The sequence below is a fragment of the Nelumbo nucifera genome, chromosome 1 (genome assembly GCF_055504915.1).
Source record: "Nelumbo nucifera cultivar China Antique chromosome 1, China Antique-T2T, whole genome shotgun sequence".
Taxonomy (NCBI): domain Eukaryota; kingdom Viridiplantae; phylum Streptophyta; class Magnoliopsida; order Proteales; family Nelumbonaceae; genus Nelumbo; species Nelumbo nucifera.
This window is the reverse complement of record NC_142649.1, coordinates 205,627,430-205,771,608: the sequence shown is the minus strand read 5'-3', so window position 1 is coordinate 205,771,608 and position 144,179 is coordinate 205,627,430. Positions and strand designations below refer to the sequence as shown.

The 144,179-nt window shown below is 39.0% G+C and overlaps 5 protein-coding genes, 3 non-coding genes and 3 pseudogenes across 24 annotated transcripts; 4 read left to right on the top strand and 7 right to left on the bottom strand.

The window, feature by feature from the left end:
- Window positions 1-33,919: 33,919 nt before the first annotated feature.
- On the top strand, window positions 33,920-35,859 carry LOC104609886 (expansin-like B1). Its single transcript, XM_010276314.2, has 5 exons — window positions 33,920-34,172; window positions 34,258-34,364; window positions 34,711-34,892; window positions 35,034-35,166; window positions 35,422-35,859. The coding sequence occupies exons 1-5, from the start codon at window positions 34,025-34,027 to the stop codon at window positions 35,623-35,625; spliced, it is 774 nt and encodes a 257-aa protein (XP_010274616.1). The 5' UTR covers window positions 33,920-34,024; the 3' UTR covers window positions 35,626-35,859.
- Window positions 35,860-59,018: 23,159 nt separating this feature from the next.
- On the top strand, window positions 59,019-75,225 carry PDE318 (P-loop containing nucleoside triphosphate hydrolases superfamily protein). Of its 8 annotated transcripts, none has more exons than XR_016080982.1 (16): window positions 59,024-59,421; window positions 59,935-60,077; window positions 60,922-61,042; window positions 61,166-61,230; window positions 61,323-61,436; window positions 62,112-62,186; window positions 66,582-66,620; window positions 66,715-66,786; window positions 67,207-67,320; window positions 69,467-69,538; window positions 69,623-69,659; window positions 71,704-71,816; window positions 72,900-73,106; window positions 73,792-73,871; window positions 74,008-74,066; window positions 74,791-75,225. XR_016080982.1 is itself a non-coding variant. In XM_010276311.3 (15 exons), exons 1-14 carry the CDS (start codon window positions 59,340-59,342, stop codon window positions 73,867-73,869), a joined length of 1,332 nt encoding a protein of 443 aa, XP_010274613.1. In that variant the 5' UTR covers window positions 59,024-59,339; the 3' UTR covers window positions 73,870-73,871; window positions 74,791-75,225. The 8 variants fall into 8 exon arrangements, 2 of the variants coding, with proteins under 2 accessions (XP_010274613.1, XP_010274612.1); XR_016080980.1 differs by having other exon boundaries at window positions 73,954-74,066; XR_016080981.1 differs by lacking the exon at window positions 74,791-75,225 and adding an exon at window positions 74,287-74,606.
- A 4,843-nt stretch (window positions 75,226-80,068) lies between these two features.
- LOC104609883 (pentatricopeptide (PPR) repeat-containing protein) lies at window positions 80,069-83,150 on the bottom strand. The gene has a single exon (XM_010276308.3). The coding sequence runs from the start codon at window positions 82,948-82,950 to the stop codon at window positions 80,677-80,679; it is 2,274 nt and encodes a 757-aa protein (XP_010274610.1). The 5' UTR covers window positions 82,951-83,150; the 3' UTR covers window positions 80,069-80,676.
- A 136-nt stretch (window positions 83,151-83,286) lies between these two features.
- LOC104609882 (UMP-CMP kinase 3-like) lies at window positions 83,287-98,137 on the top strand. Of its 8 annotated transcripts, XR_016080978.1 has the most exons (14): window positions 83,287-83,506; window positions 85,356-85,411; window positions 86,080-86,134; window positions 87,027-87,144; window positions 87,586-87,742; window positions 87,891-87,971; window positions 88,083-88,190; window positions 88,283-88,354; window positions 88,542-88,613; window positions 88,801-88,872; window positions 89,060-89,131; window positions 89,422-89,475; window positions 90,509-90,559; window positions 97,841-98,137. XR_016080978.1 is itself a non-coding variant. In XM_088895923.1 (13 exons), the coding sequence occupies exons 2-12, from the start codon at window positions 85,385-85,387 to the stop codon at window positions 89,437-89,439; spliced, it is 852 nt and encodes a 283-aa protein (XP_088752049.1). In that variant the 5' UTR covers window positions 83,287-83,506; window positions 85,356-85,384; the 3' UTR covers window positions 89,440-89,475; window positions 90,251-90,431. The 8 variants fall into 8 exon arrangements, 7 of the variants coding, with proteins under 7 accessions (XP_088752049.1, XP_088752050.1, XP_088752054.1 ...); XM_088895923.1 differs by lacking the exons at window positions 90,509-90,559; window positions 97,841-98,137 and adding an exon at window positions 90,251-90,431; XM_088895924.1 differs by lacking the exons at window positions 90,509-90,559; window positions 97,841-98,137 and adding an exon at window positions 90,141-90,431.
- Window positions 94,461-94,535, bottom strand: LOC148804401 (small nucleolar RNA snoR101). The gene has a single exon (XR_016081771.1). It is a non-coding gene; the product is annotated as a small nucleolar RNA snoR101 (small nucleolar RNA).
- A 6,657-nt stretch (window positions 98,138-104,794) lies between the features above and the next one.
- Window positions 104,795-108,345, bottom strand: LOC104609881 (Ribosomal L18p/L5e family protein). The gene is made up of 2 exons (XM_010276304.3): window positions 108,002-108,345; window positions 104,795-105,376 (listed from the first exon to the last, which is right to left on the bottom strand). The coding sequence occupies exons 1-2, from the start codon at window positions 108,161-108,163 to the stop codon at window positions 104,981-104,983; spliced, it is 558 nt and encodes a 185-aa protein (XP_010274606.2). The 5' UTR covers window positions 108,164-108,345; the 3' UTR covers window positions 104,795-104,980.
- Window positions 108,346-108,372: 27 nt separating this feature from the next.
- On the bottom strand, window positions 108,373-108,444 carry TRNAQ-CUG (transfer RNA glutamine (anticodon CUG)). The gene has a single exon. It is a non-coding gene; the product is annotated as a tRNA-Gln (tRNA).
- A 1,447-nt stretch (window positions 108,445-109,891) lies between these two features.
- LOC104609880 (callose synthase 12 pseudogene) lies at window positions 109,892-119,291 on the bottom strand (annotated as a pseudogene). The gene is made up of 4 exons (XR_016080977.1): window positions 119,101-119,291; window positions 118,897-118,978; window positions 113,342-118,742; window positions 109,892-111,090 (listed from the first exon to the last, which is right to left on the bottom strand). The product of XR_016080977.1 is annotated as a callose synthase 12 pseudogene (transcript).
- Window positions 115,631-115,710, bottom strand: LOC148804400 (small nucleolar RNA J33). The gene has a single exon (XR_016081754.1). It is a non-coding gene; the product is annotated as a small nucleolar RNA J33 (small nucleolar RNA).
- A 5,151-nt stretch (window positions 119,292-124,442) lies between the features above and the next one.
- Window positions 124,443-128,834, bottom strand: LOC148804399 (putative purine permease 11 pseudogene; annotated as a pseudogene).
- A 1,060-nt stretch (window positions 128,835-129,894) lies between these two features.
- LOC109115616 (nuclear intron maturase 2, mitochondrial pseudogene) lies at window positions 129,895-132,678 on the top strand (annotated as a pseudogene). The gene is made up of 2 exons (XR_016080976.1): window positions 129,895-130,049; window positions 130,161-132,678. The product of XR_016080976.1 is annotated as a nuclear intron maturase 2, mitochondrial pseudogene (transcript).
- The last annotated feature ends 11,501 nt before the right edge of the window (window positions 132,679-144,179 follow it).

The window sequence follows — 144,179 nt, the reverse complement described above, 5'->3', positions numbered from 1 at the left end:
GTTTTTTGTCTAAAAGGGCAAAATAGGATTCAAAAAGTTTTAAATTAATTGTCTCATTGATGGAGGATATGTTTGAGTCCACTGGGATTATAATACAAGGTATATTTAAGTCTACTTGAAAAAGTTGAAAAAGTTAGGGTATTTTTAAGTCAATTTATGAAAACTCAAGGTATGTTTAAGTCTTTTACCCTAAAACTTATCCCACAAGTCCTTTTTCATTCCAAAACTCTCCATAACTCTAATTAAATGTTAAAAATAATAATTGAAAAAAGTGGATTATGTTTTTATTTATATTTTTTCAAAGAAAAACATTCAGATAGAATTACAAGGATAATTCAAGGACAAATTTCTTAAAGTACCCCTTATGGTTTAGGAAATTGACTAACTCTACCCTTACTATTGTCTTAAAGTACCCTTAAGTTTTATGAAAATTGTCTAAAATGTCCCTTATCTTTAACTTTTCGCCAACTCCATTCATATGTGACATCACATGACTAATATATTCTTGAAAATTCCTAAAATACCCTATGATTACGATGTCATATTGTAAGTGAAAAAAAAAAAACTTCTAAGTCGACTCCATCTTCGTCTCCAATTACACCCACTGTTTACACCAAATGATGAACCGAGCATTCTTATGGTTACGGTGTCAACTGTTGATGACTCTCCGTCTCTAGGAGACAAGGCATGTGAAAACCTTGAGTTTCTCAACCTCCATTACAATGGTTTCACTGGTTCTGTGCCAGAAAAACTACCTAAAAGCCTTCAGTTTCTCGATATATCAGATAATAGGCTAACAACACCGTTAACTCCAAGCATTGGGTCCCTAACTCAATTGACCAAACCAATTCTTGTCAAAAACAATTTTTTGGTAGAATTCTAGTGGAGTTGGCATCTAAAACTATAGTTAATAGATCTCAGAGACAATCGCTTTTCGGGTGAGATGCCCAAGGAATTGGCCCAGATTCTTACACATCTCTCTCAATCTCAACTACAATCACCTTTTAGGTGAAACCCCAGCTTACCTTTCGATGAAAATCCAAGATGCAATCACCTTCTTTCTTGCAAAGAAAGCAAGCAGGCACCCTTTTTATTTTATTAATTGTTAAGGAATTGGGATTGGATAAATAAAATAAGGGTTTCTAGCCAATAAGGGCAACTTTTTTCCCCTAATATCAATAAAAATAACATTTTTCATATAATAACTAGAATGAGATAGCTTTTTTGAAAATAAGGCCATTGGGTATTGTTGCTCGTCTTCCTCCTCTGTATTCATGCGAATGGAACTTTCACCAGAAACCCAAAGAGCTTTGGTAAATGGAGTCGTGAGAAACTCATGATCAAGCTGTAAAAGGGGACGAGAGAAGAGCCCCTTTGCTTGCCTTACTACTCACGTAATGCAAAGGTTGAATTGTTACAAGTTGCCGACCATTCTACAAAACAATGAGCTGTCGGAAAAAAGATTCTTTTCTGTAGCTTGTTGTTGTTTGTATCACAAAGGTTGTTGGAATCCTGTTATGGGTTAGAGTGGTTCCAACTGGGTTTATGCTGAAATCCCTTTTTTAAGTATGGTGATTAAATCCCTTTTTAAGTATGGCGATTAAATCCCTTTTTAAGTTTTTAATCAACACGTTTCAGTCTGAAACAATATATAATTTCTCAAAATAGGTAATCCCAAGCCAAAATTGGTAAATGGATTAGAAAATTTGAAGTTGGTGGAATAAAGGGAAACTAGAAAAATACTAGATGGTGCTTCAGGAGGAGACGATGACATTGTTGGATGTTGGTCGGACTAATGAACTTCACTCTGGAGTTAATTTTGTCGAAAAGAAACAATATTTTTTCTGGTTGTGCATGTGAGAAAAACCCAACAATTTATCACCGGGATTCTAGTTTTCTCTCATCGTTCTTTAAAAGTTCCATTCGCATAAATACAAAAGCAGAGGAAGACGAGCAACATCTTTCTTACAACAAATTACCCTTATTTGTTAGAAGCCCATAAAGCTATCCCGTTTTGGTTATTATATATGAAAATAATATTTTTTATTGATATTAAGGACAAAAAGTTGCCCTTATCTGTTAGAAGCCCATAAAATAAAGAAAGAAGTTGGTGCCCCTTCTTTCTTACAACAAGTGTTGTCAACTAATTCCTCGTGTGTTCCTAGGGGATCAGATTCTTTGCAAAACCAAATATTGTCTAACAAGTGCCAAACTCCAATGAAACCCATAAATGTTTTTCCCTCTTTGTATATAGATTTAAAGAGATTAGAAAGATGCAAAAAAATTGGGTAAATTACAAAGACCCCCGTATTATGGGGTCTGTGACAAAGACCCCCCTGTACTTTGTTTGCGACAAAGACCCCCCTCTACTATGACCGTGAGACAAAGATCCCCTTCCATTAGCATTCCATCCAAAATCCACCGTTGCAATTTTGTTTAATCCCCATACTACCCTTAAAATAACATTTGGGCACTTTTAACCCTCTTTTGAGCTACATGTTTTCGCACCTCTTGCAATCAATTTCTCCCTTCCAATAAGGGATTTCTCCTCTGTGACCAAGCTTCTTCTTGACCAAGCTCGCAAGGGATTTCTTCTCACGAATTTCAGCCGCATCTTCCTCATGAGTTTCAGCCGCAAGCTTGTACTTCGGTGAATGATCAATATCAGGGGTTATCCGTTGGTTCTTTTTTCACTTCGGTTCTATTAGGGTTATCACATCTGCACGAGTTTCGTTCGAGTTACAATCCCAAGGCATGCCTTTCAAAAGCTTAATGATGGGTTCAGAACATTGCAGAACTGGATTGATAACATTTCAGTCCAAGGCATGCCTTTCAAAACTGCTCGGCTGGGTTCATCACAATTTCGTCTGTAGTTCAAATATCCTTTCAAAACTGCTCAGCTGAGTTCATCACAGTTTCGTCTATAGTTCAAATATCATGACATTGTGTTGTTAAAATAATTGTATAGTGGAGATCATAATTTCTCTTTTCACCTAAACAACTAACTTTTACATCAAGAGAGATAGAATGTCCATGTTTCTAGACAAACAGTTAAAATTCTAATTAGATTAGGATTTAGGGCATTCCCCTGTTTCACTTACTTGGATGGATGCAAATTAAAGGGATATTGAAATAAAAGAATAGATGAAGATGAGAGTTAAATTCTGAACATCATGAGTTCAGTTTTGGTCTTTCTTGTAGTCACAATCAAACAGCCCTTAATTGAGTACCACCTCCAGGAAATACAAGGTAATCATTGGATGTTGTAACCCAGTTTTCGTCTTTCTTGTAGTCAACGAGTTTAGGATGAGTTCAGTTGACTAAACCAGATCTGTAAAACAGAAAGTTGATCACATCAAAATTCAGAAATTTCCAGTTTGCTCTTGCACCAATTTATCAGTGGGTACAGATCAGACTGCATATTATTATTAGACTTGAATGGGTACAAATCACTCATTCAATGAATTCAATGCACCATTTTGATAATGCATCATTACAACTTATCATCGAAGCCCCCTGAATTTGATTTTGATTGTAACACTGCCTACCTATCATCACTTCCAGCATGCAGCAACTTCTAACTTCCATCTTTCTCCTCTGCTCCTCCCAGGGAGTGCTTCCACCAACAAATAGTATAGTTGTCTTTCTTTTTCATTTTTTTCTTCATTAACCAGGATTACAAATCTTTCTTTTTTGATAAATTATGAAAATTATGATTATGTCACAAGTTTTTTTTTCTTTATTGTAGAAATGACCGAACACTCAACTTTCACTTTGCAATCACCAAGTAATCTGATGTTCGAGACAAAGTTTTGTGATTGTCGAAAGAAGTGTCTCATTAGGGTTTCTGAGACGGATTCGAAATAGGATTTCTCCCTGACTTGGCGAAAAAATAGGATTTCTCTAAGGTTTACAGACAATATACCTTCACTTGACTAGAGATGGCGAAGAAATAAGATTTCTCCCCCTGCGATAGCAAAAAGAGGCTTTCTTCTCCAGCAACGGCAAAAAAATATCTTCTTCTCCGACGACGACAACAAGATCCTTTTTGGTGACGATGACAATTGCTTTCCTCTACATTCGGTTTGGCAATAGTGCAATCTCTGATAGAGGACACTAGGATGGATTCAACGAAGGGTTTTTCAGCTAGGTTTCAGAAGGTTTATGGATGAGTTTTTACATGAGCATTTTTTTTCAGAAGATTTCTATTTTTGACATTTTGAAAATTTGAATTCGAGTTATGAAGGGTATTTCCATAAAATTTCCTAAGCCATAGGGGTACTTAAAGAAAATTTCCCTATATTCAATATAAGTCAAAATCATAACTAAAAGAAATTATTTATGGCAATAATCATCGATATCTTACTCAGTTGGAGTCTGGTTTAGCTGTTTGATGGGGGGTGGGTACTGCTAGAGATGGAAGAAGGCCCATGGAGTCAAAATTTCCCTTAAATGGAAAAATATCACTCCACCCTGAATGGGAATTGAATATTGATTCCACCCAATCAAATGGTATGGGTCATTCTGATTCCAAACACCTATTCCCGCAAACCAAATGAACCTAAGTTATAAAATAAAGAATTAATGGTACAATCTTTAAATATATGTGCCAAAAAATTCCAATTCTTTAATGTTAAACAAATAGTTCATAGCTGTTGGGCAAGGTTCAAAATATTGAAAAGTACGAGCTTTTGAACTTTTGCATATAAGGGTGTCAATGGACCAGTTTTGGATTGGACCCCGTCCGGTCAAAAATCAATTTAGATGGATTGGACAGACCAACAAGACATATTGGATTGGACCAATCCGGCTCAAAATATTTATTAGATTGGATTGGACCTGGTCCGTCCGTAACAAATTTATATTGGATTGGGTTGGATTAAGGCAATATCTGGTCCATTGATATAAGATAAGAATATAGGTGTCAGTGGACCGAGTTTGGGTTGAAACCAATCTAAATCAAAACAAATTTGAACAGATTGGATGGTCTAGAGATTGAACTAGACCAGTCCAAAATGGTCCAAAATATTCATTGGACTGGATTGGACTTGGTCCACTTATAATGGACTCACATTGGACTGGATCAGATTGGACCAAATCCATTTCCAATTGACACCCTTATTTCCATAAACCACTTAAGGGTTTTAGAAGGCCTATGTTTAATTCCATTTCACAAATTTGTCATTGTTTGTAATAGTGACTATGAGAGAATTTAACACAATACAATGATGTTAGACAATGTATGCCCTTAGCTCCAATCAACATGATGTATATGATGACATTTATTGTAAATGAATAAAGTACATATTTGATTCATGTTATTATGGTGTGTTTCTGTGTAATACCCTTAAACTGGACACATATGAGACTCGTGTTAGTTTAGAATCTTCATAGCTGTTGGATAGATCTGGGGAGATTTATCCTGCTAAGGCTGATACTAGTGTACTGCCAAGTTGGTTGGGGTGGCTTGTCTCAGCTACCAGGGTGAGACCTGAGGTACTTGCAGTGTGGGTTTTCTTGAAACCCTGAACTGGACCAAAATTCCAGTATTGCCCTGGACCTTGGAGATAGATGGGCAAAATTGGAATGTTACACCTGACCCCTAGACTCGATTATGATACCGCACTAGGTGTCGGATTGGGCTGTCTTTAATATGTCAATCAGTGAGATACTTAGAGAGGGTCAAAACCTGGGTATGTTGGGACAATCCGAGAATTCATCTGAGTGGGTGATCATATTGATAGGATCAGCCCCTTTGTCGGACAAAGTGAATGATCAGGGATGCACTCTCTCTGATGGAAACCTAAATTGCCAACAGTTGATTTCAACCATTGAAATTTGTTTTGCAAAATATATTTATATAGAGATGTACACACACACACACACACACACACACACACATATATATATATATTTGCAAAAGGTTTTAATTCTCGGGATCCATGTGAGTAGAGAGTGCAGCACTGCACCTTGCAACCGAGGGAGAGGTCCTCTCTTGTCGGGTAGTGTTTGATCATTATGGGCTGAGAGGTTAAGTGTAAGACCATTGAGGATTATACCTGATGGGCTAACCTTTCATCTGCCCACAATCCTTGGGCCTTCATAAGATGGCTGGACCCAATGACCATTTAGTGTAAATGTTGGGCCCATTCAGAGCCCATAGTGATGGACTCAGGGGTTCACTGTATTTAATAGTGAATTTGGCCAGGCCTTGTAACAGAGGCTAGAATGAACCCATGTGGCTGATGTGTAAATCAATGATAAGGTCCCACACCATACAAAGAGAGCGAAGCTAGCCAACATTAAAGAGGAAGTGACCCTGAAAGCTTAATGGGCCTAAAACCCATTTCGAACAGGGTTAATTAGATTAATTAAATAGGGGCGGATCTGGGATTTGAATCAGCAGATAAGATAAGGGATTATCCTTATCCACTTAAAGAGTCCAGATCCAAATAAAGATTTGGATCAAAGGAACTCCTAATTTGATTAGGAAGGTTGATCTTTATTCACAAATAAGATAAGGGATTATCCTTATCACTTGAAGAGTCCAGATCCAAATAAAAGATTTGGATTAGGAAACTCCTAATGGGATTAGGAAATTTTCTCTTTAAGGCTATAAATAAGAGAGCAGGGCGAACCTCCAAAGACACATTCGCTGAATACAGAGAGAAGACAACACAGTTAGACTGCTCTTGGCTTATGCTCTATTTCTTCCTACTCTTGCCGCCCCACCCTGTTCGATCTCTAGTTCTTGGATTGGATCAAGATTGGATCTTGATATTGTTTCTTGCCAGAAGAAATAATGTAGAAGCTGTGCTCATTGTCCCATTCAATTCTTGCTGAAGAATCACTAGTTCTTGGTGAAAACTACCTGTTGATCCTGTCTCACCCTAAGCTGTGTCATCTTCAATGAAGGAAGGATTTAGTACTCTCTTTGGGCGTGAACATCTACGTTGGGAGAAGCATTCTTGTGTGGATTCCGTATCAGGTATATCTCTCCCTTAATTTGGTCTCAGATTTGGTCTTGTTTGGTTACAAGAACGAACCTTAAAAATGCAGTTTTCTAAATTGGGAATAGAATTCCTGGATGAGAATAAATAAATTTTTAAAATTTCACCCAACCTTCCTGCAGGGTTCGACCATCCATATGATGGATCTCTCATCCTTTCAAATGATATAGGTGAAGGTTTTGTAAAATAAAATAAATAAATAAATAAAATTTTGTGAAGTGGGATAAACCATAATTTTTACTTTTTCTTATTTTTACGCATATCAAATCTTTTAGAGTATCATACGTGGGTACCTAGATTGAGTCCAAAAAGGTCAATTACCAAAAAAAAAATATAAAGAAAAAAGTTTTGGGTCCAAAAAGTCTTAGCATGTGGCCAAATTAAAGTCATTCTTTCTTGAGTATTTTTCAAATACAAGAAAGTTGGAAGTTTTCAACACAGTTCACATCAGCCCCCCACAAGGTGTCCCACAACGTTCCACAGAACATCCTAGTTGTGTATTGGGAACATCTCCTAATGATGTCTCATTATTTCTTATACTCATCATCGGGAGATGTTCCCAATACATGAATGAGGTGTGCAGAAAAGTCTAATGAATCATAGCCAAAAAAATCCTCCAATGAATGGTAGTAGGGGTTATGAAAGACCAAGGGATAAAAAATTTTGGCAAACCCAAAGTTTCCCCACATTTGATGAATAGGCAATTCAGATAAGGCAGGCCATTTAGTGGAAAAAAAGCTTTAAAGTGACTTTTTTGAAATCTCCTTTTCCTTAGTTTATCATGCACAAGCACATACAAGAAAAAGGGTTTCTAAATGAAATAAGCTAGTTAGGCTTTTTGTGTAGATGACTAATCTTATTTCTGCCACGTGGAATGATGATGTGGCATCTGACCAATTTAGAACTTTTGGGTCCGTTTGATTCGTAGTCGGAATCAGAATCAAAATCCTCCAGAATCGAAATCAGAATAGTCCATTCTCATGGTCTGTTTGATTTAGACAAGAATGAAAATGAGAACTAAAATCAGCAGGAATGGGATTTCATTTCCATGGGAGGGGCAGGGAATGATGATTCCATAAAATGGGGAAATACCATTCCAGCAGGAATGGGAATGAGATTCTGTTTCTACCCAACCAAACAGTTGGAATTGGAATAGCCCATTCTGATTCTGATTCCAAACCCCTTTTCCCGCGAACCGAACGGGTCTCAGTTTTATGCTTGTCATGTAAATCTAAACATAAGAAAGTTGTAAGAATGGAGAGACGCACGTCAAGAGATAAGAGAGCTTCTTGTTTGCAAGTAGAACAGTGGGAAAATCAATCATTGTCTTGACTTTTGATGCTTGTAGAGAGCTCGACAAGAGAGCGGGTGATCAACTCTCATCAAGAGAGCAGTGATTAAATATCAAAAACAGTGTATGCGTGATTTTCTGGAATGAACAGAGAAGGAGTAAGTAATGGAGAGTTTGGAAGCTGGAGCGATGGAGAATCAACCAAGATTACTGATCAAAAACCCAGAATAGAAATGTGGACTTTGTGCCAAGGTAATATCTGACAAACCTCTAAATGTCTCAGGAGTTATAAAACAGATCAAGAGCATGTGGTGGTGGGTTAAAGGAGAAATGCAGATTGAAAGAGCTAGTGAAAATCTATTGTGGATCTATTTTACTAGAGAAAAGGATAGGAAGCATGTACTAACGGACGAACCATGGATGGTGAAGGAGTACCCACTCATCCTAAAAGAATATCCGGGTGATGTATTACCCTCAGAAGTGAAGATGAATGTGATGGAAGTTTGGGTGAGAATTTTGAATATTATAATGGGGTACAAAACAAAAGAAACCGGAGCTATCCCAGCATAGTCTGCAGGGGAAGTTCTGGAGACGAACTCTGAGGAAGATAGAAGAAAGAAGAAGAAGGAAGAATAGAATAGGGGCTTAAGGGTGAGAGTAAGAATCGACATTAGAAAACCTCTAACAATATGAGCAAAAGGAACCTTAGAGGATGGAAAAGAAAGCTGGTTCTCATTACAGTATGAGAACCTGCCGATCTTTTGCTACAAGTGTGGCATACTTGGGCATCAGGAAAGAGCATGTATGGAGGACACAGACAATAGCAAATTATTGGAGAAACTAACTGAAAGAATGGGAGAACAAAGCTTGGACGTGTCCAAAGAGCTGAATGGATATGGACCATGGCTGAGAGCTGGAGTTGGGAAAGAGGATGATAGATTTCTGAATGTTGAGAAGAAGAAAAAAGAACAGGGGAGGAAGAGAACAGAAGCCCAGGTTTAGAGAGAAGATTCCAGGAGCGGAAGGAGAGCTATGATGAATCCAAGAGAAGGAACGTTTGAAACCAGAATGGAAGGAGTGGAAGAAGCAAGGAAAGAAGTTCTAGAGGATAGAGAAGAGGGAGGAAAACATCAAGAACTCACCAGAACTCCGGTGAGAAGGAAACTCTTCCCTAAAGAGCATGGCATCGAAGATGGATTGACAATCTTGGAAGAAACAAATCGGAGTTTCAACGTCGTTTTGTCTTCGGCGAGCTTTTTCCGGTGAAGCAGCTTGAGCAGAGATGAAGAGGTGTGGATGAAAAGCAAACCCAGCCCCAGCCGCACAAGTCTTACCTTTCCTGGCTATTTAGTCAGGAAAGACAAGATCGAGCTGAGCCCAGAGCCCTACAAAAGAGGTAATTCATGCTTCACACTTCAAGTCTTACCTAATATAGTAGGTGAGAAAGAGGGTACTAAAATTAAGAAAGGAAAATAGGTTGCCAGTTATGAGAACTTAGCAGAAGAAGAGCTGGAAGTGTCCTCAGAAGTTAATGCGCTTAATGAAGAAGAGATAGGTGCCGACAATTGAGCTGATTTAGGAGAAAAAGGGAGTGATGAAGAATCGGATATGGGTTGGTAGCCTGACCTGAATAAACTGCACTCAAACCAGGAATCAAAGTTGGATCCAAAATTGGACCCGAACTCGAAATCAAACCTGGACTCTTTTCTGGACTCAAACCCGGACTCCTCTCTGGACCAAACAGAAGCATATGAAAGAGGAAAACTTTGTTTGCTGAGTTCAGTAGAGAAAAAAGGGGGAGAACACCGAACCTGGAGGGAGAAGTGGCAGAACAAATCAAGCGAAGGAAGAGAAACCAGGAGAACGAGGATCATGGGCTGGAAGGTATAGAAGGGAAGGTTCTTAGTTTTTTCAAGTGAGACATTGAGCAACATACGCCAACCACAACAAGCGGGATCTGGCCGGCGAACTGTGAACGGGTACTTCAAACGCATGAAATTAAATCTGCTTTACTTCTTGGTTTCTCTCATGATCTAGCAACAGATAGTTATAAAAATACCATTTTATTTCCATACACAGTAGGGCACATTTTTAACTCCATGCCGTGTGAATGGACTCACAAAAGGAAAAAGAAAGGGAGTAAAAAAACAAAAAAGAAACAAGTTGGAAAGCATGAAAGGTGTCCAAACTAAAAAACACACTAAGAAATAAATGGATAAGTACAGAGATAAAAGACATTGAAAGAAAGAGCTTGCTGTGGAGAGTAATTTTTAACAATCATTTCAAATTCTATGAAAAGGAACAAAAATGCAATGTCAATAGATATGGGTGTAGGAGGAAAAGAGATGGAGATGCTAAAGATCTATGCTTTCTCACCTTTTATAGGAAAAAAATTGCAGATCCAAAATATGGAGGAAAAAAATTTAACAAAATAAAAAAACACCGAATTTACCTAGAATTTGATGGCTCAAAAAATGTAGAAAATGTTGGGCTTGCGGGAGTTGACCCAAAACAACTACCTCTATGGAAATGAAAGCTCTCTTCTAGAACTGCTAAGGTGTGGGATCCCCCTTGACAGTTCATTCAACAAAAGAGGCCTAGAGGAAAAGTAAATACCAAATTATCTTCCTGAGTGAAACTAAGTGCATTCTCTTAGTGTGTTGGAACCTCTTCAAGTGCTGGAAGGATTGGAATTGCTAGGGTGTAGATGCTAGGGGTTTAGCAAGAGGTCTGGCCCTTTTCTGGGGTGAAAATTTGGTCATTCAAGTTTTAGTAGTAGATAAAAATCTAATACACACCAAGATAACAGAGGCAAGTAATAATAAAGAATGGAACTGCACTTTTGTATATGGAGAGCTAGAAAAAAGCAAAAGAATGCAGTTTATTCAAAAGTTGAATTACTTAGCAGATAGAATTGTAGGAGCTTGGTGTTGCATTGATGACTTTAATATGCTCTTTAACTTGGATGATGAAACAGGGGGTAAAGCAATCAAATTGGGGGAAATAAGGAGGAATAGGACTTTCATGCATAACTGGCGCTTGGAAGAAATATAGAGCTCTGGCCCAAAATACACATGGAATAACAAAAGAGACAAGGAAGCAAATATTAAAGAAAAACTTGACAGGGGTTTGTGTAATACAAAGTTGAGAGAAAATTTCCCTGATGCAAAAATCATAGTCCTTTCAAACCATGGGTCAGACCATCTTCCAATCTACTTGGACACAAACCCATTAATTTTTAAAATTAGGAAACCTTTCAGATTTGAAGAAATGTGGCTTACCCATAAAAACTGTGAAGAATTTATTAAAAAAGCTTGGACTGAGAAACATAATGACCAGTCAAATTTCATTGTCCCAAAAAAATGTGGAAAGTAAACCAATTAGATGAGTGGATAAGAAGGGAAAATAAAGGGTCCAATTATGATCAAGAAAAAGTAAACCAAATTGAAAAACAATTAGATGAGTGGATAAGAAGGGAAGAGATCATGTGGGGACAAAAAGCAAGGGTTAATTGAATTTAATGACGCGCAATCCGGCCACTCCTAGCTAGAAGTGACGGAGCTCCTAGCTGGCAACGAGCAAGAGATAACTGCTTGAAGAGAAATGAAGGAACCCGGGGTTGCTCACCCGGTAGGAACACTCCGATGCTTAAGTTAGTACTCAGTTGCGAGCTGGAAGAGAATGAGTTTGCAAGAAGATGAGAAAGCTAGAGAGTAGTGAATATGCAATACCTTAGCCCCTGGGGGAATTGAAGTCTTTATACACCAACACTCTGGTAGGTTTGAGGGGACTGATTCCAAATCTCTTCCGCGGCGATCTGTTGTCAGGCAACGGCTCAGAGTGATTGGCTATCGCCGTCAGGACTGGGGAGTATGTGGGCTAATGCGACCGTTGTAGGGTACGGTCCCGCTAGGCAAGAGACAACCTCCGGGATTGGCAGGCACGATGCCGCTAGGTGAGAGACAATGAGTGCAGTCCTCAGAGTTGGCAAATACTGTGCCGCCAGACAAGGGACGTGGGTGCATCTTTCAAGGTTGACAGGTACGGTTGTCAGATAGGAAGCTTCTTGCGGGACTTAGGGCTACTTGATAACGAACCCTGTAGCGAGCTACCTAGTGGGGAGCTACTTGTGTCGAGCTACTGGTGGCATGCTGAGGTGATTATGCCCGAGGTGAGTCGTCTCCGAGGTGGCTCACTTGCTTGGGTCTAGACTGTCATGAACTTGGTCGCTTTAGTTCGCGAACTGGGATGAACTCAACCCGAAGTACCTTCAGCTCGGGACATTGTCGTATCCGAGCTCATTCTGAAGCGAGCTGATACTTGCTGAGTTGTCATCTACGTCGAGTCATGTCCACGTGCCGATCTGCTCATGTCGAATTGTCATTCATGTTGAGTCACGTACATGTGTCACCCGTTTATGAGGTCGTGCCAAATCACCCTTCATTAGGATTAATTTTGGGGATAGAAATACAAGGTTTTTCCATAATAAAACAATTAGAAGGAGAGCAAAAAATGGAATTTTGAAGCTGAAAAATGAAACAAGAGAATGGATAAAGGGACAAGAAAATATCCAAAATATTATGGAAAATAATTTCCAAAAAATTTATTCATCTTCTTGTCCTACAGATATGGAAATAGCATTGCAAGGCATCCAATCAATAATAAATGAACCAATCAATGAAAGCCTAGAAAAGGATGTCTCTAAAGAGGAGATCAAGGAAGCCTTGATCCAAATGGCTCCCAGAAAATCCCTAGGACCAGATGGATTCCCCAACCTATTTTTTCAATCCTTTTGGGAGATAGTAAAGAAAGATGTAGTAAGGGATGTGAAATGTTTCTTTAACTCAGGAGAGATGAGCAGCAGTCTCAACTCAACTTTCATAGCCCTAATCCGAAAAATCAAAAGTTCAGAAAATGCATCACAGTTTAAGCATATCAATCTTTGTAATTTTGTGTACAAGATAATTGCAAAAATTTTAGTAAACATGATGAAACCAATTTTAAATGATATCATTTCAGAAAACCAAAGTGCCTTTATCCCTAGGAGAGCCATTTCTGATAACATCTTAATCTCTCATGAAGTATGCACTATATGATTCATACAAAAGCAAAAAAAGGTTTCATGGCAATTAAGTTGGATATGAGCAAAGCCTATGATAGAGTTGAATGGGATTTCCTGAAGTTAACTATGTAGAAAATGGGCTTTGGTAATAAATTTATTTTGTGGATCATGAAGTGTGTATCTACAGTTACCTACCAGCTCTTAGTAAATGGCTCCCCATCAAGAAAAATTTACCCCCAAAGAGGTTTAAGATAAGGAAATCCCCTGTCTCCGTATCTCTTCCTCTTGTGCTTAGAAGTATTCTCATCCATCATCAAGCAAAAAGTGGCTCAGAAAGACCTCTCTGGAATCAAAGTCTGCAACCAAGCTCCAATATATCTCATTTGTTTTTTGCAAATGACAAATACTTTTTCTCTAAGGAAAATCTTAAGGAAGCTAGTGTCCTGCTGGAAGCCATCTCCCTTTTTGAAAGAGCCTCCAGGCAATAGGTGAATTATCAAAAATCTGAAGTTTTCTTTAGTAAAAACATGTATCCCAAATTTAAAAAGATGGTTTCAAATGCGCTTAAAGTTAAAAAGTAGACAAGCCTTCTATTTATTTGGAAGCTTACCCTCTTGTTAATAGGAAAAAAACCAATCTTTTGAACACCTTTCGGAGAGGGTATCAAACAAAGCCAAAGGTTGGAGGGGATCTCTGCTCTCTCAAGCAAGAAAAGAGGTCATCCTGAAGTCTGCCCTGACTGCAATTCCAACCTATTGTATGTCTTGTTTCCTACTCCCAAAGAGCATTTGTAATTCTCTAACAAAAAGCCAAAAATCTTTCTAGTGGGGAGATCAAGAGGGAAAGAGGAAAATAAGATGGGTAAATTGGAAGCAAATCTGCAAAAACAAAACAAATGGGGGGTTAGGTTTCAGAGATCCCAGAGCTTTTAATCTTGCTCTGTTTTCCAAATTAGCATGGAGGGTTGTTTCTGATACTACAAGTTTATGGGCAGGAATTTTGAAAGAAAAATATTATTCTGACCACCATTTCACTCATGCAAAGCTAAGAAGCCAGCCCTCATTGGGGGTGGAGGAGTGTCCTAGAGGGGAAAAATCCTAGAAAAGGGCATCTGTTGGAGAGCGGGTAGCGGAACCAGTATCAAAGTCTGGGAGGATCCTTGGATACTAGACATAAGTGGGCTCAAACTAATAGGACCAAGGCAACAAAATAGTGAGAACCTCCAAGTGTTTGATATAATAAACCAAGACAATAGAAGGTGGAATGTTGAATTGATAAACTCCATTGTGCCTTCTGCCTTTGCCCAAAAATTCTTAGACATTGAGATTCCCTCAAACCCCTGGGATGATAAATTAATCTGGATAGGTAGTAAAAATGGAAAATTGTCAGTTCGATCAGCTTACTACCTAGCTAAGCAAATGTAAGAAGAAAATTCAGAGATTACTATAGACTCCATGCAAAATAAAAAATTATGGAATCTTGTGTGGAGACTTCCAATTGAACCAAAAATCAAACAATTCTTATGGAGATGTTGTTTAAATGTTTTAGCAGTCAAAGAAAATTTTGTTAAAAGAGGTTTAGGAGAATCCAATATTTGTGAAAGATGTGGAAAAGAACCTGAATCTGTTCTTCATGCTTTGCTCCTGTGTGATAAATCCAAATGCATTTGGTTGGGTTCAGGGGTTGGTATCAACCCAAGCTATGGTCAAACCTTTCCAGTTTTCAAAGATTGGCTAATGCATATCTTCCTTCAATTAGGAAAAACCCAACTGGAAAAAGTAGTAGATATTGCTCTAATCTTATGGGGCATATGGAAAGACAAAAAATTGTTTTATTTTGAAAATGAAAATCCAAATCCCTTTGTAGTTGTTTCTCACATTTGCAGGTCAATAGCGGAGAGATATCATCTCTGGCAGCAGAGATTAGGATGCTCTTCTAAGACTAGTCAAGGCAAGAAGAATTATTTTTGGATTCCACCAGATCAGGGCCTTGTGGAAATTAATGTTGATGGTGGTTTTTTGGAGTCATCTAGACAGGCTTCTTATGGTTTCATTCTTAGAGATCATTTGGGTTGCTGTTGGGGTGCGGCTTATGGGCTAGTTAAAGCTTCGTCACCTCTGATTTCAGAAACTAAAGCTCTCTTAGAATTAGTTGTTTTTGTAGACAAGTTGAACAAATCAGGTCTTTGTATTGAATCGGATTGTGAATATTTAGTTAAATTGCTAAATGATTCTGAAGGTTGTGAGGATCTGGAAATCCTCTTTTGCTGCAAGGATATTAAAGAAATTATAACAAGAAGAAACTTCAAAGTTCAATTCTGCCTGAGGGAAGCAAACCAAGCAGCTCATTTTGCAGCTAAATGTGGTTTCTTTGGATGTTTTGAGTCTAGTCTTGCAAATCCTTTTATGTCTTTCAAATGTTGTTAATTTGGATTTAAGTTTTTGTGATCGTTTGTAGTAGATGTTTTCCATTTTTGCTTGTTTTTTTTTTCTGTTTTTTTGTGTTTCTTTGCCTGTCATAAATGTATCTCTCTTCTCTGTTTCTTGATGAAATGCTTCTCAGTTTATCACCAAAAAAAAGAACGGGTCTCAGTTTTTAATTTATAACAAAGACTTCAGATGAAACTTTGGGGCCTCCAATTATGATTCCGTTCTATGTATGGCTCGACCATCGAATGCAATCCATTCTTTGTTTATATCAAAAATAACAATAGTTATAAGAAAGTTCAACGTTCTTATATTCTTCATCGTAGATTCGTAGGGCAAATTTTGGCCTAAAAGCTCTTGCCACGTAACAAATGGCCAACGTGGACTGAGGAAGTAAACACGTGGCAAATTCAAGGGGGTTCACTATTGCTACATCGTTCCCAAGCAGTTGAAACCTGAAAATAGAAACGTCCAAAGACAGATCACACCTGTCTCGGATATTGGCAAATTCCCATACCAGACCTTGCCAATAAATCCACAGGAGGTATCATTTGGATACTTGACCACTTGATACTCATTCCAAGAAAAGTTGTACCACCAACAATTTGGATTTAAGTCATTTAACCACAATTCAGACCAGCAAAGAAACAATACTGGAAGTGGGCTCAATTAGCCCCAATCAGTTTGGCCTTTCTTATCAAAAAAAAAAAAATAAAAAAAAAAAAATCAGTTGGGCATACCTATTTTTGTCTTTTTTCAGTAAAGGGACCCATTTGAATGTATCTCAATCTTAATAAACCAAGCAGATCCCTAGTTAAAATTAAAAATATAGCAAAAAATATTAAAATTAAAAAGAGAAAAGTTAAAAGGGAATACATTTAAACATTCTATCTAAATCATCAACCAGTTTCCTCTCAACCTCTGGTTTTACTATTGTCTGGTTAATCTTCCTTAGTTTTAACAGGATATTTCTCCAAAGTAGCAACTGGTTGAGAAAAGAACTTAGAGATACCTTGGACCATGGAGTTTAGAGCATCAAGATGTTCCGAACTTCCGTTTTATTTAAACATATTCTTCAAATTAAGCTGGACATCTTCTCCAAATCGAATTCAGTTCTCACAATTTTTTACAGTCGTGTATTAGAAATATCTTCGTATTTGTATGCTTGTTTTTCCTTACAGAAATAATAACAGTCCAGTGCACCAATTGGGCTATAATTGGGTATCCAATACCGATCATTAATGGTCGTTGTAGGTAGTTGAGAGAAAAATAATGTGACAAGTGGTGTGACCACTTTGTTGGACCATCAATATAATTTTACGTACTTGTGATTTACTGCTCCAATATTGAGCACCTGTTTGGGAGTGCTTTCACAAAGCAGCTTTCTGTCTTTGCAAAGTTGAAAAAAAAAACACGACTTTTCTGGTGAAGCTGTTTTAATAGCTTTTCCACATCAGTTCAGTAAAAGCAGCTCAATCAAAGCCAAGCCCTCCCGAATGAGCTTTAACAATTTTTGGCAATGCAAACTTCTCACTAAATCGATTACATTGGTTCTGGTTTTATAGTTTTGTCCCGATTTAAAATTGGCCCGATTCTGATTCTTTTTTGTCCCGCAAGGTTCAAAGTATGGGCATCGTATCATATCTTTGAACCCGATGCACATGTTTGCAAACGTTTTTACAAAACCTTTTTTATATTAAATAATCTATATATAATTATACTTAAATCCAAGGTTCAAAATAAAAATACAGGGTGATACATTGGTAGGGTGTATCGGCCTGCATGGGTACTGTTTTTTTTTTCGATCTGCTTTAGAGCGGCCGGTCTACCCATTGAACCACTCGCCGATCCAAAACACCCCCTGTAGGGGCGTGTCAGGAAGGCTCCGATATGGACCAATATTTTGTACTTTGCTTAAATCTGAAATTTAAAAAGGAATAAATTAAAAAAAAAATAGGAAATATATCAATTAAAATACTAATACACAGAGATGTATCGATACTTTAAATCTTATTGTTCTGAACCAATTCAGGACTAGACCACTATATAAAGGTTTTCTAGTTTTTTTTTTATAATTTTATTATATTTTATGTCTAAAAGGGTAACTTTGATATAAATAATTTACTATTTTATTGTAATATTTATTAAAATAATATTATAAAAATTAATTAAATTATTATTAACAAAAATAATTATATATGTTAGTATAGTCAGGTTTAATTGGGTCAGACCTCATTATTAATCAGGACGATACTAGGTCTATGGTTTTGTCCCGATTATTAATTAGTTACAGTTTATCCTGAACCAGACCTAACCCATTGACATCCCTATTAGTTAGAGAGTCAGGAATGAGATGTTTAATCAATAATAATGCCACATATTATCAAGAATGAGGGAATCACTCACTTGGCAAGAGATTTAGACCATTCATCCTCCATATCTGAATTTGTGAATATCTCTCACAACCTTACTTAAAAAACTAGGTTCACTGAAAGACATAATATTCAGGCTCTGTTTGGTTTGTGGGAATAGGAGTCTGCAATCGGAATCAAAATGGATTATTTTGCTTTCAACTATTTGGTTGGATGTGATCAAAATCCTATTCCCATTTCTGCTGAAATGGCATTCCCCCATTTAAGGGAATAACCATTTTCTACCCCTCCCTTGGGAATGAAATCCTATCTGGTTTCAATTTTCATTCCTATCTGAACTAAATATATTATAGAAATGGATCGTTCTGATTCAGATTTCAATTCCGGCTGCAAACCAAACGGGCCCTTAATTCATCCATATAACAAGAATGAGGGAACCTCATATCTCATATGATGAGTTTAGCTTTTTCTTATTCTATCATGGAATATACGATTGACATGGATATGAGAACTGGAGCCAGCCACAGATTTCATTGGCCACGTTTTCCCTGGGAAATAGAGAAAGGGACATCAAAGAAAGAGATATGAACCGCACCCCCAGCAAAATTTTCCTACTATTTATTTTCTCAAGAATCTAGCCATCTTTTCCGTTAAAATACGTCTGAAATAACGAGGCCCCGTTAGGTTCGTGTGAATAGGGGGGTCTGGAATTGGAATCGGAAGGCTATTCAAATTCTAACTATTTGGTTGGGCAGAATTGAAATCCTATTCTCATTCCTGCTGAAATGGGATTCCCCTATTTGGGAGAATGGCTATTCCCTGCATTTTCTTTGGGAATGAAATCCCATTCTTCCTGATTCTAATTCCAATTCTCATTTCTATCTGAACCAAACAGACTATGAGAATAACCATTCCGATTCAAACTCTAATTCCAATTCCAATTCCAATTCCAACTACAAACCAAACGAACCTTGAATTCTTTCACATGTTTTGTCATAAACTTGGAAGGTAATACTATTCTAATAATATTTCTAACTTCATAAACAATCAATCAATCCTCCCTCACTCACCTTTGCCTTTTCTTCCTAGTATAAATAGGAACAAGAAAAAGGCCAAAACAAAGAAATCTTATGCCCTGATTTGACTAATATAAACAAATTAAAGAAAGGTTCATTCTGAAATAAGATTCTAACAAACGAAGTTGTGACATCCTCAGCATTCCCTGGCTATGAATTCCCCATATAATTAACTCATTACAAATGCGTACATCAGTTTACCACGCGCACAAGCTTAAAATTGTAACATTAGATACATCAATACAGCTGTTTATTAATCAGTCACTTATATATAATTAATTATATTTGCAATACTATTATTACTAGTTATTATCTTGATTTGTTGTATTGTATGAATTAGGTCTGTCCTCACTATTCCTTCCACATCATCATTATCCTTCTCATTTATGACCATATGAGCTTGGTAAAAGTTTTAATGCTGGCTGTTAACATAACCTTTGTTATTTGTCCAGATTTGAGACCAATTTAGATCTCCTACAAATAAAAATTCTACGCACACAGCATTACATCGGGAATATCTTTTTCAATATGCGACTGGATGTTCCCTACTACATATTAAATTGATTTGATATAAAAATAATCAAAAGTTTAAAACTTGGCTTAAATTGCTTATCAAAGCCCCCACTAGGAGAGAATAAGTGGTTCCTCAGATGATGCTTAGGCAAGGAATCCAAATGGGTCAATTCTTATTTTACGTGTATCAAACGAACATATCCTATATTCTTCTTGAGAGTGACCCAAGAGAAAGAAATAGTTTCAGAAAAATGAATATTACATGTTTTATTGGCACCAAAGATAAAATAAAGGCCTCTTTTTTTTCTTATAAGAAAAGGATATGTTGACAGTAACATTATTATGTTAATTGTGGTAATAAAGCGCTTTTCTTATTGCATTTGTAAATATAGTGTCTATCATGTATGGATGCGATTGTCAACCTTGAGAGGCGTGTTGAAAAACCGTCCAAATTGAAGAGATAATATATACATTTCTTGTTTTATATATGAGCCCAATTTGTTTATCAATTGGGTTGGGGTTGAGGTGCCAATCCGAGGTGACACCCTATGTACATATATATTCGATTAAGCTTTCGAGTCTCATGAACCGAGTTTTATTAAGTTCGAGCTTGGCTCGTTTAGTAAATAAGCCCATATATTAGGCTTGAAGCTCAGTTTAGACTGAGTTGAGCTGAGCTTGAACAGCTCATGAACAACTTGGCTTGTGGATACCCCTAATTACAATTATTTTTTGGGATGATCCAAATGGACCCATGGGTCAATCTTAACCCAAACATTAGGAGTCTAGAATTTGACAATCCAACCCGAATCAACCAAAAGTGCACCCCACTTGAACTCGAACCACCCAACCCAATTGCCAGGTAGATTTATAATTATATATAAGGAAAATTCCTGAATAATACCCTAAACTTTGGGGGTTGTGTCAAATCAGTCCCCAAACTTCAATACGTGTCTCTGTAGTACCCCAAACTTTCAAATTATGCATAATAGGTCCCTACCGTTAGTTGATCGTTAGTCAACACTGCTACGTGACACCAGGTGTGCATTAAATACTTTCAAAATGGAAAAATTACCCTTTATGATATTTTTTTGACTATTTTTATCCATTTCATTTGAGTGATAGAAGAAGGAAAGGGGCAAAAGGATTATGAAACCAAACACCAATCAACTTTTGAAGCTCTTGCTCCCTTATTCAATCTCCCTTGTTCAACGATCAACTGTAACCAAATGATCACCTATTCGTTTCATAACCCTTCTTCCCCTTTTCTTCTTTTAATACTTAGATGAAATAGATAAAATGGTTAGAAAAATATCATAAAGGGTAATTTTACGATTTTAAAATTATTAAATGCATACAACACAGTATTGAATGACGGTCAACTAACGGTAGGTACCTATTACATACAAGTTGAAAATTAAAGATAATAAAAAAATATGTTTTAAAATTCGGGTTTTGGGTTGAGAAATTGATACCGAAGCCAAAACCCCATCAAGTCATTAACTTGACACAACTTTCAACTAGTGATGCGGCGTTAGAGCAATATGGGTTGATGCCATGCCATGTGGCACGTGATGATATTCAATATGTTAGTATGTGGCAACTTGAGAAAAGGGTAAACTACATATTACCACCTTATATTTGGGATTGTGATACTTAATTCTGATAGACTTAGGAAGTTTTATTTGTGATAAAGGCCCCGTGAACTTTTAGATTTGAACACTTTGCCCCCTTTATTAACATTCTTCTTGTTAACTCCAAAAGATTCTCATGTGACTGTCATGTGCTTATTAAACATTTTTAAATTCCCAAATTACTCTTTATTTAATTTGTCCTATCACTTTGCTCTTTCTCTTACATAAGCTCTTTAATTACTTTTTTCTTTTTCTTCTACCTCTTCAAAGTGTCCATTTTTGTTATGTTATATTTTCTTTCACAAATTCAAAAAAAAAAGACACTTTTTAGTAAATTAATTTTTCTGTTTGTCCCTGTTAATGGAATTAAGTATTGGAATCTGATATCAGGGGGTTTTTGTGGGGATTAAGTGTGTCCCTGTTAATGGAATTAAGTATTGGAATCTGATATCAGGGGGTTTTTGTGGGGATTAAGTGTTTGTTTGATTTACAGTCGAAATCGTAATGGTCAATTCCCATAGTCTATTTGGTTCAGACAAGAATGAGAATGGGAATTAAAATCAGTAGGAATGGAATTTCATTCCTAAGAGAGAGACAAAGATTGTCTATTCCCTCAAATAGAATAATATCATTTCAGCAGAAATGAAAATGGAATTCTGATTCCATTCAACCAAACAGTTGAAATCGAAATAACCCACTCCGATTCCCATTCCAGACCCCTGTTCCCACGAACCAAAAGGGGCCTAAGTGTCATTACCCCAATCACCTCATTCCTTTCCAATTGGTGATGGCAGCAACCCAAACAAACTATCAAAATGCCTGAGTGAAACAAGAAGGGGAGATTACTGTTGCCACGTTGGTACTTGGTGACAACTTTTAATTTGTCTTCATGATAATACAGTTACAACAGTAACCAAACAGCCCCCTACAGCAGAAAGACAAAAGCTAGGGTTATCAATCACAACTCAAAAGCTCCTTTTTCTTTCTTTTTTTCTTATTTTTTTTCTTCTTTTTAATGTGCGGACGACACTACTAAACAAGTGCATCGCTTTACCAACTGAGAAACATATTTTAGTTTGGCAGTGGTGGGGACAGTGGGGTTAGGTAATTAAGGTACTCAATTTCTTACTAGCCTTTTCCATGCACTACAAACACGTCTCCAAATTCAATTGGACATGGGTCTATTCAGTGGCCAGTTTGGTCCTACGTACGGTTGGACCGGAACAGCTTACTCTGTTTATTCATGGACTCTATGGTTGATCTCAACTCTCAAGTACAATAAGATATTGCATCTGACTCGATTAAGGGACCCTCACATGATTGTGTACTTCACCACTTTAGATTGGAATCCACTTATTGCCTGCCACCAATCAAATGGTTTAAATCACTTTTTCATGTGAGGGCCCCCCTGTTTAATCCAGTTTTGAATCATCCATGCTTACCAAGATTCTGGGGGTGGTTATTTACGTTTACCCTATACCTGTGTTTGGATTTGAGAATTTGCTGCATCATTTGGTCCTGATAGTAGGGCAGAATCCCGAGAAAAGAAGCAGATTCTTTGTCCCATTTTTGTATGGCCAATCGAATAATATGCTCTGCCATGGTTTGGCATTTTGGCTCGATAAGCCATTCTTCATATATGCAAAGCAAATGATAACATGTAAATGGATTTCATATTCTATTTGATACTTAGCAATTGATCAACAGGGATAATAGAATGGAATCTGAAATCCATCAACTTTTTTTTTGTAATCTTTTTAGTACATGAAATCAATTATCTGATACCACGCCCACTAACTCATTCAAAGGAATAAACTTCTCTCCCTTAAAAAAGGAACTTACCTAATTTTTGGCGTCTAGCACTAGGAGACATTCCGATAAGGCCATAACTGTAGCTTTGCTGGTTTACGTCAATACATACTTCTCTTCTTTAGGTTGCGTTTGTTATCGATGTAAATAAAAAATGATGTAAAAGTTTATGTTGCTTTGATTTTGTCAGCCTTTGAAAGGAGTGTATAATCATGATCGACATAAAACTCTATTCTGGTTTAGTTTTGCATATGTTTAGATGGAGTGGAGTTTTATATTATAAATCAATATAAAACTTCATTAAACGTAAAGTTTTACATCGATTATTAATGTAAATATCGATGCAAAACTTTACACCGATCACATCACGCTTTTCAAAAGTGCAATGGTCACTTCTTTACGGTTCGGTGTAAAACGTCATTGGTATACATCAATTCCAAACACATCCTTAAGAAAAGAATCGTGCAAAGGGCATTCGGCCGAATTGGAATCTGCTCCTCAGAGCACTCCACACTCAGACCTCACAGCTGCATCCCATCGTTTACCGGGAATATTTCCCAATTCCCATGAATAATAAAAGTAGGGAAGATGTTTCTGATGTGCAAATGGAATTGGTTTGAGGAGCAGATCCAGACTCCGTTCAGCCTTTCAGCTGAATGACTTGGCAATGCACAATTGCACGCTGATAAAAAAAAAAAAAAAAAAAAGCCCTTTAACCTGATAAATAGGATTCTTGTAAGAGGCCGAATTTCTTAAAAGCAAAAACTGTGCAAATACCCTGAGTGTATGACAAGTAGTCATATATCAGGAATAACTCATATACTTGTATATTAAATTTATGGGCAACAATCATGCAAATACTCTGAAAGAATGACAAGCAGCCGCGAATCAAGAATATTTCTCATACTTGTATATTAAATTTATGGGAAGATATTCGCTATGTGCGATTGGATGTGCTCTTGGAGTGTTTATACGATTTTTGCTTTTAAGGCTCAGTTTGAAAATAATACAAATGCAAATATATATGATACAATTACATATAAAATAATACAAAACATAAGATTTTACACTTTACATATTTGCATTTGTACTCCTTGTTTGAGCCTAAAAGATGCAGGCTCTTTTTATAATTGGAGCTTGCAAACCAACTTGGCTGACCTCAATATTTCTCAGGCACATTGGTTTTCTTACTTGGCTATGGCTAGGAGAGTACATGAGATGGGATCACCACTCAGTTTCAGCCATTCATTATCCTACCTACAAAGTGACTAAACCAATGCACAATTGCTACTCCATTATTAATTCTGAGAATGCTGATTCTAATATTGACAAAAGTACCCTTTTAGCATTTCAAGTTATACATTTGAATTGCTCTTTCCAATCTACTTGAACGAACCGATATTGCATTCACATTGCTTTGCACCTCAATTAGGGCGTCTCTACTTTTTGCCTCACTAGGGTACAGGTGGTCTGTGATGCAACCCAATTTGGTTGAACAAGGGTTTATCAAATTGGTGGTGCTCCTATCTTATCCCATCTTATCCCACCACTCGTTGATGGTGTTGATTGGTTAGGGCTAGGGGTATTGTTTGGCTAGGTGCCAAAAAAAAAAAAACACAGACGCTGATGAGGTCATCTCAGACCATCCCCAATTAGAAGGGCAAAAGCTGAGACTGGCTCATCAGTTTAAGACTGGGCTAAGTGTTAATGGGCTATTCAACCCATTATTACCGTGTTTAAACAAGTGTATGTGTGGCGGCCCATTGGGCCAAAGTAACTACAGCGTTGGTGCGTCAGAGTTGCAAAACTAGATTTTCCTTCCCTTTTCTTTTCGCTGGATATAGAGATGGTAACTTTTTTCATTTCTCAAATCCCGACGAAGATCCACTCAGAATGGGGCAGAGATGGGAAAATTTTCATCCATGCTGGCAGGGATAAATAGAGCACTTTTCGCTCCACATGGCTCCAAACCCTGTCCTGTGAAGACCCGAATTTATATATGTATGTATATATGTATATATGTATGTATTTATATTAATATTTTAAAATATGATTGAATATGTTTAGGCTTTTTTAATAGGATTGCGAATTATAACTATTTTATTTTTAATTTCTTAAAATAAAAATAAAGTGATTGACATCATAAAATAAATTACGAGGAATAAGGATTCCCGTGGGAATAGAGATAACCTTGTCCCTTTTGGCAAGTACAGAATTGGGGATGGTGATGGGGATTTTTACTGGGGCTACTAGTTAATTGCTTCTACATTGTCTAATATAATCCACTGAATGAACCATTGATACATACCCTGAAATTCTAAATATTGTTGCTTGTCTTGGGATTGGATTTTTGGCTCTATTGATCCTTGAACTTTGGGAAAAGGTCAATCTTGACCCTAGACTTTAAAAAAATGCCATTTATCAACCTCGAACTATTGAGAGAAAAAGAAGAAGAGGCTGTCACATTTCTTATTTATGTGTACTTTTATACTTACAATACTGAGTTTATGACCAATGACTGGATTGAGTAATATAACGATTAAGGCTGCGTTTGAAAATGATGCAAATTGAGTGTAAATCCTGTTCAGGGTAAATTTGCACTCTGGTTCACTTTTGCCTGTGTTTGGCAACATTACATCTATGTATTGATAAATGACAGACCAATACACATTTACATTGATAATAAGATATAAAGGTATATCAATAAAAAATAAGTAAATTTGCATTAAAGTGGGTTTTTGATAAAAAAAAAGCATATATTTTATTGGAATTCATGTTTGCATCCACTATAGCTAAAAGTTTGTTTAATAAGAAAGTAAATTTGTTAGTGTAAAACTAACCTAATTTTATAATTTATATGAACCATTTTACACTCTACATGTTTACATTCACACTTATTTGCATCGTTTCCAAATGCAGCCTAATTGAATTGTTTGAACGGTAAATTAGCTGACAAATTGAGTTAATGACCTTGTATGCAAGGCTAAGAACTAATAAAGTTGCAAATGGATTTCATATTTTATTATGCCCACTAACTCAGTGAAGAAACAATGAGCAGCTTGTTAATAGGGCTGTCAATTCAACCTGACTATCGAGTCCCACTTTGAAATTTGATTCAATTATATTGGATTTAGAATTTGAAAATCAAATCCATTTATAATAGGATCTTTGGATCGATTAAAATCCGAGCCCGTTAATATTAGTATGTATTTTCAATTTTTCATGTCTATATGGAAATTGAAATTTTATTGAAATAATTTTTTATTTATTTCATGAAAAATATATAATAGCTAAGCCATATTTTTCATTTAATTAATAAATTATAATATATTTTTCATTTTTAATTTGATTTATTAATGATATATAACATCAGAATCCGATCCAAGTTCCATCAATATGTAAGGGATAAAATCCGATTGGAATCGGGGAGATCCAATTATAGCCCACTAAAGACCCAGCGGCATCCACCGCATCAATTATACCCATAAATATAGCTAATTCTTTATTTGACATTTTAATTAAGGCCCTGTTCGCTTTTCACGGGTAAATGCAGGTTACTTGGGTAACTTTTTCCTAGGAAATACTTATCCAGGTAAATACATTTACCCATGTTATTTTATTTCTCATGTAAATAAGGTAATCACCATTTTAGTCATAAAAATCTATTATTAAAAAGGGTATTTTTGTCTCATTCAAGTGTTGGCAATTTTCCCCCTAGATGGAAAAGTTATTTACCCACCTGGGAGATGGGTACCAGGAAAATAAACTTTCACTGATCCCCACAAAAATCTAAAAAAAAAAACATGGAATTCTTGGTCAATGGGAATCAAAATCCCATTGGCCAACTTTCCCCCTCTCAAAATCCAAAAAAAGAGCACCCCATATATATTAACATTCTTCTAAGCATCCCTTAATCCATGACTTATTCTTATACCAAGAGCCAAATGTTCACACCTACCTCTCTCTCCTAAAGGCAGTCTTCCACAGGGGATAGAAACCAAAGAAAAAGCTTCAGCCCATTCAGACTTTTTTCCTACAAATGACTAGGCAAAGCACAATTGTATATTCATTATGGTGACTCTATCCTATCTTGACAAAGTGGACCCTTTTACCTCAATAAATGGGTCTGCATTATTTGTTCTTTCCAATCCAATTTACAATTGGGTGACCCAATATGGCTAAATATGATTTGTCATTTGTGACAAGGACATTGCTTCCTACAATAAGATGGTATGTGTGAATAGACCACACCCACCTACTGAAATAATCCAATTTGGCAGAAAATGCAGCACGGCACCCTATTTTTTACATCGCTAGGAGTGCTGGTGGCTCTGTAACCCATTTGACTGAACAGAGAGTTGCCAAAGTGCGGTGTTTCCGTCTTTATGGTGTCTTGTTGATGGTGTAGGTAGCCTTAGGTTAAGCATCGGCTAGGTGACAAGAAAATAAACCACGGACGTGGTTGGGGGACTTTTCTTGGATTCATGCACCAGAAGTAGGGCCGTCAATGGATTGGGTCTACTGACTGATCCCAACTGATAAAATCAATTATAATGGTTTTAGTATCATAAATAATTATATTTTTTAATAAATGTTTCATAAATAATTTTATTTTGATTTGTGATTGGGTCGGTTTGGGTTGTTCGAATCGATTCAGATCTGACACTCATTATTTTATTATATATATAATATTTTTTATAATTTTTATTATATTTTTGTCCAGTGACATTTTAAATTTTTGTCATTAATAACCCTAATCAAAAGGAAGACTGATCAGATTATGTAAATGTTTTCAGTCCAGCCCAAGACCTGAGCAGAAAGACATGCTCGGACTTGCTCATTCGACAGTTGACTGCTTCACGCTTTATTGCTGCCAAAGCAAAGTGCAGATACAGAAGTTAGGTATGCGAGTCAAGTGGATTGGGCTAGACCAATCTGTAGGTAGGTGTTAATATCTTAGCTTAGATCTGCCTAACGGACTCTTAAGCCCATCCTACTCTAAACCTGACTAAGTTATAGCAACTGGTCGGGTTTGGCATGAATCGGGTTCAATCCAAAAGAAAATGGAAATTCAAATCCCATTCAACTAGGAATACAATTCGAATTGACCCAAATTAACATTTTACACTATTTCAGGCTCAGTTCAGACTTCAACTGATATCATTCAAATTTTAACAAAATCCCGATCTGAGCCCGTTTAAGTTGCATGCCTAAATCCAACCCACACTAAAAATAAGACATTTATAATCAATCCAGGCTATTTTTACAAATGTTTCAATAATATATGCCAATGGGCCAGCTTTGACATAGGCAGCCTCCACTCAATTACTTAAGCCTGACCCAAATTCAATTAAGGCTGACCAAACCCTATGCCAATAAGGTTGGGTTAACGTGGGTTTACCATATAACCTGTTCCCCTGACATCCCTAATCCTGAGTTCAAGCATTCTTCTACAGGCCCATTGGACTTAATGACAATGATAAGGATAAGTTATATGTAATTTAGGTTAAGTCATTCAATTAAAAGGGTTCAACTATGATATGGGAAAAACATAGTATTCAAAAATTTTGTGACCAATCAACTGGTATCATAAATGTGATAGTCAATCAGGTGGTTTTTATCAAAATTGATGGGTGGGTTTTGATTGATTAAAGTTCTTCCAGTTTCTAGTATCATTTCTTTCGGACACCATAGATTTTCTCCTAAATGCAATGTTGGTGATTTTGGGATATTCTGCGTATATGAACCATTTCATATTCTATTGGGCGAATCTAAGCCCAAATGAGCTTAGTTCTAACTTGTAAGCTCTTATCGGTTCATTAATTGTTTTTCATTTTTTTCTTTTGAAAAATCAAAGTTATTAGGCTCAATTTGAAAAAAAGTAATATAAATACATATAAAATAATATAAAATGCAAGATTTTACACTCTACGTATTTATATTTGTTAGACAGATGGGTGATTTCTGCACCACCGTGCCCAAAATGAGCTTCATCATACCTTACCACATGGGCTTCACCAAACAAAGAAACATTTTGCTGAGCTGCAGTATGGCCCAAATCGTGAAATGGGCTTCATCATACCCCTCTCTCTCTCTCTCTCTCTCAATGGCTAATTAAACTAAAAGTACCCCTCCAACCTCCAACGAAGAAGGGAACTTTAGTGATATCGGTCTTACTCAGGGATGGTTGATATGGAGATACAAAATAAGAATTGTGACAAGGTTCGCTTATGCAGATACATAAAAGAAAATCATTTTCTAATGCGGGTTGTGCCATGTCAATACGGCTTGGCCCAGCACAATCTAATTTATACTTCTACTTGAACCTGTCCAATATTGAGGACGGGCTGTAAAAATTCAAAAATTCCCCATCCTTGATGAAGAGTGGGGTGGCTTGCCCTTGAACTTGCCTGATATTGAGGAGTGGTTGCCTTGCCCTGAACCTACTTGACACTGGGGATGGGATAGAGTGTCTTGACTATGGGGCAAGGATAGGGATGGGGTGCCCCGCCCTGAACCCATCCCATTGTCATTCCTATATAATTGTTAATTGTTAGTGAAATTAATAAAAATGTTAGCTTTTGTAATTATTTTTATTTATTTAAAGTTAATCAAATTTTTATTTAAAAATAATAACAATTATTAAAATTATTAATAAAACTAATTTATTAAAAAATATTTATTCATATTAAATTAACAATAATAATTTTCTTTAAATCAACATTAAATGAAAATACAATTATTAAAATTTTAGATATTAACAATAACTTTAAGTACTTTTAGTTAATTAACAACAAATTTTGATTATTAATTTAATATTAATTAATAAAAATAAAATTGTTAAATCTTTCAAATTTTCCCATGCATCGCATGAGCCCCGCTAGTATATCAATAAAATAAAAAAGAAACCAAAGGCAACCTAACTTTCTTAAACATCAAGACCATAATTTGCAGTATAACAGCCAAAATTCTTTCCCTTTTTTCTACCTCAAACATTAAATAACTTTTCAAATATAATCCTTTCTCTCAATAGCACTACTTCCAAAATTTTCCGTTGTCCCTTATTTTTTTCAATTAATTTGTTATTATGAAGTCGAGAATCTAGGTTCAACTATGATACTGAAAATATTTGTAACCAATCAATCGGTATCATGAAAGTGGTAACCAATCAGGTGGTATTGTCAAATTTCACTTGCGAGGGGGGTCATTGGCAGTCCATGAGATATTCCCGATGGGGAGACGCTCCCAATGTTCAATTGTGGTGTCCTGTGGGAAGGTGTGGGTAAGGTTATTTTGGGTGCGAGATTGGAATGTAATGTGTTCATTGGTCAAAGCCCTTCCCATATCATGTCTTTCTAGCAGGCGGCAGATTGCTAATGAATTCTTAACCCACGTTCTCTCATTTACCAGCAAGTGGGGAGACTGGTCCAATGGGGAAAATTCCACTTTAGTACACTGAACTTTGGGGGTAGTGTTAAGTTAGTATCCGAACTTTCAAACGCGTCACTGTAGTACCTAAGCTTTCAAAAAGTGTCAAGTTGGTCCCTGCCATTAACCGATCGTCAGTTATTTATTGAAAATGTCAAAACTACCCTTCAAAGGAAGACATTGTTCATTATCTTCTACCTTGAGACTGAACTGATTATTTTCAAAGAAAAGAGAGAAAAACATGAAATATGATAGAGGGAAATAATAATTGAAAGCTAAAAAATAACTAGACAAGAATGTGTTTCAGATCTAAATGTAGAAGACAATGACTTCATTAGTCTAGAATCTCAAACACCTCAATCGGTTCAGTCTCAAGGAAGACAATGTCTTCTTTTGAAGGGACCAACTTGACATTTTCAACAAATAACTGACATTTGGCTAAGACAGGGACCAACTTGACACTTTTTGAAAATTTAAGTACTGCACTGATACGTTTACTAAACTAAAATACATATATGAATTACTTAAAATGTACTACTTACAATGTTTGTTTCCCTTTTCATGTGCTGACATCATGATTTCAACCAAGTACACTGAACTTGGTTTTACCTTACTACCTTGTGTGTACTTATGATTTTTTGTCCATACAAGGAATATATCTCATTTTGTTGTCATTTGCAGTTAATTATTTAGCAGTTATTGCCAGGCCTAAGTTAAGATGATAATAATAGCTTCCAGTCCCCAACCATTCAGTTGGAATCTTATTAAATCAAAATAAGATTACAGCTGGGACAGCTTAATTATCTACTAACGTAGTACTGCATTAGGGTACCCTTGTGGAGGAGGGAGGGTAGGGTACCCCTCAAACTTATCACACTAGGGTACACCTTATCACATTTTTTTTCTTGACATTGACATTTTGTTTGTTGAAAAACTTATATAGGAAATGGCATCCCACGATTGAAAAGGAGTTAAAAGGTTGCAATTTGCCTCTATAAAGCAAAGTAGACACCATCAATGTGAGGAAAGAACTCACCAACTCATTGATTCCACCTCAGAGGGACTTCCACTTAACTAGTCAATTTGAATTTTGTCCCAATTCGATGGAAGTGCAGAATTCGTTAAGCACTCTAGAAAATTTGTGCCCCTCGTAGATTTGTGTTTTGTACAAGTTTTGCAGCCTAGAAATGATATTTTAACACCACATCCTAATCCAAAATCCAAATTGTTTGGATCGATGTAAATCATACCGAATACAGAAACAACTCCAACAAAGGTCGTCATTGGTGCAAACGTATTAATATATTTTTCATGATATATAGGGAGCACCTACTTGATTTTTATATGAAAATATTTAATTTCAAATCCTAAACCCCTAAATTTATGAATCCTTAACCTTAAAACCCTAAATTTTAACTAAAAATGCATTTGACACAATTCCTCCTTCTACTTGGTAGCTAGGAGTATAATTTCTCCATTACTATCCATTTTGTAAACTACTGTTTACCTACTAATAAAAGGGGTAATTGTTTGGTATAATGGTAAAACCTTGGGTTATCAGACATGAAAATGTAGGTTTAAGTCTAAAAGCAGCCACTTAAAAAAAGTGTCAAAGGTTAGGACTTTATCCAATCTATCCTTCACACAACTTTTAAAGTCATGCATTGGGAATATCTCCATACTTGTATACTTGTATGTTTTTTCTTCATGGGGAGATATTCCCCATACAAGGTTGCAAGAGACTGTGCAACACGGTCTTATGAGCACCGGAGCCGATTTTTGTATACATACTACTTACAATTTGGGGTGCAAGTTGGATAAGCAATTTAAAGAATTTACACTATATCGGACCTGGGTCCATAACAAATGCTCAACCCTAGCCGCCCAAGTTGCACCATGTATCCAGACTCCTGGTGAAGAAAAATGTATCAGACTTCTACTTAGGTGACACTGACACTACAGGATAAACAACCGTCCAAACCCCTAAATTAATGGTATCCATGTCATGGCTGATGCCTGATGGTAATGTCATGGAATATGAGGCCAGCCCATCGACCACTTGGTCATTTGTTCGAATCTTCCCAGCCCAGGCCCAACACTTTATACTCCAGTCCGCCTACCAAAAATTCATAAAACAAACCATATTGGTGATTCAAGATTAACCGCTTCTTAAGTAATAAACAAAGGCTAGCCAAAATTGAAATAAAATTTAGTCCATAATATAATGGTTTGGTAATATTCCTTCCCCAAATGTAGGGATGGAAATTTCCCTGCATATCTGGCTTTTCCTATCCGATGGGGTTGGGGATGGAGATAGCCTTAATGGGAAAAGGAGTGGGTGTGGGGATTGATAGTGATACTTGATTGAGGATGGGGAGTGAATTTCCCGCCCCACCTTAACCCCGATTATATATATAGGCATAATATTGTTGATATTATTTATATTAAAATATATTTAAAAATTTCTTTATTTTAAATAAATATATTTTTAAAAATAATTTTAATTTAAAAATTTTAAGGATTTGGGTCCCTGATGAAAAACCCATCTCCATCAGGGATTGGGGATGAAAAATCATTTTTATCTCCTAAGATATCGAGATCAAGGACGGAGAATATGATCTCCACCCTTAACGTGACCCGCTGCCATTCCTACCCAAATGGGTTGCAAAAATCGTTTAATCCCGCTTTCCATGCTTAAGATTTCAAATCTTATGTGATTAATATCATCACAAATGGAAATTCCTACAGATGCCATATATAGTGACATGAATTCTCTGGTGCACAACCACCAAACTTTCATCTCAAGCAAAACCATTGGGTGAGATGGGTCAAAAACGCAATGTCGACGTCACGATGGTCCAGACGACTGAAGGGAGTTCAGATGAGCAAATTTCACCTCTGCCCAGTAATTTTGTTCATATAATTAAATTACTGCAAAAGCTGATCCATGTTAGAATTAACTTCAAAAGATAATCTCATTTTTGTTCTTTCTTGATACAAGGCTTGGCTGTGAGAGCTGCCATTTTGTATCTCTGCACTTAGAGCCTGGTCTGTAAATGTAAATGATTCTTCAAGTTTAATTGTCCATGTATTCAACATAGGAAGAAAAGATACAATAGAATATGCAACTTAATAAGGTAAGAAAGCAAAAAAGCAAAAAGTCCACACACTACCTAAAATCCAAGTCTAATATGGATGCTGAGGAGACTTTCTTTGAAGGACGACATATAACATTCCTTTTGTCAATGAAAAGTAATGTCTGCTCTTGAACTCACTATAAATACTTCTAGGTTCTAGCTAGCCTTGCATTTCTCATCAACGTTACCACCTTTTCCTCTTTGCTTGGTTGCCACCTTTGTATCCTTAGATTCAGTTTGATCTGCAGCTACTTAACCCTACATTAATGGCTGTCTGCTGTTTTCATTCTCTTCTTTTTCTCCTTGTCTCTTTCCTTCTCAGCCAAACCACGGCAGATGCTGCAACATGTAGCGACTGCTTCACTCAATCACGAGCAGCTTATTACCCAAACTCTCATGAAAAGGGAACAGAAGGTGAAACAAAGTTTGAACAAAAAGTATAGCACAAAATTAAATACGTACGTAAAATTTCCATATATCTAACTTGTTTAAGCTGCAGATGGGGCATGTGGGTTTGGTTCATTCGGAGCAACAATCAATGGTGGTGATGTATCAGCTGCATCTGACCTATACAGGGATGGTGTGGGGTGTGGTGCCTGCTACCAGGTAATAATTGTTCTTATATATATATATATATATATAAATAAATTTTTTTTGACAACCCGTTTCATGAATCCGAATTAATTTGAGAAAACCTGAAGGTAAATTTTCATAGTGGTTTGTGGTGGAATCATAGGGCTTGGACTACTAGACCCAATCCATATTCATCTTATAGGTTATGCAAAGAGTTACATATTTTTGGGGGTTTTCTTTCTTGCATGCAGAGTCTTAGTCTTGTGAAAGACAAGTGGTCCAATTTAGGTGCCATTCGAATCTGTTTTCTTGGGTTTTTCCGCAATAGAATCCATTATTAGACATGGAAACTGATGACCTTATTTTGCTTCATCATCAGGTGAGATGCACCAACAGTCAGTATTGCTCAGAAAATGGAGTGACTGTAGTCATCACAGACCATGGCTCAAGTGATCGAACTGACTTCATACTGAGCAAGCGTGCCTTCAGCAAGATGGCTCAGACTACAGATGCAGCTGCATCTCTATTAGCCCTTGGTGTGGTTGACATCGAATACCGACGGTACAGAATATATCTACAGACCTGCAGTCTCACCATTCCATATTAATTCTTAACTAATTAATTATGAGCAACAAAAGCTAGAGCTATAGTAGCTAGAGAAGAAATCGATATTCACTGAGATGTGGAGGTTCTCCTTTGCAGTGTTTCATGCAGTTATCCAAGCAAAAACATCCAATTCAAGATTGACGAGAGCAGCAACTACCCCAACTATTTGGCCTTCGTTTTATGGTATCAACAAGGCAAGAAAGATGTCACTGCTGTGCAGCTATGTGAGGTATTTCCCATTAGTTTAAAGCCGAGTTGACTCAGTAACTTGTATGCTTATACAGTATAATGAGATGGGTTCTTCTCAGGCTCAGCCATCTTCATTCATTGTGCTCTGATCTATTTTGAAGGGAATCCACCCAAGAATGGAACCACCATAGTTAATTAGTCCAAACAATATTTGAATGTGTGGATCGAGATTTCTAACGGAGGGACGACTGATCCTGGATTTCTTTTTTTGTTTTTCGGCATTCAATATATGCAGACTAAAAATTTTGTATGCAAGCTTCTGGACCGGAGCCATGGAGCAGTCTGGGGCAGTGTCATGCCGCCGAGCGGACCCTTGTCGATAAGGATGTTATTAACAGACAGTGACACCGGAGATGAGACATGGTTGGTGCCTACTAATAACATTCCCCAGGACTGGAAGGCCGGAGAAGTATACGACTCTGGAGTACAAGTAGACTGATCATATATCATGGCCAACTACATTCATACCAGTCAATTAATAAGCTTAATTATATATAGGTATATAGGTCCATTAATTTGTTGTTATGTGCTGACCAGAACAAAGAGAAGTGATAATGATATGCTCTGTATTAATTCTTTTTGCTTTCTTTTGATGCGGTTGGAAGGGAGATTATGAAGTCTTGATTAATGTGTGGAAACCATAGCTAATCAATATAATTTCTTAATAAAAACATGGTTTGATATTAGAAAATTATCCAGGCAGCTGGCTGATCGACCTTGGTATATATGAACTTTCTATTTTCAAATTAAATGGTTCTCATTCATGAGGGTTGGGGCTTTCACATGAAACCTTGATTTCTACTGGAATTGATATTGACATGTTCACTCTTATGACCTCATACCGCACAAGCGGCGGTCCATCACCTTTTTGCCCATCAAATCAAATGCAGAATCTGTTATTTTCAGTCATCGTCGCTTCTGGCTCTCTCTCTCTCTCTGGGCCACCTCAAATTTTATTAACCATTATCCAATAGAAAATAAGAATATCCAGGGGAGGACATAGCCCGCCTTGCCCCATGCCCAATACAAAAAGCACTTATTATCACCCTTCCAAAACCCACCCCAACAAAGAAAATTAAAAAAAAAAAAATACAATCGAATTTATCCAATTCTCAGAATAGGAAGATTAACACTATCCTCATGCAAAAACCTTCTAAGCTTTGTCGGGGTATGAAGAACGGAATTAAGGCCCTGTTCGTGTTTTGGTAAGTTACTTATCTGGATAAATGCACTTAGCCAGGTAATTATTTTCCATGACAGATTTACCCGGGTAAGTGCATTTACCCATGTTCTTTTTATTTCCCATATAAATAAGGCAATGACCATTTTATCCATAAAAACCCATTATTATAAGAGGCATTTTTGTCCCTTTCAAATGTTGACAACTTTCCCCCATTTAAGGTGGGAAATTTATTTACCCACCTAGGAGATTGCTATCACTTACCTAGAAAATAAACTTTTCCTAGGTAAGTGATACCCAGGAAAATAAACTTTCCTTGATCCCCACATAAATCTGAAAAAAGACCATGGGACTTTTGGTCAATGGGAATCAAAATCCCATTGACCAACTTTCCCCCTCTCAAAATCCAAAAAAAGAACGCCCCCTAAAAGTTGCATTGCTCTTCAAATTCACACCTACATTTGCAAGTTAATCTATACACCTATTTCCTTCTCTCAATGAGTGACCAATGGAATACCACATATTACTAAGAGTTCGTTTGATCTTTATATAAGTGTAGGCGATTGACTATGGGTGAGATGTTGTCCCGTTAATGATGCCAACTAACACTTCATTGTCACTCTCAATTTCTAATTCAGTGATTCCAAGTTGGAGACAAAAGTCTAACCCATCGAGAAGAGCCAAGAACTCAGCTTGAATGGAGGAAGCATAGCCATAGAAATTGTAGAAAGCAAAGCAAAAACCTCCCAAGGCATCCCTAACAATTCCACCCCCACCACCCCCGACTAGCACCATCTACATTTAATTTATACCAATAATAGATTGGAAATTTCTATGCTACCCATCTAATTTTCCTTCGCCTAACATCCTTGGTTGTAATATTAAGAGTTTGGAGCACAAGGTTATTATAGCAAGCATTGAGAGGGGGTTTTTGGATGGCATTAATATCAATCAACCACTTCTTCACTCTTGAAATCAGCTCATTAGATTTTGAAGTTTATCCTTCAGAAACTCTCTCCTTCCAAATAATCCAAAGAATGAGACATGGGGTGATAGCTATTAAATTGTCAATTTGAGAGTCAGATTTGCACTGATGCCACCATGCTCTCACCCGATCACCAATATGTTGTGAGGGATTAATGTGTATATCAAATAAACAAGAAAAGAAATTCCAAACTTTTTGAGCAATAACCCTGCCTGCAAACAAGTGATGAAAGGGTTCAGATCTATGGCTACCACAACAACATTTTGAAACCAAATGTCCCCCACGCTTCATGACTAAGTCATCAGTTGGAAGAGCACTATGCATAAAACTCCACATAAACATAGAGTTCTAGTAGGCATGCCTTTTTTCCAAACAAAACTTTCCCAATCAATTATAGGATAACGACTTCTAACTAGCTCCCATGCTGAATTAAGAAAGAAGTGACCATTCAAGTTATAGTTCCAAATTAGCCGATTATCCTCATCTTCAATGAATCATTTAGATTCCTTAATTTGATTCATGATACAAGGAGGGATATTCTGATTTGTATTAAAGCTCCATGACCCATCACAATTAAGAACTTGTTTGGGAGTAAATAAAATCTTCAATCTCCACCACCTCCATATTATTTATTAAGGGGTCTGGACCCAACCAATTATCATGCCAAAATGATATTTCTCCTCTTCCCACAATCCATTGGCTGTGAGATAATGCAATTTGCTTCAAGCTTATCATCTCTTTCTATACTCTAGTACAAGTTCTTGGCAAAGAAAGTAGTGGGAGATGAATGTTTTTATGTACTTTATTGAATGGAGTGGGACCAAATATTGTCATTTGGTATTAATCTATACCAAACTTTAATTCGAAAGGCCTTTATTATGTCAGAAATTTCTCTTAACCCAAGGCCACATTCATTTTGTAGGCTTGCACACCTTACTCCAATTTATCCACTACACCCTAGAGCCAAAATCTGAAGCACCCCAAAGAAAACTAGCAAACAACTAATTTATCCATTTAATGACATCTTTAGTGGGCGAGCAAGCACTAAGAATGTGCATGGGTAAACTTTACAAAACATGGTGGACTAAGATTAACTTTCCACCAGCTGAAAGAGATTTGGCTTTTCATCATTCTGTTAGATAGTGTATGCCCTTAGCTCCAATCAAATTGATGTACTTATTGTCATTTATTGTAAATGAATAAAGTGCATAACTGATTCGTGTTAGTATGGTGTGTTTCTGTATAATACCCTTAAATTGGACACTTATGAGACTCTCTTGTTAGTTTAGAATTTTCACAATCGTTGGATAGATCTGGGGAGATTTATCCTGCCAAGGCTGACACTGATGTGCCGCCAAGTTGGTTGGGGTGGCTTGTCTCAGCTGCTAGGGTGAGACCTGAGGTATATGCAGTGTGGGTTTTCTTGAAACCCTAAACCAGACCTAATTCCAGTATTGCCCTAGATCTTGGAGATAGATGGGAAAAACTGGAATGTTACACCTAACCCCTAGACTCGATTATGGTACTGCACTATGTATCGAATTGGGATGTCTTTGATATGCCAATCAGTGAGATCCTTAGAGGGGGTCAAAACCTAGATATGTTGGGATAGTTTGAGAATTCACCTAAGTGGGTGATCATAGTGATAAGATCAGCCCATTTCTCGGACAAAGTGAATAATCGGAGAATGCACTCTCTCTGATGGAAACATAAACTACTAGTAGTGGATTTTAAATGTGTTTGAAATTTGTTTGCAATATATATATATTATGGTTTCAAATTGTTTGCAAAATGTTTTAATTCTCGGGATCTATGTGAGTAGAGAGTGCAACACTGTACCTTGCAGCCGAGGGAGAGGTCTTCTCTTGTCGGGCAGTGTTTTCTCATTAAGGGCTGAGAGGTTAAGTGTAAGACCATTTAGGGATAATAAACCTGATGGGCTAATCTCACATAAGTTCATAGTCCTTGAGCCTTCATAAGGTGGATGGACTCAGGGACCATCTAGTGTAGATATTGGGCCCACTAAGAGCCCATATTGATGGGTTCAGGGGTTTATTCGGCCAGGCCTTGTAGTAGAGGTTGGGCTGAACCCATATGGCTTTTGTGGAGATCAATGCTAGAGTCCCACACCATACAAAGAGAACCAAGTTAGCCAACAATTAAAGGAAGTGAGCATGAAAGCTTAATGGGCCTTAAAAACCCACATTGAATTGGGTATTTAATTAGATTAAATAAGAAGGTGACGAATTGGGTTTATAATCAGAATAAGATTAGCTAATGGATAAGATAAGTCTTATCCATTTAAGAGTCCATATTCAAATACAGAGTTGAATCAAAGGAATTCTTTCCTAATTAGATTAGGAAGTTGATCCGAAAGAAGATTATAAATAGGAGGGCGAATTCTCTTCAGTCATATCAGAGCATTCTCTTTCTGTTTTTTCTCCCTCTGTTCTTGCCGCCACCTACCCTATTCGATCTCCATCTTGGACTGATCAAGATTTGATCTTGGTATTATTTCTTGCTAGAAGAAATTATCTTGAAGCTGTGCTCACATCCTTGGCATGATTCTTGGTGAAGAATTGGGGTTCTTACTGAAGAACCTCCCTGTTGATCCTGCCTCATCCTAAACTGTGCCACCTTCAGTGGAGGACGGATTTGGCACTCTCTTTGGGCGTGAACACTTACATTCGGAGGAGCATTTGCGTGGATTCTGTATCAGGTACCTCTCTCCCTAATCTTTGGTTCAAATCTGGTCCAGTTTGTTTCAAGAACGATCTTTGAAAAATGCAGTTTTTCTAAAACTATGAATAGAATTCCCAGAAAGGAGAAATAAATTTTTGAAATTTCGCCCAACCTTCCTGCATGGTTCGTCCATCCATATGATGGATCTCCCTTCCCTTCACCTTCAATTTTTCTTTTGATTTTTCCCACAAGCTCATCAAAGTCTCTAGATCTTGGGTTCCTTTTACCAATTGGAGCTCCCAAGTAGATTAAAGGGAAATGTTTTAGAGTATAACCCGTGACTTGTTTAATTATACTAACAGAAGCAGCTCTTATCCTAGGGTTCACAATAAAAGGAAAGCCTAAAAGGTTCACAAGCCTTCCCAATTTCATCGTTAGAGAAAAAAATTGCAGGTTCACCATACTGGGTGAAAGAGGGAGGTTTAACTCCAATGTGGATCTGTTCAAGAGTACAAGTCTCTACAACCACGAAATCATAAGATCTTGGTTTCATGGCAGATGAAGAGGGGCCCCACCGCAGCAGCCATGAAGGATTCACCCCCTCTTAATCCCACTTCTGGCTTTCTCTTATCACTGAGAATAAGGGGTTAAGGTGATTTAATTTGGCAACGTCCCAACCAGTAAAGCAGGGATTATTGTGACCAAGGGGTTGAGTATTCTAGTAGTAATTTGCAGTTCTGCACAAAGGCAAGGCAAGCATATGTCTTTTAAGTTTTAACTGTTAAAGCACTAAGGTCTTCACACATCTCACCCAGGGTCCAACCACCTTGTTTGGGAGTGCTTATGTTAAAAATAAGGAGTCCTCACAGCATGTTCTGGCCGCACATCGGGAACATCTCCCATACTTGTATTTATTATTCATGGGAAGATATTCCCAATAAAGGGTGGAATGTGATTGTGAGGTTGGTGTGAGGCGTGCTCTATGAGGAGCAAATCTCAATTCAAAAATAAGTGCTTAAAAACAAATGCTTATTTGAATAGGCACTTATTTGCATTTGGCACCCAACTTTTCCAATAAGCACTTATATCATATTAGGCGTTTGGTAGTCTTTTTTCTCCAATAAGCACTTAAATAAGCATTTGTGACTGTTTTGTCCTTCATTTTCTTTCAAATTTTAGGAAAGTACTTTTATGAAAGCACTTTTACGAAAGTACTTTTATAAAATCATTTTTACAGAAGTACTTTTATGAAAATACTTTTACAAAGGTACTTTTATAAAAACACTTTTACGGATATAAAAGTACTTTTCTAAAATTCAACCAGGAATAACTTTATAAGTGGTATTTTAAAATTCAACTAGGGATAATTTTAGAAGAAAAAAGTTGAATAAAATGCTAGAAATTTGGGCTTAAAAAATAAGCCCTTATTTTTAAAATAAACACTTATTTTGGTCATATTTCTCAACCACCAATAAGTGCTTAGTGGTGTGCTCCCAGCCCAAATAAGTATTTATTTTTAAGCACTCTCAAACATGGCCTACGGTGGCTTAACCATCCCCTTTGAACAAGTAAAACGTCGAATAAGTGGAGTTCACATCTAGTGAACCTATGGATCCACGGGAGCACGTCGGCACTTCAAGAGTTATTAATGGTAACGGTTGTTAGTTGAAGGAATCCAATTGAATCAGACACAAAAAGACAAAAATACATCACTTAACAGATCGAAGCATCCCATTTTATTCCAACACTCACCCTCCCATTTCCTCCTCTCCTCCAAGCCCTAACCTAGAGAAGCATCCCACTGACGATCTCACTGCACACAAGCATCCATGAATCCAAACACTCTCCCTCCCATTCCACCAGCAATGGCAAAAATCCAGCCATAAGCATACTTGTCTTCTTCTTCTTCTTCGAATCTGATTATTATTCTTTAAATTTGATAAAGTGAAATTCATTTAGCATACACACTAAAAGAGTTCATTGAACGAGAAAGACAGAAAGAAAGCTAATTAGTTATCAAAAAAGCAAGCCAATCTGCTCTGCTGAAGCAAGAAACATGTAAAACCGAGCAGTGGAAGAGGACAACTTATGAGACCTCTACAAATGGTCATGAATTTCTGAATGAATCTGTGTAATATTTCAGTGGTTATGGGTAATTAATATTTCTTTTTGGAAAGGAAAATAGTTGCTGGTAGGAATGGCACTGGGGCGGGTTTGGGGCAGGGCACCCCCTCCCCGTCCCTGTCCCGAAGTCACGATACCTTGCCTCGTACCCGTCTTGTTCCCGGTGGCTTGGCGGGTCGGGTTTAGGGTGGGGCATCCATTCCCCATCGGGGATGGGGAATGCCCGAATTTTCCCCACTCCAAGGCAATTACTTAAAAATTATTTATTTTATGGATAATTTATACATAACATATATGAATTTGGGGGTACTTTAGAATTGAATTATAATACTTTAGGAGTAATTCAAAAATAAAATTATGGGATCCTATGATTTTAAAAATTTAGGAAAAACTTAGATATATTTTAAATATCAATGTTAAACTAGAGATATTTTACTAATTTACCTTTGGGTTTGAAGCGGGTTCGGGGAATTATATACAAAACCCATCCCCACCCCATACCCGATTCAGAGAAAATTTATTTTCCCATCCCCGTCCCATCCTTGTTTAGGGTCGAGGAAAACCCGCCCCATTCAGGGCAGGGCAGGGCCCCGATTTTACGGGGAAGTTGCCATCCCTAGTTGCTAGACTGGATATACTCGTTGGGAGATTCTGAAAACTGAACCTCAAATCCAACCTATAGTGTAAACAACTACTTACCACTCTAGAAGGAGTCAGGATTTAGTATCCAAACTTGGTCACATGAGTATTGTGTTCAAGTCATTGCATGGATGGGCCGTGGGAGTTTGTAGTTAAAAGAAGATCCATTTAAAAATGGAGCAGGTAGAAACTTCAAAAGCTTCAAAAAAGTTTTTGCTTAGACTAGATAGAAAGACTACTCCATCGGATTTTTCGAAGAGGAATAAGACAAGTATGCTTACCGCTGGCGTTCTTGTCACCACCGGTGGATTCCATGTTCATGGACACCGATGTGCAGTGAGATCGTCAGTGGGATGCTTCTCTTAGTTAGGGTTATTCATGGAGGGGAGGGGGAAATGGAAGGGAGGATCTGTTAAAGTGATTTTGTCCTTTTGTGTGCGCTTCAAATGGATTCCTTCATCTAACGGTTGAAAGCCCATTAACCTAAAGCTTCTAGTGTGTTTTTTTCTTATTGGTGGATTTATGGTAAAGTTGTAAAACGGGTCGTGTTGGGCTGTCACGACATGACCCGCACAAAGTGCGGGCTGTCCCAGGCCGTGCTTCCCTCCCCTTGGATATTTTGGGGGTCAGGCCAGCATGACCCACAGCCCGAGCCCATGTGGGCTCGTGCTGTGTCGTGCCATGCTATGGGCTGGGTTGGTCCATGGGCCGAGCCTTAAGCCAGGTCGGGCCGTGGATTAGGCCAAAACTATTTATTTCAAAAATTGAAAAAATCTTAAAATTTTTATTTTATATGAATTTTGATGTATACAATTGTTTATATATACAATAATTAAATAAAATAATATAATAAATTAAAAACAACTATTTATTTTATTAATATATTATATACTATATATTATTATATAATATATTTTATATTTATTTTATTAATATATAAATATTATATATATAACCCCTCAATCGTGCCATGTCAGCCCGGCCCACAGACCTGAAACCCCAAGCCCGGCACGACCCATACAATCAAGCCATGCCCAGCATGGCCCATGAATCATTGTGTCGGGCTATGGGCAGCACAACCTGATTTATACCTCTAGTTCACGGTGTGAACCCACGGATTCACAGGATGCGAACTCGAATAAGTGATGGTGGTCAGTTAATAAGTGCATCGTTTTATTTGGTTCACATGTTGCTACGAGGAACTTGGGTAGATTAGGCCGGGTTTTTGGTCAACTCACACCCAACCCTAAGACTTGGGCTCAAAGCATGAGGGTGATTATGCTAAGATGAAATCTGATGTGTCTGAGCCCATCCCAAACTAAAATCCCACAACTTTAAGCTAGGCTCGGGCTTGGTTTGGTCAATCAGGTTTAGGCTAAGTGGCCTACTGGGTCTAAGGTCTTGATAAGTAGCCCCGAACAATAATAGGTTCAACTATGATACCGGAAAGACATGATACTGGAAAAACAAGTAACTAATCAACCAGTATCGTAAAGGTGGTATTTGTCAAAATTCACGAGTGTTGTGTTTGATCAAAGCTCTTCCAATATCTTGTATTTCTGGCAATGTAGGTTTTTCCAATTTTTTTATGTATGGAGAGGCTCAAACTATCTAAGGGTATGTTTGGTTTGAAGGAAAAGATAGGAAAAGGAAGGAAAAACAATACAAAAATTGTAAAGATTTCATTACCTTTCCTTTCTTTTCGTACATCTTCCTTCAAACCAAACATAAGTACATAACCTAAGGGTTAAGCATGGGCCAGACCAAAATATGGAAAAGTAACCTGATTTCAAGTCCAATGACTGAAAATCCAAACCCTGGCAACAAGAACCTTTAGTGTGTTAATGGTGTCAACTGTCAACCTGAGAATGAACACCTGTTGCTCCTCCTTTTATACTATTCTTTCTTTTTTTTTTCATCCACCGCTGGTTTGATCTCATTGGTGTGACAGGTCCAACGCAAGCCTGACCAAAATTTTTGGTCATGGGAATTTTCTGCCGAATACCAGCATGAGTTCCTAAAGTGCCAAAACTTGGAGCAATTCATTCAGTTCAGTTCAGCCATTTCAGTAGTTCATTATGTAATTGCTTCATCTACTAAAAACATAAAGCAACAATTCATTCAGTTCAGCCATTTCAGTTGGTTATTACTTAGACTATGAGCCAAGCTTATAGAAAACACAAATCATACATGTAAAAAAATTATATATAATATAAGCTTGATTATGCTTGTGAACTTCAGAAATCGAGCTTCATTGGGTTCAAGTTTAGCCCAATTCGCAAAGAGAAATAAAGATTTTTGTCAGCCTCATGATTACTTCTGTCCAGGAAAATCTATTAATCTTCAATATATGTTAATCTATTAATTTCAAGTTAAAAGAATATCTGTCAATTAGAATTATATCTTATCAAATTAGACACAATAGTTCCTAAGTACAGACCCTATAGAGTCTAGTTTGGAATTGGTTCTGCATATTATTTATTGGGTGGGAACCAGGCTACCTTGACCCATGACCTGACTCGACCCAAGTCACCCAACCCATTGACAACTTTAAGTAAGCTTAATTTTTTAGCGGTGCAGCTTAGCCAGTTTAAGGAATATCAGTAATCTAAACTAATAGATGGTAATATTGGATATTTGGTGTATATGTATGCATGTATAATCGGACAAGTTTAGGATGATAAGCTAAGATCATGAAAAATTTTACCCGTGTAAAAATTTAGGTCTGGTCAGTCTAAGCCCAGATTGATTCCGCCCAAATTGTACTTAGGGGTGTAAATGGATCGGATCATGATCCGATCCTATTTGGTCGAATTTGGATCACCCCTTGTCGGATTGGATAAGATCCTATCATTTGATTAGAAATCAGATTAGATTCAGATCACCTCTATCTGATCCAATGTATTATATATTTATAAATATAAATATATATAATACATATATATTATTTATTTATTTATTTATAATGCATTTTTATAAATTTGTTATATTATTTATTTTTCTATAAAAACATGTATATATATGATGAAAATAATTAAAAAATATTTTGTATTTTTTGTTTTTTTTATTTAAATTGATATATTTTATTTTTTCTTTTAATAATTTATTAATTTTTATAGAAAACAAATTGGATCAAATCAGATCCAAAGATCCGATAGGATTTGAATTCAAATAGAGTCCTATAAGATCCAATTGGATCGGATCCGACATGAACAATGTCGGATCGGATTCGAATATACCCTGATTCGAATCCAATCCAATCTGATATGTTTTCATCCCTAATTGTACCTCTAGATTTTTTCTTTTCTTCTCATGTCAATTAATAGGGAGGTGACTATAGAAAGTGCAATTTCTATGATACCACAAAAAGGTGTGATATAGAAAGAATTTGACCACTTAAAACTCTTTACTATTGTTTATGAATACTAGTGTAAGAGTATGTGTTATATATGTGTGCAACTAAGCCCCGTTCGCTTTTTGGTAAGTTATTTACTTGGGTAAGTTTTTCCTAGGTAAATAACTAATTCGGCTAAGTATTTCCTAGGAAAAAAATTTTCCCATATAAATAAGGCAATGACCATTTTAGACATACAAACCCATTATTAAAAAGAGCATTTTTGTCTCATTCAAGTGTTGGCAACTCCCCCCCACCTCCCATGTGGGAAAGTCATTTACCCACTTAGGAGATGGGTATTACATACCTAGGAAAATAAAATTTTCTTGGTCCTCACATAAATCTGATAAAAGAATGAGTTTCCGGGTTTCCCCTCTCAAAATCTGATAAAAGAACACCCCCTAAGTATTAACTATATATGATATATGATATTTGGATATAATTTTTATGACCTCCGCTCAAGACAAATATTCCCTTTATATAATATTGATTAGTTGATTGGTAATTAATTTTTTAGGTGTCATGTCTTTTTGTGTATCATAATTGGAAGTAATGTTCAAAGCATCAATGCATTCAACACCGAAAAATACAGTATCAAGCTACAATAAATAATAGTTTTTGGAAGGACAAATTTTATTAAGGATTGTAAAAGGTATTTGACACAATTGAATCCCATTAAGGGTGATTCAAATTTGACATATTTATAATTGGATCAAATAAGGATCTAGCCCTATATAGGGCTGCAACTTGGGCAGGGTTGGGTTGAAGTCAACCCAAGCCCAAGTTTAATTAGCGGCTGCAAGCATCATGCAAGGTCAGACTCCCTGAACTTAACCCAACACAACTTGGGATAGGCTCAAGTTTTGGGTTATGTTAGGGTTGGGCTTGGATGGATCTAAAAGAATTTTAGAATATATTTTTATAGGCATCTTTTATTGTGCGTTACGTCCAAACTTAAGATTAGATTGATTGAAAATATGTACAAATTTTATCTACATATGTACATTATATATATATATATATATATATATATATATATATATATGATGTAGGCGCATTTGGCTGACCGGTAAGGGGCTGATACGTGTCCAACCAGAGGGCGCCAACCTGAGCGTATAATAAGGACCCAACACAAGAGCGTCGTGTGGCTCTGGTAGACGATCTCGCCAAGCCCTTGTACGGCTTGTATCTGGACCATCTAGGGCCAACTACTCCCAGGCAATTCCGACTATAAATATGAAGCACCCCCCACAAGGTAAAGGGCTAGACTATCAAAACTTCCTCCAGAACTTGAGTAACCTCCAAACGTTACTGCCCTCTAGAGAACTTACGTGTTATCTAAGTCCTCATCTGGACTCCTCGGCTCCGGACTTCGAACTTTCCCTACGCTCGTACTGACTTGATTGTCGGAGTCCTTGCCTCGGGTACCCACCCGAGGCCTCTGACACCTATGTCCTCGCAAGACCTCCTTTGGACCTCTCGCACGTAGCATTCTATACCAGCCTTCGGTTCCTACAACACCCAAAGAAGACCTTCCACCTTGGACAATAGTCTTCGGCCTCGGACCTTCGAATCCCTCGGCCATCCCTACCAAAACTTGGGAGCAAAATTACCTTATTGTCCTTGGCCAATCCGAGCATCAACAATTAGCGTCGTCTGTGGGAAACATTGCTAAGACAATCCCCTAAAGAATTAATAACTAAAAACCTCCCCAGCTTCAAACACCACGGCACGAAGAGCCAGGAACACTTAGAACCTGGTCACGAACGAGCAATTCTAGGCGGTCCTCGATCATCTGGAATACCTAACATAGCACGTGTAACAAGCATAACCCCAAGCAAGAGGTCCCTCCAGAGGTGACCACCCCACAAGGGTGTCTGAACACTAGGATCGGCATGAGCCGACCGAACTACCAGTCCTCGGCTGAGCCAATACTCGGCGGGCCCTTCGCTGCTGGGAAGAACCAGTGGCATCCGAAGACAACTGGCAGCCCTCCGAACAACACCATCGTCATAGAAGGGACAGCATCCGGGACAACGGCGGGCAATTTGGCCACTGCAGCACCCATTCCAGGGCCGACGCCACGCCTCTCCTCCTCCAGTTTTTTACCTTCGCAACGTCTTAAATGACCGCTGCGCCAGACGAGGGACGTGCGGTCCTTCCTCAAAGCACTCTAGAGTCCGAACTGACCCTCACCTATTTTGCAAAGACAAGGGGGGGGGGGGCACAAGCTCCCGCCGACCCTCACATTGCGGAGCTGCGAGCCGAGCTCGGGGCCATCAAAGACGAGCTCTAACAAGTTCGTGAAAGTCGAGCCAACGCCTCAGTTGACCAAAGCAGTCAGATGGGGAGGATGGATGCCTTCACCCCGGACATCATCTCAAAGCCTCTTCCCCAGCACTTCAAGGCTCCCACGCTGAAGACGTACGATGGAAGCTCCGACCCCGACGACCACCTGGAAGGTTTCAGAGCGCTCATGATACTCTATGGGTATTCCGATGCCTTGACGTGCCGAACCTTATAAGCCACCTTTAGGGGGAAGCTCATCGTTGGTTCTCCGGCCTCCCACCTCGGTCAATCATCTCATGGGAGCAGCTTACTAGCTTATTCCTAGCTCACTTCACCAACAGCAGGCGATGCCAAAAAAGTGTGGTCTCACTGGTGTCAATCAAACAGAAACCGGGAGAGAGAGTCTCTAGTCTTACATCGACCACTTCAAGAAAGAAGAGCTCGACGTCTGAGACCTCGACCCCATGGTCTCCATTCGTGCCGCCATCAATGGGCTCCTTCCCGACTCGGTCCTCAAATGCTCGGTAGCCAAGACCCCACCGAAGACAAAATTGGAGTTCCTCAAAAAGGCCTAGAAGTATATTACAGCCGAAGAGGCTTCAGCCGAGGACAATCAAGAGAGGGAAGTCGAGCGCCACAACGAGCCCTTGGAGAAGAAGAGGTAGGGTGGGGACCACCACCATCCCAACAACCATAGCAGCAAGGACAACAAGAAGCCACCGACCTCAGCCCAGGCTTACAAAGAGAATACATGCCACTTAACTCCACCTGCGCCCAGATACTGATGTAGGTCGGGGAGGAGAATTATGTAAAGTGGCCTAAGAAGATAAAGAGAAACCCCAAGAGGGGAAATCCCAAAAAGTACTGCAAGTACCATCACGGCACCGGGAACAACACGGAGGACTACTACGATCTCAAGAATGAGATAGAGTCCCTCATCCACCATAGTCACCTTTTGCAGTTTGTCAAGGGAGAGGTCGGTGCCTCATCCTCCTAACAACAACCTCAACAACAACAGCACCAACAAGTGGCAGGCTTCATTGACGTCATCTCCAGGGGCATGGCCTCGGTTGGGGCCTCAACCTTGGCCCACAAGGCCTATGCCAGGTAGTTGAACATCCAGGGGCTAGCCCCGAAGAAGCAAAAATACTCGGACGCTCCGAAGGAACTGAGCTGTCCAAAGGCCCTCGTCTTTATGGATGAGGACCCGAAAGGGGTCACAGTCCACCATGACGATTCCCTCGTGGTTGCAGCAATCATCGCCAACTACATGGTGAAAAAGATCCTAGTGGATAGCGGCTCCTCAGCCAACATCCTCTTCTATGACACATTCGAAAGGATGAAGCTCGCACCCGAGCGGCTCCATCCAACTGACGTTCCATTTGTCGGCTTCTCTAGTAGTGTTATCAGACTGAAGGGAAAGATCACTCTACCCATCATAGTAGGGACTGAACCGAACCAGGTGACTTGGATGCATGAGTTTCTGGTAGTGAAGGTTGGCTCCCCCTACAATGCCATAATGGGGAGGCCTACCCTTCACGCGTTGAGGGCATTCATGTCTTCCTACCACCTGGTCCTCAAGTTCCCCACCGAGCACGGAGTCGGAGTTGTTCATGGGAACTAGTAGATCGCCCGCCAATGCTATGTGGTAGCACTGAAAGGCAAGAACAAAGAGGCCTTATCACTAGAGGGCCTCGACCTCAGGGAGGAGCTAGTGAGCCAAAGCCATCCGGCTGAGGAACTCGTCTCAATCCCCCTAGACGAGGCAGGCCCTGAGAGAACAATCTGCGTCGGGTCCAACCTTCCCCCGGAATGCCTATCCAAAATGGTAAGTTTCCTTAGAATTAACGTCGACATCATTGCTTGGTCCGCCGCTGATATGCCCAGAATTGACCCCTCGGTCATTACTCACAGGATGAGCGTTGACCTGAGCTCTAAGCCAGTTTGGAAAAAGAAGAGGAACTTTGCACCATAGTGATGGAAGGCTATAGGAGAGGAAGTTGATAAACTACTCGATGCTAGCTTCATCCGAGAGATAAACTACCCTAACTGGTTGTCAAATGTGGTTTTGGTGAAGAAAGCTAACGGGAAATGGCAGATTTGTATTGACTTCACATACCTCAACCAAGCCTACACAAAGGACAATTTTTCCTTTACTAAGGATAGACCACCTCGTCAACGCCACTATAGGGTACGAGCTACTTAGCTTTATGGATGCTTTCTCTAGATATAAATAAATAAAGAAGCACCCTAAAGACGAGGAACATACCTCATTCAACACTGAGCATGGCACGTACTGCTACAAAGTGATGTCGTTCGGCTTCAAGAATGTGGGGGCCACCTACTAACGCCTTGTCAACAAGGTGTTTAAGAACCAAATGGAAAGGAACGTTGAAGCCTATGTAGATGACATGGTAGTGAAGAGCCTGAAAGCCGAAGCCCACACCTCGGACATGGCTGAGACCTTTGACACTCTGCGTAGGTTCAACATGAAGCTTAACCCAAGCAAATGTGCCTTTGGCATCACCTCGGGCAAATTCTTGGGCTTCGTTGTCACCCAAAGAGGTATTGAAGCCAACCCAGACAAGATACAGGCCATACTGGACATGGCACCTCCTCGGTCGGTGAAGGAGACTTAGAGGTTCACCGGCAAAATAGCTACACTCAACCGCTTCATGTCGAAGTCAGCTGACTGCTACCTTCCCTTCTTCCGCGCCATAAAAAAGATGAAAGATTTCCATTGGATGGAGGAATGCCAGCACGCCTTCGACAAACTAAAGCTATACCTCGCCTCACCTTCCTTCCTCACCTGGCCGGCCTCAAGGGAAACCCTGTACTTATACTTGTCAGCGAGGGACGAGGCCATTGACTCGGTCTTAGTAAAAGATGACGGAGTCTAGAGACCGATATACTATGTCAACAAGGTCCTCTGCGACGTCGAGACTAGGTACCCCAAAGTGGAAAAGTTAGCCTTTGCCCTTGTTTTCTCGGCCAGGAAGCTCAGGTCATATTTTCAAGCTCACACCATCATGGTTTTGACAAACCAACCCCTTAAAGTCATCCTCGCCAAGCCCAAGACCTCGGGATGCCTTCTTAAGTGGGCAGTCGAGTTGTCAGAGTTCGACATCAAGTACCAATTGACCTTAGCTGATTTTGTAACTGAGTACACCTTCAATAGACCCCTCGTCCAACCCCTCAAAGATGAACCAGAAGAGGCGCGCCCAGCCGAGGAAGCCCATCTAGCATGGAGACTCTTTGTCGATGGTTTGTCTAACGCCAAAGGAAGCGGAGCAGGCCTCATCCTCCTCACCCCCGATGATGCCATCATAGAATACGCGCTGAGATTTGACTTCCTATCGTCCAACAACAAAGTCGAGTATGAGGCCCTCCTCGTAGGGTTACAACTCGCTAGGGACCTCGGCTCCAAGCATGTTGAAGTCTTCAGCAATTCGCAGTTGGTGGTGAATCAAGTCAATGGTGAGTACAAGGTCAGAGAACAAAGCATGGCCAAGTACCTCACCAAAGTTCAAGAGCTAGCCTGCCACTTCCAACTCTTCACCCTGCAACAAGTACCGCGAGCCAAGAATGCAAGAGCCGACGCCCTCTCCAAGTTGGCAAGTACCTCGGACGTAGTCCTCGGCCGCATTGTCCACGTGGAGAAGCTACCTCAGCCCTCCATAGAAGAAGCCCAAGTACTCCCACTAGAGGCTGAACCGTCTCGGATGGACCCCATCATCGACTTCCTATTAACAAGACAACTACCCGACGACAGGAACAAAGGTAGATGACTCCAATGTCAGGTAGCACACTACATTTTGTTGGAGGGAAAGTTGTATAGGAGATCCTTCACCTTGCCCAACCTCCGATGCCTCCGTCAGGAGGAGGGCGAATACATGCTCCGAGAAATTCACAAAGGCATTTGCGGTCACCACCTCGGCGGCCGAGCCCTAGCCGAAAAAACACTAAGGCAAGGATACTTTTGGCCAACTCTTTGCAAGGAAACAGTCGAGCTGGTACGAAGGTGCAATCAATGTCAGAGACATGCTAACCTCTGTCGTCAACCAGGCACAACCCTCTCGGCTCTCAACAGTCCCTGGCCCTTCGCCAAATGGGGAATGGACCTCCTCGGCACTTTCCCTCAAGCAACAGGGGGCAGGAAATACCTCACTGTCGCTGTGGACTGCTTCACCAAGTGGGTAGAGGCCAAACCATTGGCCACCATTGCAGCTCAAGCAATCTAGAGCTTCTTTTGGAAAAACATCATTTGTCGCTTTAGCCTCCCCCACATGCTTGTCACCGACAATGGGAAGCAATTCGGCGATGCTAAGTTCCGATAATGGTGTGCCTCCCTCAGCATCAGATAGCAGTACACCTCGGTGGGCTATCCTCAGACGAACGACTTAGCTGAGGTCATAAACAAAACCATCCTAGACGGACTGACCAGGCTGGGCCGAGCCAAAGGCTTGTGGGCTGACAAGCTACACAGTGTTCTCTGGGCATACCAAACCACACCTCGGATGGCCACGGGAGAGACTCCTTTCGGCCTAACCTATGGTATGGAAGCAATAATCCCAGTAGAGATCGGCCAACCAACACTTCGGGTTGAAGTGTACGACGAGGCCGAAAATAGTGAAGCATTTAGAGAAAATGTAGACCTGCTAGAAGAAGCCCGAGAGCAAGCGCAAATCAGGGTGGCCGCCTACCAATAACGAGTAGCCTGCTACTACAACTCCTAGGTGAAAGAAAGGCATTACTAAGCTAGACCCCAATTGGGAAGGCCCCTACAAGATCAAAGAAGTCGTCGGCCCCGACACCTTTCGCTTGGAAGATTTGGATGGAAGACCTGTCCCACGAACGTAGAACTTGGAGAACCTCCGAATGTACTACAGATGAATGTAATTTTTTTACGAAATAATAAATGAATAAAAGCAAAGTTCATCTTCGACTCAAAGCTTAGCGTGTGTTCTCAGTAAGTCTCTAAGACCACTCGGCTTCGCAACCGGCCGAGGCGCATATCCTCTCTCGAAGACTTTATGCTCATGCCGGACCGTCACCAGGACATGTTACCAATGGCGAACACCCTGACACCCCACCTAGCCAAAATTGCCCAAGACGGCCGAGATCTTGCAAGCTTCACAGTTCGCCTCGGTGGCCGATAGCCTCTTGGTCCCATACACTTAGCGCAATCAACTAAAAGCAGCAACCCCGACATGCTCGGCAGTTTGCCTCAACCCGAGACCCCAACCTCCTCGGAGCATCACCTCGGCTTCGTTGACGTAACTGCTTCGAGAGGAACCAGGTGGGCCTCGACCCAGCCTAAAAGGAGCCAGGCGACCTTCGGCTCTGCTTCGGCCTCTCCCCCGTGTTTCAGTGGGCCACCTCGGCCTTGCCTAAGTGAACACTTAAAAGAAACTAGGCTAGGTAAGCAGCACTTTGGTCGCACAACTCTACCTCAGCCTTTCCCTCCTAACAACTTAGGGCGTGGGTGTAACGAGCCAATATATGCTACTTTTTCTGTGTGTGCATTGTGGTCTCGTTGTTGGGAGGGGCAAGGACCCCTCGATAAAAGAAAAAGAAAAGAGAAGAAAGAAAGGGAGAACACATTGCACAAAAAACAAAAAGAGACAAAGTATGCAAAAAACAATGCTCGGTTTGTCATTACACTTCGTCAAAATTTTAGCCTTTACAAAAAGTTTGGCAACCCCTCAGGCCGATCACATGTACATCAAAGCAGAAAGAAAAAAGAGAAAAAGGAACAAAACTCCATTAAGCCTCGCCACCTACCGGGTGAGGGGCTCCATTAGCCTCCTTGGGAGTATCCGGGATCACCTTCAGCGACTCGACATCAAAGTCCGGCAACATCTCCTTGAGGACCTTCTTGGTGTCCTCGATCCCGTCCAGGTACATCCCAGATGCATATTTGGCGAGCTCCTCCACCCACTTCTCCGCCACCTCGGTCCTCCTCAGCACCTCAATAGTCTTCCCTTCAGCCTCAGCCACTTTCTTCTCGGCCTCGGCTACTCGCTTGAGCGCCTCAACGGTCTTCCCTTCAGCTTCAGTGGCCCACTCTGCCGCCTTGGCTGCCTTTCTCTCCGCCTTGGACACCCGCTGCTGAGCCTCAGAGATGATGCTCTCGAGACGAACCCACTCTTCCTGTTCCTTGGAGAGGTCCCTCTATGCCTCCTTTAGCTTCTCCTCGGATTTTAGCCGAAGCACTTGCTCATCCTTGTGGCCCGCCCTGAACTTGGCGAGCTTCTTCTCGGCAACGGTGACAATCTTCTAGAGCTTCTCCTTCTCCTTCTCAAGTTTCTCCAAACGGGCCAAGTTGAGGCTCATCCTATCGCCCAACTTGACAAAGTGAAGGTAGGCCTACAGTGAGGATCGTCAGCAAAAGTTACAACAGAGAAAAACAAAGGAACGCCATAGTCAATGCAGGAACTTACCTCGACCAAGTGTTGTAGCCCATCGTCATAGATCGCTCATGGCAAGCTATTCATCATTCGAAAGCGATCCCTCAAGAGAATCGCCCCGCTCACTAGGGCCTGACCAACCCCTTCTTCTGTGATGGAGTCCCCCTCATGGACCGACCACCGAGGGCAGAAGACCTTAGATGAGAGCTCGGCCCCTCTGGCAGACTCTTGTGTAGAGGTGGGGGCAAATGAGGGCCCCATGTGGTGTTCCTTGGTGGGAGGCTCCCTCGTCATGGCGTCCCTGGCAGGACACTCACCTGGGGCCACCTTCTTCGGTGGCTATCCTCGGAGGGCCTCCTCGGCAGAACTCTTCTTACCCGCCTTGGCCCCCTTGGCATGCTTGTTTTCATCTTCCTTCGGCTTTGGGGCCTCCTAGGTAGGCCTCTTCTTACCCGCCTTGGCCCCCTTGGCAAGCTCCTTTGTGGCTTCCTTCGGCTTTGGGGCCCCCTCGGTCGACTGCCTCGCTTGGGCAGGAACCTGTGTGGATGTTCCCTTAGCTGAGACCTACGAAATTATCCCCTTAGCCAGAACTTGTGAAGCGGTCCCCTTGGCAGGGACCTTGGAACCGCCCCCTTGGCGGGGACCTACTGTGAAGATGCCCCCTTGGCGAGGCCAGGCGCCCACTCGCCCCTCTAAGGCGTTTGGGAGCCTATCTTTTGGTTCGTCTGCCCCTTCTGCATGGCACAAGCACGCTCTATCAATGTCTACTTCGTATCCATTGGCGCCTCTACAAGCAAAAGAAAGTGGATAAGTATTACAGAACGAGGACGAGGAAAACGTGTTAAGAGAATATAGGGTTCCTCCTACCGAGGGGGCAGGGCTAAGCCCTATGAACACTAACGAAACCTCCTCCTCCACCAATGGCTTGGTTCGGATTGTCCCTATCATGAGCAGGTGAGCTACGTCAGTGGCCTTCTTGTCCTAGAGCGGAGGTGGACACCTATTGACAACTATGTTGGCCTCTCCCCAACTCGACCTGAACCTCCAACGTTCGGGACAAGAGACATAGAAGAACTTCTCCTTCCAACCGTGGACGGACGAAGGTTTGTGCACGGGTTTTGCCCTCCGAGGTTGGAAGTAGTACATGTTAGCCTTAGAAGCATGCTTCCAAGGCACGAAAACGGCTTGGAACTTCTTCGAGGTCAACTCCACATCTCGAAGTCAAGCCCACACCAGCATAGCTATCATGGCCCTAAGGGCGATGGGGATGAGTTGGATGATAGTGATACCGTACCACTCCATTAACTCAGAAATCAAAGGATGGAGGGGAAACCTAAGGCCAGACTCCAAAAAAGGCTGGTACACGTAGATTTCCCCCTCGTCAGGGGTCCACGGCCGCTCACCGACACCAGGAACCCTAAGTGTGTACGACCGAGGTATGTGGAACCTCCTAGCTAAGGACCTAACCTGGTCTACCTCTAGGGAGCTATCAAATTCCGAGCGGGGGATGTTAGCTATAGCCACCCTTCGGGCAATGCTCCCATGTATAGGTCCTAGGACGGTCTCCGGAACCCCCTCCCCCTCGGCCTGAGGGGACCCCTCAGGCTCCCTCGAGGATGCTGATGCAGCACCCTCACGAGGAGAGTCACCGCCTCAGCGACTGCCCTCGACACCCCCGGAGGTTACTCTTTCCCTCAGCACCACTACCTCCTGCTGAAAGGGAACGACAGTTAGGGGACCCAGTCTAAGAAAAAATTGCAAGGAATTACCTAAAAGTGGAGAACGGAAAGGAGGAGGATGAAATTATTGAAGGATTCAAGGTTTGGGAGCTGTTCACTCAATAACCAGGGAGCCTAGAGACAAATGATGGGAGGACTGCGACTAAGCTCCCTATTTATAGGAAAACGAACGACTCAGATCTTGCCCAATTCGATAGCTGCAAGTTTCCCACCTCCGCTGCCCATCCAGGATGCGACACCTATTGCTCAACCTCGAAAGACGAAACGACACTTGACTAACGCCTAGCCTCGAGAAGACGAAACAACATTTGACAACCAACGCCCAACCTCGGGGAGACGAAACGACGCCGGGCGACCCAGTAGGTCTACTCGTTGCCACCCACCAGTCTGCATGGACGGGCTAGGCGGATGCACAAACCGGTCTACTCGAAGGCGACGGTCCCCCATATGGAAGGCTCTCCTCACACCAAGCTCGTATCAAACACGATCCCGTGCCACACACGGCCCCAAATTGTCACCACACAAGTAGAAAGTATGGGGTCGGTTCCGCCGAGCCCCCTTCGCCTCAGGCTACCTGGCCAAAGCTTAGGCATCCACAACTTCCCTTCTCCATGAATTAACAACCAAGTGGGTGCAGAAGCGAGACGAAGGCGACACCATTGCAGGGTATGCTCCACTAAGCAAGGGCCAAGGGCACCTACTAATATCGACACTCCCTTCGGCCGAAGCCGAAGCCTTACCCCCACCTCAGCCTCAGGAGTGGGGGGCAAGTGATGTAGGCACATTTGGTTGACCGGTAAGGGGCTAACGCGTGTCCAACCAGAGGGCGCTGGCCTGAGCATACAGTAAGGACACTCAGGGCTCAAGCGCAGACCGGACGGACCCAACTTAGGGCACTGCATGGCTCTGGCAAACGATCTTGCTAGGCCCTCGTACGACTTGTATTTGGACCATCCAGGCCCAACTACTCCCAAGCGACTCTGACTATAAATATGAAGCACCCTCACAAGGTAAAGGGCTAGACTCTCAAAACTTCCTCTAGAACTTGAGTAACCTCCAAACGGTACTGCCCTCTAGAGAACTTACGTGTTATCTAAGTCCTCGCCTGGACCCCTCGGCTCCAGACTTCGGGCTCTCCTTATGCTCGTACTGACTTGATCGTCGAAGTCCTCGCCTCGAGTACCCACCCGAGGCCTCTGACACCTTTGTCCTTGCAGGACCTCCTTTGGACCTCTCGCACGTAGCATTCGGTACCAGCCTTCAACTCCAACACCCGAAGAAGACTTTCCACCTCGGACAATAGTCATCGGCCTTGACTTCCCTTCCTTTGAACCTTCGAAGCCCTCGGCCATTCCTACCGAAGCTCGGGAGCAAAATTACCTTGTTGTCCTCGATCAATCCAAAAATCAACAATATATAGATAGAAAGATAGATAGATAGATAGATAGATAGATAGATAGATAGATAAAGAGAAATTTAATTAAACGTAACTAAAGCCACCAAAGTCCAACCAATTGGGTAAATTTTCCTACTACCAAAAATATTTCTGAGTGTTTGGCCTATTGGACCACCCTATTAGCTAATACTTACATAAAATTAATGGGTTCGACTATGCTATGTAAAAGATATCATATCTGAAAAAGATCGGTTTTTGTCCATTCAGAGCATCCACTAAAGTCTTTGCATCAGTTTTAATAAAAAGGCTGGAACAATGGATCGATTTCGCTAAAAGCAAACTTTCCCGCATCGCAACACATTAAGCTTATATTACCAGTAGGACAAAGAAAATTCCGATTGTTATCCAGGACTACTAGACCATAGGATCCATTATTTAACTGACTGAAAGCACCATCATTAAAAATTAATTCATTTGTACTCTTGCCTAGAGCCAGATATAAAACTAGAATCCTAGTTTTCGTGATCTTCAATGATATTCAGAACTTGAGAACTAATTTGGAATTGCCTTAGAATCCAGGAGACATCTTTGTTCTTATTTTGAAAGATGGCGTTATTTCTTGCGAAGTACAAGGCTGAAACACACCAAGATAGACCGGGCTTGAGTTATTCGAGTTAATTCAATATCTCATCATAATGTGATTATGTGAACTCGATTGGAACCCATATGATCGATTCCACTCGGTTCAAATTCAAAGTCTGTTTTTTGCGTAAAGGAATGGTTGGACCGGTGTTACTATCTTCACAGATTCAAAAGCTCTATTGGACGCTCTGGATGGCTGCTTTGAATTTTTTGATAGGCATCTACAGCATTATCGTCAAAGAATTAAAAACTTGTGCAATGACTATCACTGTAAATAAATATTATAGACATAGGGAAATGACTACAATTGCTTATATGGTAGCCCAAGAGGCTAAAATCTCTAACGTTTTTTTGGTACTGGGAGAATGCTCCAATCTGGCTACAACTGAACTTATCAAATATGGATCGATCAATATCCATTTTCATTCGGTATTTCGATCCGTTTCAGCCGTTTTAGTTTTTTGCCAGAAACCTGAGTACCTGATTACCTTGACTGCCTTTCCCTTCTCTTCCCAACCTTCTCTTTCAAACCAAACAAAGGAAAATAAAAACTTAAGCGAAGGTGGATTTTTCTCCTCCTCTTCTCTGTGAGTACACACTGCACAGCACCCCGTTTATCCCAAAAAGAGGGGATTAAGGACAGGCCTAGAGTCTAGAGATACACTGATTGACGATGTGCGGGGCATACACTCTCTTTCAGCTATGGCATATTCCTTCTACCAAGCTTCTGCAGAGAAGCTCGAAGCTTTCCAAAGGTTCTTTCTCATCCTTATATAGATTGATTTGGTTTTTTATGGAAGTGAGCTCAGTTTACCTTAAAAAAAATCCCATGAAAAACCACCATATCCATCAATTTCCGTCGTTCTATCAAGTACCCATTTGATGGGAAGTAAATTTCAGTTCTCTCTCGCTTTCATATCTTATTTCTTCGTGGAATTTTATACGGGTTCTGTTCAAATACCCATATTGGTTCTTCATTTGCTATGAAATTTCAATTTTCACTTCATACCATTCGTTTGATGGACCAATCAGATGTAGCTCTTCTTTTCGTCTTAAATATATTTTTTTGATTTTTTTTTTTTAATTTTGATGGGGTCCTATTCATTTTTGGTCATGTACTCGTAAGTAGTATCTATCTCTCTCTCTCCCTTCTCAACTTTTTTCAGTTTTGGTATTATCTGGTTTTGTTAGCGACACTGACAAGTAATCTTAACCTGGTGGATTTTCTCCCATGCTTACTAACTTCTTTGTTCTGGTAATTTTCATAGATAATGCAGGTTCATTTTTTATGGCTGGAATAGAAATATCTACCAGACTGTGCCTTAGAAGGGAAATGCAGACCACCACATGTGAAATTGCAAATGGAAGCAACGTTCCCATTATCCGAACTAAACAAGAAGCTAGTTCACAGGTATCTCCTCCAACCATGATTGTTCCTGTTTTTTTTTTTTTTTTCCCTGTACCGAGATTATAGTTTCTGTTGGTAGTGTGCTGTCTGTTGCTAATTCTGGTCTTTGACTGCAAATTTCAACTAAACAAGGTGCTACCCGGAAATGCAGCTTCAATTTCTCAACAGGATTCAATGTGCACTGACTTGTCAAAAATGCTCTTTTTTATTGCATAACATTTAAATTCTTCGAGGATGTTTAGTATTCAAAAATGATGTAGTTAGGTTGTATTGTTTCCCCCAACTTTCTAACTATACAAGCACATATCACATTTTTACATTTCACATAGCTCATACTGCACTAACTGTGGAGCCTAGTGATTCAGAAAAAAATTCTGAACTGCAGGAGGATTTCATCTAAATGCCCAAAATGTGGTTATTCCCGAAACTTTTTTTCTCCATTTTTTCTGTTTGATACTTGGAGCATATACATTGAGAAGTCAGCTTAACTTTCTAGTTCTGTAAGGTTAAAAATGGTTCTTAATCACTTTTCTAAACATATACGTGTTTATGCATATAGATGTATGAATATACAGTTCTTGATCAAAATCTACCTACCACTTATTGACTTTTCTCTAACAAATGCTTTGGATCAATATATCCTATTCTGCATTCAATTGTTAAAGGTTTTCACAACAGGTTAGCTCATATTACCATGAATGATTCCTAATTGCTTGCTATTTTGCATAATCTACATATAATTGCCTTAGCATTAACCATATAAGTTCATACTTCATAGTGGCTGAAGGGTCTGCACCAAAAGCTATATAAAAGGAAATATTGATTGCTTAATGTTTTTCAATTCTAGGACAAAACTTCAACAAAGCTTGAGCCCGTTGGTGCATTTCAAAAACTACCAATGGTGATGCCATCTGTTGATATTCTTTATTCAGCACTGAGGAAGGCAAAGAGGGTCTCTCCTACAAAAGGTAATTTATCACAGCAAATATCTTATTAAAATATTGAAACTATTTTTTCTCTACATATGCTAAGCTTAAAGCTTGGTCAATAGAACCAGGTGCAAGACATGATTTAGTTTACCTGTGTCGTAGGCATTGTTAATATTGCAAAGAGAGAGAGAAACAGAGGAGCAAAGCAACTTGATGCACTGATGAAAGTATATGTTGATTATAACATTTCATTATAGTTGAATGAGTACAAACAAATCTCTCCAAACAGGCATCTAAAATTTCCCGTCTTATTGTTCAGGAATTGACTGTTCCCTTGAGATCATACATGGAAAACTTCCCAAACAAAAAGTATCTGCACCCTTATGAACGATCACTTATTGAGTTAACTCTTGGGGATGGACATTATGAAGAGGTAAACTACATACTGTGAAAGCTTTGTGTGTCTTAGTGTCTAGGATCTGCAGTACTTTCAATTCTGGATTATCAATGGTTTTAGGGTTATTTTCTACTCAATGGATCAAAGATGCTGTAACAATGATAGTGTACAAATGTATTGGGTTAGTGTCCAGAAATATGTGCCTTTTAACTTAGAATAAATTGGAAAGATAAATAATTAATAAAGGAAAAGAGAACTGCAAATGCAAAAGGTGTACAAATAAAGAGGTCAAAACACTGGATGCTGAAAAATCTTATCCTCCTATTAAATGAAGCAGTTCCATAAATTCTCAAAGACACTTTCTTATCACATATTTGATACCTTAATTAATTTTGTCTATTGCAAGTGAAAATGTCTTGGATTCAGTTTCATGGAGGAGCTTTAGTGTGTCTGTTTTCCAGTTATATCTTTACTGTGGATTTTAATTGAATGAGGTGTCCCCATATGAGAGGTGCACTTCTGACCTCAGACTGTAATCTGTGTGCATCTTTGTCCCTCCATCTTGGCATTAAGTTGCATAAGATACAAATTCTGCCCCTTGTGTAAGTTGTCCCTTATCAAATCATAACCATTTTACTACATTTGTAGGCAGTTTATTTAGTAGCATTCCACTACCATGCAATAATGCTGTGATTGCTTATGGTTTGACAGGTTTTGGGTAGGGTAGATGCTCTGAGGAAGAAGATACAATCTGTTGGAAAGGAAAATGCCTCTCTTTGTTCTAAGGTTGGAATTCTGTTAGACTAAAGCCGGATGCTATTTCATCACATTGTGTTGTCTTTTTGACATCTTAATCATAGGTCGGTGACTTATTTTAGATGCAATGCTTAGTTTGGAGAAGATGCTTCATAACTGTATGGATTTTTATCCCAATATCTTGCCATGAAGAACTAATTTTGTTGCCTCTGTTTGGTATCTTAAAAAGTTAATACTTTTCCCATGTGTTGGTCATGCATCCATGCAATCTTCTTTTCATGTTATTCTGTCCTTTAGATTTGTAGGGTGTCTGTTTGAGTGATCTAGGTATTGAACAAGATTAATAGATCTCATAATAGTTGATTTGTGGATGGATTTGCATTGTTTATCATGGTATATTTCAGTTTCCCAAAATGGAAGAGGAGGTGTAGTTGGGGCAGAATTTTTAGAACCCACTTTACAACAATATTACCCAAACTTGAACTCATAAGAAATCTCAAGACTGGAGCTAGAAGAAATGTAGTATAATCTTGTCATGTAACCCCAAAACAGGCGACTAATGCTGAATGAATGCGAGCATGCAAACATTAATTGAAGCTGGAGTTGCTAGAGAATTTTCTGTTGAAAATCTACTTTTTATTTGACTGCTACCTCATAAGTAGTTAATGAGAACGATTTGCAGAGATATGATAATGCTTTAACAGAAGGGTGACCTTTCTGCCATTGGAAAATCAATTTCAAGCTGCTGGAACTTGGACAAAGGATCCAAGAAACATTAAGTTGGAGCAAAACTGCAAAAGAAATGGTTGCTAGCTTCCATGCACTTAGCAATGAACCAAGGGGAAATTGAACAACCATGATATTAAATATGCTAGAAAATTTGTTATCGAAGCCTTACTTTTTCTGGTCTGATGTACCTCATAAAATCATTGCTTGCAAAGGTTTACATCATTGTTGAACAGAAGGACCTGAAATACTGTTGGAATATCAAGTTGAAGATGTTAGAAGAAGATAGAAGAAAGGACAAGTTGAAAAATAGAAGAAAAATCAGTTATGGCCTTATCGGAATGTCTTTACCTTAAGAATAAAGACCATCTCTAGAATAAAGACCATGTCTTTACCTTAAGAACAGACACTTTTGTGATAGTGTCCCTATTGTTAACACTAGTGTGGAAGAGAAGAAAACGTGGGATTGTTCTTCAAAGAGATTCCAAGATAGATAGAGAAATGGCTGAGGAGATTGAGTTTCAAAAAATCTTTGATTGTCATATATCTGATTGAACATGTGGACAACAATTCTTCATAATATTTTGAGAATTGGTAATTTCATGAAGAGGGATGATAAAGTGTGAATGTGTTGTATGCATTTACAACTTATGAAGTGGTCCACCTAATAAATTCATGTCCTTTTTCATTGAAATTGCAATTCCACTTCATTAGGTCTCTTTGGTAAATAATGTCCAATTCTGAGGGTTTAATTCCCTAGTTTAGACCTGGCTACAGAGGAATTTAGCAAGAGGAGAGAATTTATTGGCATTTATAGTATATTGGTGTTAGACAGTTTTGTATGCCCTTAGCTTCAATCAGAATGATGTACTTTATGAGTTTATTGTAAATGAATAAAAGTGCATATTTGATTCATGTTCCCTTGATATGTTTCTGTATAATACTTTTAAACTGGACACTTATTGGGACTCGTGTTAGTTTAGAATGTTCACAGCTAGTGGGTCGGTCTGGGGAGACCTATCCTGACAAGACTGACACTGTAGTGCCACCAAGTCGGTTGGGGTGGCCTGTCTCAGCTGCCAGGGTGAGACCCTAGGCACATACAGTGTAGGATTAATTGAATCTATGAACTGGACCAGATTTCCAGTATTATCCTGGACCTTGGAGATTGATGGGCAAAACTAGAAAGTTACACCCGACCCCTAGACTCGATTATGATACTGCACTAGGTGTCGGATTGGGCTGTCTTTGATGTACCATTCAGTGAGATCCTTAGCGGGGGTCAAAATCTGGGTATGTTGGGACAGTCCGAGAATTCATCTGAGTTGGTGATCATAGTGACAGGATCAGCCCTTTTGTCGGACAAAGGTAATGATCGAGGATGCACTCTCACTAATGGAAACCAAGACTGCCAGCAACCGATTTCAACCGTTGAGATTTGTTTTGCAAAGTATATTTTATGAGATATAAAAGTATATATATTATGGTTTCTAAAATGTTTGCAAGAAGGTTTTAATTCCCGGGATTCATATAAGTAGAGAGTGCAACATTGTTCCTTGCAGCCGAGGGAGAGGTCATCTATTGTCGGGCAGTGTATGATCTTTATGGGCTGAGAGGTTAAGTGTAAGACCATTGAGGATAATACCTGATGGGTTAATCTTGCATCTGCCCATAGTCCCTGGGTGTTACAAGGTGGCTTGGCCCAGGGACCACTTAGGGTAAGTGTTGGGCCCATAGAGCCCATTTGATGGGTTTCAGGGGGTGCAGTGTCCATAACAGTGTATTCGGCCAGGCCTTGTAACAAAGGCTGGGTCGAACCCATGTGACTGATGTGTAGATCAATGCTTGGGTCCCACGCCATACAAGGAAGCCCAACTGAGCAGCAGTTAGGAAGGTTAAGTGAGCACATAAGCTTAATGGGCCTAAAGCCCATTTCGAACTGGGCTATTTTATTAGTTAATAATGGGGCGAATTCTGAGATGGATTAGCAGATAGGATAGGGTCTTGACCCTATCCACTCATAAAGTCCAGATTTGAATGTGATTTAGATCTAGAAACCTCCTAATGAGATTAGGAAAAAGCTAATCTAATCTGCAGATAAGATAAGGATTTATCCCTATCACCTAAAAGGGGTCTTATTCATATGATTTGGATAAGCAACTCCTAATTGGATTAGGAGCTGATCTTTTAGGTTAACAAAAGAATGAGGGGGCGGCAGCCTTTAGTACACACACAATCAGATTTTCTTCAGTGCTGAAATCACAAGAAGAGAGAATTCTGCACCCTGCGAATACTCTCTTGCCGCCCTGTTTGCCAGTTCGATCTCCAGTTGTGGGAGAAGTCAAGATTCGATCTTGACATCAGTTCTTTGAGAAAGAATTGATAGGAAGCTGTGCTCACATGCCATCCTGCTGATTCTTGCGAAGGACAGAGTTCTTGGAGAAGAACACTGCTGATTCTGCTCCATCCTGCACTGCACCATCTTCAGTGGGAGCAGTCTTTGGATCCTTCCTTTGGCGTGAACACCTTCGTTGGGAGATACTATTTCTCCGTATCAGGTATAATCCTCTCCTACTCCTTTTGATTCAGATCTGGTTCAGTTTATGGTTCAAGAATGATCATTGAAAATATGATTTTCTAAAATAGGGAATGCGATTCCTAGTTGAAGGAAGAGAAAATTTTTGAAATTCGCCCCTTTATTCCGCAATCTTTGGGCGTCCATACGATGGATCTCTCATCCCTTCAATTAGTGCCTATGAAAAAAACGCAGCTACAGTATTTTTTGAGGTGAAAATCTGTGCAATTTATAAAGTCATAAGTCAAATAAAGAGGATGATAATTTTGTTGGGCCGCAGTTTCAAATAGGACTGCAACTTGGGTCAGGCCACCAGCTTGTGGGCTTGCCCAAAGTTCCTGTACCAACATGCATGCATAAAATATGTTGGTTACATTTGTATGTATGTGAAAGATAGGTATTTAAGTAATAGTATATATCACTACAAAAACACTGTTCAATATTAAAAGGCAATTGATAGTAGTGAAAACAGGCTTATTTTATACATATCTATAGATGTGTATGTATGCTGTATGCACACATCGCCACAGTTTTAAGATGGGCTAGCAGTGAATAGAGAGAGAAGGAGATCTTGGTCATCATAATGAAAAGATTTTTGTGTTTTCTTTAGTGCAACAGAAAAGTGCCTTCTTGGATGTCCTGAGCTTTTATCTCTCATTAAGGATTTAAGCATACAAGAGTTGTTTTCCATAGTGTTACTATTAGATCTCTTTCATTTATTTTTGATAATGAGCTCCATTCCTTCTAAATTGAATGAGGGTTCGTATTTTATTAAAAGGCTCTTGGGGACCTTTTGGGGACTAAATAATAGAAATGTATTGGAAAACAAAATTATATTTATGAGAAGTTGCTTTATCACTTGGGATATTCATTTATGCTTCTTCTTGTATATTGATTAAATATCAAAAGAACCATCAACTTTTGAATGTTGCTACATGATTGAATGTTTTTTCCCCACTATTGAGGGGGTCTTAATGTCAATTTGGCAATTTGGCCGTAAGTTTCCATCTTTTGCTGTTCTATTAGAAATAATAATAGAAGAAAAGTGTATATGATGTTACTTCATCACTCATAGTATTCAAAAAGAAAAGTTTTTACTCAAGTTGCCTATTAAATGTTGCCAGTCCTTATCAAAGCGTGAAGCAGAGGAGAGACTCAGTGAGGTTGGTATTTGTTTGCATGTAGACTACCCATGCTTTTATCTATCCATGTAAAGTATTTTCTTTCCTAAAGCACTTTGCTCCTTTTACTCTGAAGGGTATGAAGAAACTGGAAGAGGTTTTTAAACTTGAAGGGAAAGCTGTGGATGATTTGTTAAACATTGCCAAGGTACTGTTTCCTTCTATTTCTATATGTGATGTTTTGAGAAGAAGGGAAAACAAAAGATGTCATGCACTCTGATTCCTTCTATTTCTATATGTGATGTTTATATGTCTCTTATGTTGTGAGCACCTGTCTCTTCGACAAGGATACATGTCAAGGTCACCTAATTGACTTTGGCATCTAGGCAACTGCCGAAGTTATTATTCTGAGCACCTGTTTTCTATTTGTTTGGGTGCCACTCTCCTAGCATCTCAGAGTATCTCAGTGCCTAGGCAATGCTCTGACAAATGACAAACATGTCATGATCCTGTTTTCATTTCTAACTCCTATTTTCTTAAGAAAATCTTATTTTCAGATGCATTTTATTTGTTAGATTCAAGTTCCTCCCCTCCCCCTCTCTGAAGGACTGATTTGGTATGGTTGCAGACATTGCGTGCAATGCCAGTAGTTGACCTGGAAACACCGACATTGTGTCTAGTTGGAGCTCCTAATGTGGGAAAGTCATCCCTAGTCCGTATTCTTTCAACAGGGAAACCAGAGGTGACTACAGTTCTAAAAAATTATGGTCCATTTTGTTACTTCAAAAGCTATGTATGTGCTTTGGGGTAGATAAAACTTAGACTGCATTATAACTAGCAAATTTTTAAGTATTTGTGTGGAAAAAAATTATACATTATCCTGAGAAAGACATGGTTAGCAAAAGAAAAAAAAGGAACTAATATTAATGTTAGAGAATAAAAACCTATTCAGGGACTTCACCTAACAGCTTAAGCTTTTAGGTTGAATGATTCCTTGACATGGTATCAAAGCCTGTTTAACCAAGTGGTTTAGTGTTCGATCCTCACTGCCCCCATTATAATTAATTAAATTTCAGCACAAGTTATGGGTGGGCCTAAGCTTGTCCATGCTTCAAGCCCATTGGACTTTTGCGTGATGGGGGCATATTAGAGAATAAAAACCTATTCAGGGACCTCACCTAACAGCTTAACTTTTTAGGTTGAACGTTTCCTTGACAATTAAAAATACTCTTTCAAATTCATTTTATTGAACTAATATCTTGATTTTTGTGTGCAGAAAATTGCACATTATCCACATGATATGAATGCATCAACTAATTAAAACTTTGGTCTCACATGATGGTTCCATTGGCCACTATGCCAGATGGAAAAACTATGATGGGCCAAATCAAGACTGTTGGGCCTCACAGTGCCACATGTTTGCCCCTGAAGTTCCAGAGCTCATGGCCATAATAGGTCCATGTGGTGGAACCCTTACTATTGACCAATTATGTCCCGCATTTGGCCTTAAATTGAAAATGATTGTTCCTAACTTCCTGTAGTTGGCCTACTGTATACTCTAGTCAGGACCATTATCCCCGACCCCTCTCCTGGAAAATAAATAAATAAATAGATAAAATGCCACATGTACGGCAGTCAGCTACATGCTTTGCCATTTCCATATGGCAGAACTACAGCCATACGCCAGCAAGGTAAGTGGTTTAATTTTCTGCTGGAAAGGTCAAAATGGAAAAAAAAAGGTGAAAATGACCTTTGTAAAGGTAGGTTATCCACTAAACATGGATCAAGTGGTTCAGATCACTCTAAAAATGTCCATTGCATCTCTTTTTGTGCTCATTGATAAGGAAAAAGTAGGGTAAAGAGCAATTCCCACCACTAATAGGGCCAAATCTATAAGAAGGTTTGCATCCTAAACATGAGAGAAGAAGCTTTGGCCACAGGAGAAACTCCTAGCATCCAAAAGAGGAGAAGAGAAATGTCCTTTTCCTTGAAAAAGATACACAATTAAATGGTTCAACTTATATTAGATCAGACTACAAGCCATGTTCCAAGGGCAAACAATGATACCTCGGTCAAATTGTAGAAATTAAGTAGTGCAAACAGTATATAAGGTATCAACTTTATGAAAATTATCCTGACAACTATCCTCTGGAATTTGTGTTTTGAGCTCAATAAAAGATGAAAGGAAAAAAGAGAAAAAAGAAAAAGAAGTTATTAATTTGGTTTTAGATGGAAGTAGTTAATATATAATGGTAATATCTCGGGCTGACAAGAGTGATGCGGGTTGGATGATAAAGCTTGGGCTTAAGTTTTTCATCAGAGGGTTGGGTGGGCTCAGGGTGTTTTTTTTGTGTTTTATGGCAAGGGTTGGATGATGTGGGATCTGCAGTTTTTTGGTTGCTTTTGTTTCTTCTAGTGATTGGTGGAAAGACTCTCTGCGATATATATATATTTTTTTGTAGTTGTCTGGTTTTGTTTTTAAAGTGTTTTGTGTTGTTTGTAGGGCTGCTTTTCTGTTTAAAGGTCAGTTTTGTTAGGGTGGGTCTGTCATATTTGGGTCTGTTTTTGCTGGGTGATTCCTTATCACCCTGTTGTATTCTCTTTTCCCTTCATCTATAAAGTTTATTTTTTATTTATCTTAAAAAAATATCTCGGGCTGACAAGTGTGAGGATGTCGGTTTGAATCTGACATTGGTCACTTTGTGCAAGAAAATGCCACAAGGTTAGGTCCATATCCATATCCAGTCCAACCCTCCCAAGACCCCAGATAGCCGAGACCAACATTGGACAATGATCTTTATTTTTTTTCATAGATTGAGGTAATTAATACATGAAATCTTTATTGTTGCATATTTCTCAACACATAAAGTTTGATCTTATTTGCTCAGGTTTGCAACTATCCTTTCACAACCAGAGGAATTTTGATGGGCCATATCGCTATAAACTACCAGCATTTCCAGGTTAAAAGTTCTTGTTTATTACACGATGCAATTCTTTCTTTCTTTCTATAAAAATTATATTAAATCTTGGTAACTTGACTGCAGGTTACAGACACTCCTGGTCTTTTGAAGAGAAATGATGGTATGCCATATGTATTTTATGTGATTTTTATTAAATTATAAGAGTTCATTTTTTGTGGGAAGTTGGCTTTCTCAATGTCTAGAAGTTCAAAAGCATTTCCAGCCTTCTAGGTTCAACAGTTTTAGGGCTGTCAATGGGCTCCGAAAGTATAATACCCAATCTGACATCCAGTCTGATTATCCTGGATTCGGATTATCTGTCTACATAATCAGATCAGGTGCAGATTTAAGCCCATCCAATCTGATTAAAATACAAGTCTGATTAATTTATAATATATATGTATATTGGTTTAATATATAAATTCAATATTTCATATTTATATTATTTTATTATATATAAGTTAAAAATAATTATTATTTTTATTTTTAAATTTATTTCTTTATTTTTAAAAATATGAAGCAGAACCAGATTAAATCTGAATCCGATCCAACTCCAATAGGATTTGAATCTGGTCCGAGATTCCCAGATCTTATCAGATTTGAATTTGGATTTAAGATTTCATTAGTTGGATTGGGTTTGGATGTTGTTGAGTCTGAACCAAATTCAATCTGATTATAGCTCAAAACAGTTTGTATTAAACCTTGCTATAGATGAAGCAAAATGTTGAGTACAGTGAAAGGACAGTTTGCAAAGGCACTATCATTAAACATGGATGCAAGGGGATGAGACCTACCATCTGATGGTCCCAACTATGATGATAAAATGTATCCCATTTAATTTGGTAACCTAATATCCTGGCATTTTTTCTCTGGCCACAGTAAAATTTTTTAGCTGTTTGAAAGGGTCCCATGGTTGAATGGTGTTAATTGTCCAGTAAGGATATCAATTGGCTTGTGAAATCTCCTAATCAAGACCTTTAATGATTCAACTAATTCATGGCTTCCTGTGTATTTTGTGGAAGAAAATGTCTCAAAACAATGAACACTAAGAAGACATGTATGTTAGGAGATTCATATAATAGGCCTGGTGGATTTTTTATAAATACCATTACAGTGCAAGCCCTTGGGCATGTAAATAGTGATTGATACCCCTTGACTAAATTTTCTGTTTCGTTTTCTTGTTAAGCTTTATATAAAATAGGTATAAAGGTTTTGGGAAGATGAATGGTGTGAATTGGTAAGCTAAGTGAAATATGCCCAAAATTGTATGGATTGATTGAAACCCAAGGTATCTCAGTTAGCCATACTTTGAAAGGAAGGATGATCGGGTTGCTTGGTGCCCAATATTTAGGAGACTTCTGACAGTCAACAACTTAAAACCCAAAGGTTATCACCTGCCTAGCCTTTCCTTTTTGTGCAAGAGATTTGAGGAGTATGTAGCTCACTTATTCGTTCAATATAAGGTGTCAAATTTTATTTAGTTTTGCTTCTAATTATTTACAAGTCCAAAATTCAGGCCAGCATTTCTTTATGAGTTTTTCTCCTCTTGGCCTAACAATGCTGCTGGTAAGAAAGCTATGATTATTTGGAGTATGATTCTTGCTACCTGTTGGGGTATATGGAGGGGGAGGAACAGTAGGATAATTCGGAAAAAAAGCAAAAAAATAGTGGAAGATTTGTTGCTAATATTTGTTCTTGATGATGAAGTGTTTATTGTTCAGTTCACATCAAGTTTGAAGATGATCTTTAGTTGGCTATTATGTAGTTTTTTAATTGTATTTGATGTTTTTTCCCCCTTTAAGTTGAAACCTCTTCATCTTCTTTTTTTATCTCTAATTTTCTTTTAATAAAATTTTCATTATTAGAGTAGGTATAATCAAACTGTCATACTAAAAATGTCTTATACCATCTAGTTCAGACTACATATATGATCTATGTATTAAATCTACAGGTTCCTGTGCCTTTGATTTCCCAGAATGTCCACTTCAATCATTATGTTCTGTGCAGAACATCTAACTTGTTATGCTTCCTTTTTTTTAAGAGGCAATAAATGTGCATGTATTGATTAGTATAAAAGAGGGTGAGAAACCCTCAAATTTGCACAAAAAGAGTAAAGACAACTGTATGGCTATTTACAAAACTTTCCATGCTTCCTTATCCTACAGAGGACAGGAATAATTTGGAGAAGTTAACTCTTGCTGTGCTCACACATTTACCAACTGCAATTTTATATGTCCATGACCTTTCTGGAGAATGTGGAACCTTGCCTTCTGATCAGGTATGATGTGTTTCACTATTTGTTCATATTTTGGGAATATATTGACAAAAAGTAGTGGAAATTCTTTTATTAGGTTGGGAATGCAGATATACTTTATAGAAAAAAAGAAAGATGGAAAAACATTGCAAATTCCAGTGAACATAATTATGATGTCATAACATAAAAACTAAGGACAAAAAATGTGATCGTTGTGAAAAAGATGGAAACTTAATTTCAGTAAATAGCAAAAACGAAGGCATTATCTGTTGACAAATATTATGTCAAACAACTATCTAATGCACATTTTACGGACATTGATGGTTGGATCTATATTCTTGTGTTCTAAGCAAAACATTTTCAGTATTCATCTAGTCTTAAGTAATTAAAGTCAAATTATAAGAAGCCATTTGCCCAATGCTGTTCCAGGTTATCCGGGGTCTTCAGACTTGAGAGGGGTAAGCTGGATATGGATGTAACCTTCAGATCATATCAATATGAATTATAAATCAGCTCAAAATCATCATCTTTATTGCATTCTTAGGGGAGGGCAATAAGTTTGTCACTTCATTCTGCTGGAAAGACAAATGATTTATTCAGAAAATGATGTTCAATATGAAATGATCTATTGTCCTAAATTACCATGTATTTTGTTGTAACTAAGACATAAACCTGGATAGTTGGGAACTTGGGATACATATTGATGCAGGAGTTAGAGAGTCAAAATTGAGATTATCTGAGACCCTCTATCCAAACAGGGCCTAAATTTATATGTATTTTTGTATTTATATATAAAAGGAGTATTTTGGTTGTTTTGTATTTTTAAGTAGCAACTGGTGGCTAAATGTGGTAGGGCATCCAGGATATTAAATGGTTAAGCAACTTCATATTGCCTTTGCTTATCTTTGAAAATGGAAATTACTAACAAAGTCATATAGGGTCCCAGGCTCCCAGCTATCTGGGGTCTTGGGAGGAGTAGACTGGACACAGATCTAACTTCTGTCATTTCTCTGCACAAAATGGTTGCTCTCAGATTTGAACCATTTTCATTCTTCATCAAATTCCACTAGACGGATGCTTATATAGATTTTTCAAATGATTGTGCAGTTTATCACATACAAAGAGATGCGGGAAAGGTTCAATGATTGCCTTTGGCTTGACATAGTATCCAAGTGCGATCTGTTGCAAGATTCACCTGTCATTTTTGTCAAAGAGGACGGTAATATTGATCATATAGAGGTGGAAAGGTACAAGAGATTGGGACCTGATGGAGCTCTTCATGTATCAGTAAAGAGTGAAACAGGGCTCAATGAGGTTACTTATCCTGACCCTTCTTTTTACCTTTATATTCCATCTTCTTGGTCAACATCTCCTAATGTGTTTATATTTGAAAAATACATTTTTATACCTTTGATTTACCAAAAGCCCATACAAATGGCACACTTCAAAATTCAAACTAACTACCCTATGATACTTGGGTTCAGTTTGGAAGGAGTACAAGTACAAATATGTAGAGTGCAAAACCTTGTATTTTATATTATTTTATATGTATTTGCACTGTACATATTTGTATCTGTACTCTTTCCAAACTGAGCCTTAGGCTCCATTTGGAAGGAGTACAAATACAAAAATGTAGAGCACAAAACCTTGTATTTTGTGTTATTTTGTATGTATTTGTACTGTACATATTTGTATTTGTATTCCTTCCGAACTGAGCCTTAAGTGCATTTACAAGGGTAAAAGTTGGAGCTAACTATTTCTTCCACCACCTGAGAAGTGAGACCCTGTTTCTATAAAAACAAAAGAAAATAGCAAATTTTCCAATCAGATGAATTCTGGTGTGCAATATCTTGTTGGGAAACCATCCGCTGGTGGTTCCTACTTCCCAACTACCCGTGTATGCCATGTCTACTGCATTTACATACAACTAGTTGACTATTGAATCTTATTCATTTCTAGAAGCTAAATGTATTCATTTTTCAATCTTTCCATTGTGCAGCTAAAGGCCAGAGTGCATGACCTTCTGGTTTCTCAGATGGCAAGAATCAAAAGCAAAAAGAGCAGCCTAGAAGGCTAGAGGTACTTAAGTGGCCCTTCTCTATTTCCCCAAATATCGCCCTGTTAGGATCAAATGATCACTTCAACTTGAAGTTTGTGGCAGTTATTTGATTTGAGGGCTTCTGAGGATAATGGTGCTCATTTCCATGCTGATCAGCTGGCCCAGACCCATTCTGTACTCATCCTTGCTGACACCTTGACTGATTTGTTGGCAAGGTAAAGTCTTTTTGTTACTGAACTTGCAAATTTCTTGTTTGGTTACAGTATGGGGGGGAGGGGGGGGGCATATATTGGGTCTAGTATTCCATCTCCTCCTGCATTGATTTTTGGGAGTACAGACATGACCATTAAAAAGAAATACTGTAAATGTCTTTGGTAATTGCAACCTGCTTACACTCTTTTCTAAGTCAGGATCTTCTCCTACATGTACTTCCAGGGCTCTGCTTACCAAGTATCTCTTGTTCTTCCAGAATAGGTTTCAATCCCAGGTATGAGGTTTGAACCCCCACCCCCCACCCACGCCCAAAAGAAGGAAAGAAAAGAAAGAAGAAAATGAGAAACTTACCAATTGGGCCCGACAGCTAGTGAACCCTACACAAAATGCTTACCATTCTCCTTTAGTTCTATTTGTATTGAAGAGACTGAGAGAAGTCTAGTTCTTGTTTACCCTACAAGATGGTAATAGAATGATTGTAATTTTTATGAGAACAGTTTATTCTGGACAGGTTCAAAATTTATAGAGCATCCTTCCATCCAGTATCTTTTCTCTTAAAGGATAAAAAACATTTTAATGCAAAAAAAATGTCACTAAAAGCAATGGTGTACCAAGATGCATGCAGCTCATACCAACTCTGCATTGTCAATCAATGAAACACTTAATGATCAAGGTTGGTCATCTATGAAGTTCTAATTCATGTTTTGGATGTTTTATGTTCACAAGGTTTAAAGTATTGGTGTGTGTTAGTGCTCTGACTCTGAGTCGCTCACCAAGGTTACATATCGATAGAACTTTAGAAGAGCTCCTCACAAGGCTGGCACTATCTCCATTGGTATTTCTTTGAGTTCCTCGTAGCCTTTCAGTAGCCCAGCTCGATCAAGAAGATTAACCATGCAACTGCAATGCTCAGCATGGGTGGATGCAGATTCTTCTTTCTCGATCTCTAAGAATAGCTCAAGGGCCTTCTCTCTTTGCCCATGCATGCCATACTTCCATTATCTTAGAATCCCAAGAGACCACGTACAGAGCCCGGGTTGTAGTCCTCATATCTCGTACAGTGCACATGGTCATTCAATAGTCAAGAAATTATTTCTCAAGTTAGGTCACTATGTTATGAACAGGGTAACTTAATAGAAAAGAGGAATGTCATTCATTAAACCTTCCGAAGGGGTACCTAAAGCTTTGGGGGAAGTACTAGATGATGTTAATAAATGAGGTTTTGAATAATTTCTTTTTCCTTAGGCTGTGTTTGGTTGCAGTGCAATTTTATTTGCACTAGTATAAATGCATGGGATTGCAAATAGAAAAAAATATGAAAATTCTTGTTTAATTTTGTTTTGGATTTTACTTTATTCTGCTTCATCTCTTAATTTACTTTATTTGTACTGTATCAAACAAAATTAGTTAAATCTGAAATAAAAATAGGTCAGAATTTACACTCAAATCATTTCCACTGCCATGGTTTTGCATCGGTGCAAATTTATTTGTTTTTCAACCAAACACAGCCTTAGGTTCAGTTTGGAAGGTGTACAAATACAAATATGTAGTGTAAAACCTTATATTTTGTATGTATTTGCATTGTACATATTTGTATTTGTACTCTTTCCAAACTAAGCATGTGGTTGGTTTTGCACTAGTACAAATGCATGGGAGTGCAAATGAAAAAAATGCAAATTCTCATTTTTATTTTGGGTTTTACTTTATTCTGCTCCATGCCTTAATTTACTTCATTTGTACTGTAATCAAACAAAATAAACTAAAATTTGAAACAAAAATAGGTTAGAATTTACACTCAAATCATTTGCACCGTCACAGTTTTGTAGCATTGCAACCAAACACAGCCTTAAGCTCAATTTGCAAAGAGTACAAATACATACAAAATAAAAGATTTTGCACTCTACATGCTTGTATTTGTACTCTTTTCTAGGCTCTGTTTGTAAAGAGTACAAATGCAAATATGTACAATGCAAATGCATACAAAGTACAAGGTTTTGCACTCTACATATTTGCATTTTTACTTCTTCCAAACAGATGTGAAGATTTTGTTTTTTTTTTTTTTTGTTTTTTTTGGATAAGACGACTCAAAGTTTTTGTTGTTTTAAAGTAAAAGAAGTCCCATGCATAGTTGTCAAGGCGATGCCTAGGCAACAAGGTGCCCTTGGAGGCTTGCCTCGCCTAATCGCCAAGCAGTTTTGTATATTATATAATAAAATACTTTTATATTGCTATTCTTTTGAGATTATAATTATAAAATAGACATTATTAAACAAAATACTCATTTTGTGTTTATAAACTAATTTCTTTTTTATTATCTTTTATTTGTTAGGGTTTAATCAACATAAACATTGCTAACTGTTGTATTTAATCCTCAAAGACATCAAAATCTAAACCAATAAATAAGGTTAGGGAAGAACTTAAAATTTTGTCTAATCAACACATTTCTTTTTCTTCTTCTTCCACCTTTCTTCTTTTCCTATAACAATAAGGGTTCAGCCCCTATATTTTTTTAATTTTCTTTTCTTCATTTTCTTCTCATAAATATATTGATTTTCTAGACTTAAACATGAAGTTTATACTTTTCTTATAAAAATTATGGATATTTATTAAAGAAAGATGGTCATGGAACCTAGGGAACTACCCTAGGATATGTAGTTTTTATTTAAAAAATCCATCTCCTAGATGACGCCTAGGCAACTAGGTGCCCCTGTTGCCTAGCCTCGCCTTGGTGCCTTGAAAACTATGGTCCCATGTATGGCTTCCATCCATGCAGGGTTCAAATATCACAACGTATCAATGTGTATTATAAGATATTAACCAGTTTCTAGACCCATCGAAACAACTGTTTATAGTGATTTAAGGGGTCTTTAGGTTTCACCATTAGATCCCCTATCTTACCTAACCCTAACACATGAACCAGAAAAGATTAAGTGAAAAAACAAAGAAAAGAGCATTGCATGTCAGAAATGTGCAAAACACAATCTGATGGCAATACTCCAAGCCTGAGAGAAAACTTTTGAGGTTTGGAGGACAAAAAATCTAGATCAAGGCCCAGACGTGTAGGCTATGTTTGGTTAAAATTTTGCTCCAAATAATATTTAAAGAATGAATTTTAGGCGAAAAATGATTTTTTTTCGAAACTACTCTTTTTTATCTCTAAAGTATAAATTACTATAATGAGTTTTAAGCAAAAGAGCATAACTAATTCTGAACATTTTTCAATGGGAAAATCTATGATGCGGGAAAGACATGGTATCAAAAGAGTTTTGACCGATCAAAACCACCCATGAATTTTGATAAATAACACTTGATTGGCTTCCACGTCTATGATACCAGTTAATTGGTCAAAAAAATTTCAGATATCATATCTTTCGGATATCATAGTCAAATCCTTTTCATACACTCGAACTAAAAAATGATTGTTAGAATCATAAAATTCTTAGAACTGAACCAAAGTCAAAAATAATCAAAAAACCAAACCAATCAAACAGTTATGGTTTGGTTCGGGACAATGTAAAAATGGAAGGGATCGGTTCAGTTTTAAAAATATGCCCACGATTTGCTTAGTGAGCACCCCCAATAAATCTGGGGGAGAGTTTTGTAATTTTCCCTTTGATTAATTATGTTTTTTTTTTCTTGTTGGGGGGCATAAGCACTATTGCTCGGTTTGAAAGGAGTACAAATGCAAATATGTACATTGCAAATACATATAAAATAATATAAAATACAAGATTTTGCATTCTACATATTTGTTCTGACCCTAAGGTGCAGCAAACATTTTTCCTCCCAACAGAAAAAAAAAAGAAAAGTAAACATATTCCCAAACAAAATGTCACCTGGTCAAGGAAAAAAAAAAACAAAAAACTCTCCTATTGAGGCAAACATTTCTCTCTCCTTTCCCCCCTCTCCCTCCGTGTCTATCCATCTCAGATCTTCTCGTCAATGTAGGCTGAAGAGAAATCTTTTGCTGAGAGGGGATGTCGTTGACACCGTGACTTCTAATTCCTGTTTATTCAATCCCTCCTGCTGCTGAGATGTTTATTAAAATAGTTATACGCTCGTTTCCCGCCACTTTTGTGGTTATTCGTCATCCTTCCCTTCCCCTCCTTAGTAGAAAAACGTAGAGGAAACATCTGACCAATCAATTGGAATCATAAACTTAGTAACGAAACAAGTGTTATTTATTAAAATTCATGAGTGGGTTTTGATTAGTCAAAACTCTTTCCATACCATATCTTTTCCACATCATAAATTTTCCCTTCTTATTTTGTTACCTTTTTATTCTTTTTATGGGTCAATTAGTTGGAAATGAAGAATTCGTTTCAATTACAGGCTTACAGTCCAAAAGTTGCATTGTCACATTGTTATTGTTTTCTGATGGTTCGTCTTTCCTACTCGACCTACCCACTCTGCTATGGCAGGTCACTATTTTCATCTTCTTCTAGTTAGGAAATTTAATGAGAGGAATCAAAGTTTAAAAAAAAAAATGATTGCATCAACAACATTAAATATTACCCCCCCCCCCCCCCCCGGGTTATGTATCCCTATGAAGCCAAAATAAAAAGTAAATAATATGCTGCTAAAAAGACACGATACCGGAACGGCTTTGATCAATTAATACCTCCCTTTGAATTTTGATAAATACCACCTGATTAGTTATATTTCTTTCGGTATCATAATTGAATTCATAATTATTATAATTTATAAGCAGCTTTTAATACTTTATTTGAAGCATGAACTATTGGGATACATTTGTGAGTTATGAATCATTGATAACTTGAAATTTTGTTGATTGTCTGATTCAAAGGGGAGATAGTCTTTGATGGGTTATAATAATAATAATATATCGGTGGATTCAAAAACTGAACAATTAATTTTATTATAATCCAACCTGAGAATAGAGTCACGACGATCATTATTTCATTGCTTTTCATTTACAGTGAACTTTTCTGTTGAGAAATTTCATTAATAATAATACGAGATATACTAGTTCTTCCAAATAGAAAATTCACCATGCATTATATTATAGCCTGTTTGGCCATCAAATGAACTAGAACCTTCAACCGCCTAGGACACTGCAAATAGCGGATATTTCCTGTATTTGTTATGGGGAGATGCTCCCAATGCAGGGTTGGGAATGGGGCATGTGAGGTGCGCTCTGTGGATAGCCGATGCGAATTCTTCGAATGTAAAGGAACAAACCGCTCCTTCTGGCTTATTAAAGTCAATAACCACTTGACAATCTCCCCAAATGGACATTACATTCCTATCAAGTAAACCCCAAGCTTCCACTACTGCTGTTTCAACCACCAATTAGGGGTACAACTTGAGTGGTTCCAATCCAAATTCGGACTTATCCAACCTGCAATTTTACATATATGCATACATATACACATATGTATATCAATTTTTAACCCGAGCCCAAACCCAGCCTGAGTGTATCAAATTTTAGTGTGGGTTGGGCTCAAGCTGAATAGTTCAAGCTTGACCTCAGGCGCAACGTCACCTTCAGCTCTTACTGCCCTATCGTCAAAGAACACATTGTATCCCAGCAGTCCAGCATGGAAATCACGCAACTGGTTTGGGAATTGCATATGATGTAGATAGTTAGAAGACACCCCTCCCCTGCCACACTTGCATAGGCATCCCATAGTTGTCTTACCATATGCTATTCACACAATCGACTACCCAATTTGGGTCAGCAACCCAAATTGAAGTGGCTGTGCTACTCACCACTCCATACATTTACAGGTAACTTGGTTGCATCTCAATTTTGGATTCTTTCCCACAAAGGAAATGGCTAGAGGTCTTTGCATGCTTTACGCAGGAATCTCAAAGGTCCATTGTCTTAGTTATGTAATTTTGTTGCTCCTTGGCCATCAACCAGCCATCTGAAATGCCGTTTTTTATGGTAATGTCATTTGGATTTCTATTTGATCCCAAGGCTCTGTTTGCAGATAAATTCATTTACACTATCAGATGTATAAGAGTGCAAACAAGTAGGGGTGCAAATGGTCCAGTGGATAAATTCATCTCTGGATTGAAGCAATAAACAACTTTTAGGAAAAATTCCCGATTAGTACCCTCTACTTTGGGCCTAGTGCCACTTTGGTCTCCGAACTTACAACACGACAATTTAGTACCCAAACTTTCAAACCGTACCAATCCAGTACCTGCCAGTAATTAGCCTATTAACTAACAATTAAGTGACATTTGAAAAAACATAAATGCCCTTCAAGTTTCATCTTATTCTCTTTATCAACCATCCAAATGTTGACAAAAAATGAACAGTTCCAAATCATTGCCTCTTCTTTTCAAGAAAGTAGGGGTCACTAGAATGCCCACTGAGACTTGACCCCAATTTTCTTAAATAGAAGAGGCAAGTATTTGGAACTGTTCATTTTTTGTCAACATTTGGATGGTTGATAAAGAGAATTAGATGAAGCTTGAAGGGCATTTATGTCTTTTCAAATGTCACTTAACGGTTGGTTAATGGGCTGATTAGTGGCAGGTACTGGATTGGCACGATTTGAAAGTTTGGGTACTAAGGGAATTTTCCCAAATTTTTAATAAGATTCTGCTCTTAATCCTTGAACAATGGATAATTTGCATTCATGAGGTTTCCTGGCTAAACATCGGAGAATTAGTCATAGAACTTGATTCTCCAACTGCCAGATGAGACAAGAGTGAAACTATTTCACCAGCTTGTGAATGTGATGTGTCTCCAGACAAGAAAAGATGAACTTTCCCCTTCAACAGAATCCAGCTGCACCCAGGAACCTTCTTCACCCTCTTCAATCCCATTTCCTTTCTAAGCATTCCCTCTTCATCACGGCGACCAGTTGCTGCATATATGTTGCAGAGCAAGACATGGGCTGGGGCATTCAATGGATCAATCTCAAGGAGCCGCTGAGCTGCATGTCTTGCAATTTCTATATTCTTCCTGCCAAGCCCACAAGCACCAAGCAATGCACCCCAAATGGCAATACCAGGCTTGAAAGGAAGCTTCAAAACAAATTCTTCTGCTTCCTGAATTTTACCCGCTCGACCCAATAGATCAATCATGCATACATAATGTTCTACCCCTGGCTGAATTGCATGCTCTGTAAACATAGAATTGAACAGATCCCATCCTCGGTCAACCATGCCAGCATGGCTGCATGCTGATAGAACACCCAAGAATGTAACAGAATTTGGATTGGTCTCTGAGTCTTGCATTGCTTCAAAAAGTTTTAGAGCCTTGTTAGCTAGCCCATGATGTGAAAACCCAACAATCATGGAATTCCAAGAAATGGTATCTCGGTAAGTCATGCCAGAGAATATATACTGAGCAGTACTTATGTCCCCACATTTTGCATACATGGAAACCAGAGCATTCTCAAGAATTATGTCAAGTATAGATCGTGTTTTCATCAATATGCAATGAAACTGCTTCCCCTGATCAAGATAAGCCATTGCACCTGCAGCTCCAAGAAGGGTGGAATATGTGGAATCTAGAGGTGTAACCCCCTCAGAACGCATTTCTGAAAAGATGTGGATAGCCTCTGCAAAGCGCTCATTTTGAACATGCCCTGATATCATAACTGTCCATGCAACGGCATCTCTCTCAGGCATTTCATTGAAAAGACAACAAGCCTCTGTAACACGACCTACATTGAAGTATCCAGTGATTATTGAAGTCCATGATATCCCATCTCTGATAGGTATTGTGTTAAACAAATGTTGGGCTTTCTCCAACTGCTCAATACGAATGTACCCATTAATCATAGAATTACAAGACTGAACAAAACAGTCATTTGAGTTCTTGGTGAAAATATATTCCGCATGATCCATAAGGCCAAATTCAGAGTACATATGAACTTGACTCTTTGATAACCTTCCATCATAGTCATCCCAGTCTAACCCGTTAACTATCAATTGTGCATGTAACTGTTTTCCAAGAGGAGGAAAACCTATACCAGCACTTGCATAGACTAGTGAAATGAATGTCTCTTCATTTGGTTTGATGTCGGTGGTACTTCTCATCTCAAGGAAAAGCAATAATGCCTCCTTATAGAAACCATTCCATGCAAACCCACCAATCATGGCCGTCCAAGAGACAATATTCCTCTCGGGCATTCTCTGAAACATGCAATATCCTTCATCCACATCACCAGTGCGACAATAACCAGCAATCAAGCTAGTCCAAGTAACCACATTGGGTTCCAGCAATTTTTCAAATAAAATTCTCGCTTCTTCCATTCTACAATTTTCACTATAGCCTTTAATCATCGTATTCCAAGAAACCTGATTCCTCTCCGGCATTATATCAAACAACCGTTGAGCTTCAACCAAGTCACCATTTCTAATCAAACCATCCATCATCGAATTCCATGAGATAACATTCTTTTCCGGCATCGCGTCAAAAAATCTTTTCGCTTCTCTAATTCTCCCAGCATTTGTGAACCCACATAGCATAGAAGTCCAAGACACCACGCTCCTTTCAGGCATCCCATCAAAGAACCGAGAAGCATCCCCAATCCTTCCCGATTGCACATAAGCAGAGAGCATTGCATTATATGTGACGAGGTTCCTTTCTGGCATGAGCTCGAAAAGAGCTCGAGCTTCGTCGACAAAGCCATCCCTGGCATACTTTGTGAGCACAGACGTCCAGTGAACGACCCCACTACGGCTGCCTCTTTGAGGCATTCTGTCGAGCAAGGCTCGAGCCTTTTGCAGTTTCCCTTCGCCAAGCCATTGTAAAAGCAGTTGAGGATCGTCGACGTCGGATCTGTTACAACGGAGAGATGAAAACTGAGGTCGGAAACGGCGGACGTGCAAGTAACGGTGGTATAGTTTGAACAATGAGCAAGGTATGAGATTGAAGTTCCAGAAGAACGAGGGCATTAACGGCAAGACCGCTGGTTAGAATCACCATAGACCTTAATTCGGAGTTTGGTTGTAGGTAGGACCGTAGGAGTTAGGACCACTCTATATTTGGACGAAAGGTCCAACCCAAACCCATGGAACCCGGACCATTATCGAGCGGATCAAGAACCATGCAAATTGGTTGTGCAGAAGTATAAAGTTTCTGCATGTTGGCCACGTGTCCATATGCAAATAATGTGCTTGTACCAAATAAATACCCACCCCTGCTCAGCTGCTGTGGGGGCTGACGTGGTGTTCCGTGATTGGCCAAATACTACTACTTGAACCATAGAGGATTCGAACTCGCGTCACTCGCCTTCGACGCGCTTAATGGCGGGCCTCCATTTTCACCTTTTCTACCGTTTACAAGACGCGTTTCGGATTCGATTTGTGCGGGGCTGAAGTTCTGGTACCTGAACTCCCTTTTCTTCTATTCCCTCCCGTTTTCTCTGCAACTGCCAAACCCGAGACCTTCACTCGTATTTCTCTATTCGAGTTGCTATTAAAGCTTCGTCTCTCACAGTCTTTACATCAGGTGTGCTGCTCAGCTCGATCTCCATTGCGTTCGATTTGATGTTACTCTTTTTCTTTGTGTTAGAACCTTTATCTGTTAAATTTCGTCTTGGAGCTGATCTGGAGTGTTTTGAATTCCAATTCAAGTTTGCATTTTTATATTTCTGCTGGTTGTACGTGGATCTTTGCAATGGATATGAATGTTTCTCCTTGTTGATCGGTTTTTTGATTGATCTCGTTAGATCTGGTTTGATTGAAGGATTAATACTTCAGATCGAGTAGTTCTTTTGTTTCATTGGATATATTTGAGACCTATTTATTTCTCTTCTGTATCAAGGTGTTCTAAAAGGCTTAAGGTGGAGGCCAGCTGACCAGGCCGTTGGTCCTGGAAAGGCGAGATGTAGGCCGTAAGCCTCAAAAAAATTCAAAAGTTACAAATGTAATCTATAAACAATTAAAGATATACAAGAAAAACATTTAGCTGAGTTCCCAATCTAATCCTGTGTCTAGGTAGATTGGCCAAATGTAATCCTGTAACTCAGTTGGTAAATTAAGGATCTGATTACCAGTGTCATGGGCTCCGTTTGATCATGGTACCGTGTCAACGCATAGAAGTGACCGCGGTGGATTATTTTTTTGGTTTTGTAAATTCTAGCTGTTAGTTGACCTCCATATTTAGAGCAACTTATACTTTAATATATTGAACCAAAGGAAATAGGATGACCTTCAAATTGAAGAAATACCGAGCTACAAATAAAGAAATAAATAAAAAACCGGAGACCTAAGAAGAGAAAAGTCGGGTAGAGGAAAGGAAACATGCTTTATATACGCATAGCTTACCTATTATGTACATGTCATAGTGAAAAACTTTTATATTCTTTGTTTTTGATATTATAATAATAAAATAGATATTATTAAACTAAAATATTCATTTTGTGGGTTTATATTCTAGTTTCCTTTTATTATTTTCTTATTTGTTAGGGTTCAATCAACACATGTTGGTTTATGCTGTCTTGAACCTTCAAAGACTTCAAAACCTGAATCAATAAGCAAAGAAGAGCTTAAAATTCTGTTCATTCAACAATTTTTCTTCTTTTTCTTTTCCCTTTTTCTTCTCACAAATATGTTGGTTTTATATGTTTTAATATAGAACTTATATTTTTTTACGAAGTTTATAGATTATTATCAATAGAAGATGGTTGCTGGTTGCTATGGAACCTAGGGAATTACCCTAGGATGCATGGTTTCTATGTAAAATAATTCCATCGACTAGGTGACAAGGTGGCCCCCTATCACCTATCTTTACCTTGGCACCTTGAAAACTATGGTCAGATAGATCACTGGAGACCTAGGGAAGGGGAGAATATTGCATGGACATCAACATGGACACTAGAGTTGGAATCTGATGTGTGTTCAAGAGTTTGGCTCGGCAAGATGAGAAGACATGGACTTGCATCAAGACAATTTATATTTTTTGAATTCTAACATTATATACCTACAAAAAAAAAATATCACCTTTGTTACCAAGTAATGTTTGATACCAAAAAAACTGGATTCATCTTGTAGATTAGCTGTTGTCATATAATTTAGGAGATTAAAAGGAAATTTTATGTAGAGCCACCCTCAAGAATCAATGGAGTGTTAAACTCAGACACGTGACTGACACAACAAATCATCCATTTGGGAGAGTACATGCAACACTGAAGAAAACATGCTTTATATATGCATGAGGTACACTTTGGCTGTGAGATGGTTGTACTAATCTTCTTACAAATTCGTTACAAGAATCTGCACTAGAGAACATATCCTGTGGGAATTATTATCTTTAGGATTATCCCATAAATGTTAACTATCTCTTCTATGATATGCAGGTTTTACATTCAATATATAGTTGGTACTCATGGGAACTGAGGTTGCTGTCGACAAGGTATCGTTTTATATTAAAAGCTTACTCATCTTTTTCTAACCAGAAATCAAACTAAGGATTTCTTTAACATCACACACTTTCATAAACTCTTTTTGACTGGTAAATAGTAGCTCTTCCATCTTAATAATTTAATGCAATGAATCCACATCTTTTCTTGTGGTTTAATGCATGACTAATCAGTATTGACAAGAACTGCCTTATGAAACATTCTCAGAACGGTGTTTCCATTCTGAGAATGATGTGTCTTTCCTTATGAAACATTTCCTGTGAGAAATTGTAATAGTTTAAGAATGACTGCCAATCTAGTCCTGGTCCATGCCGTAGCACCAGTGCTGGAGAAGATAGTAGCAGCTTAATTCTCTTACTCTCTGTTCTGTATTCTATACTTTGTACTTAAGGATATAGTTTTTCAATAATCAATGAACTCTCGGTTAGAGCTCCTTGGACCAAATGCTTCCTTGATGAATAAGCCGATGTGTTGTGGCTGAAGGCTGCCAAGTAATATCCAAAATAAGTCTAGGAGATACTAAATCCATTTAAATGAAATACTTGTACATACTTTCTGCATGCATGTCCAATTATAAAATTCACTTTGAGTATCTGATATATTCCACTCCAAAGGACTGCATCTTGATCCTGCCATTTGATAAAGGTACTTTTGGATGCAGGAAGCTAATGGAAACTTGTTAGATGAGAAGAAGGTCAAAGTTGTTTTTGTTTTGGGTAAGCTCAATGGTCTTAAGTCAGCATTCATGTTTAATTATTAGACATAGTGAACCATTTAGATATACAGTTTTCCATCTTTTGTCCAAACCAATTTTATAAAACATGGAGGTGTGATGCAAGGCATTCTACTACTTGGAGGCATGAGGTGTTTTTCAGAACATAAGAGGTGTATGCCTCTCTATAAGAGGAGGGGAAAGGAAGGGGGATTTCATCATTTTTTTTTCTATTCTTTTCTTGTCAAGACCCTCCCTAGTATATATATATATCTATATCTATATATATATATATCTATATCTATATATATATATATATCTATATCTATATATATAAATAGTTACGGATTAGTCTCCTCAGTGCAGGACTAATTACAAATTTACACTGTAATTATCTATTCTTAATAGTTTCATAGTAGTTTGAATACCCACTTGAAGTTAGCACTGTCAACAGTATATGTAATTAGAGTTAACACTTCAAGTTGGTAATGCAATTTAGTTCACAAGCTATACCAGTGGCATCATGACCTACTGTCAAACAGGCTATAAACAAAACCTGAGATATAATTTGAGCAGGAAACCTTAGATCTTGTGAGAAGTTGTTGTGAAGTTATACCAGATGTGATGGTACTGAAATAATATCATGTTCCTAGATTTGATGGGGAAATGAAGAAATAATTTTGCAGTCCCAATTGTTACCCTTAAAATGTAGAATTTTGACCTTGCCCTTGTTTTGTTTTGGGTCTTCTGTTTTTACTTCCAAATTTACATTACTTTTCTTCATATTGACAACTTGTTTGTTCTGGTCTGCCTTGTCTTGCTTATATTAACCAATTTCACTTAAGTTATTGGAGATTTCTGAGCCATTATGTGGTTGTGGTTAAATAACTGAACAGGTGGTCCAGGCAGTGGAAAGGGCACTCAGTGTGCCAATATAGTTGAACACTTTGGGTACACCCATCTCAGTGCTGGTGATCTTCTTCGAGCTGAAATTAAATCTGGTTCTGAAAATGGGTAAGATTGCAATTATTAATCAAGAATGTTTTTCCCACCCAATATCCAAACCTATCCCCCATTGCAACTGGCACTGTGAGTTTAGACCCATCCTTTTTGGCCCACACAGGAGGTTTCCTAGTCAAGCAATTAACCTCAGTGGAGGTGCAAACAATCTGATTTATAGAATATTCTTTCTGAACATATACAGTTGCCCTCCACCTGGCATCTGGCAATTCAAAGGATTGTGTCATTAGATGGCTAAGATCACCTACTTAGATTTCTACCTACATCACATTAATTGATGTTCCTCACTCTGTTCCACCATTTCTTCAATTGCAGAAGGCATTTTATTTCATTTTAATCAACGCTTTAACCTGATTGCTGCTTTTCTATTTCTTTCCATGTGTCAACTGACACTTAGAAAGTTTTGGTGTCTGCATGTTGTTTTCTCTGTGACAGTACAATGATACAAAACATGATAAAGGAGGGAAAGATTGTCCCTTCAGAGGTTACAGTTAAGCTTCTCCAGCGAGCAATGCAGGAAAGCAATAATGACAAATTCCTCATTGATGGATTTCCACGTAATGAAGAGAACCGTGCTGCATTTGAGAATGTTGTAAGTTCACTGTTTTAGTAACTCATCTTACTTACGTTAGCTTGGAGTTTCCAGATGGAAATTCTCCTAACTGATATTCTTAAAAAATAATGAGTTTGGGATACCTCCGTGTTCTGTTTTTTGTGACTAATCCTAGATTATTTTGCAGACAAAAATTATTCCAGAATTTGTACTATTTTTTGATTGTGCAGAAGAGGAGATGGAGAGACGTCTTTTAAATAGGAACCAGGTTAGAACAAGCAGCCCTTCTAAAGAATTTTTTTAATCATGGCACCCTCTATTTGTTTTAAGCATTTGAAGTATTGTTTTATTTAACATTATTCCAATGGGGTAAATGAAGGGAAGGGAAGATGACAACATTGACACAATCCGAAAGCGGTTCAAGGTTTTTGTAGAATCCAGTCTCCCTGTGGTTGAGCATTATGAGTCAATGGGGAAGGTTCAGAAGGTAATCTCTTGCTCATGTTTCCTCCTTGATACTTCATAGTCCAGAGGATTTCCAGAAGCAGGTTACAGCTTACCCATTACCTCATTGTGCAGATTGATGCCGGAAAGCCTAGAGAAGAGGTTTTTGGGGCAGTCAAGGACATTTTTTCCCCAATTGATGAAAAGGTAACACACTTTTGTCATGTTGCTTTAATAGATTTGTTACTTGTGGAGGAAAGGAAAGTACTCGATATATAAGTACTAAATCACCTCAAAATGAGTATCCATATGGCTCATGTTTCCTCCTTGATACTTCATAGTCCAGAGGATTTCCAGAAGCAGGTTACAGCTTACCCATTACCTCATTGCGCAGATTGATGCCGGAAAGCCTAGAGAAGAGGTTTTTGGGGCAGTCAAGGACATTTTTTCCCCAATTGATGAAAAGGTAACACACTTTTGTCATGTTGCTTTAATAGATTTGTTACTTGTGGAGGAAAGGAAAGTACTCGATATATAAGTACTAAATCACCTCAAAATGAGTATCCATATGGCTCATGTTTCCTCCTTGATACTTCATAGTCCAGAGGATTTCCAGAAGCAGGTTACAGCTTACCCATTACCTCATTGCGCAGATTGATGCCGGAAAGCCTAGAGAAGAGGTTTTTGGGGCAGTCAAGGACATTTTTTCCCCAATTGATGAAAAGGTAACACACTTTTGTCATGTTGCTTTAATAGATTTGTTACTTGTGGAGGAAAGGAAAGTACTCGATATATAAGTACTAAATCACCTCAAAATGAGTATCCATATGGCTCATGTTTCCTCCTTGATACTTCATAGTCCAGAGGATTTCCAGAAGCAGGTTACAGCTTACCCATTACCTCATTGCGCAGATTGATGCCGGAAAGCCTAGAGAAGAGGTTTTTGGGGCAGTCAAGGACATTTTTTCCCCAATTGATGAAAAGGTAACACACTTTTGTCATGTTGCTTTAATAGATTTGTTACTTGTGGAGGAAAGGAAAGTACTCGATATATAAGTACTAAATCACCTCAAAATGAGTATCCATATGAAGATAGCTTGTGGTTTCCAACAGAAGAGGATCCTGCAGAGGATGCTGACTCAGTGCACTGCTAAAATGAACATGACTTATTTGACATATTTGTGCTAAATTTGACTCAGCCAGTGTGTTATTAATGTGACAATCATGTACAGTTCACAAATCTTAGTTGACATATTTGTGCTACCTGTCTGCAGGCTAATAAAAATGTTTGAATTACAATTTCAATGGCGAACATAGTCTGGATAGAGGTAAAATATCTTTCAACAACTTGAAGAGTAATAATTATTATTTACTTTATGCTTTCTAGGGCATTACTTGTATGATATTATGGATTTCTGACAGGAAAACTGGATTTTGCATTCCTCCCCATGTTTAACAGCCAAGATTACAGGCCATATGTTTTCTTGAACCTTGAAATGTTGACTAAAAAACATATTAGTATTTAACTCCCTTTCTTTTAATACAGCAGCTTTGCTATACCTGCAACACTTTAATATTGTCATATAGTGCCCGTTTGGAGGGTTTTCATGCTGTGGGTTTTGGCTTTGGATGGTAGGACTCACCCAGAAACCAATAAGCAATGTTTTAAGAAATCCAGAGAGCCAAATTCAGTCATTATACAGCCATTTACGCGGCTCTCCTTCCAGCAGCTATGTATTATGCTAAGCCCTCACGGGCCCTAAGTTACTGAAAGCCCCTTTTTTTTGCATGTTCCATATATACTTTTATTGTTCTAGGTAATTAATATATGGTCTTTGTAAGTGCGCATTATCAGATTGGACAATATGAAGCTTTAGCAAGCATACTTCGACATATGAAGCTTTCTTCGTACTTGCAATTGCATAGAAATGTTGATTTTGGATATCCTATTATCTACATTGATTTGATGATTTTCTTGTATTCCTTTCTGCAGGTTGCAGTAGTGTAGTTTATATTAGGGTTTCTGAGGGCAGCATATTTGTTGATTTTGGATATCCTATTATCTACATTGATTTGATGATTTTCTTGTATTCCTTTCTGCAGGTTGCAATAGTGTAGTTTATATTAGGGTTTCTGAGGGCAGCATATTTTGTACTCATCCAAGAGAGTTATTGTTTATATTGCTAGGCATGCGCCTTTATATTTTTGTCATCCTCACTGGACGATCTCAATAATAAGGATAGTGATTATAGAATAATAAAAAAACTTTGGTTATTTTATTTTATTTTATTTTTTCTACAAATTCTTTCTTTACAAAAATGATGCCAAGCACAATCCAAGCTGACAAGTGTGAGAATGCAGGTTCCAGTTGAGAGTAGTGATCCACCCATCGATAGCATTGACCAACATTCGGTAATGGGCCTTATATTTCTTTGTTCTCTATTGCTCATGTTGCTTAGTGTTAAATGGAAAACGTAACCTTTTCTGTAGGTGAATAATGTGAAAGACTGAAAGTGATGCATGTATTACTCATAATATAGCCATATAGGTCTAGTTAGTCCAGGACCAGGACTCCAAGGTTTCCTTCCGGATGGATTATGTTATAGGCCCGGGAATAGGATCTCGTCACGGGCCGGTCCACGGGGAAAAGCTCATATTTTCCCTTGTTCCTCCCCTTCCTAGCTGAACCTATCTTGGCGTCCTAGAGGGTGATTTGTCCAAGAGATCACCGAACTCTCCTTTTACTCTCTTTCTTGACTGGAAATTTGATATCTTTATTCAATAATTTCAGCTCCTTAAATAGGAGATTACAAGAGATAAGAGTCCTCCTTGTAGGAAGACTCCTTGATAACTAAACTGCTTACATATAAGATAGATAAGACTCCTAGATAAGACTAACTAAACTGCTTACAGATAAGATAGATAAGACTCCTAGATAAGACTAATTAAACTGCTTACAGATAAGATAAGAGTAAGAAGGCAGATAAGATAAGGATAAGGTAAGATGAGCTGTGGCTAACTAGATAATCTGATGAGGGTCCCACGTTACTGTTGCTACCGGCGGCGATACTTCTTCCCCACGAATGCGTCCATAACATTACTCCCCTCCTGGATTGGACTATGAGCTTGTCCTCAAGCTTGAAATCTGGATATGTGTCTTGGAGTTCAGTCAAGGGAATCCAAGATAGGTGGAATGATTTAGTCCTCCTGGATCGGGTTCCAATGAAGGGGGTTCATCCTCATCGTCCTCTTGTTCCACCAGGAGGCAGAAAAGTCTCTTGCACTTGTGCCCTGCTGAGTAGAGTTCATCACAATTAAAACATTGTCCCCTCGCCCTGCGTTCCGCCATCTCAGCCCTGGACAAGTGCTTAATAAGGGGTGCAACAACGTTGCTCCCCTCACTAGATGCTGATCTGGAATTGTGGCTCGCCTGTGGTTTCCGTTCTTGGCTGGTTGCTGAAGATGGTGCCATTCCGAGTGGTTTCGGGGATGCCCATGCGGTTGGAGGCCGCCCCATACTGAAGGTTCCGCGGCTGGGCTGCATCTTTCGTTCGAAGGCGTGAGCTATATTCATGGTTGTAACCAGGTTAGGGGGGTGTTGCATCTCCACATCCACCCTCAAGGGTTCTGCTAACCCTGCGGTGAACATGTCTACCTACTGGTCCGGTTGTACCGAAGCTGCTCTGGCAAGGAGGGTTTGGAATTGGCGCTAGTATTCAGGCACCGTTCCCGTCTGTTTGAGGTTGATCAGTTCACCCAACGGGTTGCTCGTCAATGGGGGCCCAAACCTAAGGAGGCAGTAGGATTTGAATTGGGTCCAACTGAGCCCGGGTTCCTCTTGCTCCAATTTATAAAACCAGAGTTGCGCCTCCTCCGTCATGTGGAATGCGACCAAGCTTACCTTGTCGTTGTCCCCTGTCCGTTGGTTGCGGAAGAACTGCTCGCATCTGTACAGCCATCCCAAAGGATCTCCGGCGTCGCTGTATGAAGGGAACTCCAGCCTGCTATACTTGGGAACGACCGCGGCTACTGGGGGGACGACCTTGTTGTTCGTCGGACGACTCCGTCAAGTCTGGCAGTGGCTGTTTGTGGTTACAGCCCCTTCTGGATTCCTCTCCTTGTTAGAGAAATACAATTCCAGCAAGTGTCGCAGCTCCCGGACATCGTCTTTGACCTTACGAACCTCCACGCTGGTTTCCATGAGCCTATGCTCCAGTTCGTGGACCCTGGATGATAGCTGCTCTAGATCTTCCATGACGGTAGGCTCTGATACCAAATTGTTATGGGCCCGGGAATAGGATCTCGTCACGGGTCGGTCCACGGGGAAAATCTCCTGTTTTCCCTTGTTCCTCCCCTTCCTAGCTGAACCTATCTTGGCGTCCTAGAGGGTGATTTGTCCAAGAGATCACCGAACTCTCATTTTACTCTTTATTGACTAGAAATTTGATATCTTTATTCAATAATTTCAGCTCCTTAAATAGGAGATTACAAGAGGTAAGAGTCCCCCTTTTAGGAAGACTCCTTGATAATTAAACTGCTTACAGATAAGATAGATAAGACTCCTAGATAAGACTAACTAAACTGCTTACAGATAAGATAAGAGTAAGAAGGCAGATAAGATAAGGATAAGGTAAGAAGAACTGTGGCTAGCTAGATAATCTGATGAGGGTCCCACGTTACTGCTGCTGCCGGCGGCGGTACTTCTTCCCCACGAATGCATCCATAACAGATTACATGACTATATTAAAGGCTGAATCTTGGGTCTAGGTCTCAACAACTGTTTATGGGTCAGGGTCCACCAGAACTCACCACAATCCCATCCAAACGTCAGGTCAAGACCCATGGTTAGGGCTGTCAATTGGACTAGATTTGGTCCAATCTGGTCCAGTCCAACATTGGTCCATTTACAAATGGACTGGACCAAATCTGGTTCAAATCCCATACAAACTGGATCCAGTCCAGTCCAATTGAAATGCAAATGGACCGAATTGGACCCAATCCAGTCCAAATTAAATGTTTTCCATACTTAAAAATCAACATAAAAGGATATGATTTCATTTCACACAAGCAGTTTACTACATCATCTGCCGGTTCAGTTGTGAGTCACTACCATTAACATCTCAGTAAACCTTCTCATCTCTGTGGCTCTATAGTAATCAATTATCAGGGATAATACCAGAATCTATTGGAAATTGTACTAAATTGGAAGAACTCTATCTTATTGAGAACCAGTTAGTTGGAGTTTTGCCTAAGAGCCTGAACAATCTTCAGTTCCTTGCTTACTTGGATGTCAGTTCGAACAGACTTGAAGGCAAGATAAAATTGGGGGGTTCAGGTAGTTGCAGGAATTTGCAAGAGTTGGTCTTGACTTACAATCAATTTGATGGAGAAATACCATCAGGCTTGGGCAATTGCAGTGGCTTAAGATTCTTGTCAGCTCTGGGTAATAAATTAACAGGTCAGATCCCCTCTTCCTTTGGATTACTAACTAAATTGGTGCTACTTTACCTCAATGAGAACTCTTTGTCAAGGGTAATTCCACTAGAGATTGGGACTTGTAGTTCCTTGAAGGAATTACTCTTGCAGAAAAACCAACTCGAAGGCAAAATTCCAAGTGAGTTGGGATCTTTGAGTAAATTAGAGGAACTTGTGTTGTTTACAAACAAATTGACTGGAGAGATTCTAATAAGCATTTGGAAGATTCCAACCCTCAGACATCTCTATGTCTATCAGAACAATTTGTTTGGGGAATTACCTTTAGAGATTCTAACCCTCAATGTCAGTGATGATGAGGCAGAAAAGGGCCCTAATGCTGCAGAGGCCTTGAGGGCTCAAGTGAATGCTGAAGAAAGAGATGAGCAGACTTCAAGTTCAAGTGGGAGTAGTGAGAACAGCAGTGAGAGTGGGAGTGGGAGTGGAAGCAATAGCAGTGACAGTGAAGCAGGTGATGAAGATTCAGTCAATTCTATCTGAAATATCAAAGTAAAGTGGGGTTAACTTTTATTTACACACCCCAAATAACAGGTCTTAAGATACAACAAAAACAAAAAAGTGCTTGCAATCGGTCAAAGGGAAAAACAGAAAAAACAAGTAAAATGTTCCTCCATGTTAGGGAACATATTTGGATCATGCAGGAATATTTGTGCAAGGTGCTTTAGTGATTTTTACCTGCGTTTGTATGGTCTCCAAACTCCCATTAATATCTTTTATAACTCTGACTTGTAGAATTTGACATAGAGCAGTAGTCCACTGCAGCCAATCCCTCATATACCATCACATGGCTGATATCTACTTCCATAGGCTTTCTAATGAGAGCAACCTTTCAGAGCTTTTTCTATTCTATGTACTTGTCAACACATGAACTTACCTTAGAGATCAAGTGTAAGACATCATATGCATAGACTTCACTTAAAATGAAAGAGTAAAAAGCCCAAATTGAAAAAACAAATTTAACATCTAAAAGTATAGGCATCAAAGGCCAGAATATAAACAGGAAAATCAATTATTTTAGGCAAAAAAAACTTAAAATCTAATCAATGCTGACATTTTTTTGTTAGGTATGTAAAAAACAAATTTATTGTTCATGGTCCAATCAGTGAAGTGGATTTTTCAATTACATATCCAACCTAATTTATTGTCCTAAAAGAAATAGAAAGCCTAACCCAAATTATCAAAACCTGTTAATCCCAAACAATAGTTAAATATATATACAGGGTCAGATAACTATGAATACAGTTGGGCAAATGTTCAAAATATCACAATGTATCAGTGAACCCCTCTCAATGTAATTGTCAGTACATACTGAATTGAACAAACAGAAAGAAAAAAAAAAACATTTCCCTTTGGAAACTCCCATTTTTTATATCGTTAAAATCATTAGATCACATCCCTTCCCAGCGTAGGTATGTAAACCGCAACCTGCTCTTTGGAGAAAGTTCATGCAAACCATTGGTCTTGAGGCCACTGTCTTATTTATTTTATTACAACAAAAAAGGGCAAATTGTCACAAATGACTTCAAAATTCCTATCTGATTAATGAATCAGTCCACAAATCTGCTGAATCCCGTTAGTATTGACATCTATTACAAGCTATAATCCTCAACAGTGATGCCCAGCCCAGATGAAAAATCCACTTCGACCTACTTAGCTCTCTGAACACTCTTAGCTTGTTAGCATGTGAACTTGATAAAGATCATTTTATTTAAACCTCGAGGATAAGGATGAACGCCTCTTTTGATTAAACCCAAAGTGCCACGGAAAGGATAGATAAGATTAGCAATTTGCCTTCTAAAGTGATTAAAAGATATATTAAAGGGAAATTTATGGTTTGTTCCTGTTGTAAGGCTTAATTGTTCTTTATAGCTGTTGTTAGTAGGACAGTTTCAACTACTAGCCCTTTTTTCTTTCTTTTCTTATTGTTCTTATTCTAGGATATGCCGCCAGGGGCATACTTGTAATTTCATCTCTTTTATAAAGATTAATATAAATAGAAAACTGGCGACAGCCAGTACTGATTTTTTCTCCTCTCATCCGTACCTCTCTTTCTCTCTCTCTCTCTCTCAATCACCACAAGCGACCACATGGTATCAGAGCAGGCTTTCTGGATTGGAAGAGACCTATGATCCTAGCTTCAGCCTTTCTAAAAGTGATTGAACGTGGCTACCTTTACAGAAACCCTAGCGGTGGCTTGTCTCAGTTCACTCTAGCAGCTGTACCTATAGAAACCCTAGCGGCAGCTTGTTTTTTAGTCCTCTCTGGCGGCTGTATTTGCAGAAACCCTAGTAAGTTCTGGCGGCTACTTCTGTTGAAACCCTAGTGATCCCTAGCGGTGTTTTTCTGAGAAACCCTAGCAGTTTCTGGCCATAGGGTGGTGTTGGTGCAATGAAACCCTAATCAAAGAAGGGTGTTGATGGTGCAAACTCCTCGGTTATCCAGTGCTAAACAGGTGTGTTTTTGTTTCAGTTTGTTTCAGTTCTCTTTATCCAATGGTGCATAGGGCTCATGCCTTGATTATATGATTACTAGTTTGGACTTTGGATGGTTAGAGTGGGGGAACCACATTCAGACTGACAGTAATGTCTTTATTTGTGGTGCTGAACCGATGACCGGATTGTTTACTGTTCTGTTTGGACGTTGTATTGACTGAACCCTTATTCTCAGCAGTAGACCCTGTGTCCTAGCAATTTTCAATAATTTGTTGCTCACATTTTAGGAGCAAACCTTGAGTTACCACATTCTAGTTGTGGCGGTTGTGCTGTTGGGTGGCATTTGGACTGGTTTTTTGTAGTATTCAATGGCAAGTCATGAATTAACCTCACCGAGGAATACACCAACCCGCAACACAGCAAGTATGGGAGGTGAAAACATGGTTTTTCCCATGCCAATTACTCCCTTGAACGGTCTGAACTACCTAGAGTGGGCTAAGAGTGTAAAACTCTATGTAACGACAAGGGGTAAGGCTGGTTACATCAATGGAAGGGTGAAAGAACCCGAGGGTGAGATGGCCGAACATGATAGGTGGGACCAAGAAAACAGTATGGTGATGTCTTGGCTCCTCGCAGCCATGGAATCTGATGTGAAAAAGAATTTTATGTGGGCAAACACCGCTAGTGAGATCTGGAAACATGCCAGAATTACCTATTCTGAGCAAAGGCATTACGCCAAGGTTTACCAATTGCAAGTTGAGTCCTCAACATGTAAACAGGGAAACTGTAGCTTGTCCTCATATTATTCAGCCCCTACCTTCATATGGAAGGAGTTGGACCATTATCAGGCCATAGAGTGGAAGCACGATGGTGATGTTAAGGCCTACAGGAAGCTGGTCTCTCAGCAATGAGTGTTTGCTTTCTTGTTAGGGTTGAACCCTGTATATGAACCATTGAGGGTGTAGATCCTAGGAAGCAAAGAATTGCCTACGGTACACGAAGTATACTCCCTTGTCTAATCTGAAGAAAGCAGGCGGAGTGTGATGGTTACAGCTGAGGGGGAGCAACAAGTTGTCTTGGCTGCGATGAATAACAGTTCAACAAGAAAGAAAGGTGATCCTAAGAAGGCAAATGATAAAGATAAACTATTTTGTACCCATTGTAGACGGTCACGACATACACGTGACACTTGTTGGGACATCCATGGGAAACCCAAGTGGGCAGCAAAGAATCAAGAACAGGGTAAAGGTCGGTTGAAAAGAACAAGCACAGCAAATGTGGCAACTCAAGACACTCAAGTTGCCGGTAGTACCCGGGACCCCCCTAATAAGCCTGACCCCAAGGAGGATATAATGAATTCATTCAGAGAGCATTTGGAATCTTATGGTAGGGCATTGCGGCAAATGGACAACTCAGTCACGGGTACTCCCTCTACTTCTTTTGCATCTACTTCAGGTAATGTGGCTTCTGCATTCCATGTCACTCCCACATATTCCCCTTGGATCATTGACTCAGGGGCCTCAAATCACATGACCGGTAAGCCTAACTTATTCCAGTCTTATAGTCTTTTGTCAGGAAGGGATTGGGACTTGCAGATGGTTCTTTTTCTTCCATTGCAGGTCAAGGATCAATATCCCTTCCCCATGGCCTCAACCTGAATTGTGTATTGCATGTCCCTCAACTTCCCATAAACTTGCTTTCAATTAGTAGCATTACAAACTCCTTGAATTGTAGTGTGACCTTTTTTGCTGACTTGTGTGTATTTTAGGATCTAACTTCTGGGATGACGATTAGTAGAGGAAGCCTAGTGGACGGTCTCTACATTCTCGACAACAAAGCTGGTCTCTCCGTGTCATCCTCAGAGTCGCATAGTTAGTCAAATAAGAGTCAAATTTTGTTATGGCACAGTCGTTTAGGTCATGTTTCTTTCAAAATAATAAAATGTTTGTTTCCACTTTTATTTAAGTCATGTTCAGTGTCAGAGTTCATGTGTCAAATGTGTCAGTTGAGTAAACGATGTAGAACAACCTTTCATTCAAGCAATAAAAGATCAAATGTTCATTTTCATGTTGTGTATTCTGATGTATAGGGGCCTACAAATGTGATCTCTGAGGGCGGATATAAGTACTTTATTACATTGATTGATGATTACTCTCGCTATACATGGGTAATCCCTATGCGTAGCAGAGACAAGGTTCCAAAGATAGTGAAAGACTTCTAGATGATGGTGTTCACGCAGTTCCATGTTGAAATATAGATCTTCCAATCCGATAATGTGAATGAATACTTCCATGGGGAGCTCAATGAGTTTTTCGCCTCCCATGGGTCTATTCATAGAAGCTCATGTGCCAGAACACCACAACAAAATGGTGTTGCAGAAAGGAAAAACAAACACCTCCTTGAGGTAGCCTGCGGGATGATGTTACACATGAATGTCCCAAAAAGGTTTTGGGTGGATGCTATACTTGCAACTGCGTATGTCATCAACCGCATGCCCTCCAGAGTATTGAAGTACATGGCCCATCATCAGTTATTATACCCTCAGTCTCCTTTATTTTCCATCCCCATGAGAGTCTTTGGTTGTCGGGCCTTTGTCCATGATTTGTCTCCCTCCAGAGGTAAGTTAGACCCTCGGTCCATTCCTTGTGTCTATCCGAGATACCCATCCTCTCAAAAAGGGTATCGGTGTTTTGACCCGGTTAGTCGTAAATTTTTTGTGTCTATGGATGTGTCCTTCTTTGAGTCCGAGCCATTCTTCCCTCCTCCTCAGGGGGAGAGCCGTAGTGTGGAAGAGGAGAAGCAGGTTCAGGTACATCTTCCTTCTATTCCGAACCCCGCTCTCTTCCGTGTCTTCCAACGTACTCGTCGGAGAGATCAACAGTGTGATAGAAATGTGGAGCAACCAAACACTGAGCAACTGACATCATCAGAATCCCAGGAGGTAAGTCTAACCCCTAACCCTACTCCCATTGTGGACGACCTAGACATCCCTATTGCCCAACGAAAAGGAGTCAGGTCCTATACTACCAAACACCCCATTATTCACTTTGTTTCCTATGACCACATTTCTCCCTCGTACCGAGCCTTACTATCGGCAGTTGATTGCATCCCTATTCCCAAGAATGTTGCAGAAACCTTAAAATACCTTGAATGGATAGATGTCATGAAGGAGGAGATTGATGCCCTCCACAAAAATCAGACTTGGGAATTGGTGGATCCTCTAGAGGGGAAAGAACCCGTGGGGTGCAAATGGGTGTTCACAGTTAAGCACAAGGCAAATGGAATAGTTGAAAGGTACAAAGCAAGATTAGTAGGCAAAGGGTACACAGGTATATGGAGTTGATTATGATGAGACTTTTGCTCTGGTGGCTAAGATGAACTCGATTAGGGTTCTCCTGTCCTTAGCTGCTAACTTTGACTGGGATTTGCATCAACTGGACATAAAGAATGCCTTCCTGAATGGTGACTTAGAAGAAGAGGTATACATGGTTCAACCTCCTGAATTCTATGCCAAGGGAGGTGAAAACAAGGTGTGCAAGCTACGGAAGTCTCTCTACGGCTTGAAACAGTCTCCTAGAGCCTAGTTCAGTAAGTTTCACATGGCAGTTCAAGAGATGGGGTTCCAACAGTGCTAGTCTGATCATACACTTTTTGTAAAGAGATGTCAGGAGCAGGTTTCTGTATTGATAGTGTATATAAACGATATCATCATTACAGAGAGTTGGAGCTCAGAGATACAGAATTTGAAACAATTCCTTGCATCCAAATTTGAAGTGAAAGATCTAGGACTCCTAAAGTATTTCTTTGGGATCGAAGTTGCGCGTTAAAAAATGGGTATCTTTGTCTCTCAAAGGAAATACACCATTGATCTATTACGGGATACAGGTAAATTAGGTGTAAGGCCGGCAGATACTCCTATGGATGTGGACCACAAGCTAGGTGACTGTATTGGTGAACCTCTGAAAGATGTGAAGCAGTTCCAAAAGTTAGTGGGAAAGCTGATTTATCTATCCATGACCCGTCCAGATATTGCCTATTCAGTTGGGGTTCTTATCCAGTTTATGCACTCTCCTAAGAAGCCACACATGGAGGCAGTAGAGAGGGTCCTTAGATACTTGAAGAAACATCCAGGAACATGCCTACTGTTCAGTAAACACAATCACCTAAAGGTGGAAGTCTTTACAAATGCTGATTGGGTAGGAGTTGTGGATGATAGAAAGTCCACTAGTGGGTATTGCACATATGTGGGAGGGAATCTGGTGACCTGGAAGAGCAAGAAGCAAAGTGTGGTAGCAAGATCAAGTGCAGAAGCTGAGTATAGAGCTATGGCACATGGGGTGGCTGAAGTCCTTTGGCTAAAGAACCTTCTAGGTGAGCTTGAAGTTGTTGTTCATAGTGAAGGGATGAGAGATCCATCCTATGGACACCCAAAGATTGTGGAAAAAGGGGGCGAATTTAAAAAATTTTTCTCTCCCTTCAACTGGGAATCGCATTCCCTATTTAGAAAATCATATTTTCAATGATCAATCTTGAACCATAAACTAAACCAGATCTGAACCAAAAGGAGTATGAGAGAATTATACTTGATACGGAGAAGTAGAATCTCCCAACGAAGGTGTTCACGCCCAAGGAAGGATCTAAAGACTGCTCCCACTGAAAATGGCGCAGTGCAGGTGGAGCAGAATCAGCAGTGTTCTTCTCCAAGAACTATGTCCTTCGCAAGAATCAGCAAGATGGTACGTGAGCACAACTTCCTTTCAATCATTTCTCAAAGAACTGATGTCAAGATCCAATCTTGACTTCTCCCACAACTGGAGATCGAACTGGCAAATAGGGCAGCAAGAACAGGGAGGCGGCAAGAGAGTATTTGCAGGGAGCAAAATTCTCTCTTCTTTTCAGCACTAAAGAAAACCTGATAATCTATGTATATTCCCTAAAGGTTGCTGCCCCTTTCTTCTTTTATAATCTTAAAGGGATCAGCTCCTAATCAGATTAGGAGTTGCTAATCCAAATCACATTTGGGTTAGAAGTCCCTTTAAGTGATAAGGGATAATCCTTATCTTATCTGGAGATCAGATCAGCCATCTCCTAATCTAATTAGGAGGTTTCCATATCTAAATCTTATTTAGATCTTGGATTCTCTAAGTTGATAGGGTTTAAGCCCAATCCTATTAGCTGATCCACTTCAGAATTCGCCCATTTATTAACTAAATAAACAGCCCAGTTCGAATTGGGCTTTAGGCCCATTAAGCTCATGTGCTCACTTAACCCTCTTAACTGCTGCCCAGTTGGGCTTCCTTGTATGGCGTGGGACCCAAGCATTGATCTACACATCAGCCACATGGGTTCGGCCCAGCCTTTGTTACAAGGCCTGGCCGAATACACTGTTAAAGACAGTGCACCCCCTGAAACCCATCAAATGGGCTCTACGGGCCCAACACTTACCCTAAGAGGTCCCTGGGCCAAACCACCTTGTAACATCCAGGGACTGTGGGCAGATGCAAGATTAGCCCATCAAGTATTATCCTCAATGGTCTTACACTTAACCTCTCAGCCCATAATGATCATACACTGCCCGACAAGAGAGGACCTCTCCCTCGGCTGCAAGGAACAGTGTTGCACTCTCCACTCATATGGATCCCGGGAATTAAAACATTCTTGCAAACATTTTAGAAACCATAATATATATACTTTTATATAAAATATATTTTGCAAAACAAATCTCAACGGTTGAAATCGGCTGCCGGCAGTCTTGGTTTCCATCAGTGAGAGTGCATCCCCGATCATTACCTTTGTCCGACAAAGGGGCTGATCCTGTCACTATGATCACCCACTCAGATGAATTCTCGGACTGTCCCAACATACCCTGGTTTTGACCCCCGCTAAGGATCTCACTGATTGGTACATCAAAGATAGCCCAATCCGACACCTAGTGCAGTATCATAATCGAGTCTAGGGGTCGGGTGTAACTTTCCAGTTTTGCCCATCAATCTCCAAGGTCCAGGGCAATACTGGAAATCTGGTCCAGTTCAAAGATTCAATTAATCCTACACTGTATGTGCCTAGGGTCTCACCCTAGCAGCTGAGACAGGCCACCCCAACCGACTTGGTGGCACCACAGTGTCAGCCTTGTCAGGATAGGTCTCCCCAGACCGACCCTCTGGCTGTGAACATTCTAAACTAACACGAGTCTCATTAAGTGTCCAGTTTAAGAGTATTACACAGAAACATACCAAGGGAACATGAATCAAATATGTATCTTTATTCATTTACAATAAACTCATAAAGTACATCATTCTGATTGAAGCTAAGGGCATACAAAACTGTCTAACACATAGTCCTATGACCCTTTACTATGACAACAAGGCTGCAATAAACATCGCCAACAACCCAGTCCTACATGAGAGGACCAAGCATATTGAGGTGGATAAGCACTTCATAAGGGAGAAACTGGAAAAAAGGGAAATTTGCATCCCTTATGTCAACTCCAAGGAACAACTTGCTAATGTCCTTACAAAAGGACTTCTGCGTTCGCGGCACAATGAGTTATGTGACAAGCTGAGCATTAGACCTGTTCATGGGCCGGGCCGGGCCGGGCTTTCAATTGTCACTAATGAAAATATAATAGGCCCGAGCCCGAGCCTGGCCCGACCAACGGGCCTATAACTTGGGCCCGAGCCCAGCCCTGGTAAAAAGCCCAAAACCCGAGCCCGAGCCCGAAGCCCGACCTAATTGAAAAAAAAAACAATTTTCCCTATTCAAATTAGAATTAAAAATTCATATAGTATTTTTTTTTCTATTTAAATGAACAATGGGCCTACAAGATGGTATTTTTCCCTTTCTTTTATATTTTAAAACATAATTTTACATTCTTAAATCAAAAAATTTATTCAAATGGACATAATCACATAACTAATTTTAAGTTTAATATTAGGTCGGGTCGGGCTGGGCTCGGGCCGAGCTATTTTGACAAAACCCGAGCCCGGCTCGAATTTATTGCGGGCTGGGCTTTTTGGCCCGAATTTAAGCCCATGGGCCTATAAGCATGTTCAAGCCCGTCTGGGGGTCAAGCCTGGTCGGGTTGGCCCGTCGGGCCACCCGACCCATGAACAGGTCTATTGGGCATGATAGACATCTTCAACCCAACTTGAGGGGGAGTGTTGTAAGGCTTAATTGTTCTTTATAGCTGCTGGTAGTAGGACAATTTCAACTACTAGCCATTTTTCCTTTCTTTTCTTATTGTTCTTATTCTAGGATATGTCACCAGGGGCATACTTGTAATTTCATCTCTTTTATAAAGATTAATATAAATAGAAAATTGGCGGCAACCAGTATTGATTTTTTCTCCTCTCATCCGTACCTCTCTTTCTCTCTATCTCCCTCTCTCTCTCTCTCTCTCTCAATCACCACAAGCGACCACAGTTCCTCATAAATTTTTATCGGTTTTTTGAATGTATTGTTTCAAACCCTGTCTATACTACAATATCCCTTGTATTGTGAAAAATTCCCCCATCTGTCATTATTCTCAAATCTCAACTATAAAAATTTTATGAGGGGAAAAAATTTATAAAACCCCCCATCTTAAAACACATACAGATTCAAAAAAGTAAGCGTTTCTTATGGAAGTTGGAGATATAACCATTACATGATTCCAAAGTCCAAACTAGTAATTGATAAACGGCAATGCTCATCTGCCATCCATATTCATATGTTGGACAGCAGACAATAAAAAGCTAGTAAACCTTCTGTTAACAATGCCCTATTTCCTCACATTAATGGCGCAATTTCCATATTTGAAGTCTATCACTGTCCAGTCGTCCCGATAGTAGTTGTGAAGATGTTGGTCGATGGAAAGGTAAAATGACTTTGGTACTTGAATTCAGGACCGGCAATCCCTATAAGCTTACGCCTATAGTCTCCTGTTAAAGATCGGGATTACTGCATACTCAATTCACTTTTTTTGGTATTGCACTCAATTAACTTTGTTCAAGGGTTTTTAGGAGCTAAAGTTTCCCTTTTTTAAGGTCCCTACTTTTACCATATAACCTTGTTTGTAAAGAAATAAAATCCAATTGCAATAAAGCAGTTAATAGAAATAAAAAAGAAGGTTATGGAGAGAAGTACCGGCTCATTTTGGAAAGATTACAAATACAAATATGTACAGATACAAAATACAAAGGTTTTGCACTCTACATATTTGTATCTGTACTCCTTCCAGAATGAGCCATGAGGACAATGGAAACAAGAATAACATATTTCCTTGTTGTTTATGGCTTGATGATCCTTGACCAAATGAGAAATGGTGAACAATGTGATAGTCATTCACATGTTATTCATTCGATGGATATGGATCTGCTCAAACAAGGTTTTTAACTGCATAAAATTTTGGCATCCACAAACACATCCTTATGTGATGTTTGATCATCTCTTGTTAACCAATCGATGGTGGCTCAGTTGGTAACTGGTTCAGGGGTCAAATTCCATTGTCACAGCAGGGTTCAGGGGTTATGGGAAAATTAAAAAAAAAAAAACACATGACTTACTGTTCTTTAAATAATGTTCTAACTTCTAAATAAAACTATATACACTTGAGCTTATTTTATGAATTGCGCCCAAAATGCATCAGAATATGAAAATTTCCCCCCGATATTTTAGATTGAAAATATGGTTATTTTGATTTGTTCTCCTAAAGCAAAGTCGGCTTTGTGAAATTTCATGGAACTTCAACAAAATTATGGATGTGTATAAACAAATGGGGCGATAAATCAACAAGGGTTTAAGGATAACGAGTGAAGCTAAAAGAAACTAAGGACAACTTTACTTTCTTTACCTTCACTAATTTACAATCGAACGGCTCCACTATGCATGGTAGGGCAACTTAAAACCTTACATAACTGCACAAGTTAATTCAGACAAAAATGATCCCATTCTCCTTGATAGTATCAAGGATAATTCCAAGCTTACCTTCTATTCTCTCATTTTTCTTGGGCTCATAAGACATTGCAAACACATCAGCCTCCATGGACCGCTCAGCAATTAGCCTCCCAATAGTTCTACAGGCACTGTGATCAGTAAGAGACGGTAAAGTATTCCTCAGATCTTTGGCATTTGTGCTAGCAACAGAAATCACTTTGCTTGTTCCTCGGTGGACCACCTTTGCATGGATGAATCTTTTTGAGAAGAAAACATTCAGTAAGAATGGCCTCATATACATATCTGTCCTTTGTTTCCATGATTTCCTGTTGGGTTTCTTTGCTGCTTCACTTCTAGACCTCCGGGTCCAAGCTGCTTCAATAACCCCTCCCTACAAACAATTGTGTCCCAAGAATTAGATATTGCTATGTACTTTCCTAAATCAATCATTGAAACCAAAATTTGCACCAATCCAGACAAAGCATTGAAAAACTACTATGTCCTATAATAGAGATGCAGCCTAGTAAGCATGCCTAGACATTGAGACTAAAATACACAACCATATTAAATCTTTCATATTTATGCATGTGCAGGAAAATGCCAGTCCATGCAATGATTTATGCTCATGGTGTTGTTCATCCTTTTGGATGTTATAATAGAAAATTTTCTAAAGCAGACTTGGATGTTGACTTGTCAACAATAGATTGATACATGTGCATGGAACTAGAACATCCCATGGAGTAAAGCCTTTTTTTTGTTGACCATTGAGCTTCTTCATGGCCATCATCCAAAAGATTCGTTAAGTAGCTAATTAGGATAATCAAATTGAGGTCAAGTTAAAATTTGGCATAAAGTTCTAGTGCAAAGAACCCATGTGCCCCAAGGATGCAAACATTATGGTTTGTAATAGATGCACCAAAGGTTTCCTCTAATATCTAATACTATTAGTCCATACCAAGTAATTCTGAAAATGGTTCAATAAATTTGAGGGTACAGGATTCCCAATGCAATGTTGAATTACAATGCTGACATTTTAAGAAATGATAAAATATGGTTACAACTCAAAGCAGTGCACAGCTTATGAATGAAGCATTCAATACATGTTTATTTTAGTGGTAGGTTGAGGTCTTTGGATCCTACCATTACAAAAGTTGGTAACTTTCTTCAAAGTGTAGTTTTCAAGGCACCAAGGTGAAGTTAGGTAACAGAGGGATGGCTTGTTGCCAAGGTGCTAGGCAATGCACTTTTAAAATAAAAAATATATATAAATTCTAGGGTAGTTCTTTAGGTTTCTCAAGCAACCAGCAGTCATCTTTCAATAATAATACCAATAATCCTCAATACACGGAATAAGTATAAACCTCATATCAAAACATAGAAAATCAACATATTCATTAAGAAAATAAAACATAGAAAACATAGTGGCTGACACCTTGTTTTTGTCCTAGGTAGAAGAAAAAGAGAAACAAAGATTGTCCTCAAAAAAGGAAATGAAAGAAAAATATAAGAAGGGGTGGAGCCCCTATTTTTGTCCTATAAGAAAACAAGACATATTTTGCTTGCTCTTGTGTGTTGATTGGGAAAAATCTTCAAGTTCTTCCTTACTTATTGGTTCAGGTTTTGAAGTCTTTGAGGGTTAAAGACAATGTCCATTGGCTCATGCTCGATGAAACCCAAACAAATAAAAAAATAATAAAAAGAAACAATATAAGTTATAAAAATATTATATATATATATATATATATATATATATATCCACAAATTGAATAATTTGTGGAAAAATGACCATTGAAATATTATAATATAATAACACAAAAAATACAAAAATATTATATGGCACCTTGTGCAAAAATATAGAAGCACTTGGGAAAGGTGACCCTCCATGGGTGCCTTGTCACTAAATATCACTAGGTATTGCCTTGACAACTATGCCTTGAAGCTGGTCCAAAGAATTAGCATCCAGAAATGGTCCTCATGTACATAGGGCCATACTTGTATATTTTTTCTCAGTTAATATAAATTTATACTTTACTTTTTCTCAAAAAAAAAAAAAAAGAATTAGCATCCAGAAATAGTGAGCGATAAAATCTAATAATCTACAGGTGGTTTCATGGAAACCTGGTAAGATGATCAGAGGATTTGCCACCATTAACACACATGCCAAAAGCTTCCGCACAAGAAAAATGACAGTTTGTTGTAACAATGTCTTCTTACATGTTCTCCCATCATTAATTTTCATTGATAATATTCAGAATGGAGGGTGGAAGCTAAATGCCAGGATTAACATACATGACTCGACAGAGATAACAAGTCCAACTGGATGGGCATTCACCTTATAAATTTTCTACTAGAGAATATTGATCCAATGCAATAAGCAAATTGTATCCTCAGAGAATCTTGAGGATGCTAAAACCAAATTTAATAAAACCGCACTCAACGGCCCACACTTGAGAATCATCCATTTCTGCTATCAGCATTAAACTGCACAGCAGTTCTTTGATTCTTGATCAATAATAAACGGGTATCTCTCTTCTTTTTAAAGTCTAATCTAACATTTCCATTAAATGTTTAGATATAATTAACAAAAGCAGCTGTATCACTTCATAAGTTTCTGTACTACCTCTGAACAATAATAACAATAACAATATGCCCATGTTTAATCACACCACCTTTCGTGAACTTCATTCTTGAATAGTTTCATTTTATGAACCGTTTTTGTGAAAAGGACAGTTTGGAATTACAAAAGATATGTAGGGTTTCTTTGCACACTATTGGATTTATAAATTCAGTAATTAATTAGAATTTTCCCTTGGAAAAGATGATACTGAATAGGATTTGGAACTTCAACTGAAAGTCTGTTTACCATACGACCTAATCGACCAACCAAAATTTTGCACACCAGAATGCACATATTAAGTGTAGCAAAATGCACATTGATTGATAAAACCAAATTCAAAGAACTGGAAGCAAAAGAAGAGAAACGTAGATTAGGGTTCTGGAAATGGGAGTTTCTTACCTTGTTGGGCATAACACGAAATGAAGTCCTGATCGAATTGATGGAAATTTTCATCTGGGGAAAAGAAGAAACCCAGGAAAGCGTCGTGGACTTCGCACCTCGACTTCTGCACAGGTCGGAAGAGAGAAGCAACGACGATGGAGCTGGACATATGCACGCCATGTTCTTCGATTGCTTCTGAAGAAATTGAGAGGTAGGGTTTCAGAATGCTGAAATTATCGGTCAGGTTTTTTCAGGATAACAAAGCGTTATGGTTTTTTCAGTAGGGAAAAGACGAGGACTCGTTTAGCAAAGTAGCGTCGGGCTCAGAATCAGAAGCCAAAAGACAAGGACTCGTTTAGCAAAAAAGTCGGTAAAAATAGATATTTAAAAGGTTCCACCGAGATTTGAACTCGGGTTACTGGATTCAGAGTCCAATGTCCTAACCACTAGACCATGGAACCATCACGACTTAAGTTAAATCAAATAATTATAACTCTTTATAAGCACTGTTTCCTTCCCCCAAATAGTGCTTTAACCCACGCCCAATTGAATTGACATCTGCTTTGGAACATGTACCATGTTGCGAGGTCAATGTATGCCCAATTGTCTAAATTTGAATTTGATCCAATTAATGAAGATCCAAGTTCAAACCATGTATAATTGAATCAAATGTGGATCCATCCCTACACTCTATCCGATTGCGCTCCAAGTTTGATTCAAATCCAATAAAAAAATCCGATGGATACGATCTGTCAAATTCAAATGTAAAAGAGACAATTTTGGATCTACCTATATTCAATTTGATTCAATCTATTTATAGCCCTATTTCTAGATTAAAAAAAGGTCAATAATACAATTAAAATTGAAAAATAAAAATTTGCAATAGAATTAAAAAAAAACACAAATGATTTCGATTACAATTAAACAAATAAAATTGAAAATCAAAATTTATAATAATATTACAAATTTTATACAATTAGTGGGCCTTCACATTGCATCTCCTTGATTATCGTTTGCATCTTTTACTATTCCATTGGGTGAAGTATTATGTCATTCTCAATCTTATAATATATCCTCACCCAACCAATCTTTGAAACATGTACATAGTTCCAAAATTAGGGGGTGTTTTGAGAATTTAAGATCTCCAATGTCTAATGTTTAAATACAAAAAATATCCCGAAACTAACTGTTTTTTATTGTTGTTGGGGGGCACTTAAGTCATTTATGCCCCCTAAAAGCTAAAATAGCCATTGGAAAGGGACTAGACCTAGCATGACACTGTAGCCCCTGGGCCATGATTGTGAGTAGGGGTGGATTTGAGCCGAGCCGAATAGTACGAGGCTCGAGCTCGGCTCGCCAAGTGAGTACAAGGCTTGAGTTCGAGCTAGAACCTTGAGCTCGAGTTTGACTTGAGAAAAAATGTTATATAAAAATAAAAAATTATTTGATATTTAAAAAATTAAGAATTATAATAATTAGTTATTATTGTATATAAAAATAAAAATATAATAATAATAATAATAATTATTATTATTATTATTATTAAGCTCAAACTCGACTCAATTATTAAATGAACCTGTAAATTGGGCTCAAACTCGGCTCAAAGCTCGATTGAAACAGAGCCGAACCAAGCTGAGTGAGAGGGTGGGTAGTCCAGCCCGTTTCACACCTATATATAAGATGAAGAGAGACTGGACTCTATATTGCCAAATAATACACTTTTATTTATTTATTTAGGCTCAGTTTGGAAGAGTACAAATACAAATATGTACAATACATACAAAAGTAATACAAAATACAAAGTTTGGCACTCTATACATTTGTATTTGTACTCCTTCCAAATGGAGCCTTATTTGTTCTATAATGCGGCTTTGACAAGGAAAGGTGTTATAAGCCAGGCGTATAGTTAGGGGGTTGATTAGGGAACAAAGGATGGTGAATAAACATCTCAACGAAGGTTATCAACGATTGCGAAGATGCCCGTTGGAGGAATTTGCAAATACAAATTAGCTTTTGAGGTTGCCTATACAAATCAAGTATGAAGCATCATCATATGATACTTTGAACCATTAGATTCTTATTATGATTCATTTGATATTTTTTCTTTTATTTACTTTTGTTGATAAAAATGGAGGAACTTGCATATGACTTTTGGGTTTTGGCATTCGCTATGAAACTTTTAGGTCTGGGATTCTTGCAATAACAATATTGGAGAGGCTTTGCTGTTGGAATTTGAAGGAGAAAAGAAGGGGGTTAAAAGTGGAGACTGGAAATAAGCCCTTTGGAGGCAAATTGTGCATTTTGAATTTTCCCTTTCCTCTTTCATTCATTCATTCATTGAATTGTGCTTCACATGCCAGGCAACAAGTAATGTCCAGTGTAAATCAGAAGATTCAGAACTCAGAAGCCAGTAATTTCATTAATGAATACGGTAGGATGACAAAGTGTACATGAGATTGCAGCCATCCAAATCCACTCCATACAAAAATATTTTCTCGCAATGAAACTCCTGTCAACCTAAAGAACTGTCAATACAATTTTCAGATATGCAGGGCAAAGGAAAAATAGTCACTTACAGATTGAGAGATCATCTGTGTTTTCTTTTTTTGCAATGAGTGAAGAGGAATAGGGAGCAATGTTCCATATTTCCACCTGTAAACGTACAGGCAAGTGGTAGGCTGGTAGTCTTACAGCAGCTGGAAGACAGATGGAGTGAACTGAGGAAGAGAGAAATAATAAAGTGCTTCCCATAACTGCCACACTAAGCTGGCACTCAGCAGGAGAAATTTGACATAAGCCGAACCTCAAAAAACCACAAAGATGTCGACCAGAGCAAACAAAAAGGCCTCTAGTGAAATTAATTACAATCTGCTCAGATAAAGAATCTCACACGAACGGATTAGTGAATTCATTAATTACAGCATTAAAGGGAAGATGCAGCCAAAGATCAAGAAATGCTCAAGTCTGCCCTCCAATGGCACTGGATGGGAAGAATATGGCAGCAGCCACAGTACTACTATCCACGCTTAAGAACTTCAATAGATGGAAATAATCTCCAACCTTTCTTAACTTTAAAAGACCTTCTACACCATGTTCTATCTCCAAACCTGAAAAACCACATCATTGTCTTGTTAGAGACTAATGTATATATTAATAGAGTACCATCTCAATAAATGAGCACAGAATCCGGTCACATTTTTTACAGGATCATAGGTGGTCAAATTAAATGCGCACTTAGGTCATTTCCATTTTCAATGTGGTGTGATAATCCCCCCCCCCCAATACACTATCTTTAGATAGTGTAGTGTGATGTCATGTAAGACCCACTTGAGGAAATATGAAAGTAGACCACAATGAAGAACGTAGATTTGACCATTTTCTTGATGAGATCACAATGAAAACAGCCTCTGCCACTGGGCTTGGTTTCCTTGGAAATGACTCTAGGGAAAACAACCCCATCCCTTGAATTGGGGTTTGATGAATTTTGGTTCTAAACCCCATTTCTAAATTAAAGATTAGTTATGCAAGGACCTTTTCAAGTGTATTTTCCGTCGGCACATGATCTGAGGAATGATTATGAATGGTTAATTGATTTTGAAGCTGATCTTTCTTATGGGCTCATTTTGAAGCTGAACTGGGTTGTATCACCTTTCGCCTTTAGTGCACAAGTGGTGCACTTAAATACCTTTGACACCAATATAGGTTCCTTTTTTGATTTTTGAATCTTCTGACTGAGATTATCCTTTCTGAGATCCAACAAATCCTTACTCTTCTCATCAATCCTTTCCAATTCTAACATTGTTTTCTTCTTAAAAGTTGGTCTACTTCCAAAGCTTCACCCTTACCATTAATGACTCTTGCAAGTCCATCAGATTTCTGTCCATCGCTAATGTCTTCGGACCTTGAAATATTTTCTTCAGGACCAACATCAGTATCCCTTAGAGGTATTGGGTATACCCCTTCCAACTTTAAATCCCAGAGGTTTCACTTCTATATTTACAACCTTTTCCAAATCAACATGATTTAGTCCCCCCATGAATTGGAGTATGATCAGAATTCTTAGAATATTGCCTTTCGGGTATGTGAGGGAAATGAAATCTGCACTCATTATCTCATAATCCTCCAAGAAACACAACCTTCCAATCCAATCACACTAGTTACTGGATCCTATATAATGAACCTGCCAAACAAAGGGTGAATTGAGGCAAGAGGATTCAAAAGGCACCTTAGTCTGACCCTGTTGTGCATCCTGCTCCCCAGCCATTAGTGTTCAATCCATATTTGCTCTTGAATCTTGGTAACTGAATGCCAAAGATTCCACTCCTCAATAGAAAATCTCCACAACCATTTTCTCATAAGGTGTTTAGCAATCACCTTTCCAAGACCTAGCTTCCCATCCTCGATTTTAGTGCACACCTTTCTCCCAACTTAGAAAATAATCTTTTTGGTACTACTAGGTCCTTATAAGAAATCCCTCATGATTTTTCAATTCTTTTTACCATCTTTATACCCATCTTCGAAATATTAGGGGCATGCACCAAATGATAGACATGACTAGGTTTCAAAGGAAAACCTCCTAAATGGTACTATTACAATAACATATAAAGGAAATTTCAGATTCTGACAAAAAATGATCAGGTTATTTTATCCTCTCTCCCACCGATTCATGAAATATATCTTGAACACCACAATTAGCCACCTTAGTCTAACCTTCGACATGTGGGTGATGCATACTTCCCAAGTTTCTTTGACACACTGTACCAAAAAGTATGAAAAAGAAAAAGAAAAAAAAAAAACCTTAAAATCATAATCTAAAGAAGATGGTGCTGGGAGCCCTGTAATTGGATAATTTTGCAGAAATGAACAAAATTAATTTGTTAATAACAGGAAACTTATTGAAGGTATACAAGATGTAAGGTCTTGACTGACAAATGGAAATAAGAATAACCACAATGAAACATGCACAAATAATAGTATAACCATAGCCTGAAAGTTACAAAATTACTAAGGTTCAAAATAATTGCAGAATATGGTTAGTGCCACCTGTAAATTCAAGCAGAGGTTCTATATACTAAATACTAAGCACTAGGCCTTTGCTTCTCAACAGCAGAAAGGATTATGAATGTCAATAGCTCACTTGAATATGGCTCCATTCAACAACCATGTGAGAACAAGTTTAGTCCTAATTTATCCACAGTTAAAATATTAAAAAAAAAGACACAAATACTAATCCAAGTTTCAGATGTAAAATTGCAGCCACTCAAGTAGCAACTCCATTTTATTCAAAAACACTAGCACAAAAGAAGCATAGATAGAACTTCAGAAAACAAGTCTCAAAAGATGTCAACAAAGAATTACCTCAAATCACAATTTCTCATTGGATTTTTTGCCTGTTAGAATACGAGATATCTGAAGTCCCCTACTGAATGCTTCATTGAAGAGGATTCTTGTCTGCATAGACTGGAATCCAGGCATCCATGAAAGAAAAGCCACAGGGGCCATAACAATTACTCCAAAAAGTATGTCGTACATACGAGCAATAGACACCACAATCTCCCACACTACAGTAGACTTTAGAAAGGGCCTGAAAACCTGGGCTATGGATATTAGTCCCCAACCTGTAGGGATAAATCCCAACAAGCTTGTGAGAATATCAATGAACTTGAAATGGGTGAATTTCAGCAAGAGAATGATGACAAGTACTGTAGCCACAGTAACGAGGAGCTGAACCAGCCGATAATAGATATGTTCTTTTGCTGCATATCTGTCTCGAGCATATGCAATTATCACGTAAATTCCAATGAGCACAACTATACCAATCCATGAAAACAAGTAAACACCAATCCCTGTATGCCCATTGGCAATGCCTAGATTGTATACAACCCCATACTGAAAAAAGAAAAAGCGAAGATCTAAGATTATTTCTAATAGTTTCCCCCAAAGACCTGTGGTTCTTAAATGATCCTGCTCTTCATACCACCATGTTTCCCAGCTCTGATCAGCTTTAGTGCCTACCCCACTACGATACCATATCCAATTCATAAAGTCATCAAAGTCGTATACAGTCTTTAACCAATCAAATCCAGAAGGATTAAACACAAAGGGAGCCATGATCCATGATACTACCAAAAACCAACTTGATATTGTCATGGCTATGTAAACAAAAGTGTCCTTGGCAAGAGAGCTGTATGAGGCATAAATTGTCAGAACCACTCCAAGTTCAATTGCCTTGACAAAATGGCTACGGGCATAAAGTCGATAGTTCTCAGAAAAGCTCTTGTGCTGCACAACAAAACCACGCCCAGTGGCCCGATATTTTGCACCACCGTGAAGAATTGTCCGGCCAAAGAAATGTGTACGGGTCCCCATTGAGAATGTGTAAAATACAGATGCAAGCTGGAGTTGCATTGTCAAGAAATCCCAGATTGCATTAAGGAACCCATGTTCAAGAGAATTTTCCACAATCATGGGGAGAGCAGTAAAAAGACCTACCTGGATAATGAATTGCTGATTCAGGATTGTACCAAGTGCTTTATTGTTATTTGAACTTTGAATCATGGACTTCTCTATTCCACTGAGAGCCAGATAAAGGCGGCCCCAAACAAATGCAAAAACAGTCAGGACCACCATCATTGTATTAAAATAGAAGCCCACAGTAGTATAGAAGAATGAGAGCATTCGGAAGAAGTCCAGTCTATGACCCAACCGGTACACATCCCTGCTCAAAACCTGTTCACCATTGCCACTAGCAACCTTGGCCTCAAACATTGATACTTGATTCAACCCAACATCCCTTCCCTTACCTACCTGGATGTATTCATGGTGTGTAACATTACCACCCCGTAGTGTGCAATTGAAGCCTGCAAATATGTCTTCACTGATGTTTATCACTCTGGAGGCCTTACTGATGCCACCCCGAGTCAAGAACCAGAATCTATCAAACACATCAGGGTGGCCATAGTGCATTCGGACCTTGAGAGGGTTTGCCAGAACACGCTGTCCCAATGTAACAAAGCTTGTCTCTTGAGCAGACATGAACCAAGCAAGTGAGGAGACAGAACCAGTGAAGATGTGTTCACGGACTCCCAAGAGAGTTGGCTTCCGAAGACCATAGTAGCTTCTGTATTCCTCCAATAGATTCCGCATCTTGAGGGCCTCCTCAAAATAGTTGTCTTGGTTCATGTCAATTGTTTGAACTGCATCACCACGAGTGAATATAATAGCATGGTTTTGATTCTCTGGTTTACCCTCTCCAAGCTTCAAGGGACCAGGCAACATGATCCGGTATATTTCCACCTCCTTTTGTAAATCCTGGTCATATTTCACAAGAACTGAATAATAATCCTTTTCATCCCTCCCTGTCTGAACCTCGTCAACATAGGCAACTCGAAGGGCTTCATTGTTCTTCATCAAATACAGAATCTCCTCAGCACGTGGATCTTTCTTTGCCTTTTGAGTCCCATAAATTTGGCAGGCAACTACATATGTGTATTTCATCAATGCAGTCCCATATTCATGACCTTTGAATAACAGATTTTCACCACTACTTGCACGGCTCAAATTTCGTGAGGATGGAGCTGAGCCCAGATCATCCACATTGCCATCTCGTTTCATTGGACCAACAGAAGAAAGTTCTTGCGATCCTTCCCGAATGTCCATCTCAGATGCAGAATCAAGAAATGCCAGCATCTTGAGAGCCTTGTAGTAATACATCATTCCCCTTACAGTGCGAGATAGCGTTTGACCTCTGTATGATGCCCAAAGACGGAGGTCTCTCAACCTATCTGTCCAAATCTCTTTCTCATCCTTCACCCCCTCTCTGTGCATTCGTTCTATGAAGTTAGCCCATTCATCATCATAAATCTTCTGCAAATAAAACAGAGTAGAAATTCCATCTTCATTCTCAGTCCTTAGTTGTTCTTTGCTGTATAGGACTTCCTCATTGTAATAAGGAGTTAGAACACTGAATGCCATCATTTTCTCAACTTGAGGAGCATGGGGCATGTTCATAAACAGGGAATTGCTAAAAAAGGCTATGCGTCGTCTCGCCTCAAGATTCTTTGGGATGTTATGCATCGAGTCCCTAGATGTAAGAATAGTCTTCAAACGTCGCACCTGCCGATAGAAAGAGGCATCTTCAGGCAACTCAACAGCATTCTCAAAAAGCAACCCTGTGTGCCTCTCAGGCATCAAACCATCCTGTCTCAGCAGGTCTATGGTCCTCTTCTCCTTTGGGAAATCTTTAATATATATCTCATAGAGGGCCTGCAATACATTCACTATTTGGGCTACATCTTTCTTAGGCTTGGCTAGGAGATCCAGAAGAGATATCAATTTAGTATGTATCTGTGGCAATACAGTTGTCTTGTAGGTCTTTGTGAACTTCTCCAACTGAAGTGCCTGATCAATCTCAAGGAAAATGCTTCTAAGAATGGAATGCTCTTCAGTGTTATCCTTGACAATGTCTAGGAGCAAGTATTTGGTGCTATCATAAGCTTCCACTACTGCACATCTCCTGTACTCGTTCTTGCAAATTTTGTACCAAACCCATTTATCGGGTGCATCCACCAACTCTTTTGCCTGGCTGAGAGCAAGAAGCAGCTCATTGCACAGGAGCAAACATGGCCAGCGTATGACCCTAATATTCCAAGTGTTTGGTGTCAGTTCCAAGAGCTCCAACTCCTGGTCACTTATAATGTCTTCTTCTCTGAAAGTTTCAATTATTTCATTCCATAACAAGGCAAATCTGTACCCCTCAACCTGGTTTGATTCAATCTTCTTGTAGGGCCGGCCCAGCCCATAGCGCAACTTCAATCGATGAATGGCATCAATCAACTTGCTCTTTAGCGTCCCTCGTGCATTCAGCAGCTGCTCCTGTGGCATGAGATTAAATTGCATTGCACCAGCAAAGAACTGGAACCTCAGCCTCAGCTGCTGGATATTCCGAATCTCACCCAGGTGTGAGAACAATCCAACCATTACACCAACAAAGGAGGAAAAGATTGAATACCAGATCTGCAAATCCATGAGGTAAATCAAAACCACTGGAAGCCACAACAACCCCACTGCAAGCCTGTTTGTATCATCAAAAAATTTATGCCAGGTGTAATGCACATTCCTGAGATTCAAAACAGCCTTAGTCGGAGCAACCATGGGCTTGATCTGGAGAAAGTAACTGAAAGTAAACTTCGAAGCAAGAACTACAACCCAGAACATGGAATACTTTATGTTGTCCACTAGACCTTCCCTAAGGCCACGACCTACAAAGGCCTTGCTCTGAAACCACCAAGTCAAGATATAGAAGATCCTCCAATTTGTGCCCTCAAGGAAATTCCGAACCCATGGGAGAATAAAAAGAGCCAATGACAGCAACTCTGGGATTATAAAAACAAATGAAGCCTCAAGGAAAGTCACCATCCTGCGGTTTGCCTCGGCAGACCACCTATGATCAGAATTCCTCTGCGACCAAATCCTTCCATAGAGAATACCAAATACAACAGCCCATACCGTGGCAACAATGCTCTTTAGAACCATCCTCACCCCAAGCCACAACGTCTCTCTTGATACCAGACTGTACTGGGTACAAGCATCAAGCAGCGACTGAAGGAAACGTAGGCCCGCCCAAGTGATGAAGACAGTAAGCACCCGAACCTGAACATCACGGCTCTCCAACGCAGTCCAGGGGTATTCCTTCCCCTCCCATGCGACAATAATGGCAGCCTGAAGGAACAATATGTGCATGATCCACAGTCGATCAAAGCTTCGAAAAATATTCCAGAATGATCTCTGCTCTACAAAACCTGTCTTGCCCACCCCCTTGCTTTTACCCTTAACTACAAAGAAGTTGCTGCCTTCATCAATAGGCCACTTGAGTTTCTGAAAGCAGCGCCGGCTCCAGAAGTACTCATTGATATCATCGTAATTTCTCCAAGCGGAATGAGGGGCAGTGCCGTTACGGCTGCTATCAACCTCAGCCTTAAGTGTGTGGTAAAGAGGAGTAACAACACGGTTCAAGAATGCGTTCTCACCAGAAATCGAAGGCAGCACAGCTCGGCCCGTGTTCTCGTCGATGTAGTCTTCGAGAATCTTATTAAGCTCCCCAGCCATGTGGTGGAAAATATAGCAAATGCATTCGGGGACAAAGCGAAGATTGGCGGCTTCACCCCAGATAAGGACGTAAAGGGATGTGTAGAGGAGCTCACGTCGTTGATCGAAAGGGGATTCACGGCGTTCAGAGATCCATATATTAGATTTGCAGCCGAGGTAAGAGCACCAACGCGTGTAATTCCTGAGGAGCTTGCGACGGAAGCGACGGAGGACGGCGTGGTCGAGGGAGTCGATGTTATCGGGAGGGGGTTGAAGGCGCATCTGGGCGTTGGCTAGGTGAAGCACAATGTGCTCTCTCTGGTTGCGGACGTTGTCGCGCTGGAAGCCGAAGAAGATTCCAAGCCAATCGAGGAGGTCCATGCCGTCGCGCCATTGGACGTATGGGGGTTTACGGAGGTCGCCGACGGCACGCAGTGCGGCAGCGGCGGCGCGGACTTCGGGGTAGCGGAGAGAGGGGTGATCAGCAAGGAGGTTGTGGACGGGGATGATGTTGAAAGGTTCTTCATAGTCGTTGGCTTGTGGCGGGGTGGAACCGTAGCCGGAGCCAGGGTCCGGACCACCACCGCGAGCGGCGGCCGCAGCTGGGCGCTGTCTGAGGCTCATAGCATCGTCTTACGTTTGTGTCTCTTTCTTCTGCTAATTCCTTGCCTTTCTGTCACAGATACAGAGAAGCGGGGAGATGATGAGTACTGTTCTGTATAGAGGGAAAAATTAAATTAAAAACCTGGTCCCACACTCCCGCTTGGACTTTTGCATTAATTTGGACAATCAACTGTGGCTTCAGTAAAAAAAATTTAATGAATCACCTGAAACTGTGAAAACTCTTCCGGAGATTAATATATTATACTTCAAGGCTGTCTGACTTCAGAACCCAACAACACTAATCCGCTGCAATAAATTAAAAACCAAATTAATTAATCTTCATAAATCCAATTGCAGATGCAATGTAAATCAGAATCAAGTGAAAGAGATATTCATGGGGGCCTGGACTGGGAAGTCGAAACCCTAACCTCGAATAACGGCCGCTGCAGTCTGAATCTGGAAGCCTAGACCCACGGTTCAGCCTTTACTCAGCTTCTATTCATTCCTCCGACGATGTTTGTTCTGTTGCCCGCAGAAGCATGAAAGCATCAAGCCATCAATTCCATTACTGCGTAGTGGAAGCAATCCAAACTCTAAAGCTGATTCAGTATATTCTGTTTGGCAATCGAGTAAGGAACTCGAATGATATGAGCCGTCGATCATTGGGATCAATTTGAGCCGTTTTGTCCACTCTCATCGTGCCCCACCTGGATAAAGGGTAGACTGGGTAGTTCAGTAGTTCACCACCTTCACCTTCTTTTTTCAGTTATCACTTTTAAAGAATTTTGTTGCTAAGAGAAAGCGTGCAAGAAAAGCATATACACCACCAAAGGCTAGATTGTGGGATTGTAGTTGAGAAAAATCCAACGGTTGGTAGATCTTGATCAAGTAGCAACGTTTGCACAACGCACCGTAGGAACATCCCTCTGCAGGTGGGAACAAAAAGGACATGAAAAGAGAATTTTCTTGGTATTCAATACACTGACTGTGACTGTACGTACTTGCTCACCTGCCTCATTCCATTGCTCCAGTAATAGACGAGACGACGTGATATAAACGAGCCATGCAGGACCCACTCGGTCAGATCGACGGTGGAGATCTACAGGGATCTCGATTTAATGATTGGCGCTAGGCGGACTGGGGAGGGAACTAATAAATGCCAGATTGCCAACCATTAAATGTGGGGAAAGGATGTAAATGGGATTCCAATCTGACGTGAGAAAAGTGATCATCATGGGAGGATGGGAGGACCATAATTGAACTAAACTCCAAAAACGGCCAGACGGATTTATCCTTGGAACATGCTTATGGCAAATTGGCAATTACCAAAAAAAGAAATAAAAACAAGACGCAGAATAATGCGGTCAATCCGGGGTGGTCACAAACAATCTTTGACCAGGGGAGGCATTTAATGATTAAAAAAAATAAGGAAAATGATTCAGATTGTGATTTGTGATTCAACCAATAATTTATTGGGCCTGGGCCGGGCCTTGGCCAATGGACAGGGTTGCTTGGACTGTTAATGAATTATACCAGGGGTTTGTCTGACTAAAGCCCATTGGCACAGCTGTAACATCTGGACATCGGGGCACTCATTATATGATGACTGATGGAGTACAGTACAATATTAATATCCAAGTAACCGTAGATTCAAACCGTTTTTTTTTTGTTTTATGTGTAAAACATTATTTTAAATATTTGCGTCTTTTGATAGAGAATTATAATTTTGTTTGATGCTAGGGGCAGGGGCGGAGTTTTAGGGAGACCAGGGGAGTCATGACCAGGGGCGGAGTTTTAGGGAGACCGGTTAATCAAATCGATCAGTTTCGTATTTTTGAAAAACTAAAGGACTGGTTCGATTTTTGGTTAATCGAACTAACTGGTATATATATATATAAATATATATTCATTATATATAAATATATATATATTATGTTTATAATAATATATTTATAAATACATTATATATTATATTTTTCAAAATATTTATAATATATTATATATCATTTATTATTTTTAATATAATATTATACATATATTTATATAATATATATTATAAATATAAAAAACCAAAAAATTGAAGAATCGAACTGGTCAAAAACTAAAACCAATAGACCACTTAATTGGTGGTACCGGTTCAGTTTCAATTTAGAGAAATGAAAAAATTGGTGTTACTGATTGAGTTTGCAAAAATTGCCCATGGTTAGGTTACACCTTAATTAGAGGCTCTACTAATAAGTCACTTCATTTTAATTCAAGGTGGCGTCATGGCAACAAATCAAGAGCTTTGATTTAATTGTCTCAGCCTTGGGATAGGATGGAAAAAACTTCGGTTGTTAGGGGCCAACGCCTCTACTGTTGAGAACTTTTTTGGAAATGCCACGTTACGGTAAAATAGTATTTTTAACTATAATCATAGATATGGGCGTGAATTGGTGAACATGTCTAACCTAAAATCACTCTCAATAGCATAGGTTGTTGGGGGCCCAACAGCCAAGGTTAACTAGGCTAGGATAGTGTAAAAGCAAAAATCTTAGGGCATCTGCATAAGATTGTTGCAATTCACAAAGGGCATCTGCATCCAAACCACCAAACAAAGTCAAATCATGTGCCCAAAGTCTAAGTCAGGAGCCCAACTTAGTGCAAGCTTGTGCTCACACCGTTCTAACAATCTCTTGCAACCTTGCATTTGGAATATCTCCCCATGAAATAAAGCACGTAAACATGGAGATATTCTCAATGCAAGGTTGTAAAGGTTGTTCAAATGGGCTTTGCACTGACCAAAGCTAGGAATGGCAACGGGGTGGGGCGGGGACAGGGAGCCTCTCCCCATCCCCGTCCCCACGGAAATCCCCATCCCTGTCCCCGCTAACGGGGACAAGCTTATCCCCATCTCCATCCCCACAGGGATCGCTATCCCCGCGGAGATCCCCATTCCTCGTGATTCTTTATAATGCTAACAATTTTGTTTTTGTTTTTTATTTTATTTAAAAAAATAAAAATAAAATAATTAACATTTACAATCGTATTAGAAAATATTCAACCATATTTTTTAAAATATTAATATATAGATGTATGTTTACATATTTACATATATAACGTATGCATACATATATACATGTATATTAGTGGGGAAGCAGGGATCGGGGTCCCCATAGGGCGAGGAGTGCTCTCCCCGTCCCTACCCTGTCCCCATTAACGGGGATGAAAATTTCCCCATCCCTGCGGGGGGAAAATCATCCCCATCCTTGCCCCGAATGGGGCAGATCCCCACAGGGATCGAGGAAATGGGGAAAATTGCCATCCCTAACTAAAGCTGAACTCCTAAGTCAGGCCTACTCCCAATAGAGTGTTCCCCCTAAATGATAACGTACAACATAAATGATAATATACAACTACAAGAGATAGTCCCCATATACAACTACAATGTGTTGTGGGTTTGGTGTGGGGACTAGATCTGAGTCCAGACTAATTTGTTGTTTCTAAGACCCTCCCACCGCTAAGCCATCAAGGTCAATTTAGTGGCACCATTACAAAATCATTCTAAATGGATAGAGCTCATACAAGCAAACTCAAATTATTAGGCTCAATTTAGGAGTTGACCTGTTAATGGGTCAGGCTCGGGCCGGGCTTTCACTCTGCATTAATAGATTTTTTTAAGACCCAAGCCTGAGCCCGGCTTGAGCCCGAAGTATATAGCTCATGCCGCTACTGAAGCGGCTGAAGAGAGAAAGAGATTATAAAGAAAAAAATAAAAAATGTATATATATTAAATTATTAATGTATATATATTATAATAAATATTATATATTTTATATTATATAAATGGGTCAGGTCGAGATTCTTTTACAAATCCCAAGCCCAGCCCGATACACAATTGGGCTTGGTGTTTTGGGCCCAAGGTCAGGCCCGCAGGCCTAATTACATGTCCAAGCCCGACCAAGGTGCGGGTCGGACTATCGGGTTACCCGGCCCATGAACAGAACCATTTAAGAGTACAAATACTAATATGTAGAATAAAACCTCGCATTTTATATTATTTTGTACGTATTTACACTGTAGTATTTGTACTCTTTCCAAACCAAGCCTTAGAAATAGAAATTCTGAACATGAAAACATGTTTGAAAGCCCTTCAATCTTCTACATGATACCTTCTTTTGCAATTTGCACCACTCAACTTTGGTGATGCAATTAATTGGATTGATAACCACATTAGTAGGAGTGGTTCAGGATATACATCTATTCCACGTTGGAGAAATCTTTTCCCAAGCATAAAAGACAAACATGTAACCATGTAGAGGTTTTGCCCATATACAAGACATTGATTTTTTGTCCATTGAAGTTGAGAAAAGATTAAAAGATGAAAAAGAATTTTGAGTAATTAAGAAAAGGTTTGTTGGTAGTTGGTAGGTTAGGTTAGTTGAGACTTGGGAGAACCACTAATACAAGATAAAGACAACATGATTGACATAGACATAAAATTAAACATTAGGCCAATCAAGTGGAAGTGGATGATCCCCAATTGGATAGTTTGGGTTCACCATGGGATTACTCCACATGTCATAAATAGGTGTGTCCACATGGTAAAGTTGTGTACTTGATCCATTTAATAACCCTTGGGAGAATGACGGTTCAGTTCAGGGTCAGAATTTTTAGACCCAAAGTACGATTGGGGTAGGTGCTAGCTCGGAATTGATGTCAATTCACAGGAAGGCATTGGTATATAGAGTGGGGGTTTTGACATTTTGAATGTTTATAGGTCTGCTATGGAATTCAAAAATCTGTATTGGGTTTGTCTGTATTTTTCCGATAACCCTTTACAAGCTACAGTCTATAGGACTTTATAAATGAACCAATAATCTTACATGTGGCATATAATGTGGGTGTCCAGAACAAGATCACATCAGCACCCCATAGGCGCCCCACATGCCAATCTCAACATGTATTGGGAATATATCTCGTACTTGTCATTGGGACATGTTCCCAGTGTAGATATGATGTGGGGCACATGCGCCAATGTGAACTCACCCAAAACACTTAGAAGGTGCAAATCTAATTTGAAAAAAATTCCAAACCATCAAGCCTTGGTTCAACCTACACTTACCCAAAGTTGCATCTCATAAAAAAGGTCTCACTCCCTTGATTTCTATAGGCTTAGTTTGGAAGGAGTATAAATACAAATATGTATAGTGCAAATACATATAAAATAATATAAAATACAAGGTTTTGCACTCTACAAATTTATATTTTTAGAACAAAAAAATGAGCTAAATGAAAATTTTAGCCACGAAAAAGCAAAAAAAAGAAAATCTAGTTACATATCTAAGGGTCTGTTTGGTTTGCATGAATAGGATCTGGAATTGGAATTAGAATAGTTGAACCATTTGGTTGGATGGAACAAGATCCAATTCCCATTCCTGATGGAATGACATTCCCTATTGGAGTGAATGACCATTCCCTCCCCCCTCCCTTGGGAATGAGAATCCATTCTAGCCGATTATGATTCTTGTTTGAACTAAACAAGTAGGGGAATAGACCATTTCAAGGAATTTTAATTCCGATTCTGATTGTGAATCAAGCAGGTCCTGTAGTATAAAAACAAACACTTTTTGGTAGAATAAAAATAAAGCTTTATGTGGACAAATTTTAAACAAAAATTATTGATGTGGGAAATATGGATAGAGATTTTTTTTTCTTTCTTTTTTTGGTGGTGGGGGGTTCACGAATCTTTGGAATTTCTAACCAAAACTTTGACCCCCTCCATTTCCCACTAGCGAAAAGACCCAACCAAGCATGCACAAGTGGCCACATATGAATATCTCTACATTTCTAGAACTACAAAGAATGCTTCCTTCCTTATGACATTCTCAAAGGAAAGTTGCATGAGGGAAACCAGTAGGGTGTAAGCATTTGATGCACTAATGGTGCAAAGGAATCCAATTACACACTTTTCTTTGGAGACTCCAACCGGGGCTGTCGAGTCTATGTGCACTACTATTAGGATGGCTGATAAGGTGAGGAGGACTACAAAGTTGATGAACAATATTGTTAGCTTTTGGGAGTTAATGAAGAATGACAGAATTGCACTGAAAGCCAATTCAAACCAAAAAATGAGGGCATAAGTAGAGACTATAAGGTAAAGAAGGCCATAAGAATACATCATGTTGTCACTAGCTAGAAGTAGGCCAAGTAACAAGTACACAACGGTGAGGAGGCAGAGTTGGTGGTGGTGGTGGTGGAAGGGGCACAAAAAGATTGAGAAAGGAGAGGGAGGAGGAGTGGGAAATATGCAATTTGAACAAGGGTTATCATCCATTTACTATTTCCACCTTGATCATAGTAGTATTTCCCAGGAAATATAGTAGCTGAAAGACCCACAACAACTAAGCATGGTTTTCAAAATTGGACCGGATCAGACGGTCAGACCAGAAAAACCGGGAACCGAGCAGGTGACCGGTTCTGGTTTTCCTCAAAGCCCGATTTTCCATAAAAACCGTTGATTTTGGTTAGCAAACCGCTGATCCAGGTGGTTAACCGTTCAAACAGTTTTGACCACTTTTCATTTTTTTGTCAGAACAGGCCGACCATTCGACCTGGTAATCAGACCCCTAAGGTTCGGCCTCCGAGTCGGTTTTAAAAACCATGCAACTAAGAGAATGCTGAATGCCACCAGGAGCCACCATTGCCAACGTTTTACCCCATAGAATGGTAGTTAATAAATGATTGTTGCATCTTTTGCCAAGTTTGGTTCTCGGCCTTCTTTTGGAAACAATGCACCACATGAAAAGAAACAAAATAGTCTTTCTAACTTCACGGGTTAAGGAATTCATTGACATAAAACATTGATCAACTAATCAAGGGTGTGGTACTCTTCGCTAATGCCAAATGTAAAACAAACATCATTTTAGAGTACTAATATGCTTGATTAACAATTGACTTTCTAGTTGAAAGAATGCCTTTGGTTCTTTTAGAAAAAAAAAGTGAAGTGCCCAAAATCACTTTGGCTCAGTTTGGAAAGAATACAAATGTAAATATGTACAGCGTAAATATATACAAAATATAAGGTTTTGCATTCCACATATTTGCATTTATACTCCTTCCAAACTCAGCCATTCTAACAAAAGAATGGTGGAAAAAAAGGTATTCATACAAAAGTCCTCAATTTGTTTGTGGAAAAAGGATTAAGCCAACAAAAATTAGTAGCTTCTACCAAGAAAAAAAAGAATAGACTAATTGTTTGTAGGGCCTTGATGGGAGCTTGGCTAAGCCAAGCTTTTCCTAGTTGACCTTAAGTTAGGTTCAAGTTGTTCTTAAGCTAAACATGAGTCTCGGGTGATGAATTCAAGCTTAGCCCACTGAAGTTTTCCTTCTAGGTCCAGATACAGTCCATTCAATATCCAATTTTAGTCTAAGGTCTATATAAAAGCCCAAGATTATGAAACCCACGAAATCAAGAATGAAGTTTATAGACATTAACATAGACCATGCAAATACACTACAAATTAAAACCATTTTGTCCATTATGATTAAAAAGAAGGAAAAAGACTATGTATGTGTAAGACTATATATTGATTTTTGCTCAATTAAAGGAGTTGATGTTGAACAGAAGTCATGAAAACTAACCAACCTAGTAAACTGAAAAACAAACAGCTAATTATAGAAATTGAACATGTATTCATAAAGGAAAGAACAGATTTAGATATCATGGGTTTGAAGCATTGAGTTATTCGCATGTCAAATTGTAGTATTGAAACCCCGCCCATCTCTTGGCTCACCCAAACATGCCTAAAGTCCATCGATTGTATGGGGTGGAGACCAGAGAGAGAGAGCTCTCTAGCTATTTTGCAAGAGTCAAACTAAAACTATTTGAGAAAATCCAATAAAATTTACACTGCTTCAGCTTTGTCTTTAGCTTGTAGGTCAGTCCCATTCAATTTTTGTGGAAATCCCAACTTGAGCCCACCTTGTACACCTAAATGGCAACCAAAAATCAGTCAAGGAATCTGCTCCATCCAAATGGTGTATCAAAATTCCATCTAATAGAATTGCATTTGAATGATGTACCAAGGTTTCATCTAATTTACCCCATCGGCATGATGTAATAAATCAATCAAAAGATTTAGGTCATCAAAGTGGTCTTTATGATCATTGAATTAATCTCAACTAAAAAATCTATGCCATATCTTTATATTAGTTGAAACCTTTACACATCACTTGGATTTTCAAGTATGTTCCATTTCAATGATATAGGCCTTTGGCTAAAAAGTTCTTATTGCAAATACTTTTTTTTCGGACAATATGTATGGAATAGGGTAATATCATTCTACAAATAAAAAAAAATTATGGCATTTTGGAGTTTTAAAAACAATACTAGTTTAGGGAGTTAAATGACCAACCATTTTTTTCTACATGGGGCTAGGGGTAGCCCATCCCCAAACCCATACCACCCCAACCCTAATGTAGGTAGGATTCGACCCCAAGCCTCTACTACAAGTAGCAGGAGGCCTTACCAACCAATCATTTGATACCTTGTAAGTGACAAATCCCAAAATTATGAGGGCTATGTGGAGTTTAATATACAGTTGCAAAATGGTATCTATTTGTCTAAATTCAAATTTGGTTTGTTTATAAATGGATCAAATATGAATCTGTCCACACTCCAATCTTATATTATATATTCAAAACTGAATTAGACTGTATGGTTGGACCAAAAAACCTAGGAATCGGTAAAGTAATCAGTTCAATTTCACCCTAAAATGACTTTTTAGCAAAAAATCATTGATTTGGTCAACGATTTGCTGACTTGAGCCAGTTAAACTATTGAACTGTTGACCTAGACAACAACTTTGGCCTGTCTGGTCCAATTTTAAACTAATAATTTTATTAATAAGTTACAGTTTTAAATTTATAATTTATTTTTCAATTCATTTTGTCCATGATACATAATTATTTTAAGTTATTTTATTAGTGATTTATAATATTTTGATAATTCCAATGTTAATGTTAGGGAAAATTCCCGATAGGTACCCTGTACTTTAGGCCGAGTGCTAATTTAATATTCGTACTTTAAAACGTGGCAATCTAGTATCTAAACTTTCATTTTGCGACAATTTAGTACTCAGTGTTAACTCTCCGTCAGTTAGAAGACAAAAAGACCTAATTACCCCTCACCCCTCAGCTATTTCGAGTGAACCACTTACTTCCCGTACATGTATATGCTCCGACTTGTGGCGGTGGTGGTCTGGGCGATCTCCGACTGTATGTGCTCTGTACATGTATGAGCACATACAGTTTCTGAGGATGATATTCATGGACAATAATCCGAATAGAACTTTTATATGGTCCAACGATTAAAACTTCAACACAAAACCACCACACCAATGTGAAACAATGAATGTCGTAGGAACATATGGAAACTGAAATAGAAATTCATACTTTTCCTATTATTTAAAGGTCAATCAGATTGAGGACATCAACAAACAGAGGAGAAAATAGACACCAATAAAAATTTTGCACCATAGGCAACATTAAACAATCATCGAGCCATCAAAAAAAGAGAGAAAGAGAGAGATATTAAATACATTAGAATTGATGATCGTCAAGTAAGAAGATAATCGAATAAACAAAAACAATTGACTCTGAGAACATTTTGCAGAATAATCAAACTAAGGCTCCTCCGATCATATTAAGAGAAAGGAAACACCTAAAAAGAAAGTAATTGGGTTCTCAATACCCCAAATTCTCAATCCTTCATTGCCGGGTCTTTTAGATCAGATTTGGTTACTGGGTTTTGTTTTATTTTTTTAGATTATTCTTTGAAACGAAGAAAAAGAAACAAAAAGGAGAGAGCTTTTTGCCATTGGTTGTTTGAGCTCCTATGTTTTTATCTTTGTAGGAGTGGTTTGATCTTTGATGGAGGTTAATGGTATGGCGGGAGGAATGATCTCCAGTCTGTCTCCTGGGATGCTTGGGCTAGAGATGCCTCTACACCAAGCGCAATAGCAACACCATCCTCACCAACACCAACACCAACACCACCAAAAACACCCCCAAATGGTGTCATTTGCAGGTCAAGACGCCAATCATCACTTGCAGTCTCAGTCTGTGAAGCAACATGGATGCCCTCCTTATGCCACCAAAGTGAAGTCGCAGCAACTGGCATTGAGCGATGAGTAGGAGCAGGGATTCACGAGGGAAGACGGTGGAGTAGACGGGAGAAAGAGGATATCTCCGTTACAGAGAATGTGCGCCTACCACAACAGACGGGAGAAAGAGGATGTCCGGAAGCTTCTCAATTCTAAGCATCTCTTCTTTAGGGAGATGTGTGCCTACCACAATAGATGTGGTGGTGGTGGTCTGAGAGGTGGAGTTGGCGGTGGCCACCATCCATCGGAGGTGTCAGCGGAATCAACAAATCATCAGCAACAACAACACTGCTTCCATTCGTCCGAGGGTCCTTTTGTTATTAGCAACCCAAAAGGCTTAAAGCAGGGGGGACCGAGGGGTTAAAGATGAGGACTGGAAGAGGTCATGAAGAAGAGGAGGATTGCGACGACGAAGATGACAAAGATGACGACGATGACAACGAGGAATCTATGGAAAATGGTGGAAGGGGCCATAGTAGTAAGCATGGAGGAGCAGAAGGAGGGAGTGGATGTGAGGAAGAGGAAGACAACGAGAAGTTGGGTTTGAGGAAGAGGAAGAGGAGAGGAATGTTGTTGATGCCACCATTGATACAACAGTTGAACAATGAGATGAGAGGAAGAGGAAGACAACGTGCTTCATGATGGGTAAAATGGTCTGTATATTTTCGTAAATGATAGTTTTGGTATTTTGAAAATATTTAACCCACACCTGATATCACGTGATTCTTCTAATTGACGATGAGTTAATGCTGGGTACTAAATTGTCACAAAATGAAAATTCGAGTATTAGATTATCGCATTTTAAAGTTCGGGTACTAAATTGGCACTCGCCCTAAGATACCAATCGGGAATTTGGATGGTACGAAAAAACATGATATGATCGGCTGCAAAGATTTTTCCTAAATCCTAATGTTAATCCATACTACAATCCAAATTCGATTTGGAATCAGGTTTGAATCCGATTGATAAGATTGGTTTCGAATCCGAAGACAAATGAATCAAATTTGGATGAACTTGTATCCGATCCGATCCGACCCGTTTCCAACTCTAGTTTACCCTAGAAGAAGAAAGAAAATCGAGGGCGACACGGGAACATGTCACCCTTCTTTCTTGCTATAGTCACCGGAACGAAAACAAGCAAAGAGCCTCACTGCCTCAGTTCTGTAACAGTATCGCGCTGGAAGTCGGCTGAAGAGTCGAAACGTATAGATTGCAGAGTCTCTATTTGGATGGTAAGGAGTCTGCTTCACCCTAAAAAAGAACTCAATTCCAGTAATCTCAGTTGTTTTCTGCTTTGTTTTATTAAAACAATCTCTTTAGGGTATCGTTTTTTATTTGAACAGTTCACTCCAGTCTTACTGAATAATGGCATGAACTCGTAAACCCTTCCCCACCCGATGCATCAAGGCCTGGCTGTGTTCGGTCGAAGGTTCTTCATTAAATCCACTGGTTTCATAACCAGCAGAACCTCCTTGTCGAGACCCACGAATCCCCTAAACCCTAGTACTAATGGCGTTGCGTGTTTTAGATTTCTATCGGTTGTGGCTATGCAGCGGCAACTGGCCGACCCAGATGACCCGTCCACCTTAATGAAAGAGGATGGGGTTGCAGTCAGCTCAGAGATGTGGATAGAGAGTTTCCGGGAACCTGGTAAGACTGTAACCAATCTCACGTCCTACCTTCGGCGGTTTGAATTGTGGGTTTTGGCTTACCAGAAAGTCTGTGCTGATGATATGGGTTCCTACATGCCCCGAAGTGCAATACAGAAATCCGCATTGGAAGACCTGTTAGCACTTAGGAATGCCGTTCTAGATGCCAGGTTTAAATGGGGAGCCAGGTTGGATTTCTTCATTCGATCTCCAAAGGATAAAACTGATCTTGAATCTCTATCAAAGCGGAAAATCAGGGCCATTCTAACTACCACTCAGCCAACCCCTTTTCAAGATAAAATTGTGCAAGAAGTTCTGTTGATGATATTGGAGCCCATTTATGAGGCTCGATTCTCACAAAAGTCATTTGCATTCAGGCCAGGCAGGAATGCCCACACTGTTTTACGTGTTATCAGGCGAAGTTTTGCAGGTTATCTCTGGTACATCAAAGGAGACTTGAGCACACTATTGGATGGTTTAAAAGTGGGGATGGTAATTAGTGCTCTTATGAGAGATGTTAGAGACAAGAAGGTGATTGATTTAATTAAGTCAGCGCTTGTTACACCAGTGATAACAAGTCAAGTTGATGAAGGTGAAAAGAAGAAGAAGAAGAAGAGAAAGTACCAGAAGAAGAAGGTGTTAGCAGAAGATGAGCCAAAGCCTGATCCTTACTGGTTAGAGACCTTCTTTGGTTTTGCTCCAGAGGAGGCAGAGAAGTTGCCCTCTTGGGGACACTGTGGAATTCTTAGTCCCCTTTTGGCAAATGTCTGTTTGGATGAATTAGACCATTGGATGGAGGGTAAAATCAAGGAGTTCTATCGTCCATCAAAGAATGATGTGATATGGAATAGTCAAGATGGGGAAGTGGAACAAGGTAATACATCCTGGCCTGAGTTTGTCCCTACAAGTGGGCCTGATAAGACCAGGAAGGTGGATTACATCCGTTATGGGGGACACATTTTGATTGGGGTGCGAGGCCCAAGGGCAGATGCAGCGACTTTGAGGAAGCAATTGATTGAGTTTTGTGACCAGAAGTATCTCTTGAAGCTTGACAATGAGAGCCTACCTATTGAACACATAACTAAGGGTATTATGTTTCTTGACCATGTTTTGTGCAGGCGTGTTGTGTATCCAACACTTCGATACACTGCCACCGGTGGAAAGATAATCAGTGAGAAGGGTGTGGGGACCCTTCTCTCAGTAACAGCAAGCTTGAAGCAATGCATTAAACAATTTAGAAAGTTGGGATATCTCAAGGGGGATAGGGATCCTGACCCACAACCTTGTTTCAGAATGTTTCATGCCACACAAGCTCACACAAATGCACAGATGAACAAGCTCCTTTCAACAATGGTGGAATGGTATAGATATGCAGACAACCGTAGGAAGGTTGTGAACTTCTGTTCTTACATCATAAGGGGGTCATTGGCAAAGCTATATGCTGCAAAATATAAATTGCGCTCGCGAGCAAAGGTGTACAAGATTGCATCACGAAATCTCAGCCGCCCATTGAAGGAGAAAAAGGGTCAGTCCCCAGAATACCATAATCTGCTAAGGATGGGTCTCGTGGACTCCATTGATGGCCTTCAGTACACTCGTATGTCTCTTGTGCCTGAGACCGACTACACCCCTTTTCCAAGTGGTTGGAGGCCTGAGCATGAGAAAGTTTTGCTCGAGTATATAAGACTTGAGGAACCAGTGACTCTGGAGGAGCTAAGGGGTTGCCTTAGAGATCAGGGTCTTATTTCACCGCAGGATTACATATCGATGCTTGTATGGAACTACAAAAGGAACGCTATCATGGTAGAGCCACTTCCTGTGGCTGAAAGTGGTGACAACAATATTCAGAGATCTGACGAGGCATTGTTGGCCTCGAATGAGAGCTCAAGTGGCAGGACAAGAGAAGAGGACAGTGAAGAAGGATATCAGGCTGCTCATACGTAGGAAGTCAGATTTGTATTTTGTGCTTGAAACGATCAGCAATTTTTTGTAGATGGATCTGCACTGGTCAACAAAAGAATGAGGCACATAGTTTCTGCAATGAAAGTATTGCATCACTCTTGAATTTTTAGGGAGCTCTTCTATTCTTTCAAAATTTTCTTTGGTTGGGTTTCTACCTGCATATATTCAGGTTTACCTTTATCTTGCAATGCTTTCTTGCAAGTTGCAATTTATGCTTTGAGAACTTGGTAAATTAATTCTTTCTAGCCCAACAATATTTTCCTAGTTGTTTAGCAATTCAAGTATTTTACATGTATATTAGGTGAAACGAGTGTTCTTGGAATTTAAGCTGAGTTTATCCGCTTTCTCAAATCTAGAAGTCTACGCCTATCAGATCCATAAATTGTTATTAGTATTCATGCCTTTATGGTGCCCAGAAAGTTTATGGATGTTGGAACCTTTGGTTCCTCTATTCACTTGCAGTAATGTATGGTTCCTGTATTTACTTGTAGCAATATATTTGTTTGGTAGCCTTCAAAAAAAAAAAAGTTTGGTCTGGACCTATAAAAGATGGAGGAGAAGTAAAAGAAAGGGGACTTTGATAGAAGAATCATGCCTTACTGACCAGGGCCTGTATATGTTTGTGTTATCAATATAATGAAATGCATTCTCACTCATTTAGTTTTGACTGGTTCCAATGGATTTTGTTTTGACATGTAGATCTTTGTCTAACCATACTTCTAACAATGCCATTCAATATATTTCTGTTCTCATCAGTGCTTCAACAGCAGAGAATCATTGTACAAAACTATGGTTAAAAGCTTGTGCTATTGATACATAAAACAGGCTCTTTGGAGTTTGCAATGTTGTGGTATGGTTTATGATCCTCAAGGTTTAGTAATTATATATTTCGAGGGAGATTGACAGATTCTCTGGGCTACATAAATCTAAAAGCTAAAGGAGATTCCTTACTACCTAGTCCATGGCAGTGCATCCCTTCTACTAGGGAGATGTGATTTTTGCCAACCAGATTGAATTCCTAATTCAAATGGCTGCCAAGGTCCACAACTTCTTTTGCAGATTCTCTGTCTAGAGAATTGGCTAACATGCAAGATTTATTATTGGGGTCTTACTGAGGGCAGTGAGGGGGTGTTAGATTGGTATCCTGTAAATTAAGGGTTATCTTTTGACTGTAGGTATCTGCAAAGGTCCACATTCTTTACTAGACTCTTTGGCCAGAGAAGTGGCTAACAGGGGAGATTTGTATTGCAGTCTTGACCGGGGGGTAGGTTAATATCATATAAATTATGGTTATCTTTTGACTGTAGGGATCTGCTGGCTTGTCTAACCATGCAATGACTATTATCAAAGTTCAATGAGTTTGCACATGTCTTCAGCCTTGCGTTGTGGTCTTTCCAATTTATTACTTTTACTGAGTATATATCATCATCATCATCATCATCATTTTCTAGAGTCATGTTAACAAGAGTATGCATGACACCAATTTAGAAGCAATAAATACACCAAACTAATTTATTTATACACTTTCCAAAGCATAAAAATCAACCAAAAAGCTTGTCCTGGACTACCCTTATTTTTTTTACTGTTAACTGTTCATCACAAAGGAGAATTTATTGTTAATTCAGGAGTAGTAGGAATAAAGTTTTTAGCTGATTTTCATGCTTCAAAGGTGGACAATTAACGGGTTTTAGGGTGTATATGTGCTTTTGTTAACACAAACCATTTTTAGAATCTTTACTTGTTTTTTCTTAGGTGATGGAGTGGCTTCCAGTTAAATTTGATTATTGAGGGTTCCATTACATTTTTTATGCATTTAAAAGAATTACATGATTGATGCAGCGTAAATAGGTATTACCTGCTTAAAACAGTAAATAGATATCATCGGTTATATAGCTGGCATAGAAACACAAGTTTGGTTAGTGCGGACTAAAAATCTTTCTTTTTTAATTTTTTTAAAGTAAAGCAGAAAGCTTGTCCACTACCCCTTGAGAGGAAAACTTTTTTAAATTTGAGTGTGATTCAATAAATTTTAGCAGTGGTACTAATCTTCAATTTAAAAAGCCACTCATATTACATAAAATAAATGCTAGAGAAAAATCAACAAGTTAAGAATATCTTAAAGGAAAACAATAATGTGGCTAGTCTAGCACAGAACTTCATATCAGTGGGCACCGCCAATGTCTCTCAAACAAATTCATGAATTTATTAGAGAATCTTACTCATCAGTAGTACTTCTTACCATAGCCGTTCTATTATTTGTGTTACATCCAACTCAACAGATGTAGATTAGACAATTTAAATCCTTTTTATTTGATGAATCCCAATAATAAAGTAACTGAAATTATCTAATACAAAGAATGCAACTTTTCTATGATATCAGAGCTTACTTGGTTCTTATTTTCATTGGAATCCAAAACAATAATGGTTCTCAACTGACAACCATTAGTCCTCTTTCTCATTTGCCATGGGTTGGCAATGTTTCCAACAAATTATATCCTTTGGAAGGTCCAGTTTGTACCCCTTCCCTGTGGGTTGTTTCTGATGGAATATGGTAAAGAAATCTCCCTTCTCCTCCCAAGTTTGTAGGATGGTGTGGATTACTGTGATACCTTCAGTCAGTCATTAAGCCAACAGCCATCTGGTTAATTCCATCTAGCTCTGTTTCTTATGACTGTTCTTTGTTCTAACCGGATGCCAATATCACCTTTTATATGTTTCATTGGAGGAAGTTTATATGAGCAATCCCCTAGTTTTTGGCTTTTTGCACCCTTAGTATCTTCATCATGGGTGTTTGCTTAGGTTGTGATAAGGTCTTATCTGGTTTCTAGTGGTTTTCTTGGCTCGAAGACGGATGAGGTTACACTTTAGTTCACGATATATATGTGGTGAGTAGTGACCAAATTTGTCATTAAACCAGATTATATATGATCTTTCTACCATATTTATTGCTCATACTTAGCTACTATGATTATTCCCTTTGCTGCTGGCATCACTTTTTTCTGTAAATAAGTGTTGCCAATTTAAATGTTGCCCTATCAATAAACATTGGGCTTTTGTCAAGGGCATATTCTACCATCACAAATCTCTTTTCACATTGTATTCTTTTTTGTTAATTTAGTGTTTTTTTTTTTCTTTTAAGCCATTTTCTTACACTGAGTCACTGATTGGGATGGGTCATGGCTGTCTTGACTCTTGATGACAGGGAAATCTACTAATAGTTTTGCTATCTTACTGGATTGGACCACAAAGCAGCAGCAGACTGTTGTTTGGTCATGTAAAGAGGATAATTGTTGTTCCTTGGCTGATGCAACAGCTGAACTCACTTGATTTAGGCTTTGGTTTATGGGCTGGGATTTTCTTTGTGTCGGCTTCCTATCCTTTGTGTGATAATGATGGTCCCACTTGATGGAAATCTGATCTTCCATTTTTGGTCAAAGCATGCTGAGATAGAATTTCACAAAGTCACTGACATGATGGCAAAGGACTGAAAGGAATGATTGAGTCATTGAATGCTTGGTTCATCTCCTTGAGAATCCAGTTGATGATATGCTTACTAAGGGTTTTCCTTATTTCCTTTTTATTCAGTCCAAGCTCAATGCCATTTATGGAATTATTTGCTACTTGGTGATGTTGAGGATTTAGTTGGTCTCTCCACATCATCATCCAAAACTGTTGAGGCATCTACTTCAATAATACAATTTTTCTTGTACTCATTTTGACTGGTTATACATCAGAGTATGAAATACAGCTCTCAACAGTGAGAGTTACATTCAAATTGTGTGTCACTAATAATAGGTACTGTAAGAGGAGTCTATTCATAACACCCATTTCATTAGACTTTGAAGCTGTACCACAAGGTGTAGCTTAAATATGGTTCTGTAACTAACCACAAAAATATTATTATTTTTAGTTGCAGAGCATATTGCAGTGAGCAGGGTGGGTTATTTTTGATTGATGCCTCCTGTAGAAGATGGATGGGATCGTATGATCATCCACCAAATTGAGATTTGACCTTCATGTTCACTAGGTCAGATCATCGATTTGTACTCTATGATTGATTGTGTTTCTGCTACATGAATGAGCACTTTAAGTAGCCACCATTATAGCCAAGGGGCTATGCATTGGGAAATATTTTAAAGTATTGATGTATTGGTGTATCCATGCAGATCTGGGTGCATTGGTACGGATATGTATCAATGTTTTAATCCTTACCTGCTACTCTGCTAGTATGCAGAACCTAAGTGTAAAAGTGTTACAAAGTGAAAACACTTACATAGATAAATGCATTTAATTGGACAACACTTCCTGGATAAATATGTTCTCAACAAAAGAACAAGGCCATAGTGTTAAGTTTGCAATTTGGAATAAACCTTCATTGTTTTCTTTGATTGAACTGCTAGTGCTATTGTATGTCAAATACCATGTTAATAATTAATCGTTGATTCGTTGGCACTGGTTTGCTGTATAAAACACTCAGGGATTGAGATATACATCTTTTTATGGGTAAGAGCACTTCCACCCCCTGTTAAATAAGGACACGCCAGCTATGGAAATCTAAAGGTAGATACGTGATGTTTTGAATTTTGACAAAGGAATGGCATGTCCATTATTAATTGGGGGTTTCAAGGAAGTGCTGCATATGATTGTTTTTTCCAATTTCAATTTGGTTAAGGGTGATCCGAATTAGATCTGTTTATAATTAGATTAAAAATGGATCACCCCTATCCAGTCCGATATTATCTGATTCCATTTTATTTGATTCAAATATTTCTGCTCATATATACTTAAAATTTCTATTGACCACCTGGGAAGCAGATAGAATGGTCCAATAGCCTGATTTTCCATTTCCAATATTGCCCTCGTTATTTTTCAGTTTCACTCCAATAGCCCAATTTTTATTTCCAATATTGCCTCTGTTAGCTGTAAAATATAGGTTGTCTTGAAAAACCCTATTTCATTCGACTCTCTCCGATTTGTTGAGGATTTGCATTTGACCACATGCATCTTCCTTGTCACTTGTTTTGGTAATCGGCACTGGAAAGAACCAGTCCGGTGGCACCCAGTTGCAAAGAGGTTGTCCGGCAAGATCACCAGTAAGCCTTGTTCAATGACTCAATGACTGATTGAACAATCTGTATTTTTTTTCCTTTGATCAATTTCAAAAGGCAGTCCAATGATTAGTTGTATTTGTCCTTATTTTGAATGCCATGTTCAACGATTAGTTGTTTTATCATTTTGGAAGGTGATCAATTTGGATGCCATGTTCAACGAGTTGTATTTGTCCTTATTGAGTTTGGCTCATCCATGTAATAATATTCTTATACGTCCTATTTTAACATAATAGATATGGCCTGCTTTATTTCTTATATTGTTGTTGTTTTATCATTTTGGAAGATGATCATAGAATCTAATCATGAGTAGTTTGTAGACAAACACTTCTAATGAATCTACTCTGCTCTCCTTATTAATTCATGAAAAACAATACTGCTATGTAATATTCCTGTTTTTCTCAAGAACAGTTTGCCAAACACGTTCACAATTTCTTAAGAACAAGAAAAATAAAGAAATATCCCTTTTTGGAAATCTTCTTATAAACAAAAATACATAGAAATGATGCCAAAGAGGGCCTTTAGGCTTCTTACATATTTGTTTTGTGTCTCTATTTAGTGAGGAAACACTATTTTTTTTCTTTGTCCCCCTCTGTTGTGCACAAGTCAACATCATGCACTCCTGTTGTGTACGATTGTTCTTAAGTGCTGTTTTCCTTTCTTCTCATCCATTTACAGTGAAGTGAAGTATTGTGTTGGGTGGTTGAAGGTGACAAGGGCAGGAAATTGGCCTAAATTCTTTTGTACGGTTTTATTCTTAGCATCACTATGGATATGTTCACAATTCATTGATGAATGATGATAAGTTACAAGCATAGATTGTTTAATAGGAATTTCAACTCTTTCTTTTTATTGTTACTAATAATGTAACTAAGAGTTTTTTGGGGTTCTATAAGAAGTATTTAAATTCTTAAACCAGTTAAATTCATTGATGATGAGTTACAAGCATAGATTGTGTAACCAGACTGACAATTTTTTCTTTTAATTGCTACTAATAATGTGACTAGGAGTTTTTTTTGGGGTGCTATAAGAAGTAATTTAATTTTTAAATCAGTTATGTTTTATATTAGGTCAATATATTTACTGTTTAAATCTATGATGACTACACTAATTTGCCAACATCCTTGCCGATGCTTTTGCAAGGAATGGACCAACAGAAATGGAATTGTATATGGGGCACTATTCCTGGGCATGCATCTATTGTTCATTTTTGTATCTTGTCCCAGTGTATTTCAATGTTTGACTACTTGTCTTCTAGTCTTATTCTTCTATTTGGAACGAGTACAGCGGTAAATTTCTCAATGGGACATATCCAAGATAGAATGGAAAATGTGTTACATTTATCAGTGAAGTTGGCTTTAATAAAGTATTAACTAATTCTGCACCTGGTGATAAATTGAATGAGGTATTCTTCTTTAAGTTTTTATGGTGTTTAAGAATCTTTCTTGCTTGCTATGTAGGTACCAGAGTATTAATTGTGGATTCACTTGTCCTTGCTTATTGTGGGTATAGTTGATATGTGGATGTGGATACTGTATAAAAGTGTTGTATTGTGTTGGGTGTTTCTAATTTAATGTAACTTTAAAATATGATGCAAGGACCAGCTTTATCATTACCTTTTCTTGGGTAACATAGCTTATAAGTTGACATGATCCTTTTTGACCTTCATATTTTTATTACAAAGAACTTATTGTTGTCGATGAACATTGTTGCAAGGCTTCCATCGATGTAGCTATAAATTTAAAAAAAATTCTTGGTGGTTTTGCACAAATTATTTCATTAGATGATGTTGAAACTGTGAAGTGGTCATCAAAGTTTTTCACCCATTCAACCATTTATTCCCAATCATAAAGTTGTCTATTTAATCATTATTCAAGTGTCATTGGAAGATTATGCTTATTAGTAGCTGATGTGGTTGATGATTCTAGGTTTGATGAGCCTCTATCCCCTGGGGTTGAAGATAGTTCTAGATCTATCTCTCTGTTGCAAAGCCTCAAATTTCAACCAGTTAAGTCAGTTGCATGTGTTCCTAGGACTGGTTTGTATGTTACCCTGGCACCATGGCAACAAAAGCTGCATGGTGATGTTATTCAAGAATGGGGTTTTTCAATTTCTAATGCTACTTTGGTAGTGTTCACAGTCATGGTATTTGAGAAAAACTATGAATGTGATCTTGACTGCTTCACTTACGAGGGTCTAATTCATGGATTTTGCTTTCCAAAGTTATACAAAGAGATAAAGTACAAGATCTCCTGATTGATATGCTTGATGTAGGTTTGAACTTTTATGGTTTTAATAGTCATTGACAAGAGAAAATGAGGAACCAAGACATAAAATCTACAACATATTTTGTGGCATGATACATATCAATATTTTTGAGATTGGAAACTTTTAGTGCATCTTAAAATTAACATTTATTATTTAGGAATATAAATTTAATGATTTTTTAATATTGATGTCATTTTTTTTCAATTATGTTGTGGAAACTTACATTTAGATATTTACTATTAAAAACTTCAAGTTGGTCACTATAACATATAACCACAGTCTAGGCAGCAAAATTTTTATCACTCTAGACTATAGACATGCTGAATCTATTTATGAATTAATATTTAGTTTAATTAGACCTTAAGCATGCTTTTTATACCGTTCTTAAACAACAGCCAATCACACCATGACAATTTATAACTTGTTATATGCACAAATAGAATTTACCATTTTGAATGTTATCCAACTGAGATAAATTTAGATTTTGAGCTATTTCCTTTGGTGTTAGAGGATGCCTAACACTAAAGGATAATACTTTTCACTTTAAGCATGCTAATACTTATTTTCTCTTTGAGCTTGTGATCTTTTATACCTCAAAGAGGATGGGGAGAAAAAACTTAAGAGAATATAAAAAATGTTTCATGCCATCAAATAACTTTATTTTCAAACTCTTTTTAGAATACTACCAATTTGATATATATATTTTTTGATGAATGATAATAAATTTATTAATTCAGAAGCAGATTTAGAGTGAGTTCATACAACATCCCAGGGAGAGGCGCGAGCTGCAGCCCCTCCTTGAATCTTACAAGTAAAGTAGGAAAGAAAAGCAAGAATCACAACTGAGCCCAAAACAATTCTTCCCTATTTACCCCTTGCTTAGCTAACACATCTGACAAAGTATTTGCTGATCTCCCCACTCACTGTACAGTGACCGACATATTCCTTGTCAACCAACTAAATTTCTTCATTTCATTCTTGTAACACCACATAGCCTCTTCAGGATTTTTCAACCAACCCACCACCACTTTGGAATCCCCCTCGATTGTTAGGTGTTGTACCCCCAGCTGGTTTGCAAATTGCACCCCTTGTACAACAGCTAAAAGTTCTACCTTGATGGAGTCCCCAATTCCCAAGGGACCTAAGTAGAGCAACAAAATCTCTCACTTCTCATTTCTCAAAGCACCCCCCATTCCGGAAAGACTATTTAACACATAGTCTTTCAATTCTTGACTGCTCCTTTCATTTTCTTGAAAAATTCTAACATTCCTTTATTCCCAAAGAGTCCAAATCAAGGCAACACGAGCACATCTCCACATAATTCTCCCTATTTTTGTAGGCCAATAAAAGGTAGAATGGTTGAAGAGCATGTGAACTTCTACTGGTAGACTCCAACTACTCCCAAACAATGAAAGTAGCCAAGCCCAAAGGTCTGTAGAAAAGGGACAAGATATTAATAGGTGGTAACAATCCTCACCGTGAGCTCTACAGATGATACACCAATTAGGAGAAATACAAAGGAAAGGTCTTCTCTTTTGTAGGCTATCTAGAGTGTTTACTTTCTCATGGAATACTTCCCAACAAAACGCCATAATTTTTTGGGGAACTGGCCCGCACCAAATTTCTTTTGACGGAAAGGGTTGGTGAGTAGAAAGTTGAGAGATGGGCTTGAAGAAAGAAGCACAAGTGAAGGTTCCATTGGGTCTAGGAGTCCATACCCTCTTATCTGGCTTGGAGGGATCCAAACAAACCTGATTAAGACAACCAAGCAAGACAGAAAGAGATTCAATTTCATCATCCCTAAGTCCTCTACGAAACCCAAAATCCCAAGTAGGATTTAAGGGTGTTCCCAAAGGTGAGACAAATTTTGAGACCACCTCTTTTTTCCACAAAGAAAAAGAAAATAGCGAAGGGAACAAATCCTTTAAAGGTGTGTCTCCTACCCAAATATCCTCCCAAAAATGAACAGTGTTGCCAGAACAAACTTCATACCTGATAAAATTGAGGAATTGAGGAATGGTGTTGTGATTGGCCTTCCAAGGTGCTGCTAGGTTAGCTTGCCTTGATACACCAGCATCCCATCCATTCTCTGACCTCCCACGAATGCTTCCCACCACCTCATGCCACAATCTCTCTCTTTCCAATGGCCATCGCCATAACCATTTCCCTAACAGAGCTTGATTTTTTCTAGTTACCCTCCCAAGTCCCAAACCCCCTCTTCTTTACTTATGCACACAATTTCCCAATTAACCAAGTGATCATTTTTTTCTTGTCCCGGCTCCCATAAGAAATCTCTCATAAACTTCTCTAGTTTCCTAGCTTCCCTAACTGGTATCCTAAAAACAGACAAAAAATAGGTAGGTAAGTTAGCCAAGGTAGCTCTTATTAGGGTAATTCTCCCTCCTAAAGAGACATAATTCCTCTTCCATGAGGCTAATCTCTTCTCAAACTTTTCCATCACTGGGGTCCAAAATCTACTCTCCCTACGATTTGCCCCTAAAGGAATCCCCAAGTATGACATAGGCCAAGCAGAGGTGGAACACTCAAGACACTCCGCAATAGCCTCGACCTCCCCTACCTACAAATTTATACCCGCTATGCAGCTCTTTTCCAAATTTATTCTCAAATTAGAAATACTTTCAAATCCTTTGATTAGCTCCTTTAGGTTTGCTACCTTTTCGCTAAATTCTCCTTCACAAAAGATCATTAGGTCATCTGCAAACTGAAGGTGGGTGACAGGGACTTGGTGTCTCCCTATTCTCCAACCCCTAATGGCATCTTCACTGTCAGCCTTAGTAATGATCCTACTAATCACATCAGCTACTAAGGTAAAAAGGAAGGGTGAGAGTGGACCCCCTTGCCTGACACCCCTGCAAGCTGGAAAAAAGTCCCTCACCATACCATTTACCAAAATAGAGTAGTGACAAGTACTGATACACCAAAAAATCCAACTACACTTGTTCCCAAACCCACAGTTTCGCATAACCTCTAATAGAAACTCCCAGTCCACCAAATCATAGGCCTTTTCAAGATCCAATTTACAAATGAAACCTCTCTTCCTAGACCTTTTCATTTCCTCCACACACTCATTCATAATTAAGATCTGATCTGTTATTTGTCGCCCTTGAATGAAAGCCCCCTGGGTTTCACTAATGATAGAAGGGATGACTGTTTTGATCCTCAACGAGAGCACTTTAGCCAGAATTTTATAGATACTTGTCACCAAACTAATAGGCCTATAATCTTTTGGGTGGTTGGCATCATTCTTCTTAGGTATCAAGGCCAAAAAGGTGGCATTAATTCCAAGACTTATAATGTAATTGTTTGCAAATTCCTTAAAGACTTCAACTAAATCCTCTTTCAACACCTCCCAACAGTCTTGATAAAAACCCATTGTAAAGCCATTTGGACATGGAGCCTTGGATCTATCCATTAGAAAGACAACTTTCTTAATCTCTTCTTCCTCAAAGTTCCTTTCCATCCACCTTGCCACTCTGTCATCAATTCTTGGCCATTCCACCCCTTCCACGACTGCTCTCTCACTCAAAGGTCTTCTATAAATCGATTTGAAGTGGTCCAAAAATTTTCTGGCTATGCCATCCTAGTTGGTAATCACCTCTTCTCCTATCGCTAGCTTGGTCACAAGATTCTTTCTTCGTCTCCCATTTGCCAAATCATGGAAAAATCTAGTGTTCCCATTGCCTTCCTTAATCCACTTGTGTCTAGATTTTTGTCTCCAACTGATTTCTTCCCTCAATAACACCTCTTCCAAATCCTTTTTCAATTGTCTCCTTAGCACTCTGTCCTCCTCGGTCAACCCATTTTGAGATTCCTTTACATCCAAGTTTTCTATTCGAGAGATTAGGCACAATTTTTGCTCCTCATTTCTACCAAAATGATCTCTATTCCACTCTTTTATTTTGGCTCTCAACCTTTTTAATTTCTTATGAAACTTGATCCCCTTCCATTTTACCCCCCTCTCCTCCTCACCCCACCATTCCTTCACTTTTTTCACAAAATCTGGATGGGTAAGCCACATATTTTTGAATCTAAAAGGTTTGGGTCCTGTAGGAAAAAACTTGGTACCTATCTGGATAGGACAATGATCGGAGGTGACACTGGGTAATGCTCTAGCAACCAAGTTTTCCAAACTATTCTCCCAGGCAAGGTTAAATAAGAACCTGTCCAACTTCGAACACAAAGGGGTTTCCTGAAGGTTGGACCAAGTGTAACTAGCTTGCAGCAGAGGTATTTCCTTCAATTCACATTCTTCAATAAAACCATTAAATTTCCTCATGCTTGTTGTAATTACCTGTTGGGGATTACTGGTTTCATCAGAGAATCTAATGACATTAAAATCCCCGCCCAGACACCA

Excerpts from the sequence above, each read along its gene's own strand:
- LOC104609886 (XM_010276314.2), top strand. The coding sequence starts at position 34,025 with ATGGCTGTCTGCTGTTTTCATTCTCTTCTTTTTCTCCTTGTCTCTTTC. Across the intron at positions 34,173-34,257 it reads TCATGAAAAGGGAACAGAAG|ATGGGGCATGTGGGTTTGGT; the intron begins GTGAAACAAAGT and ends TTTAAGCTGCAG. Across the intron at positions 34,893-35,033 it reads GTTGACATCGAATACCGACG|TGTTTCATGCAGTTATCCAA; the intron begins GTACAGAATATA and ends TCTCCTTTGCAG.
- PDE318 (XM_010276311.3), top strand. The coding sequence starts at position 59,340 with ATGTGCGGGGCATACACTCTCTTTCAGCTATGGCATATTCCTTCTACC. Across the intron at positions 61,437-62,111 it reads GGGATGGACATTATGAAGAG|GTTTTGGGTAGGGTAGATGC; the intron begins GTAAACTACATA and ends ATGGTTTGACAG. Across the intron at positions 73,107-73,791 it reads GTGAAACAGGGCTCAATGAG|CTAAAGGCCAGAGTGCATGA; the intron begins GTTACTTATCCT and ends TCCATTGTGCAG.
- LOC104609883 (XM_010276308.3), bottom strand. The coding sequence starts at position 82,950 with ATGCCCTCGTTCTTCTGGAACTTCAATCTCATACCTTGCTCATTGTTC.
- LOC104609882 (XM_088895923.1), top strand. The coding sequence starts at position 85,385 with ATGGGAACTGAGGTTGCTGTCGACAAG. Across the intron at positions 88,191-88,282 it reads CAATGGGGAAGGTTCAGAAG|ATTGATGCCGGAAAGCCTAG; the intron begins GTAATCTCTTGC and ends CTCATTGTGCAG. Across the intron at positions 88,614-88,800 it reads TTTCCCCAATTGATGAAAAG|ATTGATGCCGGAAAGCCTAG; the intron begins GTAACACACTTT and ends CTCATTGCGCAG.
- LOC104609881 (XM_010276304.3), bottom strand. The coding sequence starts at position 108,163 with ATGGCGTGCATATGTCCAGCTCCATCGTCGTTGCTTCTCTCTTCCGAC. Across the intron at positions 105,377-108,001 it reads TTCGTGTTATGCCCAACAAG|GGAGGGGTTATTGAAGCAGC; the intron begins GTAAGAAACTCC and ends AATTGTTTGTAG.